Genomic DNA, 102,075 nt, shown 5'->3' with positions numbered 1-102,075 from the left:
AGGAAAGAGGTTCTGAAGAAATCTGAGCAGTTGGAGACCAAATTAAAACACAAAACCAAAAAGGCAATAACCTCTGGATTGTTACCTCATTCAAGTACAAATCGGCACAGGGGAAATATGATCAGAGAACTAAGTGTGTGGCTCAAAGATTGGTGTTGGAGAAGTGGGATTGAATTAGTGGGATATTAGCACCAGTATAGGGGAAGGAGAGAGCTGTTCTCATGGATGGGCTCCACCTGAGTCATGCTGAGACCTAGGTCCTGGCAAATCACCTAAGGCAGCGGATAGGGCATTAAACGAAATAGAAAGGGGTGCAGCCTCATCAACGTTTTGTTCAACTGCAACATAATGTCTCAATTGTCTATAGAAATAAAAAAAAGTCCAGTACCAAATCCTGTAGTACACTTCTGGTCACAAGCCTCCAGTCTCAGAAATTATCACACTCTGCTTCCAACCACCGGGTCAATTACAAATTCAAATAGCTAGCCCTTTCTAGATTCTATGTAATCCAGCCTTCCAAATTAACCTCTATCCAGGAACTTTGTCATAGGCCTTGCGCAAGTCCATATGGACAACGTCCACTTATGTATCCTCTTGGTTACCTCTTTGAGAAACAATTTCCCAAGTTATCCTTCATTAGACACAGCCTATACAAATGTTGATAGATTTTGTCCTTCAGAAACCCCTCCACTAACTCTTTAATCAGAATATAGACATTATACAACATGAAAACGTTCAGTTACTGCGTAGTGCACAATGATTGACTATCACACCCACACATACTGTCACAATGGCTCAATGACTTGTCACAATGGCTCAGTATGATCATAGCCAATTGCATGCTGGTTTGAGCATACAGTGCTATGCAATTACATGCTTTGGTCTGTGATGTTATAAAAGCTCTGCATAGTCACCTGGTGGAAAAAAATCCAAGGTTTTGAAGCCCAATGCAGTTAGCTTTAAACAAACCAGTTATATTTGTCTTTCCATCTACAAGGAATATGAAAGGGTACAAATAATTCTGAAAAGATTCAGCAATAAGATTTTCTGATTTTGAAATTTTATTTAATAAGACAATATTCAAATTATAGTCAAACATAAGTTACATTAATAAGACAAACAACACTTATTGAAGAGGTTAATGATGCTAAAAATTTGGTATGTTATTCACTGAATTGTATACCAGGATGCAGCAGTTCACAATCTTCACATTATTCAATGATAAATTGGCTCAATTCATAGTAGTGAGTTAGTGTGCTGCAGGGGGATGTACATTTAGTGAGTTATGTACACTTAGTTAAGAAAAGCTTGCTGTGCATTCTGAAAAACTGGTCCAAAAAAAATCATGTGCCTAGCAGCTGAAGCCACAAACCAGTCATGACCAAGGCTGTGGAGTGCAAAGGCAGTTGAAGATTCAGACTGGCTGGGTGCTCAGGTTGAGGAGTGCTGTACTGTAGGTGGGACATTGTCATTTGTCAACTGAGCTTATATCTGGTGGCTTATTAATCTACAAGGCTTACTTGTGAAGAAACTGTTGGCAACGGTTGAGTTCAGGAGCCAGGACAACTTGAACCAAGGATCTTCTTGTTACAACATCTCTCAGCTGTACGGGCATCACCTACACATTGGCCTAAGGACCACCCTCATCCCACACTCTGATGTAAGAAAAGTAAGGCTAACGTCAATCCATCTTAAAAGAACACTCCATCATCTACAAAGGAGACAACCATCTCTTTACAACACATCCCCCTCATAATTCATAAACCTGGCAAAAAAGGGAGGTCAATTTCAACCTATCTGCTTCTCACTGTCAAGAGATTTTGGGATAAAGCACCAAGTAGGGCACTGTTTGGGTAGCTTTAGACACCTCATTACAAGAAAAGTACTAAAAGGCAAAGTGCAAAGAGTATAGACTCGCCAGAATCATTATTCACACAAAGAAAAATATATATTTCTATAGAACAGGAAAAGGCTCTGTGACTTCCCTCCATCTTTTCCTAATTTGCTGAGACATTTTCTTCTTCACATACTCACGGTTTCTGTGGCTGGGCAGTGTACATAGTGAAATTATGGGAAGTAAGGTTAAAGGCCCAGTCCCATTGGGATCTGTATCAAGACTGCCCAACACACTTCACAAATCAAACACGAGTTTCATCCAATCCGACCAGCCTGAAATTTTACCCCTAACATCTTTGTCCCACACCCCTGCTGTCTTCAATACTTATCTGTATATTCCATTTAATTGGCCCATTCGTTAATCAGGGCAGCCACTTATTTTAAAGAACAAAAACTAATCGGGAAAATAGCAAGGATTCCACTTGCTTATTTAGGACATCACACCACTTAATTAGGACAAGAGACTTAACAGTTTCTAACTAGCGTCAGTCACTTGTACTTGTGTAGCCACTGGACACTACACTGTGCTTAGGGTGAACACTTTTAAAATCATGTAAGTTACATGTATTTGTGTTCAAAATGTAGTGACTTTTTTCACTGATAGTTTGCAAGAAATGAGCAGCAAGACAATTCAGAACCATTTTGCTCACTGTAGTTTCGAACATTCAGGCTTGGAGATGCCAGAAACAGCTGGAGGTGAAAATGAAATGATTTCATTACTTTGTTACGAATGTGCCACAACTCTGAGGGGCCAAAGGGTACAAAGTAGCCCCCTCCTTTTTGAGAATCACAAGATTGCTATTAATTCGGGTCTGGGACCCAGGAAATGAGAGAGAGACGTCCAGAATACACAGGGTTTGGAATGTGTCCTGGCCTCAGCGAGACAAAGCCACGGGTAACGGCCATTGTCTCTTGGAGATGGAATTATGTATTGAGTACTGTACTATTCATTGAAGCCCCTCAGAAGACGACCAGAGTGGGCTGGTTGAGGGATTGCATCATCCCAACCTGATTGACATCTGAGACCCTGTGAGTAAGGATAAAAGAGGGTCTGGGGAACAACCCCTTTAGATGCACCAGGAGAAACGCTAGAAATCCCGTGACAGCATTTAATAGCGACAGCCGGTGGGGGGCTCGTGTGTGTTCTTGCCCTTTTCCTGGGATTGGCAGCCTCACCACGGAAGAACGGCTTTAGCTAAAGGAGAGGCCACAAGTGAACGGCCACCCCAACGGGACTCCCGAAGGATCGAACTCATAAAGGTCGGAAAACCCACAGCAGTAACTGTTCCCATTCTATTCCTATTTCTCGCTCTCACTCCAACAAAGTGCAACACAGCGACAACCAAAAGGCTGCAGCCTGAATGAACTGAGTGACTTTTATATTTCCATTGGACAACACATTATCCCCTAGACAACGATAGAGCTTATTTCTTATTGATTATTATTATACCCACACTTTTAGATTTTGTATTGACGACGTATATTATCTGTATGTTTGCATTGATATTATTTTTGTGTATTTTTACTAATAAATACTGTTAAAAATTGTATCATCAGGCTTCAACGGACCTCTCTATCTCTGCTGGTAAGTGACCCAGTTACGGGGTTCGGAACAACTTCAACAAGTTAGGAACTACAAAGAATTTGAAGGTATAGACAGTCTTCTTCAATGTTACAATGAGAATGAAGATTTGGAGGATGCAATCATCGAAAGTATTGTACGAAGGCTGTCCATTATCTACACTAGGTGGTTATGCTGAGTTTGTTCATTTTGTCAATCAAAAGAACACGTACTCAGTAGCAACCCTTGTAGTACACCACTAGTCCAATGTCTCCAGTCCTTGATAACAACCTTCAACTATCACTCTCTGCTTCCTACCACTGGATCCAATTAGCTAGCTCTTTCTAGATTCTATGCGATCCAACCTTCCGGATTAACCTCTATCCAGGAACTTTGCCATAGGTCTTGCTCAAGTCCACATGGACAATGTCCACTTACCTATCCTCTTGGTGTTTTCATCCATCATCCACTCATCTATCCTACATTCATTGGCTACCTACCTCTTTGAAAAACAACTTCCCAAGTTATCCCTCATTAGACCCAGCCTATCCAAATATTGATACAACCTGTCCTTCAGAATCCCCTTAAGTAATTTTTAACCAGAATATAGACATTATACAACATGAAAATGTTCAGCTACTGTGAAGTGCATAATCACTGAACATCACACCCACTTACATTGTTCAGGTGTATCACAATGGCTCAGTATGATCGTAGCCAATTACATGCTGGTTTGAGCATACTGTACTATACAATTACATGCTTTGGTCTGCGATGTTATAAATGCTCTGCTTAGTCACCTGGTGGGAAAAAAGGTTTTCAACCTTAATGCAGTTAGCTTTAAACAAACCAGTCATGATACTTGTCTTCGATATCACAAAGAACACGAAAGGGTCGAAGTATTTTTGAATTGATTCAGCAATAAGAATTTAAGGGCTTGAAATTTTATTTAATAATACAATAAAATTCAAATTACTATCAAATCTAGGTTACATTGATAAGAAAAACAACACTTATCAAGGAGGTAGATGATGCTAAAATCTTAGTATATTTGTTCACTGAGTTGTGTACCAGGAAGCAGCAGTTCACAATCTTCACAATGATAAATTGGCTCTGTTCACAGTAATGAGTTGGTGTGCTGCAGGGGGAAGGTCAATGATGTACACTTAGTTAAGGATAAGAAAGACTTCCTGTGCATTCTGAAAAGATATGTCCAAAAAAATCACTTGCCTAGCAGCTGAAGCCACAGACCAGTCATGACCAAGGCTATAGTGTGCAAAGACATTTTAAGTTTCAGATTGGCTGGGTGCACAGGCTGAGGAGTGTCATAGTGTAGGTGGGACATTATCATTCGTCATCTGAGCTCACATCTGGTGGCTTATTAATCTAAAAGGCTTTTTTTGTTACAACTTCGCTCAACTGAGTAAGCTTCACTTACACATTGGCCCAAGGTCTAACGTCAACCCATCTTAAACTCCATTGTTTACCAAAGGAGAGACTACTATCTCTTCACCACCACACGTCTCCCACATTTCCTAATCCTGTCAAAACGGCTCAATATCCACCTATCTGCTTCTCATTATAAAGACATTTTGGGATAAAGTGATAGGGCATTGTTTGGGTAGCTTTAGACACCTTGTTACAGAAAAAAGTATTAAAAGGCAACGTGCAAAGAGTATAGAATCATCAGAATCATTCACACAAGAAAAAAATGTACATTTCTACAAAACAGGAAAAGGCTCTGTAAATCCCTTCCATCTTTTCCCAATTGGGTGAGACATTTTCTCCATCACACACATTGTACTTAGTGATTTTATGGGTATTAAGGTTAAAGGCCCAATCCCACTGGGATCTGTATGAACACTGCCCAACACATTTCACAAGTCAAACATTGGATTTTCATCCAGTCAGACCAGGCTGAAATTTTACCCAGAACTTCTGTCCCACAGCCTTTTGTCTTCAGTACTTACCTGTACATATATTGGATTCCATTTAACTGGGCCAATGGTTAATCAGGGCAGCTACTTATTTGGAACAACTCTTAAAGAACAAAAACTAATCGAGAAAATAGCAAGGATTCCACTTGTTTATTTGGGACACCACACCATTTAATTAGGACAGGGACTAACTAGCATCAGTTGCTGGCACTGTGTAACCACTAGACACTACACTGTGCTTAGGGTGAACAGTTTTGAAATTACGTCAGTGGCACATATTTGTGTTCAAAAAGCAGTGACATTTGTCACTGATGGTTGGTGAGAAATGAACAGCAAGATTAATTAAAACTGTTTTGCTCACTGCCATTTCAAGCATTCAGGCTTGGAGATGCAAGGAACAACCAGAGGTGAAAATGAAATGACTTCATTACTTCACTAAGTTAGGAACAACAAAGAATTTGAAGACATCAACAACCATCTTGAATGTTACATTGAAACTGAAGATTTGGAAGATGCAATCGTCCAAATGCATTGTATAAAGTCAGACTACAATAAGTGGTTGTGCTGATTTTGTTCACTTTCTCAATCTAAAGAACACAGCAGCGTACACTGGATGAATTCCTCCAGCAATAACTGTTAGGAACTAACATAGAGCTTTATAATACTCTTGTAGTATTGGTAGTGTTCTAATTTGTTCCGTATTTCATTTAAATATGTAATTTGTTACTCGGTTAAAATTAGTTTACCTTTTTTATACCTTTTTAACTACTTCTAGGAAACTTAAGGGAATTGGGGCAACCGCCTAATTGAGCCAAAATGTACCTTGGATAAACAGCACACCTCAATTGAAATGGGACTGTACTGTGTGTGACATATTCTATGTGGGACTGTACTGTGTGTGACATATTCTATGTAACATTGAAGGCTGGTTTACAACAAAAATAATCCCCCCCCATGCCACCCTTCCCTCAACCGAGAGACTGTTCTCTCACTCTCTTAGGGTTTTTACATCCCTGTGCTTCAATTAAATGGAATCCACTGTACTTTATCTAAACAAATCATTAGTTAAGGATATCATTTCTTCATTCTTCAAGTGATCCAGCAACTGTTTCAAAGGAGCATATTGGCACAGGGTTGATATACATCCCAGCATTACCAGCTTGTGTTTTGCTCTAGTCAAAGCTACATTTAATCTTCGCCAGTCCTTCAATAATTCTCCAAGCTTTAAGGAAGAAAGTTTGATAGAGTTATTGCCTACATTTTGTAATCCTATTCACATGCACATCACCCTGTAGTGCTGACACCCATAGCTATGTAGTGCTTTGAGAGACTTGTGCTCTCACACATTAAGGCTATAATCCCACCTGATCTGGACAAACACCAATTTGCCTACCGGGCAAACCGCTCCACAGAGGATGCAATCACAACAGCCCTCCATATTGCTCTGACTCACTTAGAGGAACCGAACACTTATGTGAGGATGTTATTTGTGGACTTCAGTTCTGCATTTAACACAGTCATCAAACTGAACACTCTTGGCCTTGGTTCCTCTCTGTGCTCATGGGACATGGACTTTCTCACAGACCCACCACAGCAAGTCAGAGTTGGTAAGCACACCTCCACCACCCCCATCTTAAAAACAGGCACACCGCAGGGCTGTGTGCTGAGCCCTAAGCTCTACACACTCTTCACACATGTCTGCACTCCCATCTATACCTCCAACTCCATAATTAAATTTGCCGACAATACCACAGTAGTTGGCCTGATCTCGGACGAGGATGAAACAGCCTACAGGCTGGAGGTGGATCATCTGACAGTGGTGTAAGGACAACGACCTGGTCCTTAACACTTCTAAAACAAAAGAGATGATCATTGACTTCAGGAGATCAAAAGACAGAGTACACCTCCCCCCTCCATATACATGGAGAGGTAGTGGAAAACGTGGAAAACCTAGAGTTCCTTGGAGTTATGTTGTCAAAACAGCTGACATGGACCACCAACACCTCGCTGACGTGGACGACCAACACCTCGCTGACGTGGACCAGCAACACCTCGCTGACGTGGACCAGCAACACCTCGCTGACGAGGACCAGCAACACCTCGCTGACGTGGACCAGCAACACCTCGCTGACGTGGACCAGCAACACCTCGCTGACGTGGACCAGCAACACCTCGCTGACGTGGACCAGCAACACCTCGCTGACGTGGACCAGCAACACCTCGCTGACGTGGACCAGCAACACCTCGCTGACGTGGACCAGCAACACCTCGCTGACGTGGACCAGCAACACCTCGCTGAAGTGGACCAGCAACACCTCGCTGACGTGGACCACCAACACCTCGCTGACATGGACCACCAACACCTCGCTGACATGGACCACCAACACCTCACTGACATGGACCACCAATACCTCGCTGCTTGTAAAAAAGGCACAACAAAGACTCTTCCTCCTCAGAAAGCTGAAACAGGCCGAACTCCCACAAAAGCTGTTGCTTAACTTCTACTGAAAACATCCTGACCAACAGCGCCACCGTGTGGTGTGCCAGCTGCACAGCCACTGAGCGACAAGACCTGCATTGCGTGGTAAAGGTGGCCCAGCAAATTGTCAGGATGGAGCTCCCAGGACTGGACACCATCTATTCCAGCAGACTCAGGAGGAAAGCAATCAGCATAACCAGAGACACCACACACCCCGGCCACTCCATTTGACCCGCTGCCGTCCAGCAAAAGGTTCAGGACACTAAAAGCCAGAACAAATAGACTAAGGAACAGCTTCTACCCCAGAGCTGTGGCATCCATCACACCACTCCCACAAAACAATGACTGAAACTGTGAGCAGACACATGCATACACAAGGACTCAAATACTTGCATTAACGGCACTTTGTGCATTTCTGTGATATTCTGGTGCTGCTGCAACTTATTTTCTGCTGTTTATCTATTTAATACTGTTTTTCTATTATTGTCTTGTTTTTATCTACCGACTTTATTTAATTGCTTGAGAGGAAGCCAAACGGAGTTTCATTGTACCTATGTATAATGATAATAAAGATCATTCAATTCAATTCAATGCACTAAAGAGAACTTGTAGCTTGCTGAAATTAGCAAATCAGGAACAATTACATTCAAATTACTATGCTGTTCAAATTAAAATCAAAAGCAAAAATCTGTAATGTGGACAGAGCAGAACAGTTACTGTAAGCATAATGGGGTTTCAGAATGGTTATTCTTTGGTTTTTCTCTAGAATGACATCTGTTGTAATTAAGCAGGATTTTCAACATGAGCCAACATAAAGACAGACCAAGCCAAAGTGGGAGGATGTTAGTATTCTTTCACCACATTACACAACAGTTTACAGCACAGACATCACCTTACTCACCTTTCCTTCACTGTTACTCCTAACAAAGGACAAAATTATAACACTTTTGTCTCTGCCCTGGTATTTGTCCACCGTATTCACCTCAACGGCACTGAAAGCTTTGTCCCTCATCAGCAAAACTGAGATCGTCTTAAGCTGCTGTCTGTATGGTGCAATAATCCCGATATTACAAGGCTTGCATCCAGCCTGTTTATAAAATAACACAAGAATTTGCATTAGCATATCAATCACCTCCAATAACACTCTTGGCCACAGCTTACTTCCACCTTCAGCATTGCAGCCTAGGTCATGCTGTGACCTGCACAATTGTTAAAAGGATAGCAAGTAGGTGAGATAAAAGAGACCAGAGTTTAGGAACACCAAATGCAGGCACAGGACAGAAAGAGAAGCTGGTGATCATCAGACATGATCAGATAAATACAAATAGCAGTAAGTGTAATTGCACAAAGCTGTCTAACTTTTCAGATTCATGGTTTCTATATTGTGTTTTTTTAAATCGCCGGTTCATTTTCTATTTTGTTGTGAGGGGAGGGTGTTTGGGGTAGATGTCCTGTTAGTTTTTTGTGCGGAAGGGGTGGGGTGGGGTCGATGTTCCTCTTCTGTTTCATGCAGGTGGAGTTTTTTGGGGGGGTGTGGGAGTTGATGATCGGGATGCCATTCTTCGCTTTAAAACGGGGGGGGGGGGGTTGGTGTTTCTCTCTGAATGACTTTCATGTTCTTTCTTTGTTTTGTGGCTATCTGGAGAAGACAAATTTCAGAGTTGTACATGGATACATGCTTTGATAATAAATAAATGAATCTTTGATGTGGAGGAAGGTTGGAGAAGGATGCTAAATCAAACCAAAGGCATTGATAGGAATAAGAATAATATTTGGACACAATCACAGAAGTTCTCTTTGTAATTACAGATATACCAACATTTACACAGTGGTTGCTAGCATGTATGCACGTACAATTTTAGTCACAAATTAGAGGCATTTCTATACTCCCTCACACGGTGATTTAATTTGAGCATTTCAGATAACAATCAGAAACATGCTGCAGTTTAGGCAAGTTAGCATTAATGGAACATTCTGGAATGTATAATTATGTTCAGTCATGTTAAGAACACTTCACCTTGATAAGGTGCATAAAGTTCTTTCAAAACCAGACAGACCTACCTTTATTAAAGCTGTTATCAAACAGTACACCAGATCAGCCTCAGTTACATTGCTCACTCCACACTGTTCTTCAGTCTCAGGGGCTGGAACCTTGGATAAACAGCACACCTCAATTGAAATGGGACTGTACTGTGTGTGACATATTCTATGTAACACTGAAGGCTGGTTTACAACAAAAATAATCCCACCCCATGCCACCCTTTCCTCAACTGAGAGACTATTCTCTCACTCTCTTTGGGTTTTTACATCCCCGTCGTGTGCCCCAATGTCAGGCTCCTCTTCCCCTCTATTCCCCCTTCTGATCACTTTCGGCCACCTTTTCCCCCTCTTTAGCTGCCAAACCTTCAGCTACTTTCTTTTTAAACAAAGCTCTCATCTATCAAGTTGTACCACCTTGAAGTGTTTCCCTCCTTTCCTGCACAGGAAGTATGGAAATCATTTAAATATTACATGAGCTTAGTGGGTGGGGATATTGGGCACTGAGCTGAGGAAGAAGGGTATAGGTCTTTGAGCCAGATTAAGAGTATCTGTGTCATTGATTTGCTAAGGTTCCTGAAAACCATTACTGATATTCCTGCGCCTTGAGCAAGTAACGCCAGTATTAGTTTAACTTCAGAAAAACACAGAAGAAATTCCAAGGCATTACCATACCTGTAGATGACACGAAGGATGATGGAGTTGTGGAGAGTACAGAAGTTTGTTGTAGGTTTCAACAGGAAATTTTCAGGATGCAGAGCTGGACTGAGAAGTGGCAGGTGGAGTTCAACCCAGAAAAGTGAGGTGATTCACTTTGGAAGGTTGAAAATGAATGCAGAATACGGAGTTAAAAGCAGGAATCTTGGCAGTGTGGAGGGACAGAGGGATCCACATCCATAGATTCATCTAAGTTACAGAGCAAGTCGATAGGTTGTTTAGAAGGTGTATAGTGTGTTCATTAGTGGGAAGACTGAGTTCCAGAGCCATCAGTAATATTGCAGCTCTATAAAATTCTGGTTAGACCACACATGGAATGTGTTTGGGTCTAGTCATCTCACTGTAAAAAGGAGGTGGAAGCTTTAGAGAGGCTCAGAGGAGATTTAGCAGGACGCTGCCTGTACTAGAGATCATGTCTTTATAAGAGTAAGTTGAGCAAGGGATTTTCTCTTTGGAGTGAACGAGCTAGAGAGATGACTTAATGGAAGTGCACAAGATGTTAACAGCCATAGACAGCCAGACACTTTTTCCCATGGTGGAAATGGCAAACAAGAGCATAATTCTAAGGTGATTGGAGGAAAGTATAGGGGGATTCGGAGGAAAGTATAGGGGGATTCAGAGGTAATTTTTTTACACTCAGAAAGTGCTGGGAGAGGCAGATACTTTAGGGGCATTTAAGAAACTTTTAAAAAGGTGTATGATTGAGAGAGAAATGGAGGGCTATGTAGGAGGGAAGGGTTAGGTTGATCTTAGAGCAGGTTAAAAGATCGCACAGCTTCATGGGCTGAAGGGCCTATCCTGTGCTGTAACACCTTATGTTAACATTAAGTGTCATCTCACCTGTTCTGTGTTAAGGAAACAAACTGGATTATTTGGCTCCAGAGCACTCTTCAACCAGGAAGCCCCTGGAACATCTATGGCCAGTTCACACCACTTGGGCAGCTTTAACGTTGCAGACGCCACTTGTTCAGATCCACAGACTAACTTCCCCTGGTATATTAATGTATTACTGAGTGACATTATTGTTCTGTGGAGGTCGATAAAGCATTGTTAAAGGACTGTCAAAATGCTTTTAACAAACCACGTGTTTAATTCAAAGGTGGTACCTGTTCATTCTGTACTGAACATTTAGCTGAACCACAGCATCGGAATTTTTCTCCAGACGTTTAAACAAACTCTCGTCCATTCCCAGAGCTCTGCGGGTACAGAATCCATTGAAGGGTATCATGAAGATTGAACAAATGCACTGCTGTGATGAGAATGCATACTGGTGCTGCAGGTAATGCAGAATATTTTGATACTTGCATGAGGTGAAGTGGACATCGTATATATTAGCAAATACAGGTAGGAGAGTAATTAAAAGTACTGCAGTGTGGATGGAGAAGGACTTTTGTAAATGCAGTGCAATGTGAATGATTTGCCTGAGGAGACAAGAGCAGTGACTGTATTTATATTTTGAGATACAGCACAGAATAAGCCTTTCTGGATCTTCGAGCCACACCGTCCAACAACCCTCAATGTAACCCTAGCCTAATCACAGGACAATTTACAATGACCAATTAACCTACTAACCGGTATGTTTTTGGTCTGAGGGAGAAAACCAGAGCACCCAGTGCATGCCCACTCATTGCACAGGGAGGACACACAGACTGCTTACAGATGACAGAGGAACTGAACTCCAACGCCCCAAGCTGTAATAGCATCACACTAACTGCTACACTACCATGGCACCTTGTAAAAGGCCTCTGGACAGACATTTCAATGAACAAGGAACATAGGGATGTGAAATTAATGTAAGCAAGCAGGATTAGCATTAAACCATAACACAGGAGCAGAATTATGCAACTCAGTCCATCAAGTCTGCTCATGGCTGATTTATTTTTCCTTTAAACCCCATTCTGCTGCCTTCTCCCCATAATCTTATTAAGAACCATCAACCTTCACTTTAAATACCCCCAATGACTTGGCCTCCACAGCCATCTGTAGCACAGAATTCCACTAATTCACCACCCACTAGCAATTTCTTCCCTATTTTCCCACAGGGTCCCAAGATAAACCTGTTCAAACCCCAAAGATTTATCCAGTTTTCTGTGCTTTGAGGGCTCCAGAATCTCTTCTTTAGTAAAGTGTGCATGTTTTAAGACGCCATTATTCCCTTCCCCAAACTTGCACGGCCTTCACCACGGTTAATACAAATGAGAAATAATTATTTAAGACTTCAAACCTGTCCTGTGGCTCCACACTTAAACATTCACAATGATCCTTAAGGGGACCCTTGCTCTTAATATAGAATCTCTTGGGATTTTCTTTACCTTATTTGCCAAAGCTATCTCCTGTCCTCTTCTGCCTTTCTCATTTTCCTCTCAATTGTACACACACATCCCTTAAATTACCACACAGCATTCACTTGATCACAGCTGTCTGTACCTAATATAATACTTACTTTTTGAACTTTTCCTATTTCACTTATAAAATTTCCCAGCCATGTCTCAACCTGCAAACACATCTGCCAATCAACATTTGCAAGTTCGCCTTAACCCTATGCAGGACTTCAACTTGCGAACTTACCCCATCTTTTCCCATATCTATATTAAAACTAAGAGAATTCTGGTCACTGGTCACTGCCCATCCTTTTTACCCCAGTCCACAGTCTAATATTGCCAGTGTCTCAAAGGGCCAGTATAGGCTGATACAATAACAACTTTTAAATGACATGGGCTTAGAAGGCTATGGGCCAAACACTGGCAAATGGGACGAGCTTAGATGGGACATCTTGGTTGGCATGGACCAGTTGGGCTAAGAGCCTGTTTCTGTGCTGTATAACCTTATGATATATTGCTTGAACAACCAGGTTCAAGAACAGCTAAACCCTTTACCAAACTGCCAGACAAAACCCTCATCACTAGAGTTTAGCAACAATATAACCACTTCAATCACTTTGTACTATACAGGACTTTACTCATGTTCTAATTGTGTTTTTGTAAATATTGTGTATAATTTATCATTAATATGTTTAAACTTGTGAATGCTGCTGATTATGAAGTCATGTGCATCTGACACTGCTGCAAGTATTTAATTTCACCTTTCCAAATGTGTACTTATACATATGAAAATAAACTCAACTTTGACTTTATGAAAGCTTTACTGAACACACTTAACAAATTCCATCCCATCCAAACCCTTTGTAGTCCCAGTCACCATGATCAAACATTAAAATCACCTACTCTTGCAATCCAGGTATTTACAGATTATCTTGCAATTCATCTAGATCCAGTTGAGGTCTTACCTGGCATGTGAACTCTGAATGACAGGTGGTAACTGCTGATGATCTCCCACCAATACAAACCGATCCGCAGCAAACAAGGGGCCCAGGCAGATCAACTGATTGATCTGGGACGCCTCATCCACAATACAAAAATCAAAACGTCTTTGACCGAATAAGGGATGTTTCATTCCCATACAGGTTGTTGCAACCACCAGCTGAAACATAATTAACACCCTTCTGTCATTACATAGGCAGATTATATCCATCTAAACACCAAAAACTAACCCTAGTTAAATTAACAAGTTCCTTCGTGCATAGAGTGACAGAATGGTTTTGTGAGTAAGATTTGGAGGAGGTAAACAAACAAATACGAATAGTGAAAACATAGGAGGACAATACTTACGCTGTACCTTAGTGATTGATACTGAGGTTATTTCTGCAAAAAAAGTATTTAATCTGAACACAAGGAATTATAACTGCACTCTGAGTTTATTGGTGCACAGAAAGTTAGGGATGAGCAAACAATGATACCTGAGATTACAAGAGGGCATAGACTATGAACTTGGAAAATGCTATTAAGTAGGGGAAATGAGAGTACATGTGGCAGGAGGATATGTAGTAGTGACAGTTCAATGTGGCTCTGCGGAACTGCTACATTTTAGAAAACAGATACATCATTCAGGAACATAATAATAATGCTATTGTAACATACATATTATTACATGAGTAGACAACAAGAGGTGAAAGTAGTGGGGTTAAAAGTTAGAAACTGAAGGTTGAAAGCACATACGGGGAGGGAAGAAGTGGAACAAGGAGGAAGAGAACATGCGCTTTCATATGGAAAGCCAACACAACGGCACACAGCCACACCATTTACATGGACCATGAGGATAGTCAAAATAAGCTTGTACGAATGAGCCAGAGGGTAGAATGCATGCATGAGTGACACTTTAACATAAAGGATAAGAGCCAGGGGGAGAGAGAGGGGGGGAGGGGAGGAGAGAAAGGGAAAATGTGGTTATATTTCTATAACACTGCACTGCAGAAGAACAAAGTCTTCTGGGAGTGGGAAATTCCAGCAAACTTTTGGATAACCTTAAGCTTTCGGGGATTGAACAAAAGAAAGCAATGGAACAGTTAAGTGCAACAGAGGCAACAAAAATATTTTTAACGGATTCTTCGGGTATGTTTTTTGGATCAGAGTGATGAGAAGTTTAGTTATAATCAGAGTTTACTCTATAAGAACAGTGCCAACTCCGCAATTTCTAACTTTCAGTACAATGAAATAATAACCAGAAAGTTAAATTTTACCATATATCGAGAATATACTATTGATTTTGAAAGCTGCCCATAAGTACATAATTTTTTTTAAATCAATAGGTAACTTCATTAGAAACTTTGATAAACTTCTACACATGTGTAGTAGAGAGTATATTGACTGGCTGCATCACAGCCTGGTATGGAAACATCAATGCCCTTGAACAGAAAATACTACAAAAAGTAGTGGATATGGACCAGTTCATCATAGGTAAAGCCCTCCCAATCATTGAACACATCTACATGAAATGCTGTCACAGGAAAGCAGCCTCCATGACCAGGGACTCCTCCCTCCCCACCTCTAAGACTTGGACTCTTCTCACTGATGTCATCAGGAAAAAAGTATAGGAGCCTCTGTACACACACCACCAGGTTCTAAAACTGTTATTACCCCTCAACCATCAGGCACTTGAACCAAGAAGGATAACTTCACTTGCCCCATCAGTGAAATGTTCCCACAACAAGAGGACTCATTCCAAGGACTCTTCATCTCATGTTCTCAATATTTATTGTTTATTTATTTATTATCATTGTTAACTCTTCTTTTTGTATTTCCTCAGCTTGTTGTCTTCTGCACTCTGGTTAAATGCCCCAATTGGGTGGTCTTTCTTTGATTCCTATTATTCTATAGACTTATTGAATATGCCCACAAGAAAATGCATCTCAGGGTTGTATGTGGTGACATAAATGAACTTTGATTCAAACAAACCGATTCAGTGGACTGGGCAGTGATCTGTGGAGTTGAAGGAATGATTGACCTCCTGGGTTGAAACATTGCATTATAAGCCCACAGATGCCACTCGACTCTTGAGTTTCTCTAGCAGCTTTTTTTTGGCTCCAGATTACAGCATCTGCCATCTTTTTTGTCCCCATAATCATACTGATTACTTGGGTCAGCAGTTGTTAAGTAGTTTTACATTTTGTGATGATGACAAACATTGAAGAGCAATAAGGAAGTTTATCTGGTGCAGGATCCTGATCTTTGAATTCAGGAGAACACTTATATATTCTTCATTTGAAGATGTCACCATGCCATTAACCTTATTTTCAGGCTATAAACATAAGACATTCCTGACCAGTCAGTACCTAAAATATATCATCTAAAGCTTTCTATTGGGAAATCATTGTTTTCACTTCAAGTCACAAATGGCCTTGGACATTTGAATGAAGGAAGGAAACAACAATGAAAAGTGAAACAGCAATTACTTTAATCTTCATCAGAGTGCAAGACAGATGAGAACAAAACCATGCTAATCTGCTTGCATTCCACACAGCAATGTGAGAAACCAGCCTGTGGAACTCTCACTACAGCACACAACTTAAACAATCAAGGTCTTTACACTTACTTCACTCTCGTACAGCCCTTTCAGCTCAGCCAGACTTCGGATAGATCTTCTTTTGCAGATATCCTCATCAGTAAATTTCTGGATATCAGAGTGAACCTTCTGCTTCCGGCCCAAACGCAGGAAGCCCACTTTGAATCTAACCAGCTTCAATAAAATGTTATCCACGGCCGAATGGGTGTAGCTGGTCAGGAGGACGCTGAAACCACAGGCATAAAGAATTCGCACCTTGTCAAAAAGCAGAAAAATAACCACTTAAGTACATCTCCAAAGTAATAATTAAACTAATTATTTTATTAAAATAAAGGGAAAATAGATTTGATGAAGAATCATCGACCTGGAATGTGGACTCTTCAGCTCTCCACAGAAGCTGCTTGATCTGCTGTGAATCCCCAACATTTTCCACTTTTATAACAGACAAATACAACAAGTAATAAAACTATAACAGGTGGTATCTTAAGAACCACCCGCAGTTCCCACTGCAATAGGAGGAAATGCAACCCACTGAGTAAACACCACCAGTGACAAACGAAAGGTGTCATCCCAACATGTCAACTGCTTTTCCCTCCATAGAATCTGCCTGCACTGAATTCCTCCAGCATTTTGTGTGTAATATCAATCACAATTTCCATGATAATTATATGTCAATTTACCAAGGCTTACAGATCAAATTTTTTTAGATGCAGATAAGGCATAACCTATCTGAATGCTAAATTAGCATTGAAAAATTGAGTGACAACTAACCTAACAAGCCAAAGCAACTATCTTTGTTCGATTCCTTAATGATGCTGGTTAATCCGCCTTACCAGAGTGCAGATAGTGGTAGTCTTCCCTGTCCCAGGCATGCCCACAATCAACGTGTAATCCTTTGACAACAGCACCCGTTTCATTGCTTGTTTCTGAGGTTTGTTCAGGCCTTGAATATAAAGAAAAATATTGGATCAGATAAACAAGAAAATGATTCTCAAGGTAGTATATCAAAGTTCAAAGTAAATTTATTATCCAAGTACATATATGTCACTATATACTACCCTGAGATTCATTCTCTATACATATACGTGGCTTGATAAATTTTACTTTGACTTTGATCAAAGGCCAGCTTCAGTAAATTATCAATTGCAAAGGGAAGATAACTGCAGGTGGAGCATGTAATTAGGTACAGCATGAAGGAATGTGGCAGCAATTGTAGATAAGGAGAGGCAGGGAAGGTAGTCCAAAGAAATAGGAGGGATAGATAATTGAGATGAGTTGGAGGGGTGAACAAGGGGGAACATAAACACTGGGGATTGAGAATAGGGGAAAAGTGAAGCTGACTTCTGGGGAAGTGCAAGACTCACAGTGAGCCCCAAAGAAAGATCAAAATGAGCACTGGAAATGAGTGACAGGGTTATGGGAGGCACTGAGAGCCTCAAGGGCACTAGGACAGTGGGTTGCTGAAGACTGGATTGATGTGTAAATCTTAGAGGAAGACATGAAAACTCCAAGGAGGAAATTATATTTCAGTTCTGAGGAGGTCGGGGAGGGAGGGGTAAGATAGATACAATTTCTTCCCCGGAGCCATACAGTGGCATGCAAAAGTTTGGGCACCCCTGGTCAAAATTTCTGTTACTATGAATAGAAGATGAACTAATCTCCAAAAGTCATAAAGTTAAAGATGAAACATTCTTTTCAACATTTTAAGCAAGATTAGTGTATTATTTTTGTTCTGAATAATTTTAGAGTGGAAAAAAGGAAAAGAGCACCATGCAAAAGTTTGGGCACAAGAGATTTGAGCTCTCATAACTTTTACTAAGGTCTCAGACCTTAATTAGCTTGTCAGGGCTGTGGCTTGTTCACAATCATCGTTAGGAAAGGCCAGGTGACGCAAATATCAAAGTTTTATAAATACCCTGACTCCTCAAACCTTGTTCCAACAATCAGCAGCCATGAGCTCCGCTAAACAGCTGCCTAGCACTCTGAAAATTAAAATAAATGATGCCCACAAAGCAGGAGAAGGCTATAAGAAGATAGCAAAGCATTTTCAGGTAGCCGTTTCCTCAGTTCGTAATGTAATTAAGAAATGGCAGTTAACAGGAACGGTGGCGGTCAAGTTGAGGTCTGGAAGACCAAGAAAACTTTCCAAGAGAACTGCTCGTAGGATTGCTAGAAAGGCAAATCAAAACCCCCCTTTGACTGCAAAAGACCTTCAGGAAGATTTAGCAGACTCTGGAGTGGTGGTGCACTGTTCTACCGTGCAGTGACACCTAAACAAATATGACCTTCATGGAAGAGTCACCAGAAGAAAATCTTTCCTGCGTCCTCACCACAAAATTCAGCGTCAGAAGTTTGCAAAGGAACATCTAAATAAGGCCGATACATTTTGGAAACAAGTCCTGTGGACTGATGAAGTTAAAATAGAACTTTTTGGCCACAATGAGCAAAGGTATGGTTGGAGAAAAAAGGGTGTAGAATTTCATGAAAAGAACACCTCTCCAACTGTTAAGCATGGGGATAGATTGATCATGCTTTGGGCTTGTGTCGCAGCCAGTGACACGAGGAACATTTCACTGGTAGAGGGAAGAATGAATTCAATTAAATACCAGCAAATGCTGGAAGCAAGCATCACACCGTCTGTAAAACAGCTGAAGATGAAAAGAGGATGGCTTCTACAACAGGATAATGATCCTAAATATACCTCAAAATTCACAAAGGACTACATAAAGAGGGGTAAGCTGAAGGTTTTCCCATGGCTCTCACAGTCCCCCGACCTAAACGTCATTGAAAATCTGTGGATAGACCTCAAAAGAGCAGTGCATGCAAGACGGCCCAAGAATCTCAAAGAACTAGAAGCCTTTTGCAAGGAAGAATGGGCGAAAATCCCCCAAACAAGAACTGAAAGACCCTTAGCTGCCTACAGAAAGCGTTTACAATCTGTGATGCTTGCCAAAAGGGGTGTCACTAAGTACTGAACATGCAGGGTGCCCAAACTTTTGCTTTGGGCCCTTTTTCTTTTTTGTTATTTTGAAACTGTAAAAGATGGAAATAAAAATGTAATCTTGCTTAAAATATTAAAGAAATGTGTCAGCTTTAACTTTATGCCTTTTGGAAATCAGGTCATCTTTTACTCGCTTAGCTATTCACAGTAACAGAAATTTTGAACAGGGGTGCCCAAACTTTTGCATACCACTGTAAAATTACCTAGTCTCAATGGCCACTTTAATCGGTACACCTGTACATTAATGCAAATATCTAATTAGCCAATCATGTAGCAGCAACTGAATGCATAAAAGCACGCAGACACGGTCAAGAGGTTCAGTAGTAATTCAGACCAAACATCAGATTAGTGAAGAAGTATGAGCAAAGTGACTTTGACTGGGGAATGATTGTTGGTGCCAAATGGGGTGGTTTGAGTATCTCAGAAACTGCTGATCTCCAGGGATTTTCACAAACAGTATCTACAGTTTACTAAAAATGGTGCGATAAACAAAATGGCCTCTGACCTCTCAAGTTTCAAGCTAACAGGAAGGCAACAATACCTCAAATGACCACACATTTCAACAGCAGTGTGCAGAAGAGCAACTCTGAACATACAACATGTCGAACCTTGAAGTAATGGGCTACAAAAACATAAGATCATGAACAGAGACTCTGGCCAATTTATTAGGTACAAGAGATATGTAATAAAACCTCATTTCTAAACCAACCCTCTTGACTTAAAACCAATTCAAGAAAACTGATTGTATCCTGAGTGCTCAAAACTGAGAAATGACATAAATTGTGACTGCCTGTAACCAAAAAAAACTGAAGGTTGTATAAATTATATATATTTCGATTAAAAATGCACTTTGAATCATTGAATTGACTGCAGGTTCCTGCAGTTTTTTTTTTAATGATGTAGGACTTCTCCCTGCCCTCTCCCCCACCCATTTGGCTCAGCAAGCTCATGCCAACTTTAAGAGCAATTGTATTCCCCTATTTTCTCCAATTCTGTCTCATGTCCATTAACTCAACTCTCCTCTGATTCGATAATCAGGGCTAATTTAGGTCTTTGAAGCATGAAAGGAAATTGAAGCAACTGAGGGAAACCCACGTAGTTACAGGGAATACGTGTAAACTCTGTGCAGACTGAACCACTACGTTACCCAAATTCATTTGTTAACACCAAGTTAATGGTTGTTGCTAATTTCACACTAATACCAACAGAGTCATTAACAATATGAAATAGTCAGACTACCTCTCAAAATATTAGCCACTGTTTCCTTTGTTTCAGGTGGGAGCACAGTGCTCAGATAAGGAACGAACTGTGGTGGCCTCAGTCCTACGATGAGTTCTCGAAGCTTATCACTGAAGAAATAGAGAACAGCTTATCATTTTCTCTGTACATTATTCCTCAAAGATAAATAACAGTAAACAAATTAGGAAAGTCATTTTAATTTTGGAATGATATTTGAAAGGTGCCCCTCAACATTTTGAGATAATAAGCAGGGTGCTTTTCTTTGATCCAGACTGTACTCACAGAACAGGAAATGAGGAATTATTTGGTCAGAAATTAGATGGTGTTGTTTTCTGTCTTTAACCATTCTGTTACCACAGTCAAATGTTACACTCAAACCTGGTGTAGTAAAATTAAACTTCAGTAGATGCTTTTGAAAATCCAAATATACAACTGGCTCCTTATTTCCTGCCAATTCCATCCTTCTAGAACACAAATCAAATTGCTAACCAAAACTACCTAATCATGTTATGCTTTTCAAGGTCCCCTTTTATAATTTTCTTAATTAGGTATTTGGGACTTGCCTGTAGACTGATGTTTGGATACTAGTCTTTAATCCTGTGCTTCTTTAATTTTCCCTTTCTTCAATAGCAATGTTACATTTGCTGTTTTCCAAGAATCTAGGAAATTATGGAACATAGCACCAAATGCATGCACAGCCAGACAAGCAAGCAGATGAACTCCAAACTTAGATTAATACATGACACAAGGATATTTAAACCTATTACCAAAACTGGGTTCAGGGAAGGGCAAGATTGGCAGCTCAATGTTCCAAAGCTCTGAAGCAGCAACACTATATTCTATGTTGCTTTAATTTTCATTACCTTAATGTGCGTAAGTATGGCAGGATCTGCATGGATGGTATGCAAACAGCAGCTTTTCACTCCATCACAGTACACGTGACAGTGATAAAACAACACCAATAACAGTTGCTACAGGTACAGATGGAGGTACGGTGAGTTGCTTTTCTGATTAGGGAGAGCATCACACTGCTACCGAAAAGAAAACATTCCTGGGTATCATCCTGCGAGACTGCATGGGTAAGATTTAGAAATAAGAGGGGGTGATCACTTTGATGAGATAGTACGGTAGAACACACTCTGAATAGTCAACACGAATTAGAGGAACAAATACATAGACAGCTGTGAAAATAATAGTGGGTGTATTTATTTCCCCTTATATTGACTAGGCTTGCCCTAGTCCAAAGTGATTTGGGCAAAAATTGTTAAGTGTATCCAACAAAGATGTCACAAGCAATACAGAGATAACCCCACCAAAGGGGCAACACTCAACCTTCTGATAAGAATTGAGGCAAGGAAAGTGGCTGAAGTGTCAGTGAGGGTGCACTTTGGGAACAGTGATCATAATTCTATTAGTTTTTAAATATAACCATATAACAATCACAGCATGGAAACAGGCCATCTCGGCCCTCCTAGTCCGTGCCGAACTCTTAATCTCACCTAGTCCCACCTACCCGCACTCAGCCCATAACCCTCCACTCCTTTCCTGTCCATATACCTATCCAATTTTACCTTAAATGACACAACTGAACTGGTCTCTACTACTTCTACAGGAATAGTTCTGTTAAAAGACAGAAGGAGTCTAATAGATAAAACCCTAAATTGGGTAAAGGTTATTTTAAGTAAATTGATTGGGAGTGACTACCAACAGGTAAAGGACCACCTGGCAAATGGAAGGTTTTTAAAAAGGTAGATAGGGAGAGCTTAGGGCTAATTTATTCCTGTCAAAGGACAGGGGTGCCAGAATTAGTGCACAAGGGAATTAGTCTGAGGTCAAGAAAAAGGAGGAGACATATGTCAGGTGGGAGTAGGTGACTCTTTTGCGTACAATGCATGGAGGAGTGCCCTTGGGAGGGAAATCAGGAGGGCGAAAAGAGGACACAAGATATCCTTGTAAAATAAGGTAAAGAAAAATTGTAGAAAATTCCATAAGTATGTGAAGTGCTAAAATGTAACTAGGGACAAAATAGGTTCCTTTAAGAATCAGTGTGGTCATCTATGTGAGAAGCCATGGGAGATGGGCAAGGTATTAAATGAATACTTCTCAAACGCATTTACCATAGAGAAGGTCAGTGAAGCTAATGAATTCAGGGAAGAGAATAATGGTGACTTAAACCATATCCACATTAAAAGAGAGAAGGTGCTATCAGTTTTTGAACACACAAAGGCAGTTAAATCCCTAGAACATGTCTAAGTGTATCCTAGGACACTTAGGGAAGCTAGGGAAAAAATTGCTGGAGCCTTGGCAGAAAATTGTATCAGTATTAGCCATAGGTGACATGCCAGAAGACTGGAGCATACTTATTGTGCCTTTATTTCAGATATCTGTACTTCTGTCACACCTGTAGTATTTGTGGTAAACCATGTGTATCTGCCTGGACACGCCCCTCTGCTGACTGCTCCTGTGGCTCCTCCCACAGACCCCGGTATAAAGGTGATTGTGTCACTGCTCCTTCCACAGTCCAGGGCAGTCATCCAGCAAAGACGTGCTCTGTTTTACTGCTAATAAAAGCCTTTCAGTATTTACTCTACTTCCAGTCTTTTGGAGTTATTGACAGTGTATCAGTATCTGTATCCTGGAACATTGAGGTGCCAGGCCTGCCTTCTTTCAGCCATGTTTCTGTCATGGCTAGAACATCCCAGTCAGATCATGTTCCGAATTCATCAAGCTTACCTGGTATACCTTGAGCATTGAAATAAATGCAGTTTAGCAGGCTATTCATTTCCCTGCTTTCATTGTGCCCTGACTATCCTGACTACTAGACTTTCACTCATTAATTCCCTAAGGTTGTTATAGCCAGGGGTGGTAATGGGGACAAGCTCCCACTACCTTTTAAATGCTCCTAATGGTATGCGCCTCAAATAGCCTCTGACAGCCAAGTCCAACTCCTGGCCTTAGCTACTAAGCCTGGCGGAACCATTTCTACTGACTGGAGAAGAGTCAAAAGCAGGTTACTGGCTTCTTAAGACCAGTCGCTTTGGACAGATGGGCTTGTCAGCTGTGGATGGCAGCTCATCTAGAAGGAAAACTCTGATCCCAAACCCTCTCTGCCTTGTAGCTCTACCCACTCATGGGGAAGGCTACGGGAGTAAACCCAGAGGGAAAAATCTGGAGCTGGAGTCCATGATGACTGGCAACTCCTACGACACTGCCGGTATCAAACTGTATTAGTCTCTGACATTCCTTTGGGTTCATCAGATGTGTGGAGAGGGGGTGCTTGTTACAAGGGCAACAGCTTGCTCTCCCTATCGTACGTTAACTGATGGAAGCTTTCACCTTACTCACTGGTTACTGCTTTATCTCAAGACTTGCTCCTGCTCCCCACGCCAATCTAGTTTAAACCATCCTATGTGGCACTTGCAGATTTCCCTGCAAGGACACTGTCCCTCTCTGGTTCAAGTCTCTCAAACAGGTCGCCTCTACCCTAGAAGAGATCCCAATGGCCTAAGAACCTGATGCCCTGCTCCCTGCACAAGCTCCTCTGCCACAAATTCTATTTCTGACCACCCTAGCACACGGCATCAGGAATAATAGAGATCACTACTTTTGAACCTCATCCTTTGCTCTACCAATTCAGATTAAAGATAACTTCATTTGTCACATATACACTAAAACATAAAGTGAAGTGCATAGTTTGCATTACATTATATCGGTGAGGAAAAGCAATTGGTACATAGCTCTTAAATCTCCCCCTTGAGAATTTTCTGCAGCCACTCAGACATCCTTGACCTTGGCAGCCAGGAAGCAACACACCATCCTGGCCTTCCTTCTGCAGCTGCATAATCTCCTGACTGCCCCCCTCACTATTGAGACTCCTACCACTATTGTCCTGAGTGCATCTGAGTTTCAGAGCTGGTCACAATGCCCGGGACCTGACTACTACTGCTGGATAACTTGGGGTTGTTTTTGTTGGAGAAGCAACCTGAAGAAGTTGATGGGGTTGGGATGCTTGGTGAGAAATTTCTTCCAATAGTAGAGATGTCAAAAAGCAGAGGACTTCTTTTTTTTTAAAAAAAGGTATACTCCTCAATTTATGAAGCCAATCTCATACTTAACAGCTGCTCACTATATCTCCAAACATCAGTACACATACTCCTGTCCTTTTCCTGCTCCTTTTGAGAACAATTAATTTAAATGTCTACATAAGATTACATCAGCCATATTTGCTCATCATAACAGTCTGCAATTTCAACACTAGTCTCCTTCAAGGTCCGAGGGAATACCCTGTCAGGTCCTGGGGATTTAACTACTCTGATTTGCCTCAAGATAGCAAGCATCTCCTCCTCTTCAATCTGTATAGGTTCCATGACCTCACTATTTGTTTGCCTTATTTCCATTGACTCCATGCCAGTTTCCTTAGTAAATACAGATGCAAAAAAACCATTTAAGATCTCCCCCATTTCTTTTGGTTCCATACATAGCAGACCACTCTGATCTTCAGGTCCAATTTTATCCCTTACTATCCTTTTGCTCTTAATATACCTGTAGAAGCTCTTTGGGTTATCCTTCACCTTGAGCTACCTCATGTCTTCTTTTAGCCCTCCTGATTTTTTTCATAAGTTTTTTTTCGCACTTTTTATACTCCTCAAGTACGTTATTTGCTCCATTTCCTATACATGTCATACATTTCTCTCTTCTTCTTTATCAGAGTTCCAATATCCCTAGAGAACCAAGGTTCCTTATTCTTATTCACTTTGCCTTTAATCCTGACAGGCACATACAAACTCTGCACCCTCAAAATTTCTCCTTTGAAGGCTTCCCACTTACCAACAACATCCTTGCCAGAGAATAACCTGTCCCAATCCATGCTTTTTACATCCTTTCTCATTTCTTCAAATTTGGCCTTTTTCCACTTTAGAACTTCAACCCAAGGACCAGATCTATCTTTATCCATGATCAATTTGAAACTAATGGTGTTATGATCACTGGAACCAAAGTGTTCCCCTACACACATTTCTGTCACCTGTTCTAACTCATTTCCTTATAATAGGAGATCTAATATTGCATTCTCTGTAGTCCGTACCTCTGTACATTGATTTAGAAAACTTTCCTGAACACATTTTACAAACTCTAACCCATCTAGACCTTTAACAGTATGGGAATCCCAATCAATATGTGGAAAATTAAAATCCCCTACTATCACAAATTTATGTTTCTTGCAGTTGTCTGCTATCTCTCTGCAGATTTGCTCCTCCAATTCTCGCTGACTATTGGGTGGTCTGTAAACAACGCCATTAATGTGGTCATACCTTTTCTGTTTCTCAGCTCCACCCATATGGCCTTGGTAGACAAGCCCTCTAATCTGTCCTGCCTGACCACTGCTGTAACATTTTCTCTGATTAGCAATGCCACCTCCCCACCCTTCATCCCTCTGCCTCTATCATGTCTGAAACATCGGAACCCTGGAACATTAAGCTGCCAATCCTGCCCCTCCTGTAGCCAAGTTTCACTAATGGCTACAATGTCATAATTCCACGTGTCAATCCATGCCCTCAGCTCATCAGCCTTCCCCGCAATACTCCTTGCATTGAAATAGACACACCTCAGAAGATTATTACCACTACACACAACCCTTCTATTTGTGACTTTGCATGAACTTTTAACATCATTTATTTTCACCCCCACTCCACTATCTACTCTGGCACTCTAGCTCCCATCCCCCTGCAAATCTAGTTTAACCATGCCCCCCCCCCCCCATAGCACTAACAAACCTCCCTGCAAGGATATTGGTCCCCCTGTAGTTCAGGTGTAACCCATCCCTCTTGTACAGGTCCTACCTGCCCCATAAGAGGTCCCAACAATCCTGAAATCTGAAACCCTGCCCCCTACACCAGTTCCTCAGCCACGTGTTCATCCTCCAGAGCATCCTATTCTTACCCTCATTGGCACGTGGCACAGGTAGCAATCCTGAGTTTACCACCCTTGAGGTCCTGCTTTTTAACTTCCTACCAAGCTCTCTATACTCACTCTTCAGGACCCCCTCACTCTTTCTTCCTATATCATTGGTACCGATGTGTACCATGACATCTGGCTGCTCACCCTCCCATTTCAGAATGCCATGCACGCAATCAGAGACATCCGACCCTGGCACCCGGGAGGCAACAAACCATCCGGGAGTCTCTGTCGCAACCACAGAACCTCCTGTCTGTACCTCTAACTATTGAGTCCCCTATCACTACAGCTCTCCTCTTCCTCCCCCCCTCCTTTCTGTACTGCAGAATCAGGCTCAGTGCCGGAGATCAGCTGCCGCAGCTTGTCCCAGGTAAATCATTATTGCACAAGATAGAAAAGATAGTCAAGATGTTATCAACACGATGCATTTGCAGTCTTAAGTAGCCGGGGGAGGGGGGAGGAACACAGCTCCTCTCCCCTAACTTTCTGCCTGCTTATGGAAGCGCTTGCAGTTCTGATATTGACCTCATCAGTCACCTCAGAACCCGAAAAACAAGCATTCTTCAATCAGGTGAAAGGGGGAAGAAAAAGTCTACATATTTAAGTTTCATACATGCTACAAACATTATGATTATGCCTCACTTCTAACTTATGCTATGGCTGTTTGATGCATTCACTAGCTAGACCAGGCATGGGCAAACTACGGCCCGCGGGCCATATGCGGCCCGTTAAGCTTTTTAATCCGGCCCGCAGAACTTGATGAAATTATATTAATAAACCTTGTTAATGCTTTTTCCCCGCAATTCTGGCATTTTCCCAATAGATGACGCACTCTATATACATTGACCTTTGTTGAGGTGCAGCGTATTACTCCACATTTGCGCTTTACTCTTTGTTCGGCTCGACCTATTTGTGTGAACAGGCGTTCAGCGTCATGAACATCAACAAAGCCAGCCACAGATCCAAGTTAACTGACCAACACCTCAGATCCATCCTGAGAATCGCCACAACAAAACTAAATCCAGACTTTGATGCGCTAGCTAAAAAGGGAGACCAACAACACTGTTCCCACTGAAATTAAAAATAAGTTTCTTCCTTGTGTTATGTAAAAAATGCATTTGAAAATATTTTTTTCAATAAGCCTTACATGTTCCATGTCATTTCTGTTAAGTGATGGACATGAGTAGTGCGCAGGTGCACGTACGTTCTCTAAATAAAAAATGCTCCAGATCAAATAATGCGCTCTGCATACTGGTGCGCTGTCAGTGTTCTGTCTTTGTGCTGGTCGTTGTTGAGTTTTGGCACAGGGGCAAATAAGGAGCAGGACAAGTAGACCTGCATATCCTACCATTTTTGAAATAAAGACAGTCAGGAGGAGAGTGATGATGATAATATCTTGAAGGATAAGAGAATTTTCAGTGCTTTAAAATAATAACTGTTACTATTAAAAAAGCTGTATTTAATTTTCAGTGTTTTAAAAGTCATTTCAATAAATAGCTAAATACCATGGGACTTCAAAAACAGATATTTTGTTGTAATGCATTTGTTCATTTTCAATTGAAATTAAAGCACATGTTTTCTACATATCCCATGATATTTTATTTTCTCTTATGAGGTGTATTACCAAAACTCTCCGTCCATCTGCTCCTGGTCCGGCCCCCCTGTCAAATTTTAGAACCCTTTGTGGCCCACAAGTCAAAAAGTTTGCCCACCCCATGAGCTAGACAATACATTAGCTAGTCTACCCCTGTGAACCATAACTTACACTGCAATACCTGCTTTACAGCAGTGCCTTACCTGATTTCAGATTTTTCCATCAATTTGGAAAGATTTCCTAAATGAACATTCATATTTCCAACTCCTTCATCCTGATCAAGTCTGAAGACAGTTTCCTGAGGGAGTCTGGAGAGATTCCTGAACAGTAAAGTACAGCTTTAGAATCTCCCAATAAACGTAGAACAACTCAAAGAAAGCTGGACTGAAAAGCATGATGAAATGTGTGTGAACACCATCATTCAAACAAACCCGACAGCAGTGGTTTAGGAGAGCTCCCTCTCTCATTATTGCAGTTTTCAACTCCCCCCCAAGACTGAAAAAGTAATGAAGCTAAGCACATGTAAAGCAACACATTTAGTTTTAAATTATAAAATTTTGAACAATAATGTGGCAGGTTCTTGCCCCTGATGAAAGATATGCAGGAGTAGCTACTGGATTTATTAGTTCAATTCAGAATGCACTATAGTACCTATAGTCCAACACTGATTATTTTGAAGATTATGTACCAGATCCTTAAAACTAAAGAGGCAGTAATGGGGGGGGGGGGGGGGAGAAGAAAGAAATGGCAGACAGACTTAATAGTTATTTTGCACTAGTCTTCATAGTGGAAAGCACTAGCAGTATGCCAGAAGTTCAAGAGTGCAAGGGAAGTTGTTATTAATAGGGAGAAGGTGCTAGGAATGCTGAAAGGTCTGAAGGTGGCAGGTCACTTGGATAAATAGACTATACCACAGGGTTTTGAAAGAGGTAGCTGAAGAGATTGTAGAGGCATTAATAATGATCTTTCAATGAATTCATCACTAGATTCTGGAATGGTTCCAGAGGACAGGAAAATTGCAAATGTCACTACACTCTCCAAGAAGGGAAGAAGGCAAAAGAAAGGAAATTATATACCAATTAGCCTTAGTGGTTGAAAAGCCGTTGGAGTCCATTTTTAAGGATATGATTTCAGGGAACTTGGAAGCACTTGATAAAATAGACCAAAGTCAGCATGGTTTCCTAAAGGGAAAACCTTGCCTGACAAATCTGTTGGAATTCTCAAAGAAATAACAAGCAGGATAGACAAAGGAGAGTCAGTTGATGTTGTTTACTTGGATTTTCAGGTCTTTGACAAGATGCTGCACAAGAGGCTGCTTAACAGAGAAAAGCCCATGATATTAACTGAAAGATACAAGCATGAATACAAAATTGGCTGACTGGTAAGAAGCGAAGAATGGGATTATTATTAAGAGCAAACACAGAAATCTACAGCACATTATAGACCCTTCAGCCCATAATGTTGTGCTGACCACGTAACCTGCTCTAGAAACTGCCCAGAATTTCCCTCTATTTTTTAAGTTCCATGTACTTATCTAAGTGTCTCTTAAAAGACACTATTGTATCCGCCTTTACCACCGTTGCTGGCAGTGCATTCCACGCAACCACCACTCTGTGTGAAAAACTTACCTCTGACATCCCCCTTGTATCTACTTCCAAGCACCTTACAACTGTGCCCCCTCATGTTAGCCAATTTAGCCCTGAGAAAAAGCCTCTGGCTATCCATACAATCAATGCCTCTCATCATTTTACACACCTCTATCAGGTCACCTCTCATCCTCTATCACTCCAAGGAGAAAACACCAAGTTCACTCAACCTATTCTCATAACACATGCTATCCAAACCAGGCAACGTCCCTGTAAATCTCCTCTACACTCTCTCTATGGTATCCACATCCTTCCTGTACTGAGGTGACCAGAACTGAACACAGTACTCCAAGTAGGGTCTAACTAGGGTCTTATATAGCTGTAACATTACCTTACGGCTCTTGAACTCAATTCCACAGTTGATGAAGGCCATCACACCATTTTAACAACACTGTCAATCCGCACAGCAACTTTATGTCCTATGGACATGAACCCAAAGATCTTACTGATCCTCCACACTGCTAAGACTCTTACCATTAATATTATATTCTGCCTTCAAGTTTGATCTACTGAAATGAACCATTTTACACTTATCTGGGTTGAACTCCATCTGCCACTTCTCAGTCCAGTTCTGCATTCAATCAATGTCCCGCTGTATCCTCTAACAACCCTCCAGACTATCCACAGCACCCCCTACCTTTGTGTCATCAGCAAACTTACTAACCCATCCTTTTACTTCCTCATCCAGATCATTTATAAAAATCACAAAGAGGAGGGGTCCCAGAACAGATCCCTATGGAACACCACTGATCACCATCCTCCATGCAGAACACGAACCATCCACAACCACCCTTTGCCTTCTGTAAATAAGCCAATTCTGAATTCACAAATCAAGGTCTCCTAGGATCCCATGCCTCCTTACTTTCTGAATGAGCCTGGTATGGGGAACTTTATCAAATGCCCTACTGAAATCCATATACACTACAACCACTGCTCTACCTTCATCAATGTGTTTTGTTATATCCTCAAAGAATTCAATCAGGCTTGTAAGACATGACCGACACTTGACAAAGCCATGCTGACTATCCCTAATCAGATTATGTATCTTCAAATGCTCATAAATCCTGCCTCTCAGGATCTTCTCCAACAACTTGTCCACCACTGAAGTAAGACTCACTGGTCTATAATTTCCTGAGTTATCTCTACTCCCTTTCTTGAAAAAGGGAACAACATTTGCATCCTTCCATTTCTCTGGTACATCTCCCATCATTAGTGACCATGCAAAGGTCATCGCCAAAGGCTCAACAATCCACTCCCTTGCTTCCCGCAGTAGCCTGGGGTATATTTCGTGGAAAAGAGGGGTCCCTTTCTGCTGGGCTGCCTGTGACTAGTGATGTTCCACAGTGTTGGGACCATTTATTTTCTATGGGGGTGGGGGGGGTGTTAAATACCACCAGACTAGACATGCCCAAGCATCATCCCTGAAAATGGCACTGTTTGTCATCAAAATGTCGATTATAATCAATACCTGTACCCAGCTGGAAGCCTCAGGAGAGTTTATTCAACATGCCTTTGTTTCATAAGTATTTCTTTAAACCTTGCAACCTAAGCAACAAGTTTATCAATGCTGTGTACTGTTGGGGAGTTTAAAATAGAAACATAATAATTTTGTGCCATGGTCTCAAGTTCTTCCAAGTGGCTTAAATTTAAAAACTGACCTTGGAAATGCTGCGTTATATTCACATTAAGCAACAAGCTTCTAGCTTCAGTGCAAAAATTTGGTCTAAAATGATTATATTTCAAAGGAAGTTGCAGATGTACATGACAAATACTGATCTAAATCATTTTGTTGGATCTGCTATAATTCCTCTTACAAATTTATTAAAATTTAAAAACAGAGTTCTTACCGATCCAACAAACAGGTAATCAGCGAGGCGTTGATTTCAGTGACATATCCCGAGGACATAGCAAACAGCATTTTCTCCTGACCACTTACTACAACCCTGTCTCCAACTATTAGTGCAGTTTTTGAAATGCACCCACTTTTTCGTCTGAACTGATGTTGATATTGTCCATCAGAAACAGTTTGTACACAACCACTCCGCACTAGATTAGCGACACAACAACCTTGCAATTCTCTATTGAAAGAAAACATCAGAATATCAATATACAGTGTCAAAATAATTAAAATTATCTTGTTCTGAATCAAAGATAAATTATTATTACCATCCTAATGCAGCACTTATAGAAAATTTCCTTCATGCTTACTTATACAGAAGTTGATTGGTGCAATGCTAGCCAATGGACATTCAGGTCATTGCATCATCTTTACATTGTGGCAAATTTCCACTAGGCTTTGCCAATACAGAAGGGTTCTCTTTTTATAAGGATTTAAAAGGTTTCCTTGACTTAGAGGGGAATTGGATTGAGTACAGATCACTAGGAAGCAACCCCTCCAGTTACGACTTTAGGACAAAAGTCAGACAAACTGGAATTGTGCTGTTCATGTCAAATTTTAATTCAGTAAGATACGAGAGGTTACTCAACACCTTTGAAAACTTCCTAAGCAAAAATACTCAGAGTTAAAATTCCTAATCTTTAGTTCTCGCTTTTCTAGATATTGAAATTCAGGCTTAAAGGTCAATCCTGTGATTGGCAAGCCTTCGGACAAAGTCCAAAGTAAATGGCCTGATGTCTGTAAGTTTGAGAGGCTGCGACTTCATTACGATTTTGAGATTTGCCATGTCATCAAAGGTTCTAGTAAAGTTCTAGTAAGGTTCTAGTGGAGAACATTCTGACTGGTTACATCAGTGATATGGCAGCTCCAACGCACAGAACCAAAAATAGTTGAAGACTCAGCCAGATCAATCATACACACTAGCCTCCCCCACCATTGAGGACAACAAATTTCATGACATATGCCAGTGATATTAAACCTGAACAACAACACACACAAAATGCTGGTGGAACACAGCAGGCCAGGCAGCATCTATAGGAGAAGCACTGTCGACGTTTCGGGCTGAGACCCTGACTAGTCCTGACAAAGGGTCTCAGCCCGAAACGTCGACAGTGCTTCTCCTATAGATGCTGCCTGGCCTGATGTGTTCCACCAGCATTTTGTGTGTGTTGTTTGTATTTCCAGCATCTGCAGATTTCCTCGTGTTTGCTGGATATTAAACCTGATTCTGATAGTGACATCTTCAAAAACAATGCTTCAAGATGACAGCATTGATCATTAAGGACCTTTACCATCCAGGACATGCTCTCTTCTCATTACTAGCATCAGGGAGGAGTTATAGGAAACCAAAGATACACACTCAACGTTTTAGGAATAGCTTCTTCCCCTCTGCAGTTAGATTTCTGAATAGTCAATGAACACTACCTCACTATTTTGCTTTTTTTGCACTATTTATTTATAAAAATTTCTTCTTGTAATTTATAGTAATTTTTTGTGTGTTGCACTGTACTGCTGCTGCAAAACAAAAAATTTCACAACACACATCGGTGGTAATAACCTTTATTCTGATACGCAACTGTGGCCACAGAAATGCCCATCAGCACCTTTAAAGTTCAAAAGGCATATACAGTAAATCCAAGAAACACAATAGAATTAATGAAAGACTCCACCAAACAGGACGGACAAACAATCAACGTGCAAAAGACAACAATAAATAAACAAACACACATGCACAATGAACATCGAGATCATGAGATGAAGAGTCCTGGAAAGTGAGTCCACAGGTGATGGGAACAGTTCAGTGATGGGGCGAGTGTAGTTATCACCTCTGGTTCGAGAGGCAGGGGTAATAACTGTTCCTGAATCTGGAGGTGAGGGTCCTGAACCTCCTGTACCTTCTTCCTAATGGCAACAATGAGAAGGGAGCATGACCTGGGTGGTGGGGGGTCCTTGATGATGGATGTTGCTTTGGTGGGGGCAGGGGGGCTCCACCTGTGACAGGCTGGGCTGTATCCACTACTGTTTGTAGGATTTTCCATTTAAGGATACTGGTGTTTCCATACCAGGCTGTGATGAAACCAGTCAATATACTCACCACCAGACATCTATAGATCATTACTGTTGTCTGACTTGACCCTTCCCTTCTTTGCCTCAGAGCTGAGCATGGTGCCACTGACCTGTCTCCTGGTGCTGTATCCAAACATGTATACCTATTAGTGAGAGCCACAACAACAGGAGAATCCTGCACTATCTGCCTTCTGTTCTTTCTCCTTGTGGTCACCCATTCACCTATAGACTGCATCTGAAGTTTGACTACCTCAGTAAAACTCTACTCTCTAATCTATGACCTGTTATCAATGTCCTCTAATCAGAGAAAAAGAATCATTTGTACAGCACAGAAATAGGCCAACTGGGCCCTTCATCAATCAACCACTTACAGGAAAAATAGCTAAACCTACTTTTTAAACACAAGAGATTCTGCAGACGCTGGAAGTCCAGGGCAACACACACAAAATGCCAGAGGAACTCAGCAGGTCAGGCAGTGTCTATAGAAATGAATAAACAATGTTTCGGGCTGAGGTACTTCATCAGAACTGGAAGACGCCAGAATAAAAAGGTGGGGCAAGGGTAAGAAGAACAAGCTAGAAGATGATAGTTGAAGCCAGGTGTGTGGGAAAGGTAAAGAGCTGGAGAAGAAGAAATCTGATAGGAAAGGACAGTGGACCATAGGAGAAAGAAGGAGAGACACCAGAGGGAGGTGAAAGGCAGGTGAGAAGAGGGGAATAGAAACAGGGAAGAGAGAGGAACTTAGAAATTACTGGAAGGAGAAATCAACGTTTATGTCATCAGGTTGGAGGCCACCTAGACAGAATATGTGGTGTTGTTCCTCTACCCTGAAAGTGGCCACATTGTGGCAAACGAAGAGGCCAAAGACTGACATGTTGAAACGGGGAACAGGGATAGGAATTAAAATGGTTGGCCACCCAGAAATTCCACTTCTGGCCCATAAAGCAAAAGTGCTCAACAAAGTGCTTCCCCCATTATATGTTGGGCCTCACTAATGCAGAGGAGGCTGCACTGAGAGCACCAGATACAATAGATAAGCCCAACAGATTTGCAGGTGAAGTGTTGCTTTACTTGAAAGGTCTGTTTGGGACCCTGAATGGAAGTAAGGGAGGAGTTGAATGGACAGGCATAGCATTTTTGATATTTGCAGGGATTTGTGCCAGGAGGGAGGTTACTGGGAAGGTACAAGTGGACAAGAAAATCACAGAGGGAGCAATCCTTGCGGAAAGCAGAGAGTGTGTGGGGGGGGGGGGGGGTAGCGGTAAGAGGTAAAAATGTGTTTGGTGGTAGGGTCCTGTTGAAGATGGCAGAAATTACAGAGAATAATGTGTTGGATGCAGAGGCTCATGGGGTGGTAGGTGAGGACAGGAGGAACTCTATCCTTATTCAGACATCAGGAAGATGGGGTGAGTACAGATGTCTGGGAAATGGAAGAGCTGTGGGTGAGGGCAGCAAAAATGATGGAGGAAGGGAAACGCCATTCTTTGAAGGAGGACAAAGGGAAAGTTTCATCCGCGAACAGATGCAGAGGAGACAAAGGAACTGACAACAAAGAATAGCATTTTTACAGAAGACAGGGTGGGGAGCAGCATGGTCAAGATAGCAGTAGTAATTGGTAGGTTTATAAAAGATTTGTCTCCAGAGATGGAGGCAGAGAAATCAAGGAAGGGGAGAGAGATGTCAGAAATGGATCAAGTGAAGTTAAGGGCAGGGTGGAAGTTGGAAGCAAAGTTGATGAAATTGATGAGCTCAGCATGGGTGCATGAAGCAGCATCAATGCAGTCATCGTTGAGTTGAGGAGCATTACCAGGGAAGGCTTGAACATGGACTGTTCCACATAGTCATCAAAAAGGCAGGCATAGCTGGAGCCCATGGTTATGCCTTGAGTTTGAAGAAAGTATGAGGAGCTTAAAGAGAAAATTTTGAGACTAACGAGCAATTCTGCCAGACAGAGGAGGGTGATGATGCGGGGGGGGGGGGGGGGGGGGAACTAACTGGATCTTTTGAGGAGACCAGACATAAATTGGGGTAATATTTTCTTAAGCACCTCTGATTCATCCGCCAAAACAAAAATTTCCCAGTGGCCAAACATTTTAAATCTTATCCCCATTCCTATTCTTGCGTGGCAGTCTATGGCCTCCTCTTTTGCCACAGTGAAGCCACTCCTGTGGTGGAGAGCAACACCTCATATTCCATCTAGGTAGCCTCCAACCGGATGGCTTGTACATCAATTTCTCCTTCTGGTGATTTTTTACCCCAGCCCCTCTTCCCTTTTCCCCATCTCTGGCCTCTTAACTCTTCTCCTCACCTGCCTTTCACCTCCCCGGTACCCCTCCTTCCCTTTCCCTATAGTCCGCTCTCCTCTCCTATCAGATTCCTTCTTCTCTAGCTATTTACCTTTCCCACCCACTTGGCTTCACCTATCACCTTCTAGCTTGCCCTTGTTCTCCTTCTCCCATCTTTTTATTCTGGAGCCTTCCCCTTTCCTTTCCAGTTCTGATGAAGTGTCTTGGGCCGAAATGTTGACTGTTCCCATTTCCACAACCTGCTGACTCCCAGTTTTTGTTTACTTTCCCCATATTGCCATCAATTACCCTACCAATTCACGTCTCTGAGATGTGGGATGAAACTAAAACTCTTAGAGGAAATCCATACAGTTACAGAGAGAACTTAGAAGCCCTACATATCTCAGGCCAGGACTGAATCCAGGACACTGGAGCAATGAGCTCTGCTCTACAAGGCTGCCCTATCCTTCATTTGCCTAGAAAAGCTTATTAAAAAAATAAGGGCAGAGATAAGGATACAAATATTGAGTTCACAGGAAAACATCAATGCCACAAGGAAAGAGAATTTTAAATTGCTGTAAAAGATACTGCCATACTTCAGTGCACCCCATTTTTGGAGAACATCCACTTGACACTAAATATATAGTTCACTGAATGTGCCATCACAGGTAGACAGGATAGTAATGAAGGTGCTTGACACACTGGTCTTCATCAATCAAACCAATGAAGGGGGTAAAGGAGCCTTGGGTCCCACACCACCAGGTTTAGGAAGAGCTATTACCCTACAATCATCAGGATTCCTGAAACTGATTCCACAACTTATGGACTCACTTTCGAGGATCTACAGCTCAAGTTCTCAATATTTATTTATTTGTATTTGCACAATGGCTGTTTCTCTGTCTCTGTATTTCATGAAATATTTTCCATTGCTTCTTTGTACTTACTGTGAATGTCTGCAAGAGAATGAATCTCAGGGTAGAAAATGGTGACGTATATGTACTTTGATAATGAATTTATTTTGAACATTTGTGTTGCAGATGTACTAGATGGTGAGACCACGCTTGGAGTTTTGTGTTATTGGAAAGACAACATCAAAATGGACATTAAACTAGAGCAGATAGATTGACAAGATGCTGCCCACAGAAGGGCCTGGCTAGGCACTTATTCCTTGGAAAATAGGAGACTGAGGGGTTAGCCTGTAGAGATGCATTAAAAAAAAATAATGAGGGGTATAGATAGGGAATATGCACATTGTCTTTCTCCCCAGAGAAGAAGAGCAAAAAACTAGAGAGAATAGCTTTAAGGTGAGAGTGACAGATCTGAAAGGGATCTGAGGGGCATCTTCTTCCTCACGCAGAAGGAGGTGTGTATATGGAATGAGCTTTGACTCTATGACAGTTAAATCGTTGAGTCAGCGTACAAATCAGAGAAAACCTTCTCTATTTCACACCCTAAAATTTCAAAATGCTTGAATATTACTTTTGCTCCAAAGAATAGCATCTCCTTCAACCTTCCCACACAGAGTTCATCCATTCTCTAACTTACCTGTTTTCTGCAGAGTGCATCCAGATGTTTCTGGGCCCTCCCTTGCTATCAATTGCATGTGCCTCCAGAACACAGAGGAGGTACCAGTGCCTAAAGTACTGCAGATGCATAGGTTCCAAGTGCTGAACTTGCTGATGTAGAATCGGTCTCACATCTGTGGGCACAAAACATTCCTCCATTTCTTGTTCCACTGCCCTGTAGAATAACAATTAATTGAACTTGTAATCAATGTTTTATTCACAAATACCTGCAGCATTTGCTCCATCATTTCTGTTTTCTGTATACTGTACACTCACCATCCTTGAAATTTCATTGTTGCACAGTTAACTTGTAGCTTGAGTTAGCATTCATCTTGACAGGACTAGAATATGAAAGCACGGATGAATTGCTGACTCTTTATAAAGCATTGGTCAGACTGCCTTTGAATTACTTGAGAGCAGTTTTGGGCCCCTCAACTGAGAAAGTTGTGCTGGCATTGGAATGAATCTAGAGGTGGTTCACGAGAATGACCCCAGGAACGAAAGGGTTAACATATAACGAGCATTTAACGGCTCTGAGCCTGTACTTGCTGGACTTCTGAAGAATGAAGGGAATCTAATTGAAATGTATCAGATAATGAAAGGATGGACATGGAGAAGATGTTTCCTTGAGTGGGAAAGGCTAGGACGAGAGAGCACAACCTCAGAATACAAGGATGTCCCTTTAGTAAAGAGATGAGGAAGAATTTCTTCAACCAGAGGGTGGAATTCCTTGCCACAGATGACTGTGGAGGCCGTCATTTGGGTATACAGTATTTAAAGAGGTGGTTGACAGGTTCTTGATTTTTTAAGGGTGGCAAAGGTAATGGGGAAAGGCAAGAGAATCAATGGAGTTGAGAGGGATAATACATCAGCCATAATCAAAGGGAAGGGCAGACTCAATGAGCCAAATAGCCTAATTCTGCTCCTATGTCTTATGGTCTCAATGAGATTACTGCAAATAGAGAAAAATGGCACAACAGAGTGGGCATTTTATACTATACAGTTTTGAAAATTAAGATGACACAGTCATCACACAGAACATGGCAACCTTAGCTTAAGAGTTACAAGTTTGGGTTTAAGAGTGCCGCAGTAGTGTAGTGGTTAGCACGATACCACTACAGCTTGGGATGTCAGAGCTCGGAGTTCAAGTCCAATAGCAGCTGAAGGAGTTTGTATGTTCTGCTCATGACCATGTGGATTTCCTCTGGGTGCTCCAGTTTCCACCCACAGTCCATCGACATGCCTCAATGACTATTGTCCAGTGAAACTTACATCTACTGTGATGAAGTTCTCTGAGGCGTTGGTGATGAAGCATTTCATCTGCCCGAGGAGCGATTTGGATCCACTACAATTTTCCTATGGTCAGAACAGGTCAACAGCAGGTCGTATTTTATTGGCTCTTCACTCAACTCTGGAACATCAGGACAATAAAGATGCACACATCAGGATGCTCTTCATTGGCTACAGCTCTGCATTCAATACTATCATTCCCTCAAAACTAATAAATAAGCTCCAAGACCTAGGCCTGAACATTTCCTTGTACAACTAGATCCTCAATTCCCTCACTCGCAGACTCCAATCAATCCACAATCACCATCTGCACAAGGCTGTGTGCTTAGCCCTCTGCTCTACTTGCTTTAAACTTTTGACAATGAGGCCAAGTACAGCTCCAATGCCATATTTAGGTTTGCTGACAACACCACTATTGTTAGCCAAATCAAAAGCAATGACGAATCAGCAGATAGGGAGCAGAATGAAAATCTGGCTGAATGGTACCATAGCAACAACCTCTCATTCTATGTCAGCAAAACCAAACAGCTAATTATTGACCACAGGAAGAGGAAACAGGAGGTCCTTGAGCCAGACCTCATCAAGGGAACAGAGGTGGAGAGGATCAGTAATTTTAAATTCCTCAGCATTATTATTTCAAAGTTTATGTCCTGTGCCCAGCACACAAGTGCCATTACAATGAAGGCATGGTAGTGCCTCTAATTTCTTAGAAGTTTGCAAAGATTCAGAATGTCATCTAAAAGTTTGACAAACTTCTATGGATGCATGGTGGAGAGCATACTGACTAGTTGCATCAGGATCTGGTATGGAAACACCAATGCCTTTGAATGGAAAAGCCTACAAAAGGTAACGATACAGCTTGCTCTATCACACCTTCCTACCCCATTGAGCACACCTACAAGGAAAGCTGTCTCAAGAAAGCAGCATCCATCATTAATGACCCCCACCATCCAGACCATGAACTCTTCTCGCAACTGCCATCAGGAAGGAGGTACAGGAGCTTTAGGTCCCACACCACCAGGTTCGGGAACACTTATTACCCCTCAACCTTCAGGCTCCTGAACCAGAGTGGATAACTTTATTCACCCTAACCAACAACCTCACTTTCAAGGATTCTACAACTTGGGTTCTCAATATTATTTATTTATCTAATATTATTAGTTTGCTTTTCTTTTTGTATTTGCACTTGTCGTCTTTTGCACATTGATTGTCCATCTTTGTGTGTAGTTTTTTTTCCATTGATTCTGTTGTGTTTCTTTATATTTACTGTGACTAGCCGCAAGAAAATGAATTTTAAGGTAGTATATTCTGACATACATGTATGCACTTTGATAATAAATTTACTTTGAACTTTAAATTCGAGCCTGAGCCAACAATCAAACATCAAGTTTATACTAATACTGTGCTAATCGTATTTTGTTCCCTCCGTTTCCCCTCAATCCCTCACAGATTTTACTACTTACTTACGCACAAGGGGCAATTTGCAATGGCCAATTAACTAACTAACTTGCATATCTTGGGGATGTGGGAAGGAACCAGAGCACCCAGAGGAAATCCACACAGTCACAGGGAGAACATGCAAACTTGGCAGACGGTGCAGCTGCTCAGGGTTGAACCCAGGTTGATGAAGCAACAAGGTTATGCTCTACTAGTTGTGTCACTTGTGCCATCTAGTACAAATATACCAATCATATCTCACCACCATCACCCAGTTCAATTGTATAAATGGTAAAAAGCTGAAGTTTCAGCACTGTTTAACTGTGGCAGGACTCAGTACAACTTTCCAAACAGAAAAAGATCATTTTATGCCTATTCACTTTTTCCTGCTAGCACTCAGTCTTGTAACCACACCAACGTTACCTCCAATGTTCCAAGCTTTAATACTTGCAATAACCCTTCATGAAGAATGTATCAAATCCTCTGCATATCTTGGGACATGCAATGACTTCCCATTTAAATATAATGCATAATACTTCTTCAAAGGATCTAATAAGATGGTCAAATTATTTATCAATTGCCTTCTGCAAAACCACATTGACTTTGAAGCCACAAGTGACTGCAGCAGCAGGATTTATGGTCTCTTGAATATTTGCACCATGTTGTCTCTGCCCAATTATCCTCGTATTTCAGGGCATCTTGCTATAACATTGTTCTGACATTTCCCTCATGGTATATTTTTAAGATAATTGGCTTATACACTCAATGAACACCTTCATAATGAGAGAGGACAGAGGAGAATGGCCAGGCTGGTTCAAGCAAACAGGAAGGTGACAATAACTCAAATAACCACGTGTTACGACAGTGGTGTGCAGAAGCGCATCTCTGAACTTTGAAGCACACGAGCTACAGCAGCAGCAGACCACTGACAGGTTCTCAGTGTAGTTTCCCGCTTCCTATCTTTTTTTGGAATAAAGAAATAACTTTTGTTATTTTCAGTTTAATGGAAACTTCCCTAAGTGCAGGGAACATAGAAAAATTAAAATCAATGCTTGAAAAATCAAAACCAAAATACACATGCCAGAAATCTGAAATATAAACTGAAATGTTACAAACAGCAGGTCAGGCAGCATCTGCAGAAAGAAAGAGTTTTGATTTCTTTTCAGCTCAAAGATGGCATGAATATCAAATATCTCAGCCAGCCATACATTTCAAGACCCTTGCATGAAGACCATCAGGGCCTGGAGACTCAACAGCTTGGGACTCCAACAATTTACTCACTACCACTGCCCTGGTGATTGTAATTTTCATTATTTTTCTATCCCTTCCAGTTCCAGATTTACAGCAATTTCTAGGATATTACTTGCAACCTCTGTGAAGACTGTCACAAAATCGTGTTTAACTTATTCCAATTGCAAATACACTTCAAAGCATAATAACCTCTATTGATGTACTATAGGAAGTCAAGGCATCATGAGGGCAGCACATATATGCAATCCTTCCTTTTCAAGACCCCATATTACACAAACTCTTTCAAATGCTACTCTGCAACCTCCCATCGTAGCTTCCATACACATTCCATTCTTCAGTACTCAAATAACTGGACAATCTCTTGAGTTTTTAGGAATCACCCACTTGGTCTCCCTTTTCCCATCATTACACACGCCTTCACATTTTGAACTTGCTGTCATTTTCTGATACAACCCCAAGGACAGGATGTACCTGCTATATAAAGCACAGTTACGTCGCTGTGAGCAGAATGTGCAAGCCTGCTTGTCACTGATGACTGGAGGTAGCAGTGCAGGGTGCGCATTAGTTTTCTTCAGCTCTGTCCATACTATGCCATTCATCAAATAGAAAGCCAGCCGATTCCTTAGCTTCAACAATTCTAGATAAAGAATGAAACAGGAATAGTTTTAGGTAAAATACAAAAGCAAATGTTGTGGATGCTGGAAATCTAAAGGAGAAACAGAAGATGTTACATTTCTGTAATGTCTTGTCATTTCAATCCAGTTGCAATATTCCCTTTAACACTTTCCCCTTTGTTCTCCCCTCCCATATTCCCTTTTCTGAAGCTCTTGTCCTACTTACTCCATTGTACCCCAGTTCTGATATAAAGTCGTTTACTTGAAATGTTAACTCTTTCCACTGATATTGCCTGGTATATTTAATATTACCAATATTATGTTTTCATTTAACCTGCAAAAAAACCTGAATTGTATATGATGACATATATGTACTTCCAAAATAAATTTTCTTTGAACTTTGAGATTAAATGTTTCTAAGGAAAATTATTTATGATAAACTGGTTGGTGTGGTGGTTACAAATTCCAAAATCAGGGGACTGCAGGCCAGTGAGTCTGATATTGTAGTGAGTAATTTGCTGGAGGAAATACTGAGAGAAAGGATCTACTAAGATTTGGAGAGACAGGGTCTGATTTGAGACCGTCAGCAAGGGAAGCCATGGCTGATATATCCCCTGGAGTACTTCAAGGAGGTAACCAAGAGGGTGGATATGGGTAGGACAGTGGATGTTGTCTATATTGACTTTAGCAAGGCTTTTGAGAATGGCCCTCATGAAGGCTAGTCTGGAAAATTAAATTGCATGAGAACCATGGGGATTCAATGGACGGATTCATAATTGGCTTTGTGGTAGGAAAAAGAGTGATGGTCAAGGTTTATTTCTCAGATTAGACCTGTGTCTAATAGTGTGCCATAGGGATCAGCACTGAGACCTTTACTGCTTACAACTCGTGCAGGCAGTTGTTTGCACATGTGTGTACATGCATATGTGTGCATGTGCCGACTTTTTTTCTCCAAATTGACTTTGGCTCGCTGTCTTCCCAATTTTGATAAGTGAAACTACACCATACATACAATATTTCTACCTTATATAGGGTGTATATTTATCATATCATTCCTGCTTTTACTATACATTAGTGTTATTTTAGGTTTTATGTGTTATTTGGTAGGTTATTTTTTGAGTCTGGGAACGCTCAAAAATTTTTCCCATACAAATTAATGGTAATTGCTTCTTTGCTTTAAAACATTTCGGTTTACAAACGGTTTCATAGGAATGCTCTACCTTCGGATTACGGGGGAAACCTGTACAGTATATGGTATTTATTTTACAATCAACATCTGACTTTACTAAAATTATCAAATGCCATTTCTGGTGTTTGTAAATTATGTTGTGTATTCCCTACACTACAATACTTTAAAAAAAAACGAATTAGCTGTCATCTTGAATGGCCAGCACAATGGTACAGCAGCTGCCTCACAAAATCCCAGGTTCAATCGGACCTCAGGTGCACTTTGTGTGGAGTTTGCCCCGTAACCGCATGGATTTCCTTCCACATCCCAAAGAGTTGTTGGTAGTTCAACTGACAGGGAGTTGATCTTTGTGTAAGTAGAATTTAGAGTTTGAAAAGAATGTGGGCAGAATAAATGCAACAAGGATCCTATGGGATAGAGGGCTTGTCTCTACAGTGAATTATAAAACTATTTAGCCCCCAAATCTTTGTTCACATAAGTGAGTTTTACAACCATGAATTTTGATCAATTTAACTGAGAATTTATATTTGTGAATCACGTGCTCCTTTTTCTCCACACACTAAAGCCCAAAAAAAGGGAAATTTTTTAAAGCATGAGAAACTAAAAATTCAAAATCTGAAATGTCAGCAGTTCAAAAGTAATCATCCCCCTTTGCTCAGTACTGCCAGAGATGTTTGATTGGTTCAGACTTTTTGACTACAGCTATCAAGAACATCAATTTTCTTCATTTGAAGTCACTCCATGATTCTCTGGCAGTGTGTCATTATCCTTCTGAAAGATTAACTTCCTTCCCAGTTTAAGCTTTCTGGCAGAGGCTGGAAGGTTTTTAATCCAGGATCTCTCTGTATTTAGCAGCACTCATCTTCCCATCAATTCTGACCAGATTTCCAGTCCCTGCTGTTGAAAATCACTCCACAGCACGATGCTACCTCCACCATGCTTTATGATAGGGGGGTGTTACCCTGGCTGATGTGCAGTGTTAAGATTTATATCACACGTACTGCTTAGTGTTGAGGCCAAAAAGTCCCACTTTACTTTCATCCAACCACAAGACCTTCTTTCACATCTTTACAGGATTTTCTAAGTGACGCTTTGCAAAGTCTTTACAGGCAAGGATATGCTTTTTTTTAAGCCGGATCTGCTTCTTTGCCACTTTCCCATAAATACCCTTTTTGTGCAAAACCTTAGAGATTGTGGAACCATGAACTTCATCTCCAGTTGCAGCTGCCGACTTCTGCAGCTCACTCTGAGTGAATAACAAAAGAAAATCTGTAGATGCTGGAAATCCAAGCAACACACACAAAATATTGGAGGAACTTAACAGGCCTGGCAGCATCTATGGAAAAAAGTACAGTCAACATTTCGGGCCAAGACCATTCGGCAGGACTGGAGAGAAAAAGATGAGGAGTAGATTTAACTGCCCAGCTTGCTAAGTTCATCCAGCATTTTACGTGTGTCACTCAGAGTTACTGTTGACATTACAGTAGCCTTTCTTCAAAGTTACCATTCTTCTCTGGCGACTAAGCCTGAGGAGCAGCCTGACCTAAGCAGTGTGGTTGTAGTTTCATAATTTTCCCCACTATTGCACTGAGCTCTGAGGTACGTTCAGTGCTTTTGAGATGGTCTTGTACCCTTCCCTGGATTTGTGCTTCTCTATTATCATTTCCCTTACTTGCCTTGAATGCTCTATTGACTTCAACTTGGTTTGGTCTGTTGAAAATCTACCACATTGTTGGATCTTACAGAGAGAGGACATATTTATTCCTAATATATTGCACCTGAGGAAAAATATTGCAGCAATTGGTTTTTAATTTTTAGTAAATTGTTAACAGGTTTTGGAATTTTATTTTGATTTGAAATGATGCACAATGTTTTGTAGGTTGGCTCAAAAAAGTCATACTTCAATATGTTTTAAATTCCAAAAATGAGACAGTAAAATGTGAAAATATTTGTGGGGGCTGAATACTTTTTAAAGGAACTATATAAGGCAGGAAACAAAGGCCAGTGGTGGGAGAATATTTTCATGACTGGAAGTCTGTGATGAGTGATGAATCTTAGCGATCAGTGCAGGAACTTCTGCCATTTCTTACATATATTAACAACTTTAATGCGAATGCCAAAGGGATGATTAGTAAGTTTGCAGATTACATGAAAACTGGTGGTATTGTGAATAGCAAGCAAGGTTGTCCAAGGTTAAGCAGGATAAGGATCAGTTGGTAAATTGGGTACATTGCTGGCAGGTGGAATTTAATCTCAGAAGAGCAGCAGATAAGTCTATTACTGTTTGCACATCTTTACAGAAATAGTGCACCCATTGCAACAGGAAGACGGCGAGAATCTTCTTATGAAACTGGCTTTTAAGTGTTTACAAACTCAAAAGCTGTAGTTTTAACAAAATGGCCAGCAATGACACAACTCCAAATAGGAAAGGCAAGCTAAATCAGATATCTTACCCCTACCTGATTATTTCATTCTCAAACTCATGAATTATTGTGGCCCAACTCTTGCCCTGTATGTCAGACTCAGACACAAAACTGCCTTATACATTTCCCAATGAACAATTAGTTCTTTTGAAATAACTTGTTTGAAATGTCCACCTTCATAGTTTTACCTGTACCTTTTTCTCTTTTGATTATCGTAAAGTTTATCGCAAGGTATTCAGCCATATTTATTCTGGCTTTATGTCTGCCTTGCCAACTGGTCAGAATTAAATTGTGAGAATGTATTTGTTGATCTACGAGCCCAATCCTGCGCCCCTCATCCCATATCTAATGAGTATACATTACCTTCAGAAAGATGTGGGTGGTAGCATAGCAGTTAGTGTAAAGCTGTTACAGCGCCAGAGAACTGGGATCAACTCCCACCACTGCCTATAAGCAGTTTGAATGTTCTTTCTGTGACCACACAAGTTTCCTCTAAGTACTCTGATTTCCTCCCACATTACACAGGGCTCTGACTGGATTGGTGATGGCCAACATGACAGAGCATTTCACCATGTGACAAAAACTGTGCATGAGTCATTTGCATTTCCTAAGTTTTTGATACCTCTCCTGTCCATATGATTGCCTGGTACTGGATACATGGCACCAGTCTTGAGGTAGAGCAGAAATCCAGCCTCGGGATCTTCCCTGAGTTGTTGGCTCAACAAAGTGTACAGAATAACCTAGAGGAAAGGAGCATTTGCACATGTAGTTTTAGATGAACCAACTTAAACAAGTCTTAAAACCAAGTTTTATTTACTGCTTGAACATCACAACATCAATTTGCCTACCTAAATACAGAACACACACAAAATGCCGAAGGAACTCAGCAGGTCAGGTAACATCTATGGAGGAAAATGAACCATTTGAGGCTGAGACCTTTCATGAGGACTGGAAAGAAAAAGGGCAAAACACAGAGAGAAAAAAAGTGGGGGGAGGATTACAACCGAGAAGCTGGGAGGTGATAGGACACAGAGGAAAAGAGCTCATAGGGGATTTTAATATGCAGGTAGATTGGAAAAATCAGGTTAGAGCTAGACCCCAAGAGAAGGAATTTATAGAATACCTATGAGAGACTTTACAGAGCAGCTTGTGGTTGAACTCACTAGGGAAGACACAATTCTGGATTAGGCATTATGTAATGAACCAGTTTTGGAAAGATACATCCCAAAGAAGTAGTATTCTAAAGGGAGGATGAGGCAACCATAACTGACAAAGGAAGGTAAGACAGCATAAAAGCAAGAAAGGGCATATAATACAGCAAAAATTAGTGGAAAGTGAACAGTATTAACAGAAGGTATTAAGGAGAAAAGATGAAACATGAAGCTAAGCTATCCAATAATATAAAAAGGATAACAAAAATGTCTTTAGATACATGAAGAGTAAAAAAGCAGTGAGAGTGGATATCAGACCACTGAAAATGATGCTCAAGGTAGTACTGTAATGGGGGATAAAGAAATGGCAGATGAACTTAAGTATTTTGCATCCATCTTCACTCACACACCAGCAGTATGCATGAAATTCAAGAGCATCAGGGGCAGAAGTGAGTGTAGTTGCGTTTGGGAAGCTGAAGAGTCTGAAGATAGACAAGTCACATGGAACCACATCCCAGTGTTCTGAAAGAGGTAGCTGAAGAGATTGTGGAGACATTAGTAGTCATCTTTCAAGGATCACTAGATTCTGGAATGGTTCCAGAGTACAGAAAAATAGCAAATATCCACTTTTTAAGAAGCAAGGGAGACAAAATGCAGGAAATTATAGGCCAGGTAGTCTGACTTCAGTGGCTGAAGTCCAATATTAACGATGAGGTTTTGGGGTACATGAAGGCACATGAGACAATAGGCCAAAGCCAGCATGGTTTCCTTGAGGGGAAATCCTGCCTGACAAATCTGTTGGGATTCTTTTGAGGAAATAATAGATAGGATAGACAAAGAGAGTCAGTGGATCTTGAGAAGGCCTTTGACAAAGTGCCGCACTTGAAGCTACTTAACAAGGTAGGAGCCCATGGTATTACATGAAAGGTGCATAGAAAATTGGCAGGAGGAAAGAGGAATAAAGGGGGCCTATTCTGGTTGGCTGCCAGTAACTAGTGGCGGTCATCAGGGGTTGGCATTGGGACCATTTCTTTTCATATTATACGTCAATGATTTGAATGATGGATTTGATGGCTCTGTAGACAAACTTGCAGATGATACGAAGATTGGTAGGGGGCAGGTAGTGTTGCAGGTATCAGGGAGTGTGCAGAAGGACCTGGATAGCCTGTGAGAATGGACAAAGTCGTCACAGAGGGAATATAGTGTAAGAAAGTGTATAGTCATGCACTTTGGTAGAAGGAATAAAGGCATAGTCTATTTTCTAAATGGGGAGCAAATTCAGAAATCAAAGGTGCAAAGGGGCTTGGGAGTTTTCCGACAGGATTTCCTAACTGTTAATTTGCAGGTTGAGTCGGTGTAAGGAAGGCAAATGGAATGTCAGCATTTGTTTCAAGATGACTAGAATACAAGAGCAAAGGATGTCCTGCTGAGGCTTTATAAGGCACTGGTCAGAACTCACTTGGGAGTATTGTGAGCAGTTTTGAGCTCCTTATCTAAGAAAAGGTCAAAACAAAGTGACAAGAATGAATCCAGGAATAAAAGGTTAACACTTGAGGAGTGTTTGATGGCACTAGGCCTGTACTCACTGGTGTTTAGAAAAATGATGGGGGATCTCACTGAAACTTATCAAATATTGAAAGGTCTGGATAGAGTGTATATGGGGATGTTTCCTATAGTGGGGGAGTCTAGAAGCAGAGGGCGCAGACTTAGAACAGAGGGGCATAGATTTAGAACAGAGATGTGGAAGAATTTATTTTGCGATAGGATAGTGAATCTATGGAATTCAATGCCACAGATGGCTGTAAAAGCCAAGTCATTGAACATATTTAATGTGGAGGTCGATGGGTTCTTGACTAGTAAGGGTGTCAAGGGTTACGGGGAGAAGGCTGAACAATGGAATTAAGGAATAAATCATGGAATGGCGGAGCAGACTCAATGAGTTTAATGGCCTAATTCTGCTCCTTTGTCTTACGATGGTGCTCTTGTGATCTAAGTATCTGCCCTCTAGCTTGTAGAAGCCAAATATCAGCTATATCATAAACAGCCCACTATCACCCAGGCAGTTACAAATCCTATTTTTTCCCCAAAAGATCTTCCTTTCACAGTTTTCAGTGCCAATCCCACACTGCCGACATCTACTTTTCGTTTCATTATGATCATGCCCCTATGAACTTCTCTCCATTTTGGCCAGTCCATTGCCCTCAGCCACTCTGTAAGTGTCCTGTACTCTCAGCTCAACCAATTCATCTCTGTCACGCAAAACAAAAATCAGACTCTAGAGAGAATCGGTAGGTTGGGCAGCATCCACAAAGGGGAATGGCTAATGGATGTTTTGGGTCAAGGCCCTTCCTCTGAATTGTCCAGTGCCAGATGGAGGTGTTAACCCAAAACATCAAAATCCTGTTCCCTCTACAAATGCTGCATGACCCACTGTGTTTCCTCCAGCACTGTTGTTTTTCTCCAGATTCCAGCATCTGCAGTTTCTTGCATCTCCAAATTTATCAGAGATGTACAGTACAATCCTTCAACTATTGTGTTCCACAACAGGAAGCCTTCAGGTCCTCTGCTTCTTCCTCAAATGTGGACACAAACAGTTCTCATTCACATCACACAACTGCCTGGTTGAACTCAACCTTGCATTGAACAACCTCCTTGAACTCCAATCACTTTTTCCCAGTTCAGAGCTATAGATAAGGGAGCTCCTGTAAACCCAAACAATGCCTGCCTTTTTGTAATCTACAGGGAACAGACTTTCCTATCAACAACTTTGTTTGATGCTGCTTCTTTCCTGCAAGCTTACAAGTCTCAAAGATTTCAGTACCTTCACTGCTAATCTCCACACTGCTTGTTTTCACATGTTCCTTTTCTGATTCTTCCCTTTCTGATCTCCCCTTCTCCAAATACAAACTAACCACAAGCATTAATTACAATCTTACAGACTCCACATCTGTCCCAATCTGGCTGTAATGAATCCTTTCCATTCCTCAACTCCACTGTATTTGCTCCAATTAATAAATTTTCCACAGAAATGAAATGTTTTCCTGCTCCCTGTGTCATAGCTCCTCTTAGTGGACTACTTTCAACAGTTCAGCTCTCAGTACTCACCTCCCTTTCTCCTCCTAGAGAGAATTCCCATGTTCCTTACCTTCCACTCTACCAACCTCCTTATTCAAAAGAAATTTTCCAATTTTATCCAGCTCCAGCAGGATTCTACCACCAGATACAAACCTCTCTTCCCCATATTTCCTCCTTTGTGGCCCCTCCTCAGTCTGCACCAACCACTCCCTAACACATGGCACTTTCTAATGCAATACAGGAAATTCAAATGCTTTCATACCTCTCCCCTTCAGCTGACCCTGGGAAACATTTTTTTGTTCTAACCAGCATGAAAATATGCAAGATCTGGTGTCGTCGATGACGTGCAGAACCACAACATCAGTAACAAACCTCTGCTGGGTTTGTCCTGGTGGTGGAACAAAACATATTTTACAGATCACGACGAAAGCATCTGAGATGACGAATACAATTGTCCCAGCAGCTGCTGGATGACTAGTTTGCGGGACAACTCACCCAACCTAGGTAAAAGGACTGATCAATGTCAGTCTTCGAAATCCATCCAGATTGACATTTTAAATTCTAAACTTATTTGAAAAGGTAACATGGGAGCTTGTTGGTAAAATAAAAACAACAGTGAAAGGAAGCTGGGATCAAGGTCTAAATTCACAGAGTGGTTAATGAGTTGGTCAATGTTCCCTTTCTCCCTCATGAATGTCAGCACTCTTGGAACCACAACCCAGCAAGGGGTAACACTGTCTCAATATGCTAATGACTATACCTGACTTCGGTGCTCCACAGAGTTGGATTCCTTCCCAGTTTTAAGCTCTAAAGGCACAACTCTGTTCTGGCTCCTGCACCGGCGGTGAATTTTAACAGCAGCAGTTACATCAATCTTGCCCTTCAAGCCAAACCTTGGGGACCAAATATTCTCTTCAACATCTTCAATATCAAGAATTGTGATAGCACAAGCTGAATCTGATTTGATCAGATCACCATCACTAGGACTGGAAAAAAAAATAGAAAAAATGTATCTTAAGTATAAACGCCTAAAGATCAGGTAACCACTTTGTGAGCATTTCCATTCAGATAGTGTTCCTTATTATCCCATCTTTGATTCCAACATTTAGGTATTAGGTAGTAGATTAAAGAGCAGAACCCACAACCTATAATCTGAGGAAACTTCCAGTGGCATCAGTATTGGAATAAGAAGATGACGGTGTGGCTAAAGTTATGGTGTAGGAGGGAGGCTTTAGATTTTTGGCCCATTGGTAAGTGCAGTGGTTCAACCTACTCTCCGGAGTAGATGGGACCAGTGAAAGCAGGATGGGTTACATCTGGACTGCAACAGATCCATCATCCTTGCTGGGAGGTTTGATCAGCACTTGGGAATATGATTTTGCTATAATCGCTGAGACATGGTGGAATGAAGTACAGTAATGGCAGCTCAGCATTCCAGGTATAGATGTTTCAGATGTGATAGCTAGGGAAATAAGAGAGGAGAGGGTCTGGCATAATTGTTCAAGGAGACCATTATTGCGATACTGAAGAAGAATACCTTAAACGACTCCTCAAATGAGTAGCGTTTATACGTAGAGTATTGTTATGGGTGACAGATGATAAATATTCAGAATAGAAAATAGTCTACATAGTCCACAAACACCATTGAGTTGTGTTGACTTTAAGAGATGGTGTCTAATGGAATGAAATCAGAGCAAAATGACTACTTTTGGTTTGTTCGTAAGAAAGGAAAGGGCTGCAGCTTTTATTAAGCACATAAAATTACTCTCACATGCTTTATTCAAAAACTCCTACATTGGTGACCACAACACTCTCAGACAATTCCAGAGTTACTCAACAACATGTCAAGGTTCAAGGTACATTTACATACCCCATTTCCAGAAAAGTTGGGATATTTTCCAAAATGCAATAAAAACAAAAATCTGTGATGTTAATTCACATGAACCCTTATTTAACTAACAAAAGTACAAAGAAAAGATTTTCAATAGTTTTACTGACCAACTTAATTGTATTTTGTAAATATACACAAATTTAGAAGTTGATGGCTGCAACACACTCAACAAAAGTTGGGACAGAGTTAAAATAAGATTGAAAAGTGCACAGAATATTCAAGTAACACCGGTTTGGAAGATTCCACATTAAGCAGGCTAATTGGTAGCAGGAGAGGTATCATGACTAGGTATAAAAGTAGCATCCATCAAAGACTCAGCCTTTGCAAGCAAGGTTGGGTAGTGGCTCACCCCTTTGTGCCAAAATTCATGAGAGTATTGTTAGCCAGTTCAAAAGGAACATTTCCCAATGCAAGATTGCAGAAAACTTAGGTCTTTCAACACCTACAGTACATAATATTGTGAAAAGATTCAGAGAATTCAGAGACATCTCAGTGTGTAAAGGGCAAGGTCGGAAACCACTGTTGAATGCGCGTGATCTTCGAGCCCTCAAGCGGCACTGCCTAAGAAACCGTCATGCTACTGTGACAATTATAGCCACCTGGGCTCAGGAGTACTTCAGAAAACCATTGTTACTTAACACAGTCCGTCCGGCTGCATCCAGAAATGCAACTTGAAACTGTATTACGCAAGGAGGAAGCCATGCATCAACTCTATGCAGAAACGCTGGTGAGTTCTCTGGGCCCGAGCTCATCTCAGATGTACCAAAAGACTGTGGAACCATGTGCTGTGGTCAGATGAGTCCACATTTCAGCTAGTTTTCGGAAAAAATGGGCGTCGGGTTCTCCATGCCAAAGATGAAAACGACTACCTGATTGTTATCAGCGAAAGGTGCAAAAGCCAGCATCTGTGATGGTATGGGGGTGCATCAGCGCCCACGGCATGGGTGAGTTACATGTATGTGAAGGTACCATTGACTCTGAGGCGTATATTAGGATTTTAGAGAGACATATGTTGCCATCAAGGCGACGTCTCTTCCCAGGACATCCATGCTTATTTCAGCAGGACAATGCCAGACCACATTCTGCACGGGCTACAACAGCGTGGCTTTGTAGACACAGAGTGCATATGCTTGACTGGCCTGCTGCCAGTCCAGATCTATCTCCTATTGAACATGTATGGTGCATCATGAAGAGGAGAATCAGACAACAGAGACCATGGACTGTTGAGCAGCTGAAGTCTTATATCAAGCAAGAATGGACAAAATTTCCAATTGCAAATCTACTACAATCAGTATCCTCAGTTCCAAAACGATTAAAAAGTGTTATTAAAAGGAAAGGTGATGTAACACAATGGTAAACATGCCTCTGTCCCAACTTTTGTTGAGTGTGTTGCAGCCATCAAATTCTATATTTGTGTATGTTTACAAAATACAATTACGTTGGTCAGTAAAACTATTGAAAATCTTTTCTTTGTACTTTTGTCAGTTAAATAAAGGTTCATGTGAATTAACATATCACAGATTTTTGTTTTTATTGCATTTATTATGTATGCAGTATACAACTCAAATTCATCTTCTCCAGACAACCACGAAACAAAAAACATGGTAGCCGTTCAAAGAAGAACATCAAACCCCCATGCACAAAAAAACTAATTGCGTAAACCGCAACAGAAACATCAACACCCCACATGCAAAAAAAAAATTTGTCTGCACGCGACTCTCACCTATTACAGACTTTTGTACTGTCTAAGTTTGAGAGTGCCAAACAGCTGCTCTCCTTGCCTGGCCTAGGTGATGTTCAGGCTTCAGAATGAATGCTATCTCTCCTGGGCAATCACCATCCTTGTTTTACTTTTATAGAACTCTTTATGCAACAAATGCCTGATCAAGTTCACACAGCCCTCACTAATACACCCATGAAGGACTATAGGGAGCTTGCTAAAATGGCCAATAGTCTAAATTCAGCCAGGCAGAGGTGCATCATTCTTCCTCCTTTCTCTGTGTCAATTAGCTCTGTCAGCAGAGCCCCCAGTAAAGTCACACCTGCAGCTCTAAATCAGACAACACCGAGTCTACGATTTTACCACACACTTCTGTACAAACACCATGCAACTTCAACCCCTCCACATGGTCTCTAAGCCCAGCAGTGGTTGCCGTCCATGCGATAATACTGCTGTCTTAAGTGAGGCCTCTGCCCCCGATCAGTACCTGGTGCCAGATATTCAAGACTTTTCAGCAGCTGTAAAAGATAATTCTTTGAAAAATGGACTTAGGCAGGTTTCTGTGTGTGCTGAGAGCATTCCTAAAACTGCTGTTATAACCGTGTTTGACCTATTTGAGATTTTGCACTTGCTGCTTGGATGTAAAATGCAGACCTTCCAGCAACTAATGGACTCTGTGTTAAAAGACTTAAGATTTTTTCTTGTTTACATACTTTCACAAGTGCATCCAAATCAGAACACTCATCACATCTCTGCACACTTTTTCAAGTCAACATAGGCTGATTATTCACCCCGTTAAATGCCAGTTTGGGTTATCTACTATTGACTTTCTCAGCCACCACATCTCCACGGAAGATGCGACACCCCTTCCATCAAAAATCACTGGACTTTCCACCGTCCCACATTACCAAAGCACTGCAGGAGTTTTTAGGTCTGATGAATTTCTATCACCCTTCAGCGAGCCACTGAATCTATGCTCCTCTGTATAGTACCCTTAAAGGCAATACCCCTAATCGCATACTCAAGTGCTCAGCAGATACGATCATCTCCCTGGGGCTCAGAACAGCACTAAAAAGAGGACCTACAGTCCTCCACAACAGAGTTGGTTTATAGGGCAGCTACTACAGGTGGCGGAAGATTATATTCCTGATGTCACGACAGTCTGGTTGGCTTCTAAGTAGTGTTCCGCCCTCCACATTAAACTCAATTCTTTTGCCCCTACTCCTACCTCCCATCATGGCACACAACACACTTGGGCTCTAGTTAACCAACATTCTACCTCATTCATTTTTGTCTGCTACATTGTTCATCAACACCTCCTTAAGTCCCCTTACAATGGTCCATTCCACGTTTTGAAATGGGGAGAAAAGACTTCTATTGTAGATAGGAAGGGTAAACTTCAATGTATTTCTGCAGATGGCCTTAAACTGACCCGCCAAGACCTGGATGGTTCCACTACCACACCCCCTGCATCAGAACATGAACACATGCGTGTCAGCAAAACCCTGGATGAACCAAAGGCACCTGATGTTACTCCAACCAAGTCACATAGGACCCGAGCCAAGCTTCAGACAGACTTACAACACTGGTTTTGGTGAATTTTGGCGGGGAGAGGAGGGCCGGTAAAGGGTAGGGTAATGTATGACAGACGATACATATTGTTCATAATGGAAACTCTTCTATATAATTCACAAACACCATCACTTTCAGAGTCGGTATCTGTAATAACAACAGCATAAGGCGACTGCTTTTGGTTTGTTCATAATGAAAGTAAAGGGCTGCAGCTTTTGTTAAGCACATAAAACAAATCTCATATGATTAATTCTCAAATCCTACAATACTACAGAGGCATCCCAATGGCCAGAAGGAGATGGAGGAGCAGATCCATTGGCAAATCTGAGACAAAAGACAGAATAGGGTTGAAGTGGTACAAGATTTCAACTTTCACAATGTTAACAGGGAATGTCTTAGTGTGAAAAGATTAAGAATTTTTGTACGCATGTATATAGGGATGGGTCAATGCTAGACCTAGCCCTAAGGGATTGAAGCTGGATGAAGTGTTGAGGAAACATAATTTAAGACTAAACACAAAGTACACTGCAGATGCTGTGGTCAAAGCAACACAAACAATACGCTGGAGGAACCCAGCAGGTCGGGCAGCATCTGTGGAATTCCATGGATGCTGCACAACCTACTGAGTTCCTCCAGCGTGTTGTACGTGATAATTTAAGACTGTTAGCAATCAAATCACAAATAAGAGAAAATCTGCAGATGCTGGGAATCTAAGCAACATATATAAAATGCTGGAGCAACTCAGCAGGCCAGGTAGCATCTATGGAAAAAAGTACAGTCGACGGTTCGGGCCAAGATGTCGACTGTACTTTTATTCCATAGAAGCTGCCTGGCTTGTTGAGTTCCTTATCTTAATAAGTTGCTTATCTTAATAAGTTACAGTGTGAAAGGATAAGGATGGTGTGGAAATTAAGGAACTGAACTGGGGGAAGGCCATTTCAAGGTCATTAGACAGAAACTGGCAAATACAGTATGGAAATGGCAACTTGCAAATAAACCAACATTCCAAAAGTCGGAGTCTTTTAAAATTGAAATACCATGAGTTCAGGGTCAACAGGTTTTCATAACCATGAAGTGCGAGCATGGCATGTCCAAGGAACCCTGGATGTTAAAGGAACCCCAACTATGGACCTCTTACCTCACAGGCATAGAATGCAGTTCAGAAACCCAGGCGGGAAAATATGACTTGCTTGTGAATTTAACACCAGCAGTTACCCCAAACAGCTTATTCCATTACAAGTACATACACTTCACTCGCTTAGCTTACATTCAATGCAATAGTGAGATACACCTACAGTTTAAGTTGCAATTGGCATTTGCCAGAACGAGGGGAATCTTCCATATAGTCCTGCGCCCAGGTCACCAATGATGGGAGATATTCTTCTACTGCACACACCACATCTCCTTGACTCAAATTCAGGCTGTACCTACACGTCAAAAATAAGACAAGATCATAGTTAGTCCAAAGATGGATCTCACAACATCTAACAATTTCATCGAGCAGATAATTGGAGTCTGAAATTGATATGTTAAAAGACAAATCCGCAAAATGGACATGACATTTCTTCTCAAGTTTGCTAGCTACAATACACAAATAACACAGAATTTCAATTTCAGAATACTGTTTCTGATTAGGATCAATACTTGATTCAACAGTCTGTGCTCACTATTATACATTTAATATAGAGAAACAGTTCCAGACGTTCTACAAAGATAAAAGGAAGAGTGGAAAGGAAACTACTGGAGAATCTATCATTTAATTCCCCCAAGAACCACAGTAATACTTCCAAAGGGGAACAGCTACCACACTCGACAGTATAGTCAGGAGCCACTTTCCAATGAGAAATGTCCTTCAACGTTTAGCTGCTTGTTAGGAAGCGAGGGTGGGATATGTTCAGAAAAGCAACACATCCATTTTAGCTAAGGCCTCTACACATGTGCAGTGGAACTGCAATTACAAACTAAGCTGAATGTGTGATCACAAATCATCTATTTTATGGAAATTAATATATTGTTTCCATTAATATGATCGTGTCTTTCATAATGAAGAAGAACAAGAGAAGGAATGTAGTGGACACATTGCAAAGACCATAACTGAAGATGAAGCACTATGCTGAATATTACACTCTGAAATTGTTCTAGTAGATAAACATAATTACTACTGAACAAAACAGAGTACACTATTATTTTTGCATTATTTTACACTTTAATAAAATTAAATTGAGAAGTTTGGATCGGTAATGCATGGCAAGGGTATGGAGGGTCCTGGTGCAGGTCAATAGGATTAGGAGGCTTAAATGATTTGGCATGGACTAGATGGGCCAAAGGGCCTGTTTCTGTGCTGTACCTTTCTATGAATCTGTCTAGACTCTAGATACTAAAGTTGCATTGTTTGCTGTGTAACCAAAACTATGTAGTCAGCTTTGTACTTGCTATTTGCTATGTATGTATCCAATTTAGTAGGAGAATGAAATCTCTGTATTGTCTCTGTACTATTGAACACATCAGTGACTTAAGAATGTAGCCAAATAAGAAGATAAAGGTGTGTTAATGAGAGGCTAGCTAAGAGATAACTACAGCGGTTGTATTGAGAGCATCCTGAGCAGCTGCATCACTGCCTGGTTCGGAAATTGCACCATCTCGGATCGCAAGACCCTGCAGCGGATAGTGAGGTCAGCTGAGAAGATCAGCGGGGTCTCTCTTCCCGCCATCACGGACATTTACACTACACACTGCATCCACAAAGCAAACAGCATTATGAAGGACCCCACGCACTCCTCATACAAACTCTTCTCCCTCCTGCCGTCTGGGAAAAGGCACCAAAGCATTCGGGCTCTCACGACCAGACTATGTAACAGTTTCTTCCCCCAAGCTGTCAGACTCCTCAATACCCAGAGCCTGGACTGACACCAAATTACTGCCCTCTACTGTGCCTATTGTCTTGTTTATTATTTATTGCAATGCCTGCACTGTTTTGTGCAATTTATGCAGTCCTGGGTAGGTCTGTAGTCTAGTGTAGTTGTCTTTTTTCTCTCTGTGTTGTATTTTTTTTTTTTTTACGTAGTTCAGTCTAGTTTTTTTTCTGTGTCATGTAACACCATGGTCCTGAAAAAACGTTGTCTCATTTTACTATGTACTATACATATCAGTTATGGTCGAAATGACAATAAAAGTGACATGACTTGACTTGAACCTGAGGACAACGGACCCCTCGATTAACGGTAGGGGTCCATGGCATAAAAAAGGTTGGGAACTCCTGATTTAGACAGATAAATCTAGATAGCATAAAAACACATTAAGGTCATCATGAAAAGGTGGAGCAGAAAAGCCAGTTTCTGTGCTGGACCTTTCTAAAATTGTATGAATTTGAAGAAAATTATACTTACATCTCTCCCAGATACTTTGGAGTACAAACGGTTTGAGAGGTGATTTCTTGCAGCTCATGCTGTGTAAACCTGCTGCTTGTTACGGCTTTTTGAAAGACCTCATGAACTAAAGTGCCAACCAACATCTGTTTTGTCCCCCTTTCACAAGCCTAGAGACAAAAAACAAGCATATTTATTATAAAGTCAATGGAGGAGTTAGGTGCTAAACAGTCTGCTGAGTACAATAACATAGTGAAATTCAACACACTTCAGATTATAAACACAAGAGATCCTGCAGATGCTAGAAGTTCACCTGACTTCAGATCCTCGTCACACATCTCTGGAAGTGTGGAACTATACAACTCTGCCAAATGATCATTAAATAATAAGCTCTGTTATAGATATAAAAATCAAAATATAGGGGAACCAAAAAAAAGTCAATGTTAAGTACCAGTCACTGACTCATTCTGGACTCCATTCCTAAAATGTCTGAGTTGAAGAGGATACTGTAACATATAGTAACATTCAAATTAAACAAAAGCAATAGGGTCCACAATGAATTTTGCCTATTCTGAAATACTGGTGAAACTATTTCCATGAAACACGTTGAATGAATGAATGGTACGGATAGACAGATCAGAGTCTACTATAAACCAGCAGAAAGGTTAAACTTTCATCTCATTAAGTATTTGTGTTAGCTCAGGAACAACCTCTGCAGCCAATCATGTTTGCACCAGTCGAGTTCACCCCATCTACCTGTACGTGGTCAGTTTCCCCGTCCCCTGCCTGTACACGGTCGGTATCCCCCTGTCCCCTGCCTGTACACGGTCGGTATCCCCCGTCCCCTGCCTGTACGCGGTCGGTATCCCCCTGTCCCCTTCCTGTACGCGGTCGGTATCCCCATCCCCTGCCTGTACGTAGTCAATATCCCTCTGTCCCCTGCCTGTACATGTGCTTGATTAAATGCTGTGATAATAATCATTGCCACTGTATCTGCTTCTATTTGCCTGCCACCCTCTGTGTAAAAACAATTGCCTTGCACATCTTTTTAAAACTTCCCCTCTCTTACCCAGCAGTTAGCAAAGTGTTTTACAGAGGCAGCAACCTCCAGTGAGGATCAGTTCCCACCGCTGCCTGTAAGGAGATGGTATGTTCACTCTGTGCTGCATGGTTTTTCTCCGTGTGGTCCAGTTTCTCCCCACATTCTAAAGATGTACAGTCAGGGTAAACCAGTTGTGGGCATGCTACGTTTTTGCCAGCAGCATGGCAACACTTGTGGGCTGCCCAGCATCACTTTCCCTGATTTGATGCAAACGATGCATTTCATTGTACATTTCAATGTAGACGTGACAAATAAAGCTAATCTGATTTCTATTATCTGACATTTCCACTCAGGGAAATAAACTCTATCTACCCTATTTATGCCTCCCATTACCTCTACCAGGTTGTCTCTCTGCCTCTGACACAGCAACAGTCCAATGGAGACATGGCAGCATAGCGGTTAATGTAACTCTATTACAGCAATGACTCTGGTTCAATTCCTGCTGCTGTCTGTAAACAGTTTGTACATTCTCCCCGTGACTGCGTGGGCTTCGTCCAGTTTCCTCCCACATTCTAGAGATGTACGGGTTAGCAGGTTAATTAGCCAATGGGTGTAATTGAGCAGCACAGGTTCACAGGGCTGAAAGACCTATTACTATGCTGTACTGTATCTCTAAAAAAAAATGGAAAAAATAAAAACAATCCAAGCTTGTTCAAATTCTCTTCAAAGCTAATGCCCTCTAATCCAGGCAAACTTCTCTGCATCCTTGCTTTAGTGTACAGCCAGAACTGCACACAATACTAACCACTGTTGTATACAACTGCAATATGACATCCCGACATTTATAGAGATTCTCAACCAATAAAAGCAAGCATGCTGTAGGTCTCCTTCATCACCCTATTCACATGTGCTGTCACTTTTAGAAAGCTAGTCAGAGAAGCTCCGCTCTACCACTACACTTCGTCTTCCACGATGAGGCCAATTTCGGATTCAATCTACCATCTTCCCATGGATCCCAAATGAATTGATCTCTAGGCCAGCCTATAATGTGATACCTTGTCAAATGTGTTAATAAAAGTCAGGTAGACTGCATTCACTGACCTACCTTCATTATCTTTGTCACTTACTCAAAAAACCTCAAAGTTATGAGACAGGAACTTCCATGCACAAAGACTTGCTGAATTTCCCAACAGGCAACAAAAAATTAGTAAACAGACAAAAGAAAACACCAGAATATATAGAACTAATATGACCTTCTGAGAGCAACTATTTGAGGCAGTTAGTCAAACCATACTCGCTCAGGACAAATTATAAACCTCACCTTAAATCGCTCAGTCAGTACAGCCCTGCGCATACACCGGATACCACTCACAACGCTAGTCCCAGAAATAAGATGGTCAGGATTCACGATCATGTACCCGACATCTCTTCCTATTATCCAGGTATCCAAGTGTTTCTCTCCTTCAAGATGAATTATGTCCCCAGCTTTGACTTCAGTGGTGTCCCTAAAATGAACATAGTTTCTCATAAACACCCCAAAATCTAACATTAATGTTACAAGTAATTCAATGGAAAACCAAAATACCCTGAATCTTAAATTGCAAGAAACATTCTGAGTTGGGGAGCCTTAAACCAATTCGGCAGGGAGATGGGAACCAGAGTGTCAAGGCTGAGAATAGGGCTGTTCATTTACAAACAGAGACTGTGTGTAATGAGACTGTAAAGAAGGCAAGGCAGACGACAGGGCAAAATGTAGTCAGTGGGATGAACTGATGTGTAAAAGGGGGATGGATACAGTACATAAGGTGTTACATTTGAAAGCACATAGTCTACAAAAAAAGGTACATGATCTTGTAGCACAGGTAGAGATTGACAGGTATGACATTGGCATCACTGAGTCATGGCTGAAAGAAGATTACAATTGACAGCTTAACATCAAAGGATACACACTGTATCAAGAGGACAGGCAGGCAGGCAGAGACGGTGGGATGGCACAGTCGGTAAAGAATGAAATTAAATCTTTAGAAAGATGCAGAATCCTTGTGGGTAGAGTTAAGAACCTGCAAGGGTAAAAAGACCCTGAGGTAAAGGACTCTGAACAGTAGCTAGGATGTGGGTTACAAATTACAATGGGAGATGGAAAGAGCAGGTTAAAAGAGCAATGTTACAATAGTCATAGAGGATTTCAATAGGCAGGTAGACTGGGAAAATCGGGATGATGATGGATCCCAAGGGAAAGCATTTGTAGAATGCCTACAAGATAGTTTTTTTTAGAGCAGCTTGCGGTTGAGTTCACTAGGGGAAAAGCAATTCTGGATTGGGTGTTGCATAATGAACTGGATTTGATTAAGGAGCTTAAGGTAAAGGAGCCCTTAGGCTGTAGTGATCATAAGAAGATAGAATTCACCCCTCAATTTGAGAGGGAGAAGCTAAAGTCAAATGTATCAGCATTACAGTGGAGTAAAGGGAATTACAGAGGCATGAGAGAGGAGCTGGCCGAAGTTGATCAGAAGGGGACACCAGCAGAAATGACAGCTAGTCTGGAGTTTCAGATAGTTCCTTCCCATAGAAGAAACATTCTAAAGGCATGATGATGCAACCATGGCTGACAAGGGAAGTCAAATCAACACAAAAGTTAAAAAAGAGGACATGTAATTGAGCAAAAGTTAGTGGGAAGTTAGAGGATTTGGAAACATTTAAAAGCCAACAGAGACAAATGAAAAAGTCAAAAGGAAGAAAAGGACAAAATACGAAGGTAAGCCAGCCAATAATACCAAAGAGAATACCAAAGGTTTTTTTTTGCTAGACATATAAAAAGAAAAGGAGAAGCAAGAGAAGATATTGGACAGCTAGAAAATGACACTGGGGAGGTAGTAATGGGGCCAAAGAAATGGTGGACAAACTGAATAAACATTTTGCATCAGTCTTCACTGTGAAAGACACCAGCAGTATGCCAGCAGCAGTCAAGAGAATCAGGGGGCAGAAGTGAGTGTAATTGCTACTACTAAGGAGAAGGTGCTTGGGAATCTGAAAAGTCTGATGGCAGATAGGTTACCAGGAGCAGATAGACTGAAGGTTCTGAAAGAGGTAGCTGGAGAGATTATGGAGGCATTATTAATGATCTTTCAAGAAGCAATAGATTCTGGCATGGTTGCATAGAACTGGAAAATGGCAAATGTCGCTCCACTCTTTAAGGAAGTGAGGCAGAAGTAAGGAAATTGTAAGCCAGTTAGCCTAACTTGCAGTATTGTGAGCAGTTTTGGGGTCCTTATTTAAGAAATTATGTGCTGACCTAGGAGGGGATTCAAAGGAGGATCACGAGAAGGATTCCGGGTATGAAAGGCTTATCGTAAGTTTCCTATGGTGGCAGAGTCTATGATCATAGGGGACAGCCACAGAATAGAGTGGTGATAATGAGGGATCTTACCAACTGAGGGTGGTAAATCTGAGGAACTTGATGCCAGAGGCAGCTGTAGAGACTAGGCCACTGGGTGTATTTAAGGTAGAGGTTGATAGGCTCTTGATTAGTCAGGGCATGAAAGGTTACAAGGAGGCAAGAGAAAAGAGGTTGCAAGGGAAATGGATCCGCCATGATGAAATAGAGGAGAAACTTGATGGGCCAAATGGCCTAATTCTGCTCTTACTGTATGTCTTATGGTCTAATTATGCATATCCAGAGAGGAACAGGAGTGAACTTTCAACATTCAAAGTACATTTATTATCAAAGTATATATACTACCTTGAGATTTGTCTCCTTATATGCAGCTACCAAAAAAAAATCCAATAGGACCATTAAAAAAGACAGTCAGACAGCTGATGTGTAAAAAAACAAGGCATCCAACAATAAAAGTAAGCAAGTAGCATTCAGAGCTACTGCACACATTAGCGAGTTCACAATCACAAAGCCAGTCATCATTACTGCTGGTCCAGGAACCCATTAGCAGCAGGTCACAGCCTCAGATGAGTAAACCTTGCCGAGCAGCGAGCTGAACACTGGCCCACGCCTCACCTCACTTTTCTCTCTCTTTGCAGATGATGCCTCACTTTTGGTGAGCCATGACTGTTCAAAAGAAAAGCAACATCCAGGTCTGTGGCACCCAGGCTCTGAGGCTCAGCAGGGAAAGTCTACAGCAACAGGAGTCTCAGTGGTTAAGCTAGGAGATTCTGTGGTCACAGAAAAGGATTCTATGATGGTATGTTGCCTCCCTGATATTTCTGAACATCCTCAAGCGGGAGAGTAAGGAGCCGAAAGTCATTATGCACTTTGGTAGAAATGACAGAAGTAGAAAAACTGTTGAGGTTCTGCAGAGTGAATGAAAGAATAAAACTCAGGACTTTAGTGGTGGTAATTTCTGGATTACCCCTGGAGCCACATATTAGTGAGGGAATAAACAGGAGGACATGGAGGCTGAACATGTGGCGGAACAGTTGATGCACAAGGCAGTGATTCAGAGTTTTGGACCACTGGGATCTCTTCTGGGACAGAGGTGACCCATATAAGAGGAATGGGCTGCACCTGAAGACCACTATCCTGGCAGGCAGATTTGCTAGAGCTGCTAGGAGGTTTAAATTAGATTCACGGGGGGTGGGAATGGTTGGATCCAAAGCAGCAGATGGGAGGCTGGAAATTCGTATAGAATTCAACAACAGTAAGTTCTGTTTTCAAGATGAGCAGCAGCATGGCAAGGAGCAAGTTTCTTGGATTAAATTCCATTTATTTCAGTACAAGAGCCCTGACCTGTCAGGTGGATGAACTTGGAACATGGATAGCTACATGGGACCGGGATATGACTACAGAGGAAATTTCCGAGGATGTTGTCAGAACTCAAGAGACTGGGTTATGGAGAGAGGCGGAGCAGGTTGGCACTTAACAAGACCTAAAGGACATAGTTTTAGAGTGAAAATTGAGAAACTTTATAAGAATCTGTGAGCAAGATCTTCACCCAATTGCCTGTATACAGAATTACCTGCCAGAGGAGGTGGTCAAAGCAGATTCATTAACAATTAATAGACAGCTTGACAGGTACATGGATAGCAAAGGTTTGGAGGAATATAGGCCAAACATGAGATGGAACCAGCTTAGATGGGAATCCTGGTTGGCGTGTACTAAAGATCCTGTTTCTATGCTGTATGATTCTAATGAGGCATCATGGTTGGCACAGACATCATGTGCCAAAGGGTCTGTTCCAATGGTACTTTGTTCAATGTTCTGCGTAAAACATGTATCAACAAACTGACCAAACAAAGTGCAAAGACTTCCATCACTGATAGCTTCCATTTTAGCATGCATTGTTATAGTGATGTGTTCAAATTTTTCCAGCCTTTGAGACTTTTGAGTAACAATATCCTGTAAACTGTAACTACTTGTCCAACTTTTGCCTCATTTATACTTCATCCATCAAGGTAACAGTACTATTAGTTTATTTTATATCCTAGAGAAATTAAAAACAAGTCTGTAAACATCGTCATGACAAGTTGTCCAGGATTCATTGATCCAAATGAATACTCTGGGCTCCTGATTACAACAGTCTGACATACATTACAAACTCCCATCAGAGCAAGAGAAACAAAAAGGAGCGAAGCACTAAGTGCAAGAACTGCTGTGGCAGGATTTTTGGAAACACTTTGACATTGGGCATAGATAGTATTATTAAACAGACAAGAGAAAGAAAGAGTTCTGCAAGTCCTTACCAATCATCCCTCAGAATACATCGCTCTGTGCTGTTGTTACTCAGAGTACCTGGCTGGTTCACCGTAATGGTCAAATGTTTTTCAGGATCTCCACAGGAACTAAGGACGTCATTTACTGTCACGACTTGGAACCGACCCTTGTGAAAGCTTACACCATCATCTGAACACTTCTTACTAATGGAGGAAAGAAAAAGACAATGTAGAACTTTAATCACATTGATTAAAAAAGACTCAAATCAATTCCAATCATAACAGCAGCAATAACAAAGAATAAAATGATCCAAGTTTCAGTCTCAGAGTATGCTGAACAGGATACTTCTCCAACTGCTGTGGGCTGAAGGCAGCAGCCTACGCCGTCGCCCTGATTTCCACTTCAGCGTCGCTCTACGCCGTCGCGAGCATGCATCGGTGTGCGCCAAAACGCTAGCTGGCAGTGGGGTTTCTATGCCACTGTGTTGAGTTTCTTCGTGAGAGACATAGACAAGGAAATGCATTTCAAACATTTTCGCATGTCGGCAGGTAGATTTGCCTATTTGGTTCATCTACTTCGCATCGGTGTACAAGACGTGGCGGAGAAGAAGCAACCGGAAATGCGTAGGAGGAAATGCAATGCTACCAAGTGGACCAATCACAGTTGCTGCAGTCTGCGTCGCCACAACCCATGAGTGAGTTTTTTGGAGAGATGCACATCAGCCTACAATAGACAGTAGGTGCAGGAGTAGGCCATTTGGCCCTTCTAGCCAGCACCGCCATTCACTGTGATCATGGCTGATCAGTACCCCGTTCCTGCCCTCTCCCCATATCCCTTGACCCCGCTATCTGTAATAGCTCTACCTAACTCTCTCTTGAATGCATCCAGCGACTTGGCCTCCACTGCCTTCTGGGCCAGAGCATTCCACATATCCACCACTCTCTGCGTGAAAAAGTTTTTCCGCATTTCAGTTCTAAATGGCCTACCCCTTATTTAATTATTTGATACCCTGTGGTGTAGGGTACGCGGTACCTAAGGCGTAGATGCAACGCACAAGTATAAATCAGCCTTTAGATGTTAAGCTTCCTGCTCTAAATCAGTATGCAGTGACTCCTGATCGAAAAAGTATACCTTTGGCCTGAGCTGCAACTTCCTGCCATTTTTCATGCGAAAAAAATCACTCTGACCACGTACCAGAGGCTCAATACACTCCAAAGCAGAGGGAGAAAATACAAATATGACAGTCAACTGAATGCAAAGCAACAAACACAAAAAGCTCTAGGAAATCAGCAGGTCAGGCAGCATACATGGATATTAATAAACAATCTTTGTTCAGGCCAAGACCCTTCTTCAGGACTGAAAGGAAGGAGGAAGATACTGGAATAGAAAAGTGGGGGGAGATGAAGGAGGATTGCTAGAAGGTGATAGGTGAAGTCAGATGGGTAGGAAAAGGGCTGGAGAAGAAGGAATCTAATAGGAGACGATAGTGGATCACAGGAGGAGGGGAGCCAGGGAGAGATGATAAGCAGTTGAGAAGTGATAAGAGACCAAAATAGGGAACAGAAGAAAAGGGAAGAGGGAAAGAAAGAACTTGAATGAGAAGAAGAAATTGATATTCATCCCATCTGATTGGAGGCTACCAAGATGGAATATAAGGTGTTGCTGCTCCACTCTGAGTGTAGCCTCATTGTGCCACAAGAGGAGGCCCATGGACCAACATGTCAGAACGGGAATGGGAATTGAATTAAAACGGTTGGCCATCAGGAAATTTCATTTTGGCAGATGGAAAAGAAGTGCTTGACGAAGTAGTCCTCCAATTTACAATGGTTCTCACTAATGTAGGGGATCAGGAGCACTAGGCAAAACAGACAACCCCAGCAGGTTTGCAGGTGAAGTAGCTCTCAACTAGAAGGATTGTTTGGGACCTTGGATGGAAGTGAGGGAGGTGGTGTAGCACTTCGGCTGCTTGCTGGAAGGGTAATTAGTGGGGAGGGATGAATGGACAAGGGAATCATGGAGGCAACGATCCCTGTGGAAAGAGGAAAGTGAGGGGAGGTAAAGGTATGTTCAGTAGTAGGATCCCTTTGGAGATAGCAGAAGTTGCAGAGGATGATGTGTTGGATGCAGAGACTCACAGGGTAGTAGGTAAGAACAAGAGGAACTCTATCACAGTTAAGAAGGCGGGAAGATGGGGTGAGTGCGGACGTTCAGGAACTGGAGGTGATACGGGTGAGGGCAGCATCAATAGTGGTGGACAGGAAACACTGTTCTTTAAAGAAGTCATCTCTAATGCGTTGGAAAGGAAAGCCTCTTCCTGGGAACGGATGTGGCAAAGATGAAGGAACTGAGAAAAGGGAATAGCGTTTTTACAGGAGACAGGGTGGGAGGAAGTATAGTCAAGATAACCATGGGAATCAGTAGGTTTATTAAAAGTGTCCATCAAAAGTTTGTCTCCGGAAACAGAAACAGAGACAGATCAAGAAAAGGGAGGGAGGCATCAGAAGTGAACCAACAGAATTTAAGGGCAGGGTGGAAGATGGAGGCAAAGTTGATAAAATTGACAAGCTCAGTATGGGTGCATGAAGCAGCACAAATCCAGTCGTCAATATAGCGCAGGAAGAGTTAGGGAGCATTGACCAGGGAAGGCTTGAAACATGGACAGTTCTACATAGCCAACAAAAAGATAGGCATAGTTGGAGCCCATGACTACCCTTCGAGTCTGGAGAAAGTGGGAGGAGCTTAAGGAAAAACTGTCATAGGTGAGGACTAGCTCTGCCAAACAGAATAAGATGGTGACGGAGGGGAACTGACTGGCTCTATTGAGAAAGAAGCAGAGAGCTTTAAGGCTTTCTTGATGGGGGATAGGAGCGTATAAGGACTGTACATCCATGGTGAACGTGAGGCAGCAGGGCCATGGAATTGAAAGTTAGTGAGATCGAGACCATGAGAAGCATCACAGATTTAGTTGGGAAGGGACTGAACCAAGGAGGATAGAATGGACTCAAGGTACGAGGACACAAGTTCAGTGGGGCAGGAGCAGACAAAGACGAGCTTGAGACATCTTCAAATAGTAAGAACACTTCTATCCTGTTGATTTGTGCTTTCACCTATTTATCAGTGACAGAATACTTTTTTCAACATCTTATAGTGATTTATATAATAAAAATGTTTCAGCATGCTTTGCTTTAGCTCTTGCCAGACAGCAAATGGTGCACAAAATGCTTCTATACCAGGCATGGGCAAACTACGGCCCGGGGGCCATATGCGGCCCGTTAAGCTTTTTAATCCAGCCCGCAGAACTTGACGAAATTATATTAATAAACCTTGTTAACATTTTTTCCCCGCAATTCTGGCGTTTTCCCAATAGATGACGCAATCTATATACATTTGTGGCGACCCATTTCCTGGCACATCCGAACCGGCTCACAATTAGCCAGCGTGCCGGCTAAGGGAGATAGCCTGCGGGGATTTGCGAGAACAGAGCTTTGGAGCCTCTGCGCCACGGGGGGCAGGTTGAGGGAGGCTTAAAAGTGAGGCTGGGGATTTCGAATAAAGTTTTTTTCTTCGACTGCAGTTACCGACTCCATGTCATAATTTTAGCGCTGGATGTAGCACACCGCTACACATTGACCTTTGTTGTGGTGCAGCGTATTACTCCACATTGGCACTTTACTCTTTGTTCGGCTCGACCTATTTGTGTGAACAGGCGTTCAGCGTCATGAACATCAACAAAGCCAGCCACAGATCCAAGTTAACTGACCAACACCTCAGATCCATCCTGAGAATCGCCACAACAAAACTAAATCCAGACTTTGATGCGCTGGCTAAAAAGGGAGACCAACAACACTGTTCCCACTGAAATTAAAAATAAGTTTCTTCCTTGTGTTATGTAAAAAATGCACTTGAAAATATTTTTTTCAATAAGCCTTACATGTTCCATGTCATTTCTGTTAAGTGATGGACATGAGTAGTGCGCAGGTGCACATACATTCTCAAAATAAAAAATGCGCTCCAGATCAAATAACGCGCTCCGCATACTGGCGCGCTGTCACTGTTCTCTCCTTGTGCTCGTCGTTGTTGAGTTTTGGCACAGGGGACAATTGAATAAGAAGGAGCAGGACAAGTAGACCTGCATCTCCTACCGTTTTTGAAATAAAGACAGGCAGGAGGAGAGTGATGATGATAATATCTTGAAGGATAACAGAATTTTCAGTGCTTTAAAATAATAACTGTTACTATTAAAAAAGCTGTATTTTATTCATTTAATTTTCAGTGTTTTAAAAGTCATTTCAATAAATAGCTAAATACCATGGGACTTCAAAGACAGATATTTTGTTGTAATGCATTTGTTCATTTTCAATTGAAATTAAAGCACATGTTTTCTACATATCCCATGATATTTTATTTTCTCTTATGAGGTGTATTACCAAAACACTCCGTCCATCTGCTCCTGGTCCGGCCCCCCTGTCAAATTTTAGAACCCTTTGTGGCCCACAAGTCAAGAAGTTTGCCCACCCCTGTTCTATACAAAAGTCAGCTCCATGTTAGAACTGGTTACCAAGAGAACAGCAATAAAGCATGTGTACTGCATTATTCCTCAGCAAATACTAAAGACATTGTCAGGTCTGAATTACAAGGCAGTTATTTATACCAAATCAACTATGTTAACGTGCAAAATCTGCAGTTAAGGGCTACATGAAATTTGCTTTTCCAGTTGCCTGCTAAGCTTCCAGAAATATCCACATTCTTCTGAACATCAATGCCTATCAATCATGAAATGACTGAAAATAAGCCAAGTTTTTGTTTGCTTTATCAGAGTGTATTCTCTTCAAATGTTCAAGAAGCCTTCAAATGTGGTCAAGACCATCCGAAAGGGCAGATTCTGAATTTTACCTCAATGTGAATCATGCTCTAACTCTCAGGAATTGTGTCACTGCGTGATTAGTGTGGAAATTGTACTAGCAAACGCAGTGTCAGGTGAACATTTGAAGAGAATACACTCTGATAAGCAAACAAGAATCTGGCTTACTTTCAGTTGCTGTTTCCTCTCCGTGCCTTGTGGCACATCGGACAGAAACCTTGCCATTTCTTTAGTATTTGTCTGTTTCTTTTACAAGGATGAGTTGCTAGCTCGACGCTCAACCCAGCACGAATGGAAAGCATGCAAGGAGCCAGATTTGAACCTGGGAGCACTCACCTCGAAGTCCGATACTGATGCCACTACACCACCAACCGTCTTTATTTTCAGTCACTTTGTAAAAACTTTCAGGAATGAAAAACACTTCAAAACATGTTTGCCAGCACTTGACAACAGTGATGGTCTGTGTGCTCCATTTTATTGCTCATGGCTAAATCTAGAAAGCTCCATACAATTGGAGAGGAACTGATATGCCACCTGCACCTCTCAAAAAGGAAACAGCCTGAGACACTTTTATGCACTTCTTGAAACTGATAAACTTATTTGAAAACTGCAATGCTTCATCCAGTAATCAACTCAACAATATTAGGCATGGTATTGCTTATTTGTCAGAATTATTTGCACATTTTAATGAAATCAATCTTCAATTGTCAAATCATCAAATTATCGAAGCCAAATCACTCATCTCTACATTTATGTCCAAGTTAACTTTTTTTTTTAAGTACAACATTGGCTGTTGCGACCTTCTCCCATTTCCAAGCCTCTCTATGTTGAAAGAGAAAGGAACACCAGATGATGATCTTCAGGTATGCAGTGCCCACCTGGGTGAGTTGCATAAGAACATGTCAAGAGAGAATTCTGGATATTCTCTCAAATTCCAGGTTGGGTAATAAATTCATTCTTGAACAGTTGTAATAAGGAATTAACAGAAGGGATAGAGGAAGGACTGATCTTACTACAAAATGACTTTGATCTGAAGTCAAGGTTTTAAAAAAAACATTATCAAGACGTTCGGTTGCAGAAAGGAATCTCTGAATGCTATCCTGCCCCTGCACTGTGGAAAACGCCTTTCCAACATCATATTTAGCAGAGCACAGTTTCAGTGCAGTTTCTCAACTTCTTTCAAAGCAATGAAACATATTACAAGTTACTGAATTTGGGAATCTGAGACTCCTGTTTGACATTCAGCTTGATGTTGAGAAACTGGTATCACTGCTCCAAGCCCATTATTACCATTGGAAGGTGAAAAAGCAGAGAAGTGGTGAATAGTTGGACTACTGATATGCTCTAAAATCATTTTTACTGTAATTACTTTTTTTTTTGCCTTTACATATATTTGAATAACTTCTGCAATCATTTGTCACTGCTTTGACAAGCAACTTTGATTCTGGAAGCCAAGGGGCCAGTTACCCATAAAAGAATTGGGATGTAATGCTCCATACAATGTGGAGATGTCAGAAGCCACAGAAGATGCAAACTGGAGCAAAGAAAACACAACCTATTGGAGGAACTCAGCAGGTCTAAGAAAAGTTGAGGGAGAAAAGGAATTGTCAACATTTTTCGTCAAGACAACGAATCAGGTAAAATAATCATCTTAATAGCATTAATCCGACCTATCAGTGATAAAGACAGTGGTGACTATTTAGTAAACAAACATTTAATCTGATCAATTAAGGGTAAAAAATTAACCTTAAATAAATCCTTATGCTTTTTTGTAATTTTAATCCCTAAGTATGTAAAATAATCATTAACTAATTTAAAAGGAAAATTTCCGTAAATTGGAACCTGTCTATTTAGGGGGAACAATTCACTCTTATTAAGATTCAATTTATAATGGGAAAAATTACCAAACTGAGCCAACAATGATATAACTGCAGGAATGGATTTCTCAGGATCAGAAATATATAATAACAAGTCGTCTGCATTTAATGATAACTTATGTATATCCATCCCACGAGTAATGCCAAAAGTGTTAGGTGATTCTCTAATAGCAATTGTCAAAGGTTCCAGGGCAATATCGAATAATAATAGACTAAGAGGACAAACTTGCCTGGTACCCCGGAATAAGCGAAAAAAGGGAGATCTTTGATTGTTAGTAAAACGAGGCTACTGGAGTATGATATATCAGTTTAATCCAAGATATAAATGTCAGACTAAAGTTAAACTTCTCAAGCACAGTAACTAAATATGGCCATTCAACTCTATCAAATGCTTTCTCAGCATCTAATGAAATGGCACATTCTGGGGTGCTACGTGAAGGAGTATAAACAATGTTCAATAATCTCCTAATATTAAAAAAATAACGATTTTTAATAAATCCAGTTTGATCTTCTGAGATAATTTGAGGTTAATACCTTCTCCAGTTTGGTCACCAGTAACTTGGAAAAGATCTTGGCATCTACATTCAACAGGGATATCGGTCTATAGGATGCACAGTCAGTAGGGTCTTTATCTTTTTTCAATATTAAAGAAATGGAAGCTCTATAAAAAGATCGTGGTAGTTTACCTAATCTAATTGCTTCTTCAAAAACCCTGCATAACCAAGGAGAAAGAGTAGAAGAAAAAAAACTTGAAGAATTCCACTGTATACCCATCTGGACCTGGTGCTTTTCTGGAATTCATTGAGGAAATAACACCTTTAACTTCTGCATCCGTAATAGGAGTTTCTAATATTAAGCGTTCTTCAGATAATTTTGGAAAATTCAATTTCCCTAAAAAATCATGCATGGTATTAAGATCATGAGGAAATTCAGAATGATACAGAGAAGTATAAAAATCTTGAAAAAATTTGTTTATCTCATCATGATTAACTGTCAATTCACCATTCTGTTTACGGATCTTAATAATTTGACGATTAACCGAAGCATCCTTCAATTGGTTAGCTAACAATTGCCCAATTTATCATTATGTATATAAAATTCACTTCTGGTTTTCATTAATTGATTTTCGAACAAAGATTTAAGTAATAAACTGTGTTCCATTTGAAGCTCAACTCTCATCCTATTACTGCAATCTTTGGTCTACCAATGATGGAAGTCAATTCATTTATCTCCTTCTGCTTGTCGGATGATTGCATTTCTTACATTAATGGCTAAGAGATCTATTTTGTTGAATTGGAAAGAGATTAATCCCCCTACCACATTTCATTGGTTTTCTCAATGTTTAAATCTCAATCAATGTTTAAAATGGAAAAAATTAGAAGTGTCATATATGACTCTTCTATTAAATTTGAAAAGACTTGTCAATATTTTCACATGACGTAATTTGACCCTGTTCCAATCCTATTTTTTTCTGTTTCTGATTATTTATATGTAGAGAGGACTGGAGCTGATGACACAGATGAGTATTTGTCTTTTCTTAGGTACTATAAGCAGCCCATGTTTTTTTTTTCTTTTTCTTTTTTCAGTTAGTGGTTAGCTTGTTAGATCATTTCTTGTTTTCTGGGGTACTTTTTTTTCTTCTTTTTCTGTTTTTTTTCCATATTGATACACCTAGTTTGTTTTTTTTTTGTCCTGTTCATATTATATTCGTATAACATATGATTTGGAGAGGCTTAACTATAGTGTACTTATTGTTTATGTATCCTCTTATCTTCAGTTTTTAATAAACATAGACATAGAAAATAGGTGCAGGAGTAGGCCATTCGCCCCTTCGAGCTTGCACCGCCATTCAGTATGATCATGGCTGATCATCCAACTCAGAACCCTGTACCTGCTTTCTCTCCACAAGGGTCATATCTAACTTCCTCTTAAATATAGCCAATGAACCGGCCTCAACTGTTTCCTGTGGCAGAGAATTCCACAGATTCACCACTCTCTATGTGAAGAAGTTTTTCCTCATCTCGGTCCTAAAAGACTTCCCCTTTATCCTTAAATTGTGACCCCTCGTTCTGGACTTCCCCAACATCGGAAACAATCTTCCTGCATCTAGCCTGTCCAATCCCTTTAGAATTTTATACTTTTCAATAAGATCCCCTCTCAATCTTCTAAATTCCAGTCAGTATAAGCCAAGTCGATCCAGTCTTTCTTCATATGAAAGTCCTGCCATCCCAGGAATCAATCTGGTGAACCTTCTTTGTACTCCCTCTATGGCAAGAATGTCTTTCCTCAGATTAGGGGACCAAAACTGCACACAATACTCTAGGTGCGGTCTTACCAATGCCTTGTACAACTGCAGTAGAACCTCCCTGCTCCTGTACTCAAATCCTTTTGCTATGAATGCCAACATACCATTTGCCTTTTTCACCGCCTGCTGTACCTGCATGCCCACCTTCAATGACTGGTGTACAATGACACCCAGGTCTCACTGCCCCTCCCCTTTTCCTAATCAGCCACCATTCAGATAACAATCTGGTTTCCTGTTCTTGCAACCAAAGTGGATAACCTCACATTTATCCACATTAAATAGCATCTGCCATGAAGTTGCCCACTCACCTAACCTATCCAATTCACCCTGCATCCTCTTAGCATCCTCCTCACAGCTTGCACCGCTGCCCAGCTTCGTCCACAAACTTGGAGATGCAGCATTTAATTCCCTCGTCTAAATCATTAATATATATTGTAAACAACTGGGGTCCCAGCACTGAGCCTTGCGGTACCCCACTAGTCACTGCCTGCCATTCTGAAAAGGTCCCGTTTACTCCCACTTTTTGCTTCCTGTCTGCCAACCAATTCTCTATCCACATCAATACCATACCCCCAATACCGTGTACTTTAAGTTTGCACACTAATCTCCTGTGTGGGACCTTGTCAAAAGCCTTTTGAAAATCTAAATATACCACATCCACTGGCTCTCCCCTATCCACTCTACTAGTTACATCTTCAAAAAATTCTATAAGACTCGTCAGACATGATTTTCCTTTCACAAATCCATGCTGACTTTGTCCAATGATTTCACCTCTTTCCAAATGTGCTGTTATCACATCTTTGATAACCAACCATCATTAGGTAACCTGACTGGTTGCATCACATCTTGGTATGGAAACCACACTGCTCTTGAAAGAAAAAAAAGTCAACAAAAAGTAGTGAATACAGCTCAGTCCATCAGAAGGAAAGCCCTCACTATCGTTGAATACATCGACAAGGAGCATCCATCATCAAGGACCTCCACCATACGGCCATGGTCTCTTCTCACTGCTGTAATCAGGAAGGAAGTATGTGAGCCTTAGGTCCCACACCACCTGTTTGTTTGTTTGAAATGTATGTATTGTTTTTGTCAGTCTTTGTTAATATATAATTTTTAATTGATTCTACTGTATTTTGTTCTACTATGAATGCCTGCAAGAAAGGGAATCTCAGGGTAGTACAGTGTCATATGCATACTTTGATAACAAATTTACTTTGCATTTCATCAGGACAGAGCACATTGGTTAGAAGGAGATGAATGGAAGTTAATAAATTCTAAAATAAATCAAACTGTATCAGACTGTCTAAGACTGAAAACCCTAGAATTCGCCTATTTTGAAGTGATCAGATGCGTTTTTCACATGTCTTAAATGGAAGAAATAAAAAAGTAAAATGCACCAGGATGTGATGTATCTCTAGACAAGCTGCTTGCAAATGAAGAACTGGCAAACATCATGTAATTCCACATGGCAAGGGTCTCTTACACAGTCTACCTTGCCAAATCTGAACAAAATCTTTGACTCTTAAAGATAAACAAAGTTAACATTTAGTTGTGGGGATTGTGTGAAGGCACTCCATGATGACTGTGCAGCCTCAGCCCATTTTCACCAATGAGCCTAATGATGTTGAAGTTTCAGAAAATTTAAGTAAAAACATAAGTAAAGACATTCAAGCTATCAGTACAGATTCCATACCGGAGAATTATGTAACTATACAAAAACTATATCAAAATATGCATTTATGCTTGGGCCAGTGATGGGTTTTCATTTGGGTAGCATGTACAGAACCTGATTCTGCGGGAGACCTGATAAAAGTTTATACATTTAGGAGAGACATAGACAAGGTTTTAGTATTTAGTACTCTCAGATAATTGCTGTCTGTAAAATTCATACTGACTCTCAAGCTCAATGCCTCAACTAATAAAGGAATGCAGGTAATAAAGGTTTACTGAGCAGCCACTTTCAGGGAGCTATGGACTTGAACCAAGAATTCTCTATGCATTGACAGGGAGCCATGGACTTGAACCAAGAATTCTCTATGCATTGACAGGGAGCTATGGACTTGAACCAAGAATTCTCTATGCATTGACAGGGAGCTATGGACTTGGACACCAAGAATTCTCTATGCATTGACAGGGAGCTATGGACTTGGACACCAAGAATTCTCTATGCATTGACAGGGAGCTATGGACTTGGACACCAAGATTTATCTATGTATTTACATTTACAGTGTGCTGTTCCTCTACTTTTGATCACCCAAAGTGTAGCACCTCACATGTGGCCTGATTAAATCCCAGCTGCCATTTCTAAGCCCATATCTGCAACTAACCAATATCCTGGTGTATCCTTTAATCAATCTTCCACACTGTCCACAACATCATTGGCCTTTATATTGTCTGTGAACAAACAGTATAGGTCATATTACAGATCCCTGTAGAACAGCACCAGTTAAGGATCTCCAGTCATACTAACAGCCATTGACCATTACCCTCAGCATTAGACAACACTGAATTCAAATGTCCTAGTCACCGTTGATCCCATGCATGTCATCCTCTAGCTGAGCTTGGCATGAGGAAGTTTGTCAAATGCATTGCTAAAATCCACATAGACAACATCAACCAGCTCTACTCAATTGTTAGTAAAATGTTACTTGCCCCACAAAAGTCCTGCTGACTGTTATGTACAGGTAATCCCCGAGTTACAAACATTCAACTTACGGACAACTTGTACTTACAAACCGAGGAAGGAGAACGCCATCTGCCATTTTAAGTCATTGCCATTGACACTGTGTTGAGTGTTTATCTTTGTATTTGGCTTAAATTTTTCTTAGTAAGATTCACCCTGACCCGCGCTGCCCCCCCCCCCACCCGTTCCAGTTGGCTGGTGGCACAATGAGATCAGTGCTGGGATCAAGAACAGAGGTTCCCGAGTTCGATTTAGTGACAGTCCACTCCCATGCTGAGTTGATGTCGATCCAGTGACTCCCGTATCATGTCGAGCTCACAACTCAATCTTGTAAAAACAAAACACACTGCCACCTCCAGTTTAAATTCCCATGCAAAATATTGTGGAGGATCAAATACCCAAACCCAGCATAGCCCCCCACTTGTCCCATTTAACCTGTCTCAGTGCGGTGGTCCTTAGGACCCGGCGGACCTCAGGAGCCGGTGCAGCTCAGGACCCGCCGCCCACAGTGTTTCTGTTCCATTGACGAGAAGCGATTGCAATTGAAAATAAAATGGAAATAATAAAGCATTTGGAAAGAGGTGAAACGCGACCAGTCATTGGAAAAGCGTTAGGCTGCAGTCGGTCAATGATTGGAACAATTTTAAAGGATAACGGATAAACTGAGATGATGAGAGCATGTGAAAGGTCTGCCCCGATTACTAAGCAACGCAGTGGTTTAATTATTGGAATACATATGTTTCTCAAGTGTTTTATTTGCATAGAAAGGTAAAATATATACTATATACTAAGACAAATGTTTGACTAACTCACGTTAAATACCGGATGTACTTGTTCCAACACGTACAAATCTGACTTAAAGACGGACTTAGGAACAGAACTCGTACGTAACCCGGGGACTGCCTGTACCTAATGTTTTACCAAATTATTATAAATACCCTCCCTATTAATCCTTTCCCATAGTGCTGCTAGAAAATTTGTGAACCCTGTAGAATTTTCTCTATTTTTCCATAAACATTACTTAAAATGTGTTCAGATCTTCATATAAATCCTAAAAATAGATAGAGAATCCTAAGCAACACAAAAACATTATACTTGCTGATTTATTTATTGAGAAAAAAGATCCAATATTACATGTATTTGTTGGGAAACGTATGTGAACCTCTGGAGTAATGCCTTCTACAAAAGCCATTTGGAATAAGGTGTTCCAATCAATGAGATGAGATTGGAGGTGTGGGTTGTAGAGGTGCCCTGCTCTATTAAAAAAGACACAAAGTCAGGTTACTGACAGAGTCTGCTCCTCTCAAGAAAGATCTGTTTATGCGCACCACAACTCGATCACAATAACTTTCAGAGGACCTTAGAAAAATTGTAGAAACACATGAAGCTGGAAAAAGCTACAAAAGCATTTCTGAAGACCTGAGTGTTCATCAGATCACAGTGAGAGATATTGTCTATCAACGGAGGAAACTCGGTACTGTTGCTACTCTCCCAAAGAGTGGGCATCCTGCAAAGATCACACCAACAGCACCACAAGAGATGAAAAAGAACCCAAGGGTAACAGCAAAAAAAACCTACTGTAATCTCAAGAACTTGCTAAAGTCTCTGTTCGTGTGTCCACTATAAGAAAAGCACTGAACAAGAATGGTGTTCATGGAAGGACACCACTGAGGAAACCACAGCTCTCCAAAAAAACATTGCTGCATGTCTCAAATTTGTAAAAGACCACCTGGATGTTCTACAATGCTTCTGGGACAATGTTCGGTGGACAGATTAGACAAAAGTCGAACTTTTTGGCAGTAATGCACATTGCTATGTTTGGAGGAAAAAGGGCACTGCACACCAACACCAAAACCTCATCCCAACTGTGAAACTTGGTGGAAGGAACATCATGGTTTGGGACTGCTATGCCAAATTGTATCAAGACATTTGACAAGAGAATGTCAGGGTAGCAGTCCGTCACCTGAAGCTTAATAGAAGTTGGATAATGCAACAAGACAATGATCCGGAAGACAAGAGTAAATTAACAACAGAATGATTTAAAAAGAAGAAAATTCATGTTTTGGAATAGCTGAGTCAAAGTCCTGACTTTAAACCTATAGAAATGTTGTGGAAGGATCTGAAGCAAGCAGACAATGCAAGGAAGCCCATCAACATCTCAGAGTTGAAGCAGTTTTGTGAGGAGGAATTGCTTAAAATTCCTCCAAGCCAATGTGCAGGACTTATCAACAGTTACTAAAAACATCTGGTTGAAGTTATTGCAGTACAAGGGGGTCACACCAGTTACTGAAAGCAAAGATTCACATACTTTTTCCAACAAATACATGTAATATTGGTTCATTTTTCTCAATAAATGAACAAATATAATTTTTTGTGTTATTTATTTAATTGGGTTCTCTTTATCTTGTTTTAGGACTTACATGAAGATCTGGTCATATTTATGGAGAAACAGAAAATTCTACAGGGTTCACAATCTTTCTAGGGAACATAATATATTCCTTAATGGTGATATGAGAATCAGCAATTTATAGTTTCCAGGAATATCCTTATAGTATCCTTATCTCCCTGCTTGAACATCCTGACTCCATTCTTGAAATTACACAAATAACTGTATACTGCAAAATCAAGAACTAATTTGTACCTTGGGCAGCTCATCTTTGCTGCTCTGTCGAAACTTTGTAGCTTGATCCCCATCTGTGTTTCTTGTGAGTTGTCTGATAATGTAACTTCTGCAAGCTGGGTTTTGTTTGATATATTGGCATGTAGTTCATGCTGATACGTCTCTGTCTCCAAAACTGTGACAGCCTTTCCTTTGTTGCCTGTATAATCAGTCAGTGTCTCTTCACAGTTTTTATGTTTTGAATTTATGCAGTGAGGTATAGTATCCCCTTTGCACAGTTCCCATTGATGTTCTGCAGGTGTGTCAGGAGTTTTTAGGAGATCCAGCTTTGAGGGTGTTTGCAGTGTCTGTAGCCGAACTTTATTCAATGGCACTGTGGACTGAATCCATTCACTCTCCTTTTTACTGCAGCCATCATATTGTGTTTTAGTTACTCGAGTCAATGCAGAGTCACAACTTTTATTCTGTATATTTGTATATTGTTTTGTATCTAATCTCTGGAAAGGATCCCTTAGTAGATCTATAAGTGTGGGCAATTGTAGGTTCCCCATCTTGGTCTTTCTAGTCAAACAAAACTTTGCATCTTTCTGTACAGTAGCTGGAGATGGGAACACCTTCAAAGTACTATTTACACACTGTCTTGTCTTCATACTTTGCAGCTTCCCATTCTCAACTCTTTTCACAGGGCTGCATAACTGAGACCCAGAAGCAGTCTCCTTAATAGCCATTAGACACTCTTCTAGAAGACTATCGGAGGAAGCCTCTGTGTCTTGGGATGCGGGATCACCTTTCCCTTTAACCAGGGTTCCTTTCCACTTCTTTGACCTCAGTGCCCCATCCGGACTAGTAAATCTTTTCCCAGGCAGCTTAACAGAACGAAGCGTCTCACAATCTTTCAATAGACTTTGCCTCTTTTTGTTCTCAATAAACCTGTATTGTGGAACCAGTTTCTCATTTTCTATATCTGGATGGCACAAAAACTGCTGAGATTCAGCTATTATATTTTCCTTTGATTGGTTAAAACTATAACGGCGGACTGGTATCATATTCTCCTTCAATTGTGTTTCAGGAACAGTAAAAATTTCTACATTATTCACTGGACATTCAGGGACCACTTCACTGACATCAGGAGTTTCTGGAATACTTGATTTCACAAAATTCTCTTTATTGCTGCTTTCCAATTGACTTAAATTCATGGGGAAAGTTTTTATCCTTTTTGTTTGACCAATTCCATGTCCAAATGCAATTTCCTCAAAGTGTTTCTTTTCCACCAATGATGACTGTATCAAGGAAGGAAATAAAAACATATTAATATGTCAGATAGGTTTACTGCTGCTCTTAAGAGAAAATGATGTTTCATAAACCAACTACAGTCTCCCCCCACCCCCCCCCCCCAGATTACTAATACCCGACATGGACATCGCTTGCATATGAAAGAGCGCTTGGAAGACTGATAAGATGGATGGGAATGGATTTGCTGACAGCTGTGGAGTGGCAGGAATCTTTTACTAGTTGAGAACAGGGCACCTCCATGTGACTTCTCTCCCAGATGACAGCAGAGCTGGGAGCACTGAGCAGATGCATTTGTTCACTAACTGAACCAGCAAGGCCAGTTGGGGGACACCCTCTCCCTTATTAGGGAGAGCAAGAACCTGTGGTTTGTCGAATGCCAGATGAAATGCAATTGTCTTTGGGGTAACTGTGTCTTAGCTATTGCCTAGTTCATGCTTGTGCTCAGTAGCAGATGTGTTTTTTTTTGCTGGGGGAGGAGAGGTATCATTACCTTGCTGACGCTGACACTCAGGAGGGGGGAGCTGGGGGCAGAGTCTGGGGTTCTCACGTTTCACTGTCGTTCATTCTTTGGGAAACTTCTCTGTTTTCACGGATGTTTGCGAAAAAAAGCATTTCAGGATGTATATTGTGTACATTTCTCTGGCATTAAATTGGACCTTTGAACTTCTCATGCCTGCTCATTCTCCCATCACATCTATTTCTGTGACTCTGTCCCACACAATTGTTCTTGTTTCATGCCGAACAAAATAGCTCAGATTACAAATGGATCTCCAAAGAGTACTCTGCTATAACTCTGGTAACCTATTCTATGAAGAGAGGAAAGAGCAATGGTCACCAAACTTTGTAGATTGAATGGTCTGGTAGAAGGACAGTGCAGGGGAAGGGAATCAACAGAGAAGGCAGGATGTATGAGGGTCAAAACAAGGCATTTTGGGGCAGTATATGGTTTTGAAGTACAGTGGATTCTGGTTAACCTTAACTGGGACACATGTGGACCAGTACCTTTTGGCCCAATTAAATGGCTATCCATTTAACTGAAGCTTCAAGGAAATGATTAAAAACACATAAAAAGAACAAACTACTGTTTAACTGAGTAGCAAATTATGTATTTAAATGAAATATGGAACAAATTAGAATACTAACTGAAGTATTCTAAAACTGTAGTTCCTAACAGTTAACAGCAAAGGAATTTGTCCAGTGTACACTATCATGTCCTTTTGATTGACTGTAAATGAACAAAATCAGCACGATCACCTAGTGCTGATAATACTGCCTTCATACAATGCCTTTGATGTCTGCATCCTTCAAATCTTCGTTTTCATTATAACATTCAATGATACCTTCAAATTCTTTGTAGTTCCTAACTTGTTGAATTAGTGAAATAATCATTTGTAGTGGGCATCACAGAAGTGTAGTGGTTAGCACAATGCCATTACCACTTGGGGCAACAGAGTCCAGAATTTAACTCCAAAGTCATCCGTAAGAAGTTTGTAAGTCCTCGCTGTCAAATGCATGGGTTTTCTCTGGGTGCTGTGGTTTCATCCCACAATCCAGACACATGCCAGTTAGTAGGTTAATTGATCATTGTAAATCGTCTTGTAATTAGGCTAGAGGTTGGGGGGGGGGGGGGGGGCGGGGGAGGCAGTCCTGTGCAGCACAGCTCAAATGGGTGGAAGGGCCTATTCCATGCTATGCCTCAATAAATAAATAAAATAATTTCATTTTCACTCCCAACTGTTCCTGGCATCTCCAAGCCTGAATGCTTGAAACTTCAAAGAGCAAAACCGTTCTGAATTGTCTTATTATTTACTTAATGCCAACAATCAGTGACAAAATTCACTGATTTTGAACACACACACTGCTGACACTATTTAAAAACTTTCACTCTAAGCACTGTGTACTGCAACTGCATGCAAGTGATGCTAGCTGGAAACTTCAGCAGGTCTCCTGTACCAATTATGCAGCATAGTGCCCCAAATAAACAAAGGGAATCCTGGCCATTTTCTCAATTAGTTTTTGTTCTTTAAGAGATGTCTCAAACAAGCGGCTGCCCCAGTTAACCGGAATCCATTGTATATGGTGGTCTGGCAGTGGAGGCACAATACAATGTGATGGGGAAATCAGTCCATGGAGATTCAGAAGTAAAGCACATGAATGACATGATAATTGCTGAGATGATACTGGGGCAGACTGCTGCAAAAGGACACTCTCTGGGGTCCAATGGGATGTTGTGTCTGGAATGAGCTGCTGGATACATCTGGGTTTGGAGACAATAGACACTAGCAGATCCTCAGTAGTCCCGTTCTGCTTGGTCTGTCTCCACATGGAGATGCCACAGACAGAACTCAGAGAATGAGACTCCCGTGGCCATCTTATTGTCTTGGCTGAACTCATGGAAGGAAAGCCATGCAATTTGGCTGAGAGGGTGTTACATTTGAGGAAAAGAGACTGCCCCTTGTCTGAGAGTCCAGGGTTGAGGGAATTTATGGAATTCAATGAGGGAAGCATAAAATGACCCATAGAAAGGGACAGATTGTTAACTTTCCCTGGACTAGAGAAATACATGATATGCAGTCTGAGGAAGACAGCCAAATCAAGGAACTAGGTTGGTGGCCATTTTGGTTCCAGTATCCACATCAGAATTTGGCAATCAATGTTCAGGAGTCTCTGAGTGCTAATGAGAGGAGAGAGAGACAGAGACAGCTCTGGCATCAAAGCAATAGTGTTGTGGGGGGGGGGGGGGAGATGGTTGGTGCACACAATATTTATGAAAGAGTAGTATTTGGGTTGCAACATCCAAGGACAGCAATGACATTTCCTGCGAGCAGCTTTGGAGGTGCCATGATAAATAAAGATGGCTGCACATTTTAGTTTATTTCCTGCGACTGAGTGGGGCAGTGTTTTGAAATCCTGTTTACTCGTGGCAATCCATTGAAGAGTGGTGTTGTGGTGTAGGGCATTATCTGGGAGACTGGCCTTTCAGGGATGGTAATGGAAAGTAAAGGACACTTTCCGAGGTTCAGTGGGGTGTTGTGTATGGAACTCCTGGGACAGTAATAAATACTTTCAGTGTGAGGATCTATTAATTCTGTGAGCAAGAGCACTTTAGAAGTTGTAAGTGAAAATGGGCAGCAGTTAGGAGCCCCGTAGATAACAAGCAATCAAGGAATCTGATGGGAGAGGGGTGAAGAATTTGAGGTGTCAGTGGGGCTACTTTGTGCGACTGAACGACAGGATTACGATCTTGTAGAAAGTAGTTCAAGAGCGTTTCGGGTTGCGTATGCGTCTGCCACGTGCTCAGGTTGAAGAAAGGCAGCCTTTTAGGCTCAGGTGGGCGACTGGCGGCCAGGTGGGAGGTGGAAAGTGCTTGGGGTGCAGTGAAGAGGTGCGGAGTTTGTACGGCAGGCAAGTGCAGAAGCTGTTGCAACTCAGTATTATCTAGGGATCTGGTGCAAATTGAAGAGGGTGTTTCACGAGACCTGGCGAAGTGCAGCTGCATTTGGTATTTAGTCATTGCTTGAGCCGAAGTAGACCTAGTTTGTAGTAACGGGGAGTGGGGCAGCGCTGGCTCGCAATGGCGTGGGCCCCCTTTGTTTGCAGGGGGAGGGCGGATTGTAGTTGTGTTGCAGTAATGCCCGCATGAAGAGCTTTGCTTTGCAGTCGGCTGGGCGAATACTCGCAATCACAACTGCAGAAAGAAAGCGGTACTCACGGCCATAGAGAGCGGCTTCTTTTTCCACATGGCGCCAACATCAACAGGACTGCGCCCGCCAACGGCCGCCGGCTCCGGCTCTGCTCCGCCCCGCTCTGCCGTCACCTTCCGGGCGCTGGAAGTGGCAGGGCGGCCAATACAGTGCCTCCTTGTGTGTTTACTTTTGAAATTCTGTGCCTTTGCACTCCGCTGCTGCCGCAAAACGGCCCTAGTCTTTTATAATGCCTTAGCGATTGCAGGGCTGGTCTAATACATTTTAAGTGGTGCGCTTTCCCTTTCCAACGTTGCTCTCTCATTGTGACACAGTACCGTTCTTCAGAGGATCTTGTTCAAAATCTGAATCGTTCCGAAAACGAAAAAGTGCAATAAAGGACCTATCTTAGGGAACGTGACAGCCCAAGTAACTGAGGAAGCGGTTGGAGAGCACTTTAGATGCAGTGATCACAGTTCTATTAGTTTTTAAATAGTTTTGGAAAAAAAATAGAACAACGTAGGTTAAAGCCCTGAACTGGTGCGGGACCAACTTTGAACTTCGAGGGTATTAGATGTGATCCAGTTGATACTGACTGGGTGACTATTTGAAGGCAAAGAAACAGTTGGCAATTGTTTTTTTTTAAGTCATTTCATAATAAGAGGGGCAGTATATTCCTGTAAGGGTGAAGGATAGACATGCCAAGTTTGGGGAACCTTGCTGAGGAGAAGAATTGAGGCTCTGGTAAGGAAAGAGACGGAAGCATGCTTCAGAGGCAGCTGGGTGCAAAAGAATTCCTCAACAAATATAAAAAGTTCAAGACCAGGCATAAGAGGGAAATCAGAAGGGCATAAAGTGGGCATGAGATGGATCTGACAGGCAAGATAATAATCTCAAGGGGTTCTCAGGAGGGATTAGTGTATGGCTGTTTTTGATTTGCTTTTTAGCTGGTTTGGCACAACATTGTGGGCTGAATGGCCTGTTCCTGGGCTGTACTCTTCTATATTCTAGTCATATTAACTGTAATAGCATGACTAGTTTGAGTCTAGGTCCTCTTAAAGATCATCAAGATCACCTATGTGTGGAGCCACAGGATATGGCTGAGATTTTTAATGTCTGTCTCTACTTGGAGTTTACTCAGCAGAATATCATGGATGATAAAAAATTGGGAGTAATAAGTAGTAAAGTTTTGTATCGTATGCGTATGATCCAAAACAAAGTTCGGATTTGCAGCCTTGAAGTGCTTTCAGGTGGGCAAATCCCCAGTGCCTTACCAAGTGCATCATTGGACCTTATGGAAGGCTAGGAAAGAAACTGAGGAGGCCCTTGTAGAGATATTTGCTTAGCTGTTAGTCACTGACAAAATTCCAGAAGACTGACAAGTGACTAGTATTTTCCATTGTTTAAAAAAGGTAACAAGGACAGGCCAGGTACTTGCAGGCTGGTGAGCCTGACTTCACTTGCAGGAAAGATACTGAAGGGAATTCTGAGGAATAAGATCTACCATCAAAGTCAAGGCCTGATCAGGAATAGTCAACATGGTTTTGTGCATGAGAGATCATGCCTGACAAACCCTTTAGAGTGTTTTGAAGAGGTAACCCAGGGGAGAGCTGAAGGCAGGGCAGTGGATATTGTTTATATGGGCCCCCAACAAGGTCCTGCATGGCATACTCAGCAGGAAGGTCAGATCACATGGAATTCAGGGTAGCGACCAAGGTGGACTCAGAATTGGCTCAATGATAGGAAGCAGATGGCACTGTTACCATTAGACAAGCCACTGATGTACTTAGGGTATTTGTACAGTTTTGGTCATCTTTATATGAAGGATATTCTCAAGCTGGGGTACTGAAGTGATTTATGAGGATGCTGCCTGGGCTAGAGGGGCTGGGTTATAGGGGAAGGTTGCCCACATTAGATTTTTGCTCCCTGAAGTGCAGGAGAAAGAGCAGTATGGATTAGGAAGACAGTCATAGTCTTTTCCCTGTGGCTGGGGAGTCCAAAACTAAAGGATGCAGATACAAGATGAGAGAGAGAGAGAGAGAGAGAGAGAGAGAGAGAGGCCTGAAAGGTCACCCCTTTACACGGCAGATAGTGAGTACCTGGAATGGGCTGCCAGAGAAAGTGGTCGAAGCAGGTTAATTTGTAACATTTAAGAAGCCTTTGATAAGTACATAGAGGAGAGCAGTTTGAGGGGTAATGGGCCAGTCCAGAGAAAACGATGTTTATTCTGTAATACAGACAACATCCTGGTGACCCTCTTCTGCACCCTCTCCAAACACAATTCTTTCAGTAATGCAGCAACCAGAACTACACATAATACTCCAGAGGTGAACTATCCAACATTTTATACAATGGGAATATCATTTCCCAACTTCCATATTCAATGCCCTGATCTCTAAAGTATACTATTCATTACCTTTATTGCCCTATTTATTTGTGTTATCACTTGGGAGCTATGGACTGGCACACCAAGATTCTTTCTATACATCAGTGATCCTAAGGGTTTTTCCATTTACTGTATATGCACTTATATTACATTTGACAACCCCCCCCCAAAGTACACAACCACATATTCGTCCAGATTAAACTTCAATTGTCACTTCTTTGCCCATAGTTCCAACTGCTCCACATTCTGCTAAATCCTTTGAAAATTTATACACTATCCCTAATTACCAATCTTTATGTTGTCTGCAAACTGACTAATTTACCCACCTACATTTTTATCTAGATCATTTATATATCTTACAAACAGCAGAGGTCCCAGCACAGATTCTTGTGAAACATCGCTGATGACAGGCTTCCAGACAGAATAACACCCATTTACATATTACCACCTTCTGTCTTCTTTGGCTAAGCCAACTTTGAATTCAGTCTAACAAGTATCCATGGCTCTTGTGTCATTTAAACTTTTAGATCAACCTACCAAATTAGACCTGCAGTAATGGGACAGGTTGGCTTAAAAGACTCTTCAAATGAGACCATTGGGTAGAACTTTGAAACAAATTCCTACTAAAAATCACCCCTTTCAGTCTAAATCTATATCTCTAGTTCATGATTCCTCAGCCCTGGGAAACAGACAGTGTGCATTCACTCTGTTCTTGTCCAGGAAAGGTTCCTGATGCCATATGTAGACAGGTCAACAAGAGGAGAGGCCATACTGAAGAAAATGGCAGATGGAATTTAATGCAGACAAGTGTGAGGTGTTGCACTTTGGGAGGATAAACCTGGATTTACACAGTAAATCAATAGCAAGGGACAAGGCCACTGAGGAGTGTGGTAGAACTGAAGGCCAAGCGTCTGAACCTTCTTGACCATCCTCTTCTCAAAGGTCTTGCTAAAGTTTATGTTGACTTATGTATCCATTGACTTCCCTTCATCAACTTTCCTGGCAGCCACCTCAAAAAACTGGAAGATTGATCAGACATTCGGGTTAACCCTAACCCTAACCTTGCCACTTGCCATGGTAGTAACATTGACTACCATGTTACCAAGTTGACTATTCCTAATCAGTCCCTGTCTATCCAAATATATCTGATATCTTAGAATATTTTCCAATAATATACTCACCGATGTCAGGCTCACTGGCCTAACATTTCCCAGCTTATTCTTAGAGCTTTTCTTAAACAATGAAGCAACATTAGCTGTCCTCCAGTCCTCCAGCATCTCACCTGTGGCTAAGAAAGTTTTAAATACCTCTGCCAGGGCCCCTGTAATTTCTTCATTAGCCTCTCATAAGGTCTAGGGGGGGCACTTTTCAGACCCTATAAATTATCCACCCTAATTTATCTCAAGTCAGCAAGCACCTCTTCTTCTGTAATTCGGATATAGCCCATGACCTCACTACAGTTTTGCCTCAGTTTTATAGACTCTGTGTTCATCTCCAAGAAGACCAATCTTGTCCCTTGCTATTGTATTGTTCTTAGTATATCTGTAGAAGCCCTTGGGATTGTCCTTCACCTTAACTCCTGCACTCAGTGCCCTGACACTAGAAGACAAGCATGCTAATCACCCTGTTCACTAGCCTGCCTACCTGTAATGCCACTTTCAACAAGCTACTCATTTATACTCCTAGGGCCCTCTCTTCCATTGCACTCCCTGGTGCCCTAACATTCATCATATACAGTAAGTCCGAAACTGGTTTGAAATTCCAAACTCCATCACCTCTCATTTATTTTATTAAAATACATTTTTCAACCATTTCCCACTTCTCTAGCTGATCAAAATCTCTTTGTAAGCTACAATAATACCAACCCATGTGGCATACCACTAGTCACCAGACCTTCATTCCAAAAGACACCTCAACCACCACTCTCTGCTTCCTACCTTCGAGCCAATTTTGAATCCCCTAACTCACTCGCCCTGGATTCCATGGAACCTAGCATGCCATGCAGGACCTTGTCAAAGACCTTGCTAAAGTCCAAATAGACAGCATCCACTGTCCTACTCCCATCTACCTTTTTGATTACCTCCAAAAACTCTAGAAGCTTCCTCAAGCATGACTTTCCACACATAAAACCAAGCTACAGTGCCTCCTCCTAATCACACTTTATCTATCCAAAAGCCAATAGATCCTGAGATCCTGTCCCTCAGAACTCCTTCCAGTAACTTCCCCACTACTGATGTCAGGCTAGCGGGCCTGTAGTTCACTTGCTTGAACTTGCTACCTTTCTGAAACAATGGAACAACATTCACCACCTTCCAGTCTTTGGGACCATTAGCAGTGGCTAACAATGAAGCAAATATTTCTTCTCTAACCTCTCAGAAATGTCAAGGATTCATTCATTCAGACTCTGGGTATTTATCCAGCTCAATGCACTGTAAGGATACAAATACCTCCTCCCTGGTAATATAAATGTCCTCCAAAACAAATCCGTTTGTTTCTCTTATCTCTACAGCTGCCATGAATTATACTGGTGCCCAAGAAGAACACAATAACCTGCTTCAGTGACCATCATCCAGTAGCACTTACACCCATTGTGATCAAGTGATTTGGGAGATTGGTCATGAAACATACCCCTTCCTGCCTGAGGAGCGACATTCATCTGCTCCAATTTGCCTACCATCACAACAGGTCAACAGCAGATGCCATTTCATTAGATCTTCTCTCAGCCCTGAAACAGCGAAGGTGCATACATCAGGATGCTCTTCATTGACTACAACTCTGCATTCAACTCTATCATCTGCTTAAAACTAATCAATAAGCTCCAAAAGCTTGGCCTTATTACCTCCTTGTGCAAATGGATTCTTGATTTCATCACTTGCAGACCTTGGTCAGTTTGGATTGGCAACAACATCACCTCCACAATCACTATCATCACAGGTGCATCACAAGGCTATATACTTAACCCCATTCCACTGGCTTTATACTTATGACTATGAGGCTAAGTACAGCTCCAATACCATTTATAAATGGTATTGAAGACAAATCAGCAGCTAGGAGGGAGAATGAAAATCTGGCTGAATAGCGCCACACAACAACCTCTCTCTCAACTCCAACAAAACCAAAGAGCTGATTATTGACTTCAGGAGAAGGAAACCGGAGGTCCTTGAGCCAGTCCTCATCAGAGGATCAAAGGTGGAGAGGGTGAATAACTTTAAATTTATTGGTATTGTCAATTCGAAGGATCTGTCTTGGGTGCAGCACCTACAGTACAAAGAAGGCATGGCAGCACCACCACTTTCTTAGAAGTTCGTGTAGGTTCAGTATCTCATCTAAAACTTTTGACAAACTTCTATAGATGCATAGTGGAGAGTGTTCTGACTGGTTGCATCACAGCCTGGTATGGAAGTACCAGTGCCCTTGAACTGGAAAGCTTACAAAAAGTACAGCCCAGTCCATTACAGGTACGTAATTCTGCCCCTATGTCTTATGGTCTTATAGATAAAACTCACCCCGCCACTGAGTGATTGATATCCACTCCATATCTACAAGGAGTGGTTTCACAGGAAAGCAACATCCATCACCTAGGACACCTCTTTCAAATTCAGGAACAGTTATTACCCCTCAACCATCAAGCTCCTGAACCAATATGGATAACTTCACCCACTCCAACACTAAACTGATTCCACAACCTGTGGGTTCACTTTCAAGGACTCCACAACTCATTATCTCAATAATATCTATTTATCAGTATTCACTATGGAAAATTATTTTGGAGATTGTAGTGATGACTTGCAGCAGACTGAAGAGCATGTAGATATTAAGAAAGAAGATGTACTGGAGCTTTTGGAAAGTATCAAGTTGGATAAGTTGCAGGGACTGGATGAGATGTACCCCAGGCTACTGTGGGAGGCAAGGGAGGAGATTGCTGAGCCTCTGGCGATGATCAATGGAGATGGGAGAGGTTCAGGAGGATTGGAGGGTTGCAGATGTTGTTCCTTTATTCAAGAAAGGAAGTAGAGGTAGCCCAGGAAATTATAGGCCAGTGTCTATACCTCAGTGATTGGTAAGTTGGTGGAGAAGATCCTAAGAGGCAGAATTTATGAACATTTGGAGAGGCATAATATGATTAGGAATAGTCAGCATGGCTTTGTCAAGGGCAGGTCGTGCCTTACGGGACTGATTGAATTTTTTGAGGATGTGACTAAACACATTGAAGAAGGAAGAGCAGTAGATGTAGTGTATATGGATTTCAGCAAGGCATTTGATAAGGTACCCCATGCAAGGATTATTAAGAAAATAAGGAGGCATAGGATCCAAGGGGACATTGCTTTGTGGATCCAGAACCAGCTTGCCCACAGAAGGCAAAGAGTGGTTGTAGATGGGTCATATTCTGCATGGAGGTTGGTGACCAGTGGTGTGCCTCAGGGATCTGTTCTGGGACCCAAATTTTTCGTGATTTTTATAAATGACCTGGATGAGGAAGTGGAGGGATGGGTTAGCAAGTTTGCTGATGACACAAAGGTTGGAGGTGTTGCAGATGGTGTGGAGAGCTTTCAGAGGTTACAGCGGGACATTGTTAGGATGCAAAACTGGGCTGAGAAGTGGCAGATGGAATTCAACCCAGGTAAGTGTGAAGTGGTTCATTTTGGTAGGTCAAATATGATGGCAGAATATAGTATTAATGGTTAGACTCTTTGCAGCGTGGAGGATCAGAGGGATCTGGGGGTCTGAGTTCATAGGACGATCAAATCATCTGCGGAGGTTGACTCTGTGGTTAAGAAGGCGTACGGTGTATTGGCCTTCATCAATTGTGGGATTGAATTTAGGAGCCGAGAGGTAATGTTGCAGCTATATAGGACCCTGGTCAGACCCCACTTGGAGTACTGTGCTCAGTTCTGGTCACCTCACTACAGGAAGGATGTGGAAACCATAGAAAGGGTGCAGAGGAGATTTACAAGGATGTTGCCTGGATTGGGGAGCATGCCTTATGAGAATAGGTTGAGTCAACTCGGCCTTTTCTCCTTGGACCGACAGAGGATGAGGGGTGACCTGATAGAGGTGTATTAGATGATGAGAGGCATTGATCATGTGGATAGTCAGAGGCTTTTTCCCAGGGCTGAAATGGTTGCCACAAGAGGACACAGGTTTAAGGTGCTGGGGAGCAGGTACAGAGGAAATGTCAGGGGTAAGTTTTTTACTCAGAGAGTGGTGAGTGCGTGGAATGGGCTGCAGGCAATGGTGGTGGAGGCAGATACGATAGGGTCTTTGAAGGGACTTTTGGATAGGTACATGGGGCTTAGAAAAATGGAGGGCTATGGGTAAGCCTAATGGGTAATTTCTAAGGTTGGGACATGGTCGGCATAACTTTGTGGGCCGAAGGGCCTGTATTGTGCTGTAGGTTTTCTATGTTTCTATTATCATTTACTTGCAGAAAATGATGTGGAGGCTCACTAGGGTCGTAGTTGAGGACAAAGAGAACCCTATCTATGTTATGTTCAGAGGAGGTGATTAGGTGAGAACAGACTTGCGGGGAATAGGGAGAGGTGGGTGAGGGCAACATCAATAATGGTGGAAGGATAACCCCAATTTTTGAAAAAAAGGAAAGGACATTTTGGATGCTCTGGAATGGGAAGTCTCGTCTGAGAACAGATGCAAGGGAGATGGAGGAAATGAGATAAGGGTTAGTACATTTGTACATGTCATCCCCCGGAAGGGAATCTTGATCAACTGGGTAAGTGAGCCAAGGAATGTCAAATGGTCTATAATTCAGATAAGTGCAAGAATCACATTTTAGAAAGTCAAACTCAGGCAGGCTTTTTCCACTGAGGTTGGGTGAGACTAGAACTATAGGTCTTAGGTTAAGGATGAAAAGTGAAATGCTTAACGGGAACATGAGGGGGAACTTCTTCACTCAGATGGTGGTGAGATTCTGGAATGAGCTGCCAGTGGAAGTGGTAAATGTGGGTTCAGTTTCAAGATTTAAGAGCAGTTTGGTTAAGTACATGGATGGGAAGGGTATGGAGGGCTTGGTCACAGTGGAGTCACAGATAGCCAGCGATGTGAAGATGTCTTTGGCACTCTGGCCTTTATCAGATAGGGCATTGAACACAGAAGTTGGGATGTCATGGTGTAGTTTGGTGAGGCTGCATTTGGAGTATTGTGTTCAGATTTGGATACCTTGCTACAGGAAAGATGTTACTAACCTGGAAAGAATGCAGAAAAAAATTATGAAGATGTCAAGATCTGAGGGATTGGGCAGACTAGGAGTATATTTGTTGGAACATTGGAGACTGAGGGGGACAGACAGGGTGAGTGCATTCAGTCTTTTCCCAAGCTGAGGGAATCAAGAACTAAAGGGCTGAAAATCAGTTATTTAAATCTAGAACTCAGTTTTATGTGGTTGGAGATAAGTCTGGTAAATTATTGGCTAATCAATTGAAACCTGCTTTGGCTAAACTACGGACTACTAGGATTCGTAAACAAGATGGTACTCAAACGATCGACCATAAAGAGATAAATAAAACCTTTCAAGATTTTTATAATTCCTTATATCAATCAGAATTTGCTGAGGATTCTTCTATAATAAATGAATTTTTAAGGAAATTGAATATTCCAAAATTAACAGTAGAGGATAATGTATTTTTAGATACACCTATCACGAAAACTGAAATAAAAAAGGCTATTTTTTCAATGAATTCCGGTAAAGCTTCTGGTCCAGATGGTTATTCTGCAGAATTTTTAAAATCTTTTTCCTCTATACTTTCTCCTTGGCTTTGTAAAATTTTTAAAGATGCATTAATTATAGGCAAATTGCCACAATCTTTTTATGAAGCTTCTATTTCTTTAATTCTTAAAAAAGATAAAGACCCTATTGAGTGTGCATCCTATTGGCCTATATCCTTGCTGAACACGGATTTTAAGATTTTTAGTAAAATTTTGGCTACTAGATTAGAAAATATATTACCTCGAATCATTTCTGAAGATCAGACTGGATTTATTAAAAATCATTATTCATCTTTTAACATTAGAAAATTAATAAATACTATTTACACTTCCTCACCCAAAATACCAGAATGTGTCAATTCTTTAGATGCTGAAAAAGCATTTGATAGAGTTGAATGGCCATATTTATTTAATACAATGCAGCATTTTCAGTTCAAAATTTATATCATGGATTAAATTAATATACCATAAACCCTTGACTTCGGTTTTTACCAATAATCAAAGATCTCCTTTTTTTCAGTTATTCCATGGTACAAGGCAAGGTTGTCCTTTAAGTCCTTTATTATTTGACATCGCTCTAGAACCTTTGGCTATAGTTATTCATGAATCACCTAATATTTTTGGTATTACTCGTGGGGAGGGGACGTATAAGTTATCATTATATGCTGACGATTTGTTACTATATATATCTGACCCTGAAAGATCTATTCCTGCTATTTTGTCTTTGTTTGCTCAGTTTAGTAACTTTTCTGGTTATAAATTGAATTTTAACAAGAGTGAACTATTTCCATTAAATATGCAAGTTTCAATTTATAAACGTTTACCATTTAAGGTTGTTACAGATTATTTTACTTATTTAGGTATTCAAATTACTAAAAAACATAAAGATTTATTTAAAGCTAACTTTTTACCCTTAATTGACCAGATTAGGCAACTTGCTACCAGGTGGTCTCCACTATCTTTGTCATTAGTTGGTAGAATTAATGCTATTAAGATGATGGTATTATCCAAATTTTTATATTTATTTCAAGCATTACCAATTTTTATCCCTAAATCTTTTTTTGACATTATTGACTCCAAAATATCTTCTTATCTTTGGCAGAATAAAAATCCCAGACTAGGCAAAAAATATTTACAGAAGCCTAAGAAGGAAGGTGGTTTGGCTTTGCCAAACTTGAGATTTTATTATTGGGCAGTTAATATACGATATTTAATATTTTGGACACAAGAATTGACTACAGCTGCCTGCCCACAATGGGTAAATTTGGAATGTAAATCTGTACAAGACTTTTCGTTGTTTTCAATCTTAGGATCTTCACTTCCTTTTTCTTTATCTAAATTGAATAAACATATAACTAATCCTATAGTCAAATACACATTGCGAACCTGGTTTCAATTTCGTAAATTTTTTAGTTTGAATAAGTTTATTCTATCATGCTCTATAGTATCTGTGGTGAACTATGTGCCTGTCGGGACACGCCCCCTGCTGACTGCTCCTGTGGCTCCTCCCACAGGCCCCTGTATAAAGGAGATCTGAGGCCTGACGCTCGGCCTCAGTCTCCAGGACATTGTATGATAGACACTCACTCCTGGTTCCTTCTTCCAGTCAATAAAAGCCGATATCTTGCCTTACGTCTCAGTGTGAGTTATTGATGGTGCATCAGTATCTAATTTTTTTTTTTGGCCTTCCTTTATGGATCAAACTTTTTTTTAATGGAAAACAAAAGGTATAACATGTTTTCGTGATTTGTTTTTAGATGATAGCGTTATGTCCTTTGAACAGTTATCTAATAAATATAATTTACCTAAAACTCATTTTTTTAGATATTTGCAAGTTAGAAATTTTTTGTATAATGAGTTACAGTCTTTTCCGAAACTAGGTCCATTGGACATTATGGAAAGAATTTTAGCTCTGAATCCTTGTCAAAAGGGTTTAGTAGCTGTCATTTATAATATGATTATGAAAGTACAGCCAGATGTATCAGAAAAAATTAAGAAGGAATGGGAAGAAGAACTTCATTGTCTTATATCCATTGAGCAATGGGAGAAAATGTTACTATTAGTTAATTCGTCCTCTATTTGTACTAAACATGCTCTAATACAATTTAAGGTTGCACATAGAGCTCATATGTCTAAGGATAAACTTGCTCGATTTTATTCTCATGTTAATTCAACCTGTGACAGATGTCATTCTGATGTTGCCTCATTAACCCATATGTTTTGGTCTTGTCCTTGTTTACAAAATTACTGGAAAGATGTTTTCAGTATTATTTCAAGAGTTCTGAATATTAATATCCAACCGCATCCTTTTACTGCAATATTTGGTTTACCAATGGTGGATAATAGTTATCTATCCTCTTCATCTCGACGAATGATTGCATTTGTTACACTAATGGCTAGAAGATCTATTCTATTGAATTGGAAAGAAATTAATCCTCCAACTATATTTCAGTGGTTTTCTCAAACCATTTCTTGTTTGAGCTCAGAAAAAATTACAAGTGTTGTTTTTGACCCTTTGGTTAAATTTGAAGAAACTTGGAGACCATTTATTCAACATTTTCATATGAGTTGAATTGTCTTTTCCTAAACCTTACTTATATTATCCTTAATTATTTGGATGGAGGTTCGGAGTTATTGGCAATACTGTATATGTACTTAACATTATTCAATGGCCCATGTTGGTTAGTGTTTTTTTTCTCTTTTTTTTCTGGGGTCTTTTTTTTCTTTTTATTTCTTTGTTCATCAATGTTATGAGTTTGGGAGGTTATATATTTTTATTATTATATATCTGAATGTCTATTTAAACTATTAATTATGTCCTCTCAAACACTTTGTATTCATGTTTCATTTATGTTTGTTTAAAATTAATAAAAAGATTTAAAAAGAAAGAAAAGAAAGAACTAAAGGGCATAAGCTTAAGGTGAGAGGGGAAAGGCTTTATAGGAAACTAAAAGGAAACTTCCCACCCGGAGTGTGGTCAGTGTATGGAATGAAATGCCAGAGGAAGAGCCTGCGACAGGTATAATATCAGCCAGATGATTGGACTTCAGAATCAGGTTAATATCACCAACATATGTTGTGAAATTTATTAACTTTGCAGCAGCAGTATATTGCAATACATAATAATAGAGAGCATATAAATATATATTAAATAGTTAAATTAAGTGAGTAGTGCAAAAAATAGAAATAAAAGTGTAGTGAGGTAGTGTTCATGGATTCAATGTCCATTCAGAAATAGCATAGCAGAGAGGAAGAAGCTGATCCTGAATCACTGAGTGTGTGCCTTCATGCTTCTGTACCTCCTCCCTGATGGTAATAATGAGAAGAGGGCATGTCCTGGGTGATTAGTGTCCTTAATGATGGACGCTGCCTTTTTAAAGCATCACTCCTTGAAGATGTCCTGGATACTACAGAGGCTAGTACCCATGATGGAGCAGACTTGCTTTACAACTCTCTGCAGCTTACTTCAATTCTGGGCAGTAGCCCCTCCAGCCCCCATACCTGACGGTGATACAGCCAGTTAGAATGTTCTCCATGGCACATCTATAGAAATTTGCAAATGTTTTTGGTGATATACTAAATTTTCTCAGCCTCCTAATGAAATATAGCCACTGTCTGACTTGCTAAATTACGGGTGTGGGATGACCAATGTGCCTTCTTGATGGTAGTGTAACAGTGATTGAGTCTGTTAGCTGCTCTGGTTCTGTAGGTGACAGGTTGGTAATAATTTCTCAGACTTCTTCAAGCTGGCCTGGTTGAAGTACCCCACAATGATCAGGAGGTATCACGTTGAGTGTCCCATGACTGCTGATCACAGTGCTCAGTACTCTGCTCCCTCAGTGCCACCCTGATGTCTGCCGTGTGGTGGCTATGGCAGAGAGCTCCCTGGACAGTTAGAACGGGATGACACTTGACTACCAAATGTAATAGATTGGAGAAGCAGCATGGAGACAGAACAGCCATGTCTGTGCACCACAGTGAGTTAATCATGAAGCAAATGCCACTGTCTCTGCCTTTACCTGATGGAACAGTCTGTCCATGTGGTGGAAGGTGAGGCCCCATGGACTGAAGTGTGATGCCCAGGGGGAGGCTACAGCAGGATTTAGTGAAGCAGAGGAATGTCAGGGACACAGTAGTCCCTGATGCCCCTCTGGTGCTACAGTCTTGCTCCAAGGTCTTCAATTTTAACTTCCATTATTAGCCTGGAGTATGGTGGGAGGAAGTTAGGGCCCTGCACTTCAGTTTTACCCAGAGCCTTACCCTGCAGCCACATATCCTGAGACAATGGAGGCTTCCAGATGCTGCCCTCACTGCTTGGGTGGCATGGAGTCCCTCCTCTGAAAGTTATACAAATCACTAGAGTTTTTAAACAATGTTAGCTGTAGTAGTTGTAAACTAGTCCTTACCCCTTGTCCTTATGGAAACAAGTTGGCTCTAAGCGTCACTATTTCACTTCTAGATTTTACCATATTTAGCTAGACCCGCTCCATGTTAGTTCTATCCTACTTAATAACAAAATCAGCTTTCCAATTTACCAATTCAAATTAAACTACCAATCCATATCCTTAGCCACACAGAAATCTACCAAGAATGGTCAATGTCCCCAAAGTGCTTTGTCACTGACATTTCATCCACTTGCTCAGCTTTATTCTCTAGGATTATCCCATCCCTAATAGGAACATCTGCATACTGGTAAAATAAAAGCTCTCACAAGTTTCACCCTGTCTAATCATTCCACATCAATGCAAACAAATTTAATATTGGTGAAACTGCACCTCTGATGATTTACTGACATATCTGCTCCTCTGTCTCCTGCTGAACTCTGGGAGGCTTCCATCACAATCCAATGTACATAACTGCTTGCCTTCTCCCCTGCAGGGTGGCGCCGATTTCAAACTAGAAGAACTCATATTCCATCTAACCAATGGTACAACACTGAAATGTCCAGTTTCAGGTAACTCCAACTGTCCCTCTCTCTTTCCTTCCAGTCCACTTCCAGACATTCCACTTTTGTTCCATTTCCCATAGCCCCTTTTCCCATTGTTATCCATTTTTGTCCCACTCCTACACCATGTTCCATCTGCCCTCCGTCACTCCCTTAATGGTTCCCAGTGTCACCTCGCTTATCATATTCTTGCACACTAAGCTTTGGTGTCCCCACCTTCATCCTCTGTAAATTACTCCATTTACCTCCCATTCTTTCCCTTGTCTTCTTTCACCATTATACCACCCGCCTGTCTACCAGCTCCACATTCGGTAAGGTTAGGCGGCAACACCAGTGCCACAAAGGTTGCACCTTCAGCCCAACAATCTACTCCCTAGATATTTATAGATGGTACTACCTTACCTCAAGTACTGATGTTGAAGTACAAGAAGGAGATAGAGAGTTAATAACATGATGTCATATCAACAACCTTTCCCTCAAAATCAGTAAAAAAAGAACTGGTCATTTGCTTCGGAAGGGGCAGTGGGCAGTGAAGCTACTCCTGTCTATATCAACAGAGTTAAGGCTGTAATGGTTGAGAGCTTCAAGTTTCTGGATGTGAACATCACCAATAGCCTGTCCTGGTCCAACCATATCAACGCAATTGCCAAGAAAGCAATGCCTCTGCTTCCTCAGGAGAAGAAAGAAATTTGTTATGTCCCCTTTGACCCTCACCAATTTTTATTGACGCGCCTTAGAAAGGACCCTATCTGAAAGCTAATAGGTTGGTATGGCAACTGCTCTGCTCACAACTGCAAGAAAATACAGTGGCTTGTGGACACAGCTCAGCACATCACAGAAATCAGCCTCCCCTTCGTGAACTCTGCCCATGCTTCTCACTGCCTCACTAAAGCGACCAGCATGATCTAAGACCCCATCCATCCCAGGATTCTCTCTTCTCTCAGGCAGAAGACACAGAAACCTGAAAACATGTGCCATCAGGCTAAAGGACAGCTTATACTCCACTGTTACAAGACTATTAAATGGCTCCTGTTGTGTCTGTGCACAACTACCTATATATTAAATAAAAGCACACACACAGGAGATGGCTTTAACTGGTGCATTCACATTGCAGCGAGAGAGAGGAAGAGAACTATGCACATGCATAGACATCAGCACATATGCAGATAACAAATCAATACATAGTGCTAAGGGGGGGGGGTCATTGTTGTAAAATAAATAGATCCATACATTACACTTCCTCCCCTTTTACATTATTGCAACATAAAACTTTTTGTACAAAACATGCAATTTCCCTTTCATAAACCCACATTCCAAATAAACATGCCTTCACAATAACAGTCCATAACTAACTTCACAGTTCTAAAGCTTCAGCCTTTTGGGTGGTGTTCTGTTTCTTTCAGGATTATACCTCGACTTGTGGAGTGGCATCAGGTTTGGCAGCTGTCTTGTCTAAGACAAGTTCTTGGTTTCCTGTGTCATGTTGCTATCAGTGACATGATCATCACTGAGAGATAAGTCCGGTGACTGTAGTGTGTCCATCTGGTTGGATGCAGTCAACTCAGGTGTTTTCTTTGGCTGAGTATCCAGTATCTGGTCCACATGATGTTTCCATGTCTGATCTCCAACTTCCACTGTGTACATCAGTGGTCCAGTTTTTGTAGCTATCCTACTGGGTGTCTGCTTGTCTTCTCAGTAATCACATGCTAGGACTTCCAATCCAATTTTGAAGCTCCTTGCTGCTTCATTTGGCAAATGGTTGAACTGTTTATTCTGTACTTCCCTCCATAGGTCTAGTTTCAGGAGGTCTATGTGAGATCTCAGATTTCTGCCCATGAACAGCATTGCAGGTGTTTGATTTGTTGTTACGTGAACAGAGTCCTGATACACAAAAAAGAAGTTGTCCACCTTGGGCTGTAGAGAAATTTCCTCCTTGTCCATCACTTTAATGAACTTCCTGAAGGTTTGAAAAAAAAACCTTTCAGCTAACCCATTCATTGCTGGGTGGTGAGGAGCTAACTTGAAATGTCTGATGCCATTTTTCTTCATGAACACGTCTGAATTCTTCTGACACGTACTATGATCTGTTGTCACTCATAATTTGTTCTGGTAAGCTGTTTCTGGTGAAGGTAGTTCTCAGGGCAGAGACAGTCCTTGCTGAGGTGGTTGACTTCATTGGTATAACCTCTGGCCACTTCAAATGAGCATCCACAGCAATCAGAAACATGGAGTCCATGAATGGCCCGACAAAGTCAATATGTACTCTTTACCATGGTGATGACGGCCACTGTCACTAGTGTAACAATGCCTACGGGGGTGCATTTTCAACTGACCAGCTTTTGGCCAAGTCTTCAATCTGTTTATCTATTTCCGGATATTCCAGTCTTCTCTTGTGACTTATGTAGCTATGCTTGACAATGACATGTCTACAATATGAGATTTCATTCTTGAAAAACTCACATTTCTCTCTCTTTGCATGCAGACCATACTCACTCAGCTTGCTAAGCACTTTATCAAGGCTCTGGAGGGGCTCTTCATCATTTTTGCCAGTCATGATGTAACATTCTGTTCCTGGAATATCTTGGAGCACTTGGCCCATTGCTCTTTGCCAAATTGCTAGAACTGATGCAATGCCAAAGATGAATTGATTATACTGGAACAGTCCCTTGTGAGTGTTGATTGTGAGGAATTTCCTGTTTGACTTCTCAATCTCCATTTATACATAGGCTTGTGACATCAATCTTTGAAAACCTCTCCCTGCTTGCCTAAAATGCAAAAAGGTCTATTTATGGCAGGAGATACTACACAATACATAGCACTGGGTTGATGCTCACCTTGAAATCTCCACATACTGTATATAAATAGCTCTGGTCTTTCCTATCTTGATCACCAGAACAAAGGGCATGGCCCAATTGCTCCACTCAACTCTGTAGAGAATTCCAGACATCTCCAAGTTCAGCATCCACTTTAGGACATAGTGCGAAAGGCACTGGAAGTGCTTTATGGAATCTTAGTGTTGCTGTTTCATTCAGTTCAATTCTGGCTTTTATGCCTTTGACTTTATCAATCCCCTTCTCAAACACCTTCTCATTAGCATTAAGCAGTTGTGCCAGTATCTGGTAGTGCTACCATTTGGGCTGCCATTCCCAGTTGATGTCATACTGAGAGCTTTGATTGATTGCCAATCTAGTTGGATTTTTCCCAACCACACACATCCGAAAATTGTTGCCCTCCACTTTTCAATACATA

General features: G+C 41.2%; 1 protein-coding gene and 1 long non-coding RNA gene across 3 annotated transcripts; one reads left to right on the top strand and one right to left on the bottom strand.

Annotated features, from left to right (window-relative positions):
- Positions 1-1,052: 1,052 nt before the first annotated feature.
- Positions 1,053-101,290, bottom strand: dna2 (DNA replication helicase/nuclease 2). 2 transcript variants are annotated; one of them, XM_059947274.1, is made up of 22 exons: positions 100,238-101,290; positions 79,821-81,079; positions 65,483-65,656; positions 61,113-61,296; positions 58,771-58,919; positions 56,680-56,811; positions 50,962-51,187; positions 46,598-46,715; positions 42,221-42,386; positions 37,752-37,946; positions 31,805-32,035; positions 28,515-28,631; positions 20,766-20,875; positions 17,359-17,468; positions 16,556-16,780; positions 13,914-14,107; positions 11,734-11,823; positions 11,468-11,654; positions 9,935-10,024; positions 8,775-8,960; positions 6,470-6,616; positions 1,053-4,617 (listed from the first exon to the last, which is right to left on the bottom strand). In XM_059947274.1, exons 2-22 carry the CDS (start codon positions 80,993-80,995, stop codon positions 4,552-4,554), a joined length of 4,272 nt encoding a protein of 1,423 aa, XP_059803257.1. In that variant the 5' UTR covers positions 80,996-81,079; positions 100,238-101,290; the 3' UTR covers positions 1,053-4,551. The 2 variants fall into 2 exon arrangements, with proteins under 2 accessions (XP_059803257.1, XP_059803256.1); XM_059947273.1 differs by lacking the exon at positions 100,238-101,290 and adding an exon at positions 84,805-84,881.
- LOC132379430 (uncharacterized) lies at positions 8,980-21,542 on the top strand. The gene is made up of 3 exons (XR_009507417.1): positions 8,980-9,203; positions 11,820-11,906; positions 20,802-21,542. It is a non-coding gene; the product is annotated as an uncharacterized LOC132379430 (long non-coding RNA).
- Positions 101,291-102,075: the final 785 nt, after the last annotated feature.

The sequence above is a fragment of the Hypanus sabinus genome, chromosome 22 (genome assembly GCF_030144855.1).
Source record: "Hypanus sabinus isolate sHypSab1 chromosome 22, sHypSab1.hap1, whole genome shotgun sequence".
NCBI classification, from domain to species: Eukaryota; Metazoa; Chordata; class Chondrichthyes; order Myliobatiformes; family Dasyatidae; genus Hypanus; species Hypanus sabinus.
The sequence above is the reverse complement of the archived record's forward strand: the minus strand, read 5'-3'. Positions and strand labels throughout refer to the sequence as shown.

Excerpts from the sequence above, each read along its gene's own strand:
- dna2 (XM_059947273.1), bottom strand. The coding sequence starts at position 84,834 with ATGTGGAAAAAGAAGCCGCTCTCTATGGCC. Across the intron at positions 6,617-8,774 it reads GGAGTAACAGTGAAGGAAAG|CTTGGAGAATTATTGAAGGA; the intron begins GTGAGTAAGGTG and ends TCTTCCTTAAAG. Across the intron at positions 4,618-6,469 it reads ACTTGAAGAATGAAGAAATG|ATCATTGACCTTCCCCCTGC; the intron begins ATATCCTTAACT and ends AACTAAGTGTAC.